Source organism: Podarcis erhardii (genome assembly GCF_964252035.2).
Source record: "Podarcis erhardii genome assembly, chromosome: 7".
Taxonomy (NCBI): domain Eukaryota; kingdom Metazoa; phylum Chordata; class Lepidosauria; order Squamata; family Lacertidae; genus Podarcis; species Podarcis erhardii.
In genome coordinates, this window is record NC_138511.1 from 75,321,350 (window position 1) to 75,429,368 (window position 108,019).

Sequence of the window (108,019 nt, forward strand, 5' to 3'; positions counted from 1 at the left end):
TTCTCAAAAGCAAATTCCATCAGTTAATTACAGATTTTATGAGAAGGTACAACTTTTGGCTGTCCTAAATCTGCTTTTGAACAAGCACTTTTAAGTCCCATCAATTTCAGTGGGAATGTTATCTGTCAGCACATTCCATTCTGTGGAACTAGAAGTGCTTAATATTGGCTTGATCTTGCACAATGTGATTCATATAACCATTCATTTAAATCTCTCATAAAAATCTGCTAAATAATTCGGAAATTTGTCCGATCTCTGCATTTGGACACCTCTGAAGATGAAAACCACCTTTTTCGTGGTGGTTCCTGAGATCAAGGAGCAGGTTTTCATCTATGGATAGAGTTGGATGCCATTTTGAATCAAGATAGTGGACTGAAAGTGCAGGTTTTGGTTTCTTAGAAACCAAACTCCACGTTATCGGCTTTCCAACTGCACACACACAAAAACCTTCCATATTTTGTGTCCAACCACACGCTAAAAAGGTTGCAGGCTCAATCCCCGTATGGGACAGCTGCATATTCTCGCGTTGCAGGGAGTTGGACTAGATGATCCTTGGGGTCCCTTCCAACCCTTATGATTCTAAAAAACACCACACCTTCCTGCACAGACTGAAATTAGGCTTGAAAGAAGCCCTGTTGTAGCCAACCTAATGGGTCGTGGGGGCAAACAGGTCTCAACTATTTCTCTGGTATGCAAGAGTGCCCATGGATCCGAAACAAGCTGGTCGCCTCTGATCTACACAAAAAGATAAAGCACATTCCAATTGAGGCAATGTTTCCAAACCATTAAAACTTTAAAAACTCTTCCCATAAGTTGAGATTCCCCAAAGGTTTTTCTAAAGAATTAGAGCAGGACTAATTGATACATGTGTTTTGCTTCTGCCAGCTGCAGCTTGCTCCCTTGCCACTGCAGCTGTTTCACCAACCAGCTATTTCCTCCCTCTGTTTCTCTTTCTGTCCCACCCCATGGAATTGGCTTGTGATTACTTATTTCTCCTTTTGGCTGCTGCCACCTGAGAGATCATTTCATCCCCCCCCCCCCCCCGTTTCTAATTGTAGACCAAGGAGGTGTGTTTTTTCATTAGCATCCTGGGATTTAGCCTTTTCAGGCACCTGGTGTGTTACAGTCTCACAGAGATGCTTCAGATTACAGAGGAACAGGAAGAGTGCCGCTTAATTAGCCACCCCTTAGAGAGCTGCTAGCAGGCACAAATAATTTCAATTTTTAAAGGTATTTGTTTTTATGGCACTAGGAAGTTAAATTTGTCGAATCGATTTTTGCTGGCGTTAAGTAGACAGGACTTCTGAGTAACACAAAACTCTGCAGGACATTGTTAACTCACCTAATATGGCAGTCCTTGAGTGACAGGACTTCATAGGGAAGCTGCAATGTGAGTCTATTAAATTGCAATACGTCAAAAGGCTCTATTGAGGATCGAATCAAAGCAATGGATTTTTAAATCACACTACATGTGTTAATTGAGAAGAAATACCATGCTAAAACATGTTAGGCTAAGGGTGCTGAACCTTTTTCTCAGACTTGAGGGCCACGCTCCCACCTAAGCAACCTTCCAGGGGCCATAGGCTAGTAATGGGTGGGGTGCCAAGGCAAAAGTGGGCATAAATTCTATCTCCTTATAGAAGCCTGGTTTCTACACACACTCCTTTCTATTCTCCATGGAGGCAGGCAAGAATCATTATAAGCAGCCATATTCCAGTCAGGCAAGGAGGATACGAAGTTGGGGCTGCTGAGGGGTGTGCCTGGGGAGAGTCCCATGAGCCAGATAGAGGGCTCGAGGGCCACACTTGATTTAGGCCAATGCAGGCTAAATAGTGCCTTAACTGACAAAAATCACACGGGCACACAAAATCCCTAGGAGTTAAGGTCAAGTCCTTCTAGCACCAGCCAAAGACATTTTGCTGCCTGAGGCAGCCTGACACAGAGCAGCAACTTGACCAACCACCAGCAAGTCACAGTACCCATAAGAACCCAAGGCCAGTCAAGCTAATTTCATATTGTACCTGAGTCAAAACAAAACAAAATCCCACAAGGACCACTTGCCCCTCCTGGGACCTGGGTGCCAGAGGATGGATTCTCTGTGGGGCCAGCCACTTGGAGCTGTGGGGCCTGGGGAAGGAGGGGCCCATGAAGGCCTCCTTCAGCACCTGAACAGGTGGGGCCACTGTGAAAGAGTTTGACTAGCCCCCAAACCAGGGGACCAGGTTGGCTCAGTCTATCTGTACACTATTTAACTGTACTTAGTTAATATTTAAAGCCTAGAGGAAGGCTAGACCAAGATATTCTACTGATGGAGAGCAGCAAATGGTCTTGCCCAAGTCAAGGTACATATTATCCAAGGCTGGTCTGGATATTTTAGCACCGAAGGCGGAAAATTGCACGTCAGGTAATGTACAATAATAATACAGTGGTACCTCGGGTTAAGTACTTAATTCGTTCTGGAGGTCCGTTCTTAACCTGAAACTGTTCTTAACCTGAAGCACCACTTTAGATAATGGGGCCTCCTGCTGCTGCCACGCTGCTGGAGCACGATTTCTGTTCTCATCCTGAAGCAAAGTTCTTAACCTGAGGTACTATTTCTGGGTTAGCTGAGTCTGTAACCTGAAGCGTATGTAACCTGAGGTACCACTGTAATAGCTTAAATAACAATGGGCTGCTCTTTCATGACAATCGGCTGCCTGAGACTGAGACTAAGTCTACAGTCCCGTGCAAAAGCAGGAGGATAAGTCCCACTGAACAAAGTGGCACTTACTTCTAAGTATACATGCACAGAATGGAGTTGTGTATGAGGTAAGCCAGTGAGAGCCAGCATGGTGTCTTGGAAAAGTTTTGGACTACAATCCCTATCAGCTCCAGCTAGTACGGTGAATGGTCAGGGGTGATGGGAGTTGTAGTCCAAAATGTCTGGAGGGCACCACACTGGGTACCGTGAGTTAAGTCCTCCCTTCATGACACAACTAGCTCTTCGAGGCTTAAGAACAATTAATTGGTTCATCCTGGTTCCTGGTTCTGATACATCAAAGATGACTAATCAGACGTTCTTCCTTATCAAGTTTCTGTTCTTGAGGATAAGATTAAGCCTCGGGGATAAGCACATTTAGAGGGGGAAGACGCTATTCTACATCTCCTTGTCAGGGCTGTCTGCCACCCGCACTGGATCAGAAAATGAGATGGACACTTAAATTCTGCTGATTACTTTATTTTTCAGGTGTTAGCTTTCAGAGCAAAAAGTTTGCACGGAAACGATGGTTGTTACGTAATCAGAAGATTCAATATTTTAGCACTGAGGGAGGGAATAATTCATGCATCACAACAATAGGACCACCAACCCATGCTCATTGTCCTGGGAACAGATCTCATTTGGTTTAGTGTGACTTACTGTTAAGTAAATGTGTACCAGATCAGGATTTCAAGGTGGGGCATGGTGTTGCACAGCACCATCCTCTCCATGTTTACTTAAAGTAAGTACCACCGTGTTCAATGAGTCTTACTCCCAGGATAAAATATGCCTAGGCCTGCAGTCTTAAGGCATGGAGGAAAGGAGGCAGTTGCAGCTAAGTTATTCCCCCTCATGTTGCTCAAGAGGTTTCTACTGGAATATTCCATCCTTACAGGCACCAGACTTAAATGTATTCTCTGCTATAGTAGTACGGATCCACTCAAGAAATTTGCAGATCTTGATGTAGATGCCAGGTTCACCAGGCTCAGCGCAAGGGAAGCCCCCCAAAGAGACCACACCTTGGAGGCCTCCATCACCACAGATAAGAGGTCCCCCAGAATCGCCCTGTTGAGAGAACAAATGATGAGCTATCACAAGAAATGTAGGAAGAGCCATGCCGGATCAGTGCAAAGGCCTGTCTAGCCCATCATCCCATTTCCCACAATGGCAGGGCCAGCCCATCCACGAGGCAAGGTGAAGCAACTACCTCAGGCGGCAGGATCCATGGCGCAGCAGACCTTGATGTAGATCTTTATCCCCCCCCGCCCCTTGTTCCTGATGTAGAGCTTCACCCACCCCTTCTTGCCGCTTTGCCGTGCGTTTGTGGGGAGGGCTCTTTCCCCTGCAGGCCCATTTTCCATCTTGGGCCTGGGGACGGGCCCCAGACTCCACCCCAGCATAAAAGACTCCAAGGAGGCCCGGAACACTGCTGCTGCCGCTTTGCCGGTGAGTCTTGGGGAGGACCGCTCCCCCTGCAGGCCCATTCTCCACCTTGGGCCTGGGGGCGGGCCCCAGACTCCACCTCAGCATATAAGGCCCCAAGGAGGCCTTGGAACATCGCTGCTGCCGCTTTGCCGTGCGTTTGTGGGGAGGGCTCTTTCCCCTGCAGGCCCATTTTCCATCTTGGGCCTGGGGACGGGCCCCAGACTCCACCCCAGCATAAAAGACTCCAAGGAGGCCCGGAACACTGCTGCTGCCGCTTTGCCGGTGAGTCTTGGGGAGGACCGCTCCCCCTGCAGGCCCATTCTCCACCTTGGGCCTGGGGGCGGGCCCCAGACTCCACCTCAGCATATAAGGCCCCAAGGAGGCCTTGGAACATCGCTGCTGCCGCTTTGCCGTGCGTTTGTGGGGAGGGCTCTTTCCCCTGCAGGCCCATTTTCCATCTTGGGCCTGGGGACGGGCCCCAGACTCCACCCCAGCATAAAAGACTCCAAGGAGGCCCGGAACACTGCTGCTGCCGCTTTGCCGGTGAGTCTTGGGGAGGACCGCTCCCCCTGCAGGCCCATTCTCCACCTTGGGCCTGGGGGCGGGCCCCAGACTCCACCTCAGCATATAAGGCCCCAAGGAGGCCTTGGAACATCGCTGCTGCCGCTTTGCCGTGCGTTTGTGGGGAGGGCTCTTTCCCCTGCAGGCCCATTTTCCATCTTGGGCCTGGGGACGGGCCCCAGACTCCACCCCAGCATAAAAGACTCCAAGGAGGCCCGGAACACTGCTGCTGCCGCTTTGCCGGTGAGTCTTGGGGAGGACCGCTCCCCCTGCAGGCCCATTCTCCACCTTGGGCCTGGGGGCGGGCCCCAGACTCCACCTCAGCATATAAGGCCCCAAGGAGGCCTTGGAACATCGCTGCTGCCGCTTTGCCGTGCGTTTGTGGGGAGGGCTCTTTCCCCTGCAGGCCCATTTTCCATCTTGGGCCTGGGGACGGGCCCCAGACTCCACCCCAGCATAAAAGACTCCAAGGAGGCCCGGAACACTGCTGCTGCCGCTTTGCCGGTGAGTCTTGGGGAGGACCGCTCCCCCTGCAAGCCCATTCTCCACCTTGGGCCTGGGGGCGGGCCCCAGACTCCATCTCAGCATTGGAGCCCTTGGAATCATTGCTGCTGCCGCTTTGCCGTGCATCTGTGGGGAGGGCTCTTCCCCCTGCAGGCCCACTTTCCATCAGGCCAGGGGGCGGGGCCCACGCTTACCACTGCCGCAGCTTTGGGGGACACTAGTGCTGCTGCAGTGGTTGTTTGAAGTGTTTTTATATGTTTTAAACGGTTTTTATTTTTTGCTTAGTTGTACCACCATAAGCGGTGGTTTTTATCTATGTATTTTTATTTTGTTTTGGTTTATTTTGGGTCAGGGTTTTTTTGTTTTGGTTTATTTTGGGTCAGGGTTGGGTGGTTGTGGAGTGGGGTGGGGATTGGTTTTGTTTTCATGTAATTGTTTTTATTTGTTTGTTTTTATATTCTGTAAATGGAGGCGAATATTAGGCTTGGGATTCCTACTGTGCAGGGGCGAGGGAGGTATGGCGGTGGGGGCAGATGTCATAGGCGAAGGGGATCGAGATACGGATATGCTCGTACCCCTTCCAATCTGCGCCCCATCCCGAGAGACGAGGGTAGGGTGAGCAAGGATTACTCACCTCCGTCACTGGTGTTGTGCAATGCCAGGTCTATAGGCAACAAAACCGCCACCCTGCGAGATTTCTTCACCTCGCAGGGGGTTGACCTGGCATGTGTGACTGAGACCTGGGTGCGTGAAGGGGATACTGTTCCCTTACGAGAGATGGCGCCCCCGGGTTTCTCCGTCCTTCACCAGTCGCGGACTGTGGGCCGGGGGGGAGGGGTGGCGTTATTAATCCGGGAAGATTGTTCTTTCAGGGCTCTACCTTCGCCATCGATCCCCGGCATTGAATGTGTTGGCCTAGTGTGGGGCTCCGAGGTGAGCTTGGCTGTCTGGCTGGTGTACCGGCCACCTAGCACACCAGCAGCCACCCTGTCAGGCCTGCTGGAGGCGGTGGCTGGCTGGGCCTTGGAGTTCCCTAACCTATTGGTATTGGGGGACTTCAACATCCATGCTGATGCCACTCCCTCCTCACAGGCTCTGGACCTGGTGTCTTCCATGGCGACACTAGGGCTCTCCCAGTTTGTTTCGGGCCCCACACATCAAGCAGGCCACACGCTGGATTTGATCTTTGGCATCGGTATAGATGTGATCCTGTTTCCTTCAATGAAGGTGCCATGGTCTGATCACTATGCTCTGAAAGCCAGGATTGACGTTCCACCCCCACCCTGCTTGGGTGGCGAGCCAATTTGGGCTCGCCCGCAGAGGCTGATGGACCCTGATAGATTCCGTCAAGCCTTGCGGGACCTTTCTCCCCCTGGCGACTCATTGACTGAGCTTGTTGAGGCCTGGAATACCCAGCTCCTGGCAGCCATCGATGAGATCGCACCTAAGCGCCCTCTGCGACCCCGCAGAAACCGGGCTCCCTGGTTTACCGAGGAGCTCCGGAAAATGAAGCGGGACCTCAGACGGCTAGAGCGAGTATGGCGGGGTGCCCGTGACGGAGCTTCAAGAACATCTTATAGGGTTTTTATGAAAACCTATGAGATGGCAGTGAAGGCCGCTAAGAAGTCCTACTTCTCGGCCTCCATTGCATCCGCTAGCTCTCGCCCGGCGCAATTATTTAGTATAATTCGGTCTTTAACGTCCCTTGAAGGACAGCCAAATTTAAATAACAATTCGACACACAGCTGTGAGGCATTCGCGAGCTTTTTTGCGGAGAAGGTCTTGTTGCTCCGCCATGACCTCCCTGCCAATTTGGATACAATAAAGGAACTGGAGGCCCCTCGACTGTCCTCGGGTTCAGTATTAGACCACTTTGACTGGATATCCCCAGCTGATGTGGACAGACTCCTCCGAGCTGGAAAGCCCACCACCTGTCCTCTCGACCCGTGCCCGTCCTGGCTGATTAGAGCGTGTCCAGACGAGGTGCGGGGCCCCCTGGGGGATATCATCAATCTGTCTCTTGGCGCTGGGACATTCCCAGGGGAACTGAAGGAGGCAGTGGTGCGCCCGCTCTTAAAGAAAACATCATTGGATCCTTTAGATCTATCCAATTACCGCCCGGTTTCGAATCTTCCATTCCTGGGTAAGGTGATTGAGAGAGCGGTTGCTGAACAGCTTGGTAGGTTTCTGGATGAAACATCAGCTCTGGATCCATTCCAGTCCGGCTTCCGCGCTGGTCATGGGACCGAGACGGCTCTGGTCGCCCTAACAGATGATCTCCGCAGGCAGCTGGATCGAGGCGGGTCGGGGCTGCTGATTCTTCTAGACCTGTCAGCAGCCTTCGACATGGTCGATCACGAACTCCTAGACCACCGCCTTGCCGACGTGGGGATCCAGGGCACAGTCCTTCAATGGCTGCGCTCGTTTCTCTCTGGTCGGGGACAGAGGGTGGCGCTTGGGGGGGAATTGTCATCCCGCCACTCCTTGGTGTGTGGTGTGCCCCAGGGTGCAATACTCTCCCCGATGCTTTTTAACATCTTTATGCGCCCCCTCGCCCAGCTTGTCCGGAGTTTTGGGCTGGGCTGCCATCAGTATGCTGATGACACCCAACTCTATCTGTTGATGGACGGCCACCCGGACTCGGCCCCAGACACACTGATCAGATGCTTGGAGGCTGTGGCTGGATGGTTTCGTGGGAGCCGGTTGAAGTTAAATCCTTCGAAGACAGAGGTCCTCTGGCTGGGACGGGACGACTTGGGACTGAGGGGGCAACTCCCATCTCTTGCGGGGGTGCAATTAGTGCCAGCACCATCCGTTAAGAGTTTGGGTGTAATCTTCGATACCTCCCTCTCTATGGAGGCGCAGATTGCAGCTATAACAAAGGCGGCATTTTTTCATCTCCGCCAAGCTAAGCAGTTGGCTCCTTACCTCTCTCGCCCTGACCTAGCCACTGTGATCCACGCGACGGTCACCTCCAGACTGGATTATTGTAACTCGCTCTACGTGGGGCTGCCCTTGAGACTGACCCAGAAACTCCAACGGGTGCAGAATGCCGCAGCGAGACTCCTTACGGGGTCTTCGCTTAGAGATCACATTCATCCAGTGCTATACAAGCTGCACTGGCTCCCGGTGGAGTACAGGATCAGGTTTAAGGTGCTGGTTTTAACCTTCAAAGCCCTATACGGCCTAGGGCCCTCGTACCTACGGGACCGCCTCTCCTGGTATGCCCCACAGAGGAACTTACGGTCTTCAAATAAAAACACCTTGAAGGTCCCAAGCCACAGAGAGGTTAGGCTGGCCTCAACCAGAGCCAGGGCTTTTTCGGCTGCGGCTCCAACCTGGTGGAACGCTCTGTCACAAGAGACAAGGGCCCTGCAGGACTTGACATCTTTCCGCAGGGCCTGCAAGACAGAGCTGTTCCACCTGGCCTTTTGTTAGGGCGCAGCCTGACTCCCTCCTTTGGCAATCTTTTCAAGACTTTAGCTTATGGTTGCCATTAATTTTGTTTTTAACTCATTTTTATAATGTTTTATAATGTTGTATTGTTTTAGTGTTGTTAGCCGCCCTGAGCCCGGCTTCGGCTGGGGAGGGCGGGATATAAATAAAATTTATTATTATTATTATTATTATTATTCTTCCCTGGCAGGGAGGGAGGCGCCATTTTGTGGTTCGCCTCAGGTGCCAAAATGTCCTGGGCCAGCCCTGCACAGTGGAAAACCAGATGCTTCTGGGAAGTCCACAGGTGCGGCACAGATAGCCCTCTCCTACTCATGTTCCCGAGCAACTGGTCTTCCGAGCAAAGTTCACTTCCAGGTGGCCTACTTATTGAGCACCCATCTTGATTTCTTTGTTGCGTCAAACAAGGATCACCACACACTTTCCAATGTATTTTCCCTTCACTTTCCTTATTGAAAAATGTCCGATCTTCTGGGGAAGCAGCTGTGTTTTGCAAGAGTGCCAAAACAGCTTTAATTGTACGGCCTGAATTTGTTGGTATGTGATTGAATCTCATGGCAGTCTGGAAGCAACCATAGTACCATTGCTAGCTGTACCCTCCGTAAACCAGCTCCACCCAGTTTGCTCTATTGCCATTCACATTCCCACTTGTTTCTCCTGCTAAGGCTTCCAGACAGCTCCACAGATGTGTGTGACAAAAGGACCTTATGGCCAGGGCTTTTCTTCAGGGGGAACTCACAGGAACTCAGTTCCAGCACCTCTCAGGTGGGCGCCATTGCCATTCTAAGAGAAAGAGGGAGGTGTTCATGAGTTCTTGGACCTCTTTTTCTAGAAAAACGGCACTACCTATGGCCACAGTCAACGTGGCCATGAGTTTCACCCTGGGAATTCCTAAGGGAGACTGGTTCCATGGCATGAGAAGCAACATCTCTATGTAATAATACCATACATGGAGAAGGCAAGCACAGAAATGCACATTGAGGAAACAGATTTTAAGCCTCAGGCTCCCCCATTCCCACCCCATCAGGCCTGATCCTTACTTAGCAATCCTGCCCACAATTGGCATATTCTTACCCGGCATGAATCTTTGCCTCCGTCAAAGTATCCTGCACAAAACATGTTGTCGGTCACTTCCCACCCGTAAGCCGCTTCACACACAGGGTTGTCAAATATTGTAATATTAACACAATAAGGAACGTCGGGATATGTCTCTGAAAACAAAATGGAAGCCAAGATTGTCTAGTTAGATGTTTGTGAGAGATCACATTTGCAGGGGACAAGGATAGTCTCATTTTTACAAATCTGGCTATGTGCAGTGCCACCTCCAGGATTTTGGAGACTTTGGAGCATACAAGCTCAGTGGGCCCACTTAAATTGTGAGGACGAAGAATCCAAACCAAGCATCCTCTTAGGCTGGCATCAACCTTCCCAGGTGCTCTGTGTAAAATGAGGATAGCAGTCTTGTTGAAGAAGCCGTGCCTTTGCCAGTTTTGATGTATTGACAAATGCCTTACCTTGCTGCTCTCTGGAGTCAGCTTCCTAGCTGCAAGGTTGCTACTCTGCCAACAGCACTTACCTTCAGGAGTGGTGGTTGTGCCCCAGCCCATCACAGTGCAATCTGTTCCCACCGGGGAGCACCTGGAGGGCAAGTCGATGGTAGACACACGCTCAGTCATGTCAGCAGAGCTGTTCAGTTTGATCAGCATGATGTCGTCGGTAAAACACGAGCAATTGTCACCGGGGCATTTCTTCAACGTGCTGACTCTTAACTGCTCATAGTTGTCTTTGTTGTGTGCTCCGAGCCTTACCTGGATGTTTCCGCTAGAAGACAAAAAGCAAAGACCACAGGAGTTTCTCAAAGCAAGGCCTGAATGGTTAGGTTGATCTCACTGCTGTTTGGAGTGGATATCTGTCATGGATACTGGCCTGAAGCTGGCGAGATCTTCAAATAAAGGACTGTCCACTGTAAAGCCGGGCACATGGCTGCCCTAGTTCTACCCCCCTCTCATCCGTAGAATTTTGGTTTCATCTAAAGATTTTGTGTGCTTCTAGACTATCACTATCTCCCTCTTGTGCATAGGTGTTGCCAAGCAATGATGCTGTAGTAAAGTTAGTATTATTTAGAAATTATTCTTTGGTCAAGTAAAAGGAGTGAAGCCTTGTGGGAGTTTCATCAGCCACAGGGACCCTGGGAAAGAAGTTGTGTATCTTTAACCCCTAGACTAGTTGGCTCCTCAGCTGAAAGCTTTATTGAACCCAAGGAAGTCTTGATTTAAGAACTAACACCTGAGGTTGAGAGTGTGAACCTCTCCCCCCCTCCCAGTGATGCTATCTGTCCTTGAATTGCTTGGGAATGTGTCTCTGGCTAATTTCCACGAAAGGGAGGAACCCCTTTGATTTGGAGTTTGTGTCAAGAAGTAAAATAATTGACCAGCAAACCGGTCATTGGTGTATTCAAAAATAATTTGAGTCTTATGATTGGTTTGAAAGTTACGACGCCTTGTGCAAATTGTGAATAAAGGATCAGGGAATTATCCTGATCTGCGCTCTCTGCCTTTGCTCTGCAATCCGCAAAGATGCCGGCTCTATTGTTCCATCGTAAATAGCCGTCATTTCGTCTTTTGAAATGGAGATCTTCAAAAGCCTTCAACTTGCAGATTCCTAAAGAATGTCAGCTATCCTATTTTGTGTTAGACCCTGTGAGTATGTATAGTTAGCTATACTATGTAACTTTGTTATTTTTCTTATCTGTAACGCCCAAAAGAGTGCCTGCTATTCTAGCATGTTTCTTATGTTATTTTAAAATAAACCTTTTAAGAATGAAACTGTTTTAGTTGTGTGCCTTTCCGGAGGGAATAGCTAAGTCCTAGCCTTACGCTTGGTTACGCTCTACCGTAGAACTTCTGCCTGCAAGTCTGTGGATGCAGCTTGTGGAGTAGGGGGACAGCCAGGTTAAATGGGTCGCAGCCTGCTCCCTGGGTTGTGATTCGGAGTCCCCTGGACAAGAGGGAGTGGTGGCAGCCCTACCGGGTCTTACTTGTTCTGTTATGTAAAAAGTAATTTCACCTGCCAACCTTGCCCTGGGCGTCCTGGCCTGGCCGGAGAGCAGAGGCAGGAGAAGGGAGGGGCAAGCGGTTGGGGGTGAGCATTACTACAGATGCTGTCTCTACACCTAAAGAGTGGCACTGGGCAGTGGTGACTGATGCCCATTGAGACTGGTAGGGCAGAACTCAGGGAGGCCACCACCAGGTGGAGCCAGAGTCAGAGCCAACTAATTTTTTTTTAATTTTTTTTAAGAAGAGAAGAAGAGGAAGAGTTTAGATTTGATATCCCGCTTTATCACTACCCAAAGGAGTCTCAAAGCGGCTAACATTCTCCTTTCCCTTCCTCCCCCACAACAAACACTCTGTGAGGTGAGTGAGGCTGAGAGACTTCAAAGAAGTGTGACTAGCCCAAGGTCACCCAGCAGCTGCATGTGGAGGAGCGGAGACGTGAACCCGGTTCACCAGATTACGAGACTACCGCTCTTAATCACTACACCACACTGGCTCTCATTTAATCAGATCTGTCTGCACCACTCACACATGTTTCTCTGAATGCGGGGTAAAACAGTAGGACTTAAATATTTTCTAAGTGAATAACAGATAAATAAACGAGTTACGGAATAGATTTATATACTGAATATTCAGAATTGTTCTGTCTGTAGCTAATCATTTGTGCTTACACTTTCTGTGTTGATTTTGTACAGTCAATAAGGAAATAAATAGACAGACAGATAGATCGATAGATCGATAGTAGATAGAGATAGATAGATAGATAGATAGATAGATAGATAGATAGATAGATAGATAGATTATAGATAGATAGATAGATAAATAGAGTAAACAAAGTAAACAAATTCTAGTTCTGCCCAGAGGGAGGCTAGTGTGAGATCTGTGGGAGCTTGCACAGCACTGCAAGATCTTGCAAGAGCCTTCCAGGACCAGCTTGCGGAGCAAGCCTTACCTGTCAGCTAGGCAGAGAAAGCTTCAAAGCTCTTCCCATGCTGGATAACTGCAAGCTGGTTTGGTGCAAAAAGAACTTTTAAGCTCTCTCACTGGCCTGCCTTCAGCCATGTGTGGTTGAAACTGCACAAGCTCAATGCCCGTTAGATGTGACCGTAATGCGCATGGTGAACTGTTATGGTTGTCAGGGACTGGACTGAGGAGGAATGGTGGAGACCACCCCCTTTCCTCCTGCACTTCCCAGAGAAGAGGGACATGGTGTGGATTTAGAACAGTGGTCTGCAGAAGGTCATAGTTCAGAGGCTGCAGCAAGGAGAAGCTGGAAAATACTGGGAGAGCAGGAGGAGGAGGAGGAAGAAGCACCAGGGGAGAGACAGCTGACAGATTCAGTGTCTTTGGAAAGCATGCCAGACCACCCCCTTCCAGGTCCAGCGTGCACTGAAAGTAGAACAGAAAGCTCAGGTGAGCTGGATAGGGATGGCGTATAATAGGAGAGATGGAGGGGGTGGGACTTTACTCGGAGCAACGCCATTATCTAAGAGGCGCCATCATGCGCCTCTCTCTGTGAATATTGAATAAATTACCTTTGGTAAGAACTTCTTTTCCCATTTCTTGCTGCCACCCATGAGGGAGGGGGATCGGATTGTCTGAAGCCTGACAATGGTGCTATGTAAAAGCAAAGCTCTGCCCTTATGAGATCCCTTCAAAACACACACTCTGATCGCTAAAGATCCTAAGAAGCACCTTGAAGCATAGCCAGAGACCTGGCAATGGATTTTTACCATACATTTTCCTCACCAAATGTAGCAGTGAGCAGCCGTGAGCACCCAGTCAGGGGTGATCAACATTCCAGAGCACAGAAGCGTGTCAGAGTCGTAGAGCAGAGCGAGCCAAGAATGATTATTTGTAGGGCACTCCTCACCTCCAATGATCCGGTTACGGTGTGCTGACACTGCAACACAGACCAAGAAAGCTCACTGGGATGGTGACCAACGTTCTTCATTAGAATACCCATCAATCACTATAAATTGTTCTAGCCATAGGCCAGGACAAACCCACAACAACAGTACCAATAAAACTATACAGATACATACATCCACAAGATGAGCCAACATCCATGGTGTAATAGAGAGGTCACCAGAGACATCAACAAACTCAAATCCAGCTTGTTTTCAAATTAAACCTTCGAATCGCAACAATTTATAGAGATTTTATCTAACTCCTGTCTCCTGATTTATTTCTATTTTTGCAGCCAGTGCACAGAGAGCATCATGTCAGAAAGCTATTATTGTCAGTCAAAATAAACGCCAGGGTGTACCTGTTTGCTTGTGTGAACAAAGGTTTTCAGAAAGCAATCTCTTGGGTCTCTGTATAAGGGGCAGGCTAATATAAAATGAGTAATAATAACAATACAACAAAAAACAGCATAAAAATACCTTCCACCTGTGGCTGACCATAAATACAAAGCCTCTCTGTGTATAGGACCTTGTGGCAGTGGGCCTCACCTGGAAAGGCAGCCCAATAAAGACACAAATTTGGAGAACGCTGGCATAGGCAATACAGAGCTAGATGGACGAATGGTCCGGCTCAGGAGAAAGCAGCTTCCTGTGTTGCTATGACGCATCTAGACCACCACCGCCCCTCCGAGATCCACATCACATTGCCACCAGTTCTCTTACCAAAAGATAGCAGGAGGAACAGAAAGATGCGCAGCGATTTGGCGAGTTCCATAGCAGCAGATCTCCGTGGCGAAGTGTCTGTGCCTACCTTAGAAAGTAGAGAACAAGTTCTGTGATTAAGAAAATGTGATGCAAGTTTTTTTTTTGGCTCAGCGCCTCGACTCCCTTGTTTTATTTACACCCCGAGGTCACAGCCCAGGTGTCCAGCGGGTGCCACGTTCTCAGCAGTCTACACCTGGCTCAACTAGGCAGCTTGACAAAGAGAGAGAGAGAGAGAGAGAATAAGCAAAAGCCCTGGACTTAATCTGAACAGAAGCAGAGCCAGTACTTTCCTCCTAGAATGGCAAAACAGGATGTCGTCTCATGGCAACCTCAAAGATGGGGCACTGATTTCACTAAGTTAACAAAGTACATCTTAACTGATTTAATATTGTATTTGCAACCCACCCTGGGACCTTGTGGTGAAATCACCACCAACAAAAGGTCAGTGTTTCCAGTGCACTCCGGTTCAGCCTCCAACGTTGGAGGAACATGGAGCAGGGCCAGAGCAAGGCCTCTGAAGATGACCTCAGCCTGCAGGGAACTTTGTGCGGGCACAGGTGCTCCATACTGTTGCTTCATTCCTTGTCCCCACAGTACAAGGGCACATCAGCATAAACATATTTGTGAAAGAAGCTGGGCCACAGCAGGGAGCATCTGCGTTGGGCAGGGAGGTGGAATCACTGCAATGACTATGATCAACGCAAGGAGGTCCACCCAGAGGGGACTCTGGTAAGCAATAACAAGAATGAGAGTTGTTGAAAGGGTCAGGAATCTGGGTGTAAACATGCCCTTATTATGTCAGACAAGGCTTCTGTCTATAGAACAAAGCAAATATCTTCCACCTTGCTTGCTGTAAACCCACCCTAGGGCTCAGAATAGAGCCGCTGCAGTGCTGGACCACATTGAACTTGCTCTCTCAGACCCTCTGACTGTGCCCTTATGTTGTCCTTGATCCTTATCACACTGCTTTTCCCCACTGCTGTGGCTATGAGAGAGGAAACCCTGTGTACTCCTAAGAAAAGCTACACGGAAGGCTACTCTAGAGACGGGGCCCATATTATTGGTGGTCTTTTATCCCAGAATATTTTAAGCGGTGAACAAGAACAATTCCGAAGCGCTCCACAGCCTTTCTCCTCTGCAACAGTCAGTCAGTAAGTATTTAACACTGTTTCAGGAAACCAGAATGTATCGTCTGAATTTATCAATCTTTGTGTAGCCAGACTCAGGTCTATGATGTTATCGCAGATGAGATAAGAAGTGGTTTCTCGAGCAATCAGTACATACAAGTGAATGAATGAAGTCGAGGCCTAAGTGCATAGGATATATTTCTATCATGTAGGTGTGAAAGAATTGAAAAACTTTACAAAAGCAAGTCTATGGCTAGCGATCAATAGAATGAACAATTTTATGTGGATTCACAACACTGCAGTGTAGACACAGTGTGAAATATCACATAAATATATTCTAAAATGTCTAACTATGTTGGCTGAGTATGTCTTTCAAATGCTAACTGAACCACAGCGATAAAATACAAAGTTATTGTTGCTCAAAACTTTGAAATCCAGAAGGTGAAGATTGCTCACAACAGACATATTTCAGAAAGCATGCCATACGTGTTTCGACCTATAAAGTCTTCTTCAGTGGCATATAGTTGAAGGACATTTCTTTATGTGTGGGGTCAGTGAGTCCAGACACAAATCCCTAATATTTCAAATTTACTAAAATACAGGGTGAGTCTTTTAAAGAGGCCCTGTGGAACATGTGTACTCTGTATCCACGGGGCCTCTTGTAAAGGACTCATCCTGTATATTATGCTGCTAGAGATTCAGTGTCTGTCTGTTTTTAATGGTCTAAAGTTTTCTGCAAGCAGCAATGCCCAGCTTCTGTAGAGAATATTTTTTCCAGGTTATTTACCGTACTTTTTTTACAATTTACTTTTTAAAACACGAATTTCCAGGGCAGTTCACAATAGGTTCACTGTCCCAATGCAGAAAACTCAAGAAGAACTACCAGCACACCCTGGCCTTTGTGTTTGCAATGGAAGAACTCAACAAGGACTCTCATCTCTTTCCCAATGTCTCCTTGGGATTCCAGCTCTATGAGGATAGTCACGACATGAGAAAGAACCATGAGGCCACCGTTAGCATTTTATCGGAGAGGAACTGGACTCCTTCCGTGCTCCCCCTGCCTCCCAGCGCATATGATCTTTATTACTCCTACGGGAGGCCGTCTTATGACAGCCTGGTCAGCAAAAGTCCAAAGGATAAAACCGTCCCCAACTATCACTGTCATGGGCAGAGCAAGCTGGCAGCCGTCATTGGGGCTCTGACATCTGAGTCGACCACTGAGATGAGCAACATGTTGCAGAACTCCAAGGTACCTCAGGTGAGTTTGGCCCTGTGCTCTGTTGCTGTACCTGAACCCTCTCTGACTTCAAAATATTGGAGCAAGCAAATAGGACATGTGTGACCAAATGACATAATGTAAATTAAGCAAATTGTCTGGAGTTTGTTTTGCATAATTAAAGATAATTAAAGGAAGGAAGGAAGGAAGGAAGGAAGGAAGGAAGGAAGGAAGGAAGGAAGACAGACTTGGGCTACATCCACCTGAGGGTCTATAGGATTTAGCAAAAACCTCACTACACTGGCGGAATGCAAGACATGCAGCCAGTGTTAGATTCACTAGTAGAACACCATTGTTACACTGCTGGAGAACCAGGTTTAGATTTTACCCCAGCTAATGTTTGACACTATTCCAGTTTGACCACAAAATGGTTGGAAGGTTCTATTCCTACTCAAAAACAATATAAACCAGCAACAAATACCCTCATTTTCCCCATAGATCAGTTATGGCTCATCTGATCCCATCTTGAGTGACAAGGTCCAGTTCCCTTTTCTGTATCGGACAGTCCCCAGTGACCTGGCTCAGTTCACCGGGATCATCAAGCTGATCCTTCACTTCCGCTGGACGTGGATTGGAGTAGTTTTTACAGGTGACGATAATGGCGAGAAGTTCCTCCAGGTCTTGGAAAGTGAAATGCAGAAAAATGGAGTTTGCACTGAATTTATCTTAAAGATGTACAACAGGAAGAGCCTGGCTATGAAAACCATTAATAAGATGGAAGATGTCCTCACAAAGTCCTCAGCCAATGTGACTTTGTTTTACGGCAGCACCAGTCACTTCTTTCAGTTACAACTTCTCAGCCGAAATCTCCGAACGAGAGGCAAGATCTGGATCATCACAGCCCAGTGGGATTTTACTGTAGGTCCCCGGCCAGACAACCCAGACTCAAATCCATTCCAGGGCGCTTTGTCCTTTGCAGTTCATAAGGCGGAAATCCCACAATTTCAAGACTTCCTTCGATCCGTGAATCCTAAAAAATATCCAAACGATATTTTCATGAAGCATTTCTGGGGTTCTGCCTTTGACTGTTTGATGCCTCCTCCCTACTCAGTCCCAAGGTATGGGAAAAGAAAATGCACTGAAAGGGAACGACTGGACAGCCTTCCTGTTTCAGTTTTTGATATCAACACCGTGTGGCAGAGCTACAGCATTTACAATGCGGTCTATGCAGTAGCCCATGCACTGTTGGAAATGAGATACCATAATACTGGAGGAGGAGGGAGGAGGAGGAGAAAAGGCCTTCTACCCCCATGGCAGGTATTATGACACAAATAATATATCTGAGGCAGGAGAGAGTTTTCAACAATGCCAAAGATGGTGGCCACTCCAAGGAGAGGTCTTTAAATGAGACCAAGAGGGACTTCATTGGCTCCCCAGATCACCTGACTCCACAGGGCTATTAGCTGCAACCCCCCTTTCTGACACTGTCAGTGGGCCCTGCCCACCCATAGATTTGAATAGATATTCATTCATTGCATTAGCAAAGGCACTATACGGTTTAAATATATCCTGGATCAGACCATTGTTCCGCAAGTGCAGTTTGTGTGGCAATTAAATCCTGCCGTCCAGTCAGCGCTTCCCTGCGTAGTTCTGCTTGAGGCTTGAGGCTGACCTGGGCAGGAAAACAGAGTTGCAGCGGTCCTGCCGTCAATGTGAGATAGAGGGATAAATTGCGTCCAGAGACAGTTCGTTGCTATCTCTAAAAGTGTTTATTTACACAGCAATAAATCCATCAGAACTTTCCGGCATCTCTCCGTGCTAAAAGCACAGTTTGAAACACAGCAGGGGGAGATGCCCTCTCTGGCTTTCAAGCCACTAACACAAACATGCACCAGAGTCACATTTTACAATATTCATATTAATTTAAACTTGATGAATCAAGTTGCTAAATGAATGTACCCTTATCATGTTTTATGATTCCCCTGATATTGTTTGTGAGCTGGAACTGTGACCAAAATTAATAAATTAATTCATTCACTAGCTAAATGTGGAACAGTCAGTTTATTTAAGTAAGCTCTTCTATCAGTTGGCAGTCATAATTATTAAATCATACGTTAGTGAAGAGATTTCTCCCTCCCTTGCAATCTCTGCCCTCAGCTCCACACGTTTCTGAAGAAGGTCCGATTCAATAACAGTGCTGGAGAGGAGGTTTATTTTGATGAGAATGGAGACTCCACAGCTACTTATGATATTTTCAATTGGATCGTGCTCCCTAACATCTCCCTGGTTAGTGTGAAAGTTGGAGGAGTGAAGCACCATGGCCAAGACTTCTTCTTTGACGATGCTAAGGTGGTCTGGAAGGAACGATTAGGGCAGGTGAGACTCAAGAAAGACTCTGCTCTGGGTGCTCCACCCAAATGAGGTGTGGTGGGTGGTTTATGGGGATGGATCAAGGCCCCATGTGTGTTATAGATTCAAAGCAGTATCATACTACTTCAGACAGTTATGGTTTCCCTCAAATAATCATGAGAACTGTAGTTTGCTAAGGGTCCTGTGAGTTCTTGGGAGATCCCTATTACCCTCACGCAACTCAGAGTGGTTAATAATAATTATATAATTTATATCCTGCCCATCTGGCTGTGTTTCCACAGCAACACTTGGCAGCTTACAACATATATAAAAACACAACAAACCTTTTAAAAACAAAATATCCTGTACAAGCAACAAACCAACCAAGAAATCAATAGAAACCAATAACAATACTGATAATAATAATAATAACAATAATAAACAGTTTACAGTTATACCCAATTTAAAATAATTGCCAAACACAGCTAAACATTTATCCAACACCAACCCAACAAAAACGAAGCAGAGGAACCAAAATTAGAACCATTTAAAACCTTTTAAAACATTTAGTCAGTTGCCCCAACCCAAGAATTGTTCCAGCGATGTTCCTCCAGCCTCCCAGGAGCCTCTTTTAGTTGTTCAGGGTAACAGCTCCTGCAGCTTGTGCAACACCTGATGGCAGCCAGCTGGTTAGTCAAGGAGGCTCAAGGCACGCCACATGGCACACACAGCTCTGTCCCTGCTAGAAATTGGGACAGATTTGACATCTGATGGGAGGGCATTCCACAGGGCGGGCGCCACTACCGAGAAGGCTCTCTGCCTGGTTCCCTGTAGCTTTGCTTCTCGCAATGAGGGAACCGCCAGAAGGCCCTCGGCGCTGGACCTCAGCATCTGGGCAGAATGATGGGGGTGGAGACGCTCCTTCAGGTATACTGAAGGCTGTTTATGTGGTCTTGGCGGCTGCCCCCAGTCACCAGTCTAGCTGCTGCATTCTGGATTAGTTGCCCCACATAGAGCACATTGCAGTAGTCCAAGTGGGAGATAACTAGAGCATGCACCACTCTGGCGAGACATTCTGCGGGCAGGTAGGGTCTCAGCCTACGTACCAGATGGAGCTGGTAGACAGCTGCCCTGGACACAGAATTGACCTGCGCCTCCATGGACAGCTGTGAGTCCAAAATGACTTCCAGGCTGTGCACCTGGTCCTTCAGGGGCACAGTTACCCCATTCAGGACTAGGGAGTCCTCCACAATTAAATAGTGCAAACTGAGGTTGTGCATTGCCCTGACATTTTCCTTAACGCAGTGCCCAATCTGTTGGGGAAGTGGGCTCATTGTGCAAGTGTGCCAAATCAAGTATGAATCTGCCAATACGTAGTTGAATGCCGTAGTCTGCAAAACAGCCACTTTAAAAAACGCATTCCCTCCTGCGCTTCTTTAGCATCCGCGTTCCATCTGCAGTGAGAGCTGCCTCCCTGGATTTAGAAAAGTGGCTGAAAAGGGAAGGCCCACCTGCTGCTTCAAATGTGTCCGGTGCCTACCTGGCCAGATCTCCAACCAAATTGGTAAGAATGTGGCCAAGGCATTGTTTGACTATACAAGCATATATAGTTTATGTTTGTGTTCTCTGTGTGCTCTGCTTTTTGTTTTGATAGTCACATTTTTCATCTTAGATCCAACTCAGGGTAAAATAATGTATGCATGTTCCTAGCATAAACCACCTGTGCATAGCACTGATGGGCTGGAATCTGGTAAGTCACTTAGAGGTAGCATCAAGGAAGACTATGGAAATGGCATTCCATTCACCAGCCAAATGGGAAATGGTTTTTAAATTATTATCAACAACATTTCAATATATGATACTATTATACTTACTGTTGTCGTGGTCGTTAAACTATGCAGTGGTACCTCGGGTTAAGGACTTAATTTGTTCTGGAAGTCCATTCTTAACCTGAAACTGTTCTTAACCTGAGGTACCACTTTAGCTAATGGGGCCTCCTGCTGCCACCACGCCACCACCACGTGATTTCTGTTCTCATCCTGAAGCATCTGTAACCTGAAGCATCTGTAACCCGAGGTACCACTGTACTGCACTGTCAGTAAAACATAACTTACAAATATTTTTACCTGTATGATTGCAGCAGCAAAAAGTTTGGTTGTCCCAAAGTGGAGAGTTTTAATATGACTATGTCTTAAATATTAGCTTAACAAGCTCTGGGAAATTGTTACTTATACCTAAATTAACATTATTAAGGAGCAAGAAATTCAGGAGTTAAAAACAGTATATTTATAGAAAAATGGTCAGCATTTACACAGTTTTGTCAAAGGGTATTTTGCCTTCCCAAAGCTCTGCACACTTTTGGTTTCTTCTTTGGAGCAATATGATTGCCTTCACCTTGTATGAATTTTCCCTTCCAGCTGTATGTTGTTGGCCAGAGATAGGATGGGGCATGACGATATGTGGACTTGTAATTGCATGGGCGAAGATCATGAGAACATAAGAAGAGTTGTGCTAGATCAGACCGTCCTCACAGTTCACCAAATGCCCTGGGGTGACCACAGAGTGCATAATATTTTTCCCTTGGAAACCAGCCAAAACTCAGATCAAGGCTTTTCTGTTTCACCTAGCTTAGGAAAGGTAGGGTAGATATATCAGTTGAGCTTTATATTTGTATTCCTCTAAAGTTAGGTAAGGGTAAAGGGACCCCTGACCATTAGTCGTGACCGACTCTGGGGTTGTGGCACTCATCTCGCTTTCCTGGCCGAGGGAGCCGGGGTACAGCTTCCGGGTCATGTGGCCAGCATGACTAAGTCACTTCTGGTGAACCAGAGCAGCGCACCGAAATGCCGTTTGCCTTCCTGCTGGAGTGGTACCTATTTATCTACTTGCACTTTGACGTGCTTTCGAACTGCTAGGTTGGCAGGAGCAGGGACCGAGCAACAGGAGCTCACCCCGTCACGGGGAATCGAACCACCGACCTTCTGATCGGCAAGTCCTAGGCTCTGTGGTTTGACCCACAGCACCACCCATGTCCCATAAGTTACAAAGTTACATAAGTTACATAGGTTACAAAGTTACTAAAGTTACAAATGCTATTACCGGCACTGGGCTTCTGGGGGGACCAGGCTGTAGCACAACTCATCTGATCCAAAAGATGGATGCATGGGTCTATGTGGTCAGTAGTGAGATTCAATTTGTGTTTTCCAGATATGGACCGCTGTGAGACATGCAAAGAGGACTACTATCCAAATGAAGCCAGAAACAAGTGTGTTCCCAAAAACCTAAGTTTCCTGTCCTATGACGAGCCCCTGGGGATTGCTTTAGCTTCCTCTGCTCTTTCTTTCTCGCTCTTGGCTATGTTTTTGCTCGGAACCTTTATTAAACACCGAGACTCTCCCATAGTCAAAGCCAACAACCGAGATCTCAGCTACACCCTCCTCTCCTCCCTGATGCTCTGCTTCCTCTGCTCCTTGCTCTTCATTGGCCGGCCAAGGATGGAGACTTGCCTTCTCCGGCAGACAGCCTTTGGCCTCATTTTCTCAGTCTCTCTTGCTACGGTCTTGGCCAAAACCATCACTGTGGTTCTGGCCTTCAATGCCACAAAGCCGGGGAACAGAATGCGGAAATGGCTGAGACCCAGAGCTGCCCATGGCTTTGTGCTGCTCTGTTCTCTCATCCAGGCTGGGATCTGCGTGGTCTGGCTGGGAACCTCTCCCCCATTCCCAGATGTTGATACCCGCTCGGAGCCTGGGTACATTATCCTTGAGTGCAACGAGGGCTCCGTCACTGCCTTCTACTGCATCCTAGCTTACATGGGTCTCTTGGCTTTGGTGAGCTTCACGGTTGCCTTCCTGGCCAGGAAGCTGCCTGACAGCTTCAATGAAGCCAAGTTCATCACCTTCAGTATGCTGGTTTTCTGCAGCGTCTGGGCGTCCTTCATCCCAAGCTACCTGAGCACCAAAGGGAAATATATGGTGGCTGTGGAGATCTTCTCTATTTTGGCCTCCAGTGCTGGGTTACTAGGCTGCATCTTCTTCCCCAAGTGTTATATTATTCTGCTGCGGCCAGATCAGAACAGCCGGGAGCATTTCACTCGGAAATTAAACTCTGGAGTGCAACAGCTTTAAATCTGGAGACTGAGATACTGCATGTTGTGTGGTTGATTGCCAGAATTCGGATATCTGAAGATTGGGCAAGCCAGTCTCTCTTCGTTTTTTATCTCATTAGCCAAGTGTGTTTTCACTTGGCGACATCTTCATTGGCAACTGGCATAGCCTTCTGCTCCAGCCAGATAAGACCGAAAAGAGCACCTTGTCAGCAAATATTTCCACATGTGAGTGAATCTGAAACATTCTGATTTGCTTTGAACTTTCAAGAGGCCGATCCTTCACAGGATCCTCAGTGTGATGAACTTGCTCACAAGTTCAGCTTGAAAGCAGAATAGAGAAAGGTTCAACCCTCACCCCAGGCACAAACTGTGGTGGCTGCCAAAAGCTTCTCCTTTATTAACAGTCGTGTGGGTGATGGATGTGGTTTTGTGTGGTGCCGTTCTGCCCACTACAATCCCACTTCAGTGAGCGCTTCATGTGGAGAGCTGTGAAGCCTGCCCCAATGTTTTATTGCATTATACATAATGGGGTGAAGCACACATTGGGTTATATCCAACTAACGCATCCTATCAATGCCAAGATTTTCACTTGCACAACAGAACTTTCCTACCTCTCCTTCCCCTGCACCAGAGGATTGGGGGAACCCCAGTCCAGATTTAGTTGTGGGGGAGTTGGGGAAAGTTCCATTGTGGAAGTGTAAATCCTTGCCCTAGTGGGACATGTTAGCTGGATACCACTCAACATGTCTGAGCTTCAGACACAAACTCATTATGTAGTCATGACCAAGTCACTATCTTGACCTCTAATGGAGGAAGGGAGGAAGTTGCCTTATAGCCCTGTTTAAGGAAGCTTTTGATGTTTAACAGATTATTGTTTTTTAGTGTTTTGTTGGAAGCCGCCCAGAGTGGCTGGGGGGACCCAGCCAGATGAGCGGGGTATAAATAATAAATTATTATTATTATTATTATTATTATTATTATTATTATTATTATTATACTGAATCAAACCATTGGTCTATCTTTTTCATCATTGTCTACAATAACTGGTAGGGGCTTTCCACAGTTTCAGACAGTTGGGCAGGTTCCCTGAAGATGCAAGCATCCTACCTGAGACCAACCACTAGTATTCCCACTTTGCATTAGGGGTGACCACATTGCTCAGTTACAAAGCACATGCTTTACATGTAAAAGGACCCAGGTTCCATCCTCCGACTCTGCTTTTGTTCAGATTAATGTCTGGCCCCCTTATTTCTTAACACACCTGCATGGCTAAGCCATGTGTGGAATTGTGAGACCAATAAATGCCTGGACACCTGTGCTCTGCTCTATCTTCGGAAGTCAATCAAAGGAGTCCAGGTGCCAAGGCAATTTTTTTTTGGGGGGGGAGAGCCTTGCAGCACTGTTGGGATTAGGCTTCCGTTGGTGACTGACACAGAAAGAGGAGGTGGAAAAATAAATTCACAGAGGGGTAAATGGACGGACCTGGGTAGGAGCAGGGGGATTCCCCCTTTCCAAATTAACTTCAGCCATTTTAGAAGAGGGAGCATGGATGCTGGCTCTCCCTTCACCAATCTTTCTGCAGAGTAGAGTGCTTCAATGGAGGCTGGGGAGAACTTTGATCAGCCGAGATAGGAGGTTGGACAGGAGACAGAAGTGACTCAACATGGGCCTAAACAGGAGAGTGCAGTGTTGCTGCCTAGGGTCAGACTCTGCCTTCATAGATAGGAGCAGATCCAAGTGTCCCAACAAACCATGCACTTTCAATTTTGATATTGAAATCTTGGCGGGAGGGACAGGAAACCTGTTGAGACATCTTTGCCCTTCCATCCAGTTCTTGCCCTCCTCCTGAACTTCTGAACTGAGCCATGAATCTGCTGCTGAGCTTGAACTGTTAGGGCTCACCTACACTTCTGATTGTCCCATGCCTAGAAAACATTGGCCCAAGTGGTTTTTCACTTGTCCCTTACATTCTAGGCAAGAGTCGGAGTCTGGAAAATCTGCTTTCTAGATCTGAACTGAAGCAAACATCAATCTGGAGAAAACTCAGTTAATGTTCGCTCTAATTCCGTGGTAAACAACAGGTTTTCCGGGGGAGAAATACAGATAATATATATGAGTGAATCTGAAACATTCTGATTTGCTTTGAACTTTCAAGAGGCCGATCCTTCACAGGATCCTTAGTATGATAAACTTGCTCACATGTTCAGCTTGGAAGCAGGCAGGTAGTGGCACCCGCCCTGTGTAACGCCCTCCCACCAGATGTCAAAGAGAAAAATAACTACCAAACTTTTAGAAGACGTCTAAAGGCAGCCCTGTTTAGGGAAGCTTTTATGTTTAATAGGTTATTGTATTTTAGTGTTTTGTTGGAAGCCGCCCAGAGTGGCTGCCCCCACCAGATGGGCGGGGTATAAATAATAAATTATTATTATTATTATTATTATTATTATTATTATTATTATTATTATTATTCAACACTCACCCCAGGCACAAACTATGTGTGGTACCTGCCAAAAGCAGCAGGCCTTCCTCCCCTATAAAGGTAAAGGGACCCCTGTGTTATGTACTGAAGTTCTCACCCTGGGCCAGCAGGGGGATACTGTAGATAGTTATGCAAATGAAGGATCGAAAGTGACGTTCAGTGATTGGATGGATACTGTAGATAGTTAATCAAATGAAGGATCGAAAGTGACGTTCAGTGATTGGATAGTTTTAGAAAGTTGTTACAGTAATGTGGTACTGGAGCTCTATATAAGCAGGCTGACTAAGCCCTTCAGTTCAGTTCTGTCCTGGCCTGTGAATAAACAAGAGCCACCAACCTTCCTAAGCTCTGTGGTTTAACCCACAGCGCCACCCGCATCCCATCTTCCTCCCCTACTCCCCTGTTAACTGTAGTTTGTTTGTAGCGTGTTTGTATGATTGAATGTGATATGCCAGTCAGTATAAATCCTTTTCCTGGTGTGACATGTTAGTTGGATACCACCCAACATGTCTGAGCTTCAGACACAAACTTACTATGTAGTCATGACCAAGTCACTATCCTGACCTCTAATGGATGAATGGAGGAAGCTGCCCTATATTGAATTAAAACATTGGTCCATCTAACTCTTTTTTATATTAATATTTTTCTTGAAAGAATTTAAATTATAAAGAAATAAAGTGATACAAAGGGGGGATGATGGGGGAAAATAAAGAAATGTATAAAAAAGGGGGGAAACAATATACAAAAATGCAATGTAATATACTCCCATACATTTTTATATAAATTGATATAGTGTTATTATATCAGGAATTGTCTTCTTTTTGTAACTTAGTCCTCATTCATATTATTTTCTAAACTGTTTAACATGGTTGCATTGAGATATATTTTGTTTATATTACAGCATATTACAATGCAGCAATTACATAAAAACAAAAACAAACAATAAACACTTAGATTAATGTTTCTGAATAGATTAACAAAGTTGTATACTAAATTATTCCAATTGTTACAGATATGAAATTATGTACAGTAACATGTTTTGCTTAAATTGGTGATGATAAGTAAAAGTTATTTTGTATCAAAAACAATTAGAATATATAGGAATTTATAGGACCTGGGGAGGGGAGGGGAAATTAAAATATGCACTTCATGCACACTAGTCTATGCTGTAAACTACGGGTACTGTTCTACCATATGCCTCCTTATTTGTGTAATGAATAAAATCAAACCAGACTGCATAAAAATGGTGTTGCTTCTTAAATTTTGAGTCAGTTTTTCCAATAATGCTGTTTGGCAGATTGCATTATACCATTGGTTCATAGTTAATAATTGTAATGATTTCCATGTCCTGGCAATAGTTGTTCTTGCAGCACTTAATAGGTGTTCCGATCCACATTGCTTCAGGCCCTGGCTCAGCAGTGAGTCTCTCAAGCGCCTAGCTGAAGGCCCAAGGTGAAGAGCAGGCATGGAGAACATGTAGCACTCCAGACATTGTCATGGGCCAGGCTTGCTGGGGCTCATGGGAGTTAAAGTCCAAAAAAAGCTGGAGACCCAAGAGTGGGGAACACTGGTGTAGACAATACCAAGCAAAGTGGACTAATGGTCACAGCTTCCTGTGTTCCTATGATGCATCTAGACCAGGGGTCAGCAAACCTTTTCATCTGGTAGCTGTCCACTGTCCCTTAGACCTTGGTGGGGGCCGGACTATATTTTGAAAAATATAAATATCCTGCAAACCGGTCCCACAGCTGCCTCCAGACCTGGAGGAGGAACACACTCTGCACGTGCTCAGGAGTGCAGCTCAGCACCACCCACTCACCACTGTTGTTGACAAGCAGCAGCCGCTCCATTGGCCCATCCCTGCGGAGCTCCCAGGCGGCGTACAGCATGCACTGCGACCCGTCATACGAGGCCAGGATGTGTCAGGAGCTCGTCCTACACTTGAGTAGGACCCTGGTAGAGACACATGCCCGACTGGCATGTTCTCTCCCTCCTGGTCATTTGTTCGGGAGCTTCAAAAGCTTTCTTCAGCGTGAACATCACAGCAACCAATGCCAACAGACACCGCCACACTTAGGGATCCGCAGAGTGTTCACAGTTTGTCTAACAGACCTCAGCAACTCAGCATTTTGGCTAATCTACTTAATTTACATATAAACACAGACGGAGCACTGCAACATGGCTCACTCTTTCTCTAGCATCAGACAGCAAAGGAAAAAAGAACAAAGGACAATAGTCTCACTTCAAGGAACACAGTAACACAAACATCCTGTCTCCGTCACTTCCCACTCTGTGGAGTCAAAACATACACCGTCCTGTGATAGACAAAAATCCCATGACTGCAATCACGGAGCAGGAATTCTAACATTGCCGGGCAGGCAGTGCGCCGCTCACCCTCCAGCTGAAGCCCCATGATGTGCCCGTCAAAATGCCCATGGCGCAGCCCAGATCCGCCGCCTGCCTGCCAGCCTCTATGGCCATGGCCATGCCAGGTTTACCTCAGCACGTGAGCAGCAAGGCTTCAGATTGGCTGCAGGACGTTCCTGCAGCCAATCTGAAGCCGTACCAGCGTCGTCGCCCACCCAGAGGTGTCCTCAGCTTCGGATTGGCTGCAGGAGCTTCCTGCAGCCAATTCGAAGCCGTGCCAGCGTCATGGAAGTCAGTCCCCGTGTGACGAGGCATCTGTGGCTTCTTTTCAAGGAAACACCACACTGGTTTAGCTCAGTGAGGGGCCTGACCAAGTGGGCAGCAGGGTCCCCGGGCCGGTTTTTTGAGCCTGGTGGGCCGGATTTCGGTCCCCGGGCCATAGTTTGCTAACCCCTGAATTCTAGACCACCTCCTAGTGAAGGCTAATGTAGTCACCAGGAGAGGAGGAACACGGAGCAGGGCCAAAGCAAGGAAGGGAACTTTGTGTGGGCACAGGTGCTCCATACTGTTGCTTCATTCCTTGTCCCCACAGTACAGGGGCACATCAGCATAAACATATTTGTGAAAGGAGCTAGGCCACAGGGAGCAGCAGGGAGCATCTGCGTTGGGCAGGGAGGTGGAATCACTGCAATGACTATGATCACAGCCAGGAGGTCCACCCAGAGGGGACTCTGGTAAGCAATAACAAGAATGAGAGTTGTTGAAAGGGTCAGGAATCTCGGAGTAAACATGCCCTTATTATGCCAGACGAGGGTCCTGTCTATAGAACAAAGCCAAGGTCTTCCACCCTGCTCACTGTAGACCCACTCTGGGGCTCAGAATAGAGCGGCTGCAGTGCTGGACCACATTGAAATGAACTTGATCTCTCAGCTCATCCCCGTGTTCTCTAATGCAGTCGACTTGATGGGCTTGACGGGGTCGATCTTGGAAAGAAGGCGAGTGCCCAGGGAAGGCGACTCTATGCTGTCTCTGATCCTTATCACGCTGCTTTTCCCCACTGCTGTGGCTACGGATGGGGAAACCCTGTGTACTCCTAAGAAAAGCTACACGGAAGGCTACTCTAGAGACGGGGACCATATCATTGGGGGTATATTATCCCAGAATATTTTAGACAATGAAAAAGTAAAATTCCAAAGTGCTCCACAGCCTTTTTCATTTGCAACGGTCGGTCAGTAAGTATTTAACACTGTTTCAGGAAACCGGAATGTATCCTCTGAGTTTTATCAGTCTCTGTGTAGCCAGACTCAGGTCTATGATGTTATTTCAGATCAGATCAGAACTGGCGTATAATCAAGCATTTGCATATATTCAGGAGCAAGTAGGTTTTGTAAGAATATCATTACTTTGCATTCATAGGCTTGCCTGGCCCCTCTGTTACAGATCTTTAGGTGCCAGGCAAAAACATTTCTCTTCTCCCAGAACTTTCGCTAATGAAACAATCTATAGCATTTTAAATTGTGGATGTGGAGGCATTTTTTGTGTGTGTTACTATGGTACGTATGTAATTTTTTGTTTTTATGTTTTGCTTTTATATTGTAAACTGCCGTGTGATTCTCGGATGAAGGATGGTATAGAAATTTAATAAGTAATAATAACAACAACAATAATAGCAATAATCCACCAAAATTCTAACAAAGCAATGCACCAGAGCCAAAATGCAAGGAGCTGGGTCGCCTCCACTCTGCCAGTAGTTTGCAGGAGGGAAATTTAGGTTTGGGCAGTTGGAATAAAGCACTCTGTTGCCAAAGAGCGACAAATCCACTTTTTAATGGATTTTTTTTGTGATTAGGAAAGTTATGGGAGGACGCCCTGAAAGGTGTGGGATGAATGAATGATTAGCAGAAAGATATAAAAGTGAGCAAACCATGATCAGTTCAGAACATGAATGCTCATTCCTGGCTATGTTCCACCTCCCCTGTGAGAGGCATTGTGTCTCTGAAAAAAAGTTGCTTGGGAATGCAGGTGTGCAACAGTGTGCTGTTGTGCTCTTGTCCAGCTTGCAGGCTCCTCTTTCCTTCTTGTTGTTGTTGTTTAGTTGTTTAGCTGTGTCCGATTCTTCATGACCCATGGACCAGAGCACGCCAGGCACTCCTGTCTTCTACTGCCTCCCGCAGTTTGGTCAGACTCATATTTGTAGCTTCGAGAACACTATGCAACCATCTCGTCCTCTGTCGTCCCCTTCTCCTTGTGCCCTCCATCTTTCCCAACATCAGGGTCTTTTCCAGAGAGTCTTCTCTTCTCATGAGGTGGCCAAAGTATTGGAGCCTCAGCTTCACGATCTGTCCTTCCAGCGAGCACTCAGGGCTGATTTCCTTAAGAATGGATAGGTTTGATCTTCTTGCAGTCCATGGGACTCTCAAGAGTCTCCTCCAGCACCATAATTCAAAAGCATCAATTCTTCGGCGATCAGCCTTCTTTATGGTCCAGCTTTCCTTCTTATTGTTGTATAAACTCCTCACATACAAATTGGAATAAATGCTCTGTAAAGACTGGAGATGGTCTGTCATTACCAGGATTGATGTTGCATAAACAGAACTTAGAATACTTCCTTCCAGATTACAGTATTTCCTTTTTACAATTTACTTCTTAAAACACTAATTGGTGTCTTGTGTAGTTGGCCCTCATTGTATATTCTCTCTCTCTCTCTGTTCCAAAAACAGAAATAGTCTGCTGCTGTTTCTCTCACACACCCATGTACATGTGCTTGTCCCTGCCCTCTTCCCTTACCTAGAGGGGTGTTGCCCTCCTTCAAGTACTGGTCAGCATTTCATTTGAAAATGGCAAAGAGATATCAAAAGACCATCCCCATACCATTAGCTCCCATTCACAAAACATCTGCCTGCCAGCCTGTGCTATTAACCAGCAATTTGGCTAACCGATGAATAGCTGCCATATTCCCTTCCTTCCTTCCTTCCTTCCTTCCTTCCTTCCTTCCTTTCTTCCTCCCATACATCTTTGCATACATACTTTTACAAATTGGGGGGGGGGGTGCAGACTCCCCATAATTACATGATTTAGTAAAAGTTAAAAATTAATCAAGTTTTACTGAAACTTTGCCAGATTCAGAACCCTCCTAGATTTAGTTATATGGAACCAAGCCAGCTTGGCAGAGCTGGATGGATGGGCCGTTAGCAGGAGACAAATGGTTTGATTTATGCCTATTTATTTATGCATATTTTAATGCATATTTATGCATTTATACAACCTGTACCAAAAGGGAGGGATTGGAGAGGGTCTCATTCTGCCTTCAGGACAGCACTGGATGCAAAGAACAGCAAAAAGCCATCCCTGGTGTCTCTTAGTTTCAGCCTGTCATTCCCAGCTCACATGGAGCTCTGCTCCTTCTCCTTCTCACTGCTAACCATCTCCAAAGGCCTCCCTCCAGCCTAATCATTCAGTGTTGCAACCCTAAAGCTGCCCTTTGCCTCTGCCCACTAACACCCAGCAAAGATGACACCCCGCTCCCCCTTGCCTGGCTGTCTTGCCCTCTGATGGTTTCCTTGATGGGTCATCACTGGCCCATATCATAAAGACACCACAGGGAACAGAGACCCTGGTAAGTGCTCCTACAACCCCTGGAATCTTGCACCACTGGTGGGGATTGAGGTGGCATGCAAGAACACAATCCAAGTGTGGTACCTTCACAACACCTGTGCTGCTGCTTAGTTTCCTTCAGGGGCTAGAATGTGGATACCCAACATATTGCTGGGCTCCCAGCTACCATCAGACTAAGCTGGCATGTGGAGTCATCAAGGATGGTAGGATTAGTTAGGTCTGCCATACATCCAGATTTTCCTGGAAACGTTCAGGAATTGGTCCTCAAAATGGCGTCCAGGTGGATTTTTTTGAATCGGCAAAATGTCCAGGATGTATGGCAAGGGGGTATTTTTAAATTTTAAAAATCCATTAAAAAGCCCCCAAGAGCCCCAATACTTTCTTTCTTGCTTGCTTTGGTGGGGGGGGGGATGTTCCGAAAAAGGGCTCAACAAGTTAGAGGGGTTGTCCAATATCTAGAAGGCACCGTCTTGGGGCTAACATTCGACAAACCTACAGTTTCCATTATCCCCGATGGGTAGCATAATCATCTCCATGCCCTTCTGAGTACTGTCTGTCTGTCTCGGGCATTTTTAACAGAATGTTTCCAGGGCATTTCACAATAGAGTTACTGAGGTTCACTGTCCCACTGCAGCCAACTCAGCAAGAACTACCAGCACGCCCTGGCCTTTGTGTTTGCAGTGGAAGAGCTCAACAAGGACTCTCATCTCTTTCCCAATGTCTCCTTGGGATTCCAGCTCTATGAAGATGGTCACAACATGAGAAAGAACCATGAGGCTACCATTAGCATTTTATCTGAGAGGAACTGGACTCCTTCCGTGCTCCCCCTGCCTCCCAGCGCATATGATCTTTATTACTCCTACGGGAGGCCGTCTTATAACAGTCTGGTCAGCACAGGTCCAAAGGATAAAACCATCCCCAACTATCATTGCCATGGGCAGAGCAAGCTGGCAGCCGTCATTGGGGCTCTGACATCCGAGTCGACCACTGAGATGAGCAACATGTTGCAGAGCTCCAAGGTACCTCAGGTGAGTTTAGCCCTGTGCTCTGTTGCTGCACCTGACACCCTCTCTGACTTCAAAATACTGGAGCAAGCAAACAGGACATCTGTGACCAAATGACATAATGTAAATTATGTGTTCTTTTTTACATGTCAATGATATGCATGTAAAAACTTGCATTTTCAAGAAATATTTATCTATTTACTTAAACTATTTGCGGCCTACTCTCCTTCAAGAGGCAATCCCAGGGCAGGCTACATTAAACTGATGTCACAGGTTGTAGCTTGCACAGTGAGAAGGAAGGGAGGCAAACCAACCTCTCCTTCTTATTAACTTCATCACAGTCACCAAGTGGATATCTTTATTTTATTTTTTCCCTGCCTGCCTCCACCAAACAGCCCTTGAACATTCTGAACTTTAAACAGGCCCAGTAATGGGAGGAGTGGTGGGGTGATTAGATTAGACCTCATTACTGGTAGGGTTCACACAGTAACAACAACAACAACAACAACAACAACAACAACAACAACAACAACAACAACAATTTATTTGTACCCCGCCCATCTGGCTGGGTTTCCCCACCTCCTCTGGGCGGCTTCCATAGAAACCAAAAATACACTAAAATACCACACATTAAAAACTTCCCTGAACAGGGCTGCCTTAAGATGTCTTCTGAGTGTCAGGTAGTTATTTATTGCTTTGACATCTGATGGGAGGGCGTTCCACAGGGCGGGCGCCACTACCGAGAAGGCCCTCTGCCTGGTTCCCTGTAGCTTACAGTAGAAGTAAGAGAACAAAGAATTTGGTAACCTTCACAGGACAGCTTACTCTATGGCCTTAACCCCTTCACACATTATAGTTAAACATGTTTGTTATAAGAGGCTAATTTACCTCACACTTTCAACCTTTAAATCAATTGGAAGGAAGAGAAGGAGAGCACATTCCTAAGTACATTTGTATTTCATGTTAATTGCCAAATTCCTAGGCTATAAAGCCACCATTGTACAACCCTAAAACTAAACATAATGACAGGAGACAGTCGACTGTAAACCACACCAAGAAAGTTGGAGTTAACTCTTGATTAGCAAAAGAGGATCTGCACAGGAGTGTCACAGCAACTCAACTCCTGCAGATCTTGCTCCCCATGAAGCAGTTGCTGAGAGTGAAGGTACCCGCCTCCCCAAAGCTGCCTATGTCCTCTCTCCTCCAGGGTTTTCACAAAGCAATCTGAGACTGAATCTACATGAAACTAACTTCTCATCTGACCTCTTGATGCCTCTCCTGGTTCTGAGAAATGAGTGGAGAGGGGAGCTCATTGCAGCTGGAGAGGGAGACGCCCAAGCCTCTTCACCAGCCAGACTCATCTCTGCCTCTTGGCCTTTCTCTTCTCCTCCTTCAGTTTCCGCCCCTGATTCTGGATTTCTCTCTACCACAGATTCCCCCTGCTCACTAAGCCCTGCTACCTCTTCTGCTTTCGGCACCTTCTCTTCCCAGTCTTCTCCCTCTTCCACCTATGACCACTCATTGCCCCAGCCTTCATCCCTTGGGGGACCCCAGTTGGTTTCGCTCACCAATCATCTGTGTCCAACGAGTCTGTGGCACACAAAGTGGTTGAAGGTTCTATTCCTTCAAAAAACACACAATATAAACCAGCAAGAAATAACAGCCCTTTTCTCCTTAGATCTGTTATGGCTCATCTGATCCCATCCTGAGTGACAAGGTCCAGTTCCCTTTTCTGTATCGGACAGTCCCCAGTGACACAGCTCAGTTCACCGGGATCATCAAGCTGATTCTTTACTTCCGCGGGACGTGGATTGGAGTAGTTTTTACAGGTGACGATAATGGCGAGAAGTTCCTCCAGGCCATGGAAGGTGAAATGCAGAAAAATGGAGTTTGCACTGAATTCATCTTAAAGATGTACAGCACGAAGAACCTGGCTATTAAAACCATTAATAAGATGGAAGATGCCCTCACAAAGTCCTCGGCCAATGTGACTTTATTTTACGGCAGCACCAGTCACTTCTTTCATTTACAAGTTCTCAGTCGAAATCTCCGAACGAGAGGCAAGATCTGGATCATCACAGCCCAGTGGGATTTTACTGTAGGTCCCCGGCCAGACAAACCAGACTCAAATCCATTCCAGGGCGCCTTGTCCTTTGCAGTTCATAAGGCGGAAATCCCACGATTTCAAGACTTCCTTCGGTCTGTGAACCCTAAAAAATATCCAAATGATATTTTGATGAAGCATTTCTGGGGTTTTGCCTTTGATTGTGTGATGCCTCCTCCCTACTCAATCCCAATTTATGGGAAAAGAAAATGCACTGAAAGGGAACGACTGGACAGCCTGCCTGTTTCAGTTTTTGATATCAACACCGTGTGGCAGAGCTATAGCATTTACAATGCGGTCTATGCAGTAGCCCATGCACTGTTGGAAATGAGATATCATAATACTGGAGGAGGAGGGAGGAGGAGGAGAAAAGGCCTTCTACCCCCATGGCAGGTATTATGACACAAATAATGTATCTGAAACAGAGGAGAGTTTTCAACAATGCCAGGGATGGTTTGATAGCCTCATCATTGCGTATGGTGTCCCCACATGATTTGTCAGGGCCCAGTGGTATCAGAGTCAAACAGGGTGGTCCACACAGGCCTGTGGTTTCAGGTTATAGAGTATACAGACAAGGATCCCAAGGCCAGAGGCATTTGATGTAGTCTAATATGTTTTTCAATTTCCAAAGCAGGCAGGTAAGAGGGAGAAGAGAGAAGACAAGTGGCTGAAAAAGGGTAGACACTCTGAGGAGACGTCTTTAAATGAGACCAAGAAGGACTTCATTGGCGCTCCAAATCACCTGATTCCTCAGGGCTATTGGCTGCAATCCCCCTTTCTGACACTGTCAGTGGGCCCTGTCCCACCCATAGATTTGAATAGATTATAATATTCATTCATTGCATTAGCAAAGGCACCATACGGTTTTAAATATATCCTGGATAATATGTATAGATGAAATCAGAGCATTGTTCCGCAAGTGCAGTTTGAAACACAGCAGGGGGAGATGCCCTCTCTGGCTTTCAAGCCACTAATACAAACATGCACCAGAGTCACATTTTACAATATTCATATTAATTTAAACGTGATGAATCAAGTTGCTAAATGAATGTGCCCTTATTGGGTTTTATGACTCCCCTAAAATTGTTTGTGAGCTGCAACTGGTCTGTGACCAAAATTAATACATTCATTCATTCACTAGCTAAATGTGGGACAGTCAGTTTATTTAAGTAAGCTCTTCTATCAGTTGGCAGTCATAATTATTAAATCATACATTAATGAAGAGAGATTTTTCCCTCCCTTGCAATCTCTGCCCTCAGCTCCACACATTTCTGAAGAAGGTCCGATTCAATAACAGTGCTGGAGAGGAGGTTTATTTCGCTGAGAATGGAGACTCCACAGCTACTTATGATATTTTCAATTGGATCGTGCTCCCTAACAGCTCCCTGGTTAGTGTGAAAGTTGGAGGAGTGAAGCACCATGGCCAAGACTTCTTCTTTGACGATGCTAAGGTGGTCTGGAAGGAACAATTAGGGCAGGTGAGACTCAAGAAAGACTCTGCTTTGGGTGCTCCACCCAAGGGAGGTAAGGTGGGTGGTTTATGGGGCAGCGCCCAATCCGTTGGGAAAGTGGGTTCGTTGTGCAAATGAACAATAAGGGCACAACCTCAATCTGCCAATATGTGATTGAATGCCATCATTTGCAAAACAGCCACTTTAAAAAACGCATTCCCTCCTGCACTTCTTTAGCACCCGCGCTCCATCTGCAGTGAGAGCTGCCTCCCTGGATTTAGAAAAGTGGCTGAAAAGGGAAGGCCGAGCTGCTGCTTCAAATGTGTCCGGTGCCTACCTGGCCAGATCTCCAACCAAATCGGTAAGAATGTGGCCAAGGCATAGAAACATATAGCGTTTCTGTTTGTGTTCTCTGTGTGTTCTGCATTTTCTTTTGAAATTCACATTTTTAATCTTGGATCAAACTCAGGAGAAAATAGTTCCCAGCATAAACCACCTGTGCACACCATTGATGGGCTGGAGTCTAGTAAGTCACTAACCCATTTCTTTATTTCAGCCAAATCAGATTCCAGTGTTTTAAGAATGAGCAGTATCTTTTGTCTTTTAACTGAATGTGTATTTGGTTGAATAAATGTAGACGAGCTGCTTAATTAGCTAAGGCAGCTTTGAACAGAGGGGTTAGGGTATAGGGGTCAGTTGAGCTTTATATTTCTATTCATCTAAAGTTACACATGCTATTTAGCAGCACTGGGCTTCTGGGGGGACCAGGCTATAGCGCAAGTCATCTGATCCAAAAGATGGGTGCATGGGTCTATGTGGTCAATAGTGAGATCCAATTTGTGTTTTCCAGATATGGACCGCTGTGAGACATGCAAAGAGGACTACTATCCAAATGAAGCCAGAAACAAGTGTGTTCCCAAAAACCTAAGTTTCCTGTCCTATGACGAGCCCCTGGGGATTGCTTTAGCTTCCTCTGCTCTTTCTTTCTCGCTCTTGGCTATGTTTTTGCTCGGAACCTTTATTAAACACCGAGACTCTCCCATAGTCAAAGCCAACAACCGAGATCTCAGCTACACCCTCCTCTCCTCCCTGATGCTCTGCTTCCTCTGCTCCTTGCTCTTCATTGGCCGGCCAAGGATGGAGACTTGCCTTCTCCGGCAGACAGCCTTTGGCCTCATTTTCTCAGTCTCTCTTGCTACGGTCTTGGCCAAAACCATCACTGTGGTTCTGGCCTTCAATGCCACAAAGCCGGGGAACAGAATGCGGAAATGGCTGAGACCCAGAGCTGCCCATGGCTTTGTGCTGCTCTGTTCTCTCATCCAGGCTGGGATCTGCGTGATCTGGCTGGGAACCTCTCCCCCATTCCCAGATTTTGATACCCGCTCGGAGCCTGGGTACATTATCCTTGAGTGCAACGAGGGCTCCGTCACTGCCTTCTACTGCATCCTAGCTTACATGGGTCTCTTGGCTTTGGTGAGCTTCACGGTTGCCTTCCTGGCCAGGAAGCTGCCTGACAGCTTCAATGAAGCCAAGTTCATCACCTTCAGTATGCTGGTTTTCTGCAGCGTCTGGGCGTCCTTCATCCCAAGCTACCTGAGCACCAAAGGGAAATATATGGTGGCTGTGGAGATCTTCTCTATTTTGGCCTCCAGTGCTGGGTTACTAGGCTGCATCTTCTTCCCCAAGTGTTATATTATTCTGCTGCGGCCAGATCAGAACAGCCGGGAGCATTTCACTCGGAAATTAAACTCTGGAGTCCAACAGCTTTAAATCTGGAGACTGAAATACTGCATGTTGTGTGGTTGATTGCCAGAATTCGGATATCTGAAGATTGGGCAAGCCAGTCTCTCTTCGTTTTTATCTCATTAGCCAAGTGTGTTTTCACTTGGCGACATCTTCATTGGCAACTGGCATAGCCTTCCGCTCCAGCCAGATAAGACCGAAAAGAGCACCTTGTCAGCAAATATTTCCACATGTGAGTGAATCTGAAACATTCTGATTTGCTTTGAACTTTCAAGAGGCCGATCCTTCACAGGATCCTCAGTGTGATGAACTTGCTCACAAGTTCAGCTTGAAAGCAGAATAGAGAAAGGTTCAACCCTCACCCCAGGCACAAACTGTGGTGGCTGCCAAAAGCTTCTCCTTTATTAACAGTCGTGTGGCTGATGGATGTGGTTTTGTGTGGTGCCGTTCTGCCCACTACAATCCCACTTCAGTGCGTGCTTCATGTGGAGAGCTGTGAAGCCTGCCCCAATGTTTTATTGCATTATACATAATGGGGTGAAGCACACATTGGGTTATATCCAACTAACGCATCCTATCAATGCCAAGATTTTCACTTGCACAACAGAACTTTCCTACCTCTCCTTCCCCTGCACCAGAGGATTGGGGGAACCCCAGTCCAGATTTAGTTGTGGGGGAGTTGGGGAAAGTTCCATTGTGGAAGTGTAAATCCTTGCCCTGGTGGGACATGTTAGCTGGATACCACTCAACATGTCTGAGCTTCAGACACAAACTCATTATGTAGTCATGACCAAGTCACTATCTTGACCTCTAATGGAGGAAGGGAGGAAGTTGCCTTATAGCCCTGTTTAAGGAAGCTTTTGATGTTTAACAGGTTATTGTTTTTTTTATATATATACTTTTTTTATTAAGTTTCATTTTCAGTACAACACAAAACAAAAGCAGTTAAACAAAGAGTACTCCAAGAGGAAAAAGAAAAGAAAAAAAAAAAAGAAAAAAAAACAGCAACAACAACAAACTAATACATACACCAAAATACACCGACTGACTTCCTTCCCTGCTGATTTCAGATTTCTAATTTTAAATAAACCTTCATTTTTAACAGCTGGTATTGGTTATTAGTTTATACATCGGAAGATTTACAACATACCTGCTATGGTTGGTAAGTTTCTATAGATGCCTCCAATATAGATCATAAATTTACTCCAATCATTCTTTGACTTTGTATTTTTCTGGTTCCTAATTCTCTGCGTCATTTTTGCCAGTTCAACAAATTCAAATAATTTAGTTTGCCAGTCCCTCACTGTTGGTATATTTGAACTTTTCCAATTCTGCGCGATTAGCATTCTGGCTGCTGCTGTTGCATATTGGAATAGAGTTTTATCTTCTTTTTTAATTTCTTCTCCAATAATACCTAATAAGAAGGCCTCTGGTTTTTTAGGGAATGTGTATCTAAGAATTTTTTTTAATTCGTTATATATCAAATTCCAAAACTTTTTAACTTCCTCACATCCCCACCACATATGTATAAAATTGCCTTCTTTTAATTTGCACTTCCAGCAGGCCTTATTTCCAGTCTTATACATCTTACTTAGTTTTTCTGGTGTAATATACCACCTATATATCATCTTCGCTAGGTTTTCTCTAATTGCGACGCTTGCTGGATGGCATGCCTACCTGTTGGATGGCATGCCTACCTGTGGTCAAATAAAGAGAGGGCCCATAAAGGGTTCTCAAGTCATATCATTAGGGGCCCATTGCTTGAAGTTTGGGAAAAAAACAAAAAGCTGTTAGAGTGGAGAACACCTTGGTGGCTATCCCCAACCGATATCCTAATTATCAAAAAGATAAATATGGAAGAGGAAAGATTGACATATGAGGATTTATTAATAAGATCTGAAGATAGCTGGAAACTAAGACTGTATGAGGAGCTGAGAGGAAGATTAACTGGTTGGATCCAATACCATCAAATAAATGCAATATGGACAAGAGATAAAAAAAATTGGAATGAATGAAAAGAAATCCAAGTTCCAGATCGAAATAATTGAAAGTAAAACTAAGTTACTATCTAAAATGTACGATATCTTACTAGAATGGGAAACAAAAGACGAAGAAATTAAAGAGGTTATGGTCAAATGGGCGATTGATCTGGGGCATAATATAGAATATGAGAAATGGTCAAAACTGTGGAAGGAGGGACTAAACATTACAGGTTATTGTTTTTTAGTGTTTTGTTGGAAGCCGCCCAGAGTGGCTGGGGGGACCCAGCCAGATGAGCGGGGTATAAATAATAAATTATTATTATTATTATTATTATTATTATTATTATTATTATACTGAATCAAACCATTGGTCTATCTTTTTCATCATTGTCTACAATAACTGGTAGGGGCTTTCCACAGTTTCAGACAGTTGGGCAGGTTCCCTGAAGATGCAAGCATCCTACCTGAGACCAACCACTAGTATTCCCACTTTGCATTAGGGGTGACCACATTGCTCAGTTACAAAGCACATGCTTTACATGTAAAAGGACCCAGGTTCCATCCTCCGACTCTGCTTTTGTTCAGATTAATGTCTGGCCCCCTTATTTCTTAACACACCTGCATGGCTAAGCCATGTGTGGAATTGTGAGACCAATAAATGCCTGGACACCTGTGCTCTGCTCTATCTTCGGAAGTCAATCAAAGGAGTCCAGGTGCCAAGGCAATTTTTTTTGGGGGGGGGGAGAGCCTTGCAGCACTGTTAGGATTAGGCTTGCGTTGGTGACTGACACAGAAAGAGGAGGTGGAAAAATAAATTCACAGAGGGGTAAATGGACGGACCTGGGTAGGAGCAGGGGGATTCCCCCTTTCCAAATTAACTTCAGCCATTTTAGAAGAGGGAGCATGGATGCTGGCTCTCCCTTCACCAATCTTTCTGCAGAGTAGAGTGCTTCAATGGAGGCTGGGGAGAACTTTGATCAGCCGAGATAGGAGGTTGGACAGGAGACAGAAGTGACTCAACATGGGCCTAAACAGGAGAGTGCAGTGTTGCTGCCTAGGGTCAGACTCTGCCTTCATAGATAGGAGCAGATCCAAGTGTCCCAACAAACCATGCACTTTCAATTTTGATATTGAAATCTTGGCGGGAGGGACAGGAAACCTGTTGAGACATCTTTGCCCTTCCATCCAGTTCTTGCCCTCCTCCTGAACTTCTGAACTGAGCCATGAATCTGCTGCTGAGCTTGAACTGTTAGGGCTCACCTACACTTCTGATTGTCCCATGCCTAGAAAACATTGGCCCAAGTGGTTTTTCACTTGTCCCTTACATTCTAGGCAAGAGTCGGAGTCTGGAAAATCTGCTTTCTAGATCTGAACTGAAGCAAACATCAATCTGGAGAAAACTCAGTTGATGTTCGCTCTAATTCCGTGGTAAACAACAGGTTTTCCGGGGGAGAAATACTGGGGCAGGCAGAGGTGTGGATGAGTTCTTACTTGCTTAAATAAATAGCTTTTTCTTACCTAAAAGTAAAATCATTTGTCTGTGTGTTTTGAGGAGCTGGGACATTTGCCACTTATAAAGTATAGATGATCAAACTCCCACACATTGTATCAATGGAACTTTCAAAATTATTGCTTGTCTTCTTACTGCTGCTGCCGCCTTTTAATAAGAATCTTATTTTAGGTGATGATGTGACTTTGATCCAGAGAAAATATGCATCTTCCCTGTCCCTGCCTTCTTCTTTTTGTAACATAGTTTTTATTTCTTTTCATTTTAAAACTGCTTAACATAGTTGCTTTGAGATATATCTTTGTTTATATTAGAGCATATGTCAATGCAACTACTGCATAAAGATAAAACAGCAATAAATGATCAGATAAAAGTTTCTGAATATATTAACAAAGTTGTGTTGAAATGTATTTACCAAAATTATTATAATTGTTACAGATATGATGTATGGGTATGTGTATTGCTTAGATTGGTGACCGTAAGTAAAATATATTTTGCATCAATAACAATTAGAATTTATAGAATCCATAGGAAGTGGGGAAGGAAAATAAAATATGTACTTCATGCTCACCAAGCTGTGCCGTAAACTTTATTGTTCTACCAAATGCCTCATTATTTGTGTAATCAATAAAGTAACACCAGACTGCGTAAAAACTGTCGAGCTTCTTTTGGCATCTTACTACTTTTAAATGTTGTGTTGGTTTTTCCAATAATGCTGTTTGCCAAATTGCATTATTACCATTGGTCCAGTTAATTATTTTAATGATTTCCATGTCCAGGCAATAGCTGTTCTTGCAGCAGTTAATAGATCTTAAGGCAGCCGTGTTCAGGGAAGTTTTTAATATGTAATGCTGTACTGTTTTTAACACTGATTGGGAGCCGCCCAGAGTGGCTGGGGAAACTCAGCCAGATGGGCGGGGTATAAATAATAAATTATTATTATTATTATTATTATTATTATTATTATTATTATGAGTTCTGTGTTTCTAATTTGCAACATACTGTGACTATTGTTATAGGGGGGAAATAGGGGGTTTGGCTTTTACTCCCCAACTCCCCGAGGGACTGAGTCCCCTAAGTCGGTCAGAGATGAATGGATGGAGGCAAGATCCACAGAAAGCAAGGCGATTTTTATTTTTCTCTTGCAACAGAGTTCTCCCCTCCTCCCTTGCAAGGAGGTAGGAGAGACCCAGAACAACTGTGTGCAAGCCCCTATAAAAACTTTTGAAATTGCCCACCCTGTACCCCATGACCCCCTCCCCCTCAAAACATCATACATACATCACAGAAGGAGGCAGTTTCCAGCAAAAATTTGAGTGTGTTGCTTCTCTCCTGTCTGACAGGATACCTGATAATGCTTTACTTGATTGCATTTTCTGGGTAGCCAGGCCATTCCTTTGAGATGGTAAATACTTTAGTTCCTGAATCTCTCACACATATTGATACTACTGGAAGGAATTTTTTGTTTTGACTATGGCAGACCAACACGGCTACCTATCTGTAACTGGAACATATTGATAGTTTGCTCAGCTTAAAAGATACTTGCCAGACTGTATTTGCAGGGAGATGTAAGCCCCTACAGTCCAAAGACAATTGGAAAGCTTTTCCCATTTCTTCTTTGCAGAGAAATATTTGAAGACAATTGGAAGAGTCAAAACGGCTTCAGGATTGCTCTTTTTTACTACCTCAGACACGTGGTTTATATACTAATGTATGTGTTTGCCTTGTACATACAGTATAAAGATCATTTATTCTATATTTGAGACCTTATAATTCTTTTTTTAAAAATTATTTTATTAAAGTTTTGATGATACAGAAAGAAAATAGAAAATACATAAACACACAAAAATAATCTGCTATTTACACAAACAAAAATCCTTCCCACCCCCGTGACCTTAGAATTCTTATAACACTATACAAGTTAAGTAGGGCCAGTCCTGGGGTCATGGGGACTGCCTGCCTTATAATCAAATAAATTTCTGTAAATACATTTCCCTAGAAATTTCTGTTTTTTGGACAGAACAGTGGGAGAGCTGTTCGGTTTTCATCCAGGAACTGTCTTCTTCCTCTATGCTCATCTTTGCAGCCCAATGTGATGCATGTTTACTCAGAAGTAACTCATTAAGTTGAATGCGAGCTACGTGCAGCAGAGGATCGCAGCCCTGCTGTCCCGTGGTAACAATCCAAAGCCAGATTTTTTTCTTTTTGCTGAGCGCTAGAATTTTCAACTGACAAAAATCAAAGCGGCGATATGATTTTCGGGGGGGGGGGGGCGGGGTAAAGAGAACGCAACTGTCCCGAAGCTCGCTCTCATTGCGCAGACTCGAAAAGGGGGCGTGACCACCGGGCCTGTCGGAGAAGAGCGCCCGCCTACCCGCCCGCCGCAAATCTTTCCTCGAACGCCTGCGAGCGCGGAGAAGGCTTGTCCATCACGCCGTTGTGCCCGCCTTTTCCTGCGCCGCTCTACAATCCCCGCTCTCGTTTGTTCCGGCACAGCCGCGGCCGGTCTACGGGTGAAAGTCACTTTGAGGGAAGAGCCTTGAGTGCCGCTGCTGCCGTTGCTGAGGTGCGAAGCGCGGAGGCCGGAGGGAGCCCGGGCCGGGAGGAGGAGGGGAAGCCGGAGCTCGGAGGGCTGGGCCCGGCCTTCTCTCGGAGACGGGCCGCGATTTGGGTGCTGGTTGCCGCTAGGCCGGACTCCTTCCTTCCCTCCAGGGGAACCGGCCGACGGCGCCGCTTGGGGCCCAGAAGGTGAAGGGCGGGCGCGGGGAGGGAGCGGGGAAGCCCTGGGTTCGAATCCCGCCAAGGAGGCTTTTCCAAGGCGCCCTTTTCTCGCCTCTCACCGCCCCCGTTCTGCAATACGGGGGCTTTAATCTTTCTCCGGGGTGGACAGGCTTCAGGCCTGGTGGGACCCGTTGTGCGTTTTTAATAATAATAATAATAGTAATAAATTTATTATTTATACCCCGCCCATCTGGCTGGGTTTGCCCAGACACTCTGGGCGGCTTCCAGCAAAATGTTAAAATACAATACAGTGGTACCTCAGGTTACATATGCTTCAGGTTACATACGCTTCAGGTTAAAGACTCCGCTAACCCATAAATAGTGCCTCGGATTAAGAACTTTGCTTCAGAATGAGAACAGAAATCGTGCTCCGGCGGCACAGCAGCAGCAGGAGGCCCCATAGGCTAAAGTGGTGCTTCAGGTTAAGAACAGTTTCAGGTTAAGTACGGACCTCAGGAACGAATTAAGTACTTAACCTGAGGTAATTTAAGAAGATGTGTGCTTAAAAGAGTAGATTCCAAGCCCAGGAATGCGATAAATTACACACACACAGAAGTCCACTTCCGGGTGACTAGAAACCCCAACCCAACCCCCGCCTCCAGGAGCCTTAAAGTATTTTAGCAATATATATTGGACAGTGGGGAGACTGGGACGCATATGTATATATTTTGTTGTTGTTGCCACTCCTGAAACAATTGGGCCAGGGCTCTTTGCTTGAGGTATTTGAAATCATCCAGGGATGTGCTGCTCTTTACCCACCCTTGATCCTGCAGGTATTAAAGTCGGAAGGGACCTCAGAGCTCCATCTAGTCCAGCCTACTTCCGGGTGTGTGGGGGACGGCCACTACTGCAGCATCCTTGATCGGTAGCAATCTAGCTTCTGCTTAAATCTCCTTCCATTGCAGGATGCTAAACAATCTGCACAAAATGAAGCACTCCCCCCCTAATATTTAGTCTCCAGTTCCTTACACATAATTAGAACTTCAGCTCCTACCTGCTGGAGCAAGAGGAGATAGATTTGCTCCATGTGACAGCTGGTCAGATAGTTGAAGGTGACTGTTGTGCCACCTCTTAACTATCTCTTTGACAGTCTAAATATAACCAGTGCTTATAACTATGTTTCAGAATTGTTGCAATGGAACAATACTAAGGTGGCTAAAAATTACGATTAAAAAAAAAAAAGGTTTTTAAAAGATGATTTGTAAATACTATGTTTCTTTTCATGAAATCTGAACATAAGCATGTTGGACATACAGTTAATCTCTTTTTTAAAAAAAAAATATTTATTAAAGTTTCAAATGTTACAGTTAATCTCCAAACTGAATCAGAGCCCCTTTTCATTGTGCTAAAGGAGGTCTTTCCATATAAATGAAGTTATGAATATAATGAACCCGTTATGAATAGCTACACTCTTTTTTTTTTTATAATAATATTTATTAAATTTTCCAATAAAACATACAAATACAAAACAACTACAATAAAGACAAACACAAACAACAACAAAAAACAACAAGAATAATTTCAAAACCTTATTTCTTAACCTTATTTCCCCGACTTCCTCATACCTCACCATTTTGTATTCTAGTTTCATTATTCCATCAGCAAGTCCCTTCCCTTATTTCACCATATAATTTTACTAGTTCCATTTCTTTTCTTACGCTAATGTCTCTGAAAACCAATATATTTTTTAAATCCTTGTCAAACTAACATTCTTCAATCTTATAATATTTAGCTACACTCTTAAGTGCTTTACAGGTCTTAGGTTTTAACTGCTGTTTAGGAAATACATGAAGAAGTCTCTGTGGGAAACATTATTTAAATCAATGGTTTCAATTGCCCCCTTTCCTTTGCTGTCACCTTGATGTAATTCAAACGTCATTGCTATTTATGTGTGAGATACTTTCTAATGTATTATTATTTGTTGTATAGTACATGTCTTTTTTGGGGGGGGTTTGCAAGAGGCTTTTTGCAGGTGTGTTGAGTTGGCCTCCCTTTAGTCTTAGCAAGGCTGCTGTACATTTTTTTACTAGCAGTGTAAGAATTTTAGCAGGGAGTGCTCCGGCGGGAAGGTAAATGGCGTTTCTGTGCGCTGCTCTGGTTCGCCAGAAGCAGCTTAGTCATGCTGGCCACATGACCCGGAAGCTGTACGCTGGCTCCCTCGGCCAATAAAGCAAGATGAGCGCCGCAACCCCAGAGTCGGCCACAACTGGACCTAATGGTCAGGGGTCCCTTTACCTTTACCTGCTCTTTCTGTCTTCATGCTTGGGCTAAAGCTCCCAGTGCTGAATTTCTGCCTGCTGCACAACTGTTGTAGGTGCAGCTGCATAGCTGAAAGAGTATTGATGGTGGAATGGAAGGGTTCTGAAATGGTGCAGAAGAGGAGGCTTTGGTGGAGGCAGCTTTAATCAAACTTGCTGCAGAACTGACAGGTTGCACCTGCTGGAAGCCTCTCCTTATAGAGTTACTGAAGGTACAGGAGTACTATTCTGGATTGCTTCTCACCATCCTACCAAGAAGTAACTATTGCTACTTTGGTGCATCTGAGATCAGGGAGCAAGACTTTTTAGGTATGCTTGATACACATGTTTCAGGTATGCAGTCATCAGGAGTGGGAGCAGGGCTTTTGATTGCATTAATTTCTTGTGCTGCAGATATAATACTGGGAGCTGTCATCATGCTCAAGGCAGCTCACAACATAAAAATATTTACATAAATATTTATGTAAATTATGAAGAAATTTATGAAGAAATTTTGCCCCTTCAGATGTTGCTGAACCACAACTCCCATCAGCCCCAGCAAGCATCACCATTTGCCAGGGATGTAGTTCAACATCTGGAGGGCCAGAGGTTCCCTTATACCTGCTCTGCATACTATTACTCTCCTTCCAGCATGTCCACAGCAATGTTGGGACTTGAAGCAATATCCTTCTGGCCTCTTATCAGGCAGATATTGGGTGATGGGGTTTTAATGTTGTAGATTTGTTAGTGGGTGGTGTACAGAGATAATACTGTGTTATTGTATTTCTTTGCTGCATGGATTGATAGGTATACATATGTATATGCGTGCTTGGTGGGCTGGGGTTAGAAAGCTTAACAGTCAAGTAAATAAATAGGTACCACTGTGGCGGGAAGGTAAACGGCGTTTCTGTGCACTCTGGTTTCCATCATGGTGTTCAGTTGCACCAGAAGTGGTTTAGTCATGCTGGCCACATGACCTGGAAAGCTGTCTGTGGACAAACGCCGGCTCCCTCAGCCTGAAAGTGAGATGAGCGCCCCAACCCCATAGTCACCTTTGACTGGACTTAACTGTCCAGGAGTCCTTTACCTTTTAAGCAGTGTTCTGTTCCCATGATCTGACTGTGCTGCCATCCAGTTTTTGGAATGCTCCTTGAAGATATAAATACCTTTGGGACACATAATCCCTTAACATGGGATATGGCTTCTGAGCGTTACTGCTGTGAATCTTCTGGGTCTTTTCACATTGCTGATTTTATATATTCTTTCAGACAAGAGAACATGTCTGAAACCATAAAGGAAAAGCTGGAAAATTACCGAACGGCTCCGTTTGACAGCCGGTTCCCTAATCAAAACCAAACCCGGAACTGCTGGCAGAATTATCTTGGTGAGTATAATTTATTTATGTGAATTTTTGCATCCTTGGGTGAGTAATGAGAAACTAGGACTATTCATAATCTGACATCTGAGTTGCCAGAGAAGTATAAAAAATATAGTCCTATTGTACCATGTCTGAACTTCCAGACTGTTGACTTTCACTATTGTAGGCAAGGTCCGTAGTGTACTGTGCAAGTCTTCCTAAAAGTTTCAGGCTGCAGCACTTCTAGATCTGTGCATAAAATGAGGCAGTAAGTGGAAACAATAGGAAAATGCAACAGGTCAGACCATAATATTATCACTATAATATCCTTATTACAAGAATGTGCAAGTGTTTTGTATATATATATTTTTTGTAGTTGATCTGGGTACTTTCTATAGTAGAGGAGGAAAGAAAGATTAAATAACAATAAAATAAGCAGAGATAGGCAAAAATAATGTCTGACGCCACCTTGTGCAGAATACATCAACAGAGTCTTGCAAACAGTTTGGGATTTTAAAAGCTGTCCCCTGGGCTCTGTACTAGAGGAGCTGCAGTGGTCATCTTCATAAGTCTGAAACATTTCTCTCTCCACAGATTTCCACCGCTGTGAGAAAGCCATGAATGCCAAGGGAGGAGACCCTTATGTCTGCCAGTGGTACAAAAGAGTGTACACGTCCCTTTGCCCCGTTTCTTGGGTATGTGAATGGAACTGAGCAGGGCTAAGGAATGTATATGTGAAAGAGAAATAGGTGTCAGGGTAAAGGATGGGCTTGATGGTGGTGTTTGGCACATTTCAGTGCTCTGTTATTTGACTGGAGGGGAGGTTCTGTGGACCATAGGCTATGTTGGGTGAAGCCTCAGATGCAATAGACAGGTGCTTAATGTGTGTCAGAAAACTTCAATCTGCTCAAAATGATAACCACTAAAACCTATTATTTTGCATAAAATTAATAATGGGAGCCTGATGTGTTCCCATATTTTTAGCTGTATGTGGCAAAAGAACAAGGAGGATATGCATTGATATGCGATGGGTAATAAAAGAACATAACTGGAACTTCTACAATTTTTATTGTATTTCCTTGGGACCTTTTCATGGACAAATTGCAAGGTCAAAATTTTCATAAATATGAGGATAAGCTAGATAGCTATGCAGGAAACATAAATATCACCTTGCGAGCATTGCAACATTTTGCAGGCAACTCCCACAAAACCCACCAAAGAAGACTATTATAATCTATAGTTATGAGGATTAGAAATGTGATTTAATTTTCTTCAAAGAAAGCTGCAGAATTCCATGTGTAGGAGGAGATCTGTAGTCTTAAGTCACTTTGCCTCTGTACTAGCCCAGAAGATATGACTAATCAAAGAAGCCTATTGGTCTTTTGCAGGTCACTAGCTGGGATGAACGCATAGAAGAGGGGACTTTTCCTGGCAAGATCTGATTGTCTTGCCCCTGCCAGTTGCTCCCTTTCTCATGACACTGCTGTGCTGCTGAGGTTCCCCCACCGAAATGCGGTGACTGAAGGATAGTCTGAAATAACGCTTTTTCTTGGTCATGCTGACTTGAGCGTCCAACATCATGTGACAGTGCAAATTCTAATAAAAGGCATAAAAACCTGTGACTATGGTTTGTGTTAAGATCGGCAGATTACGTGTGAATTTGTGGTATTGTTGTCAATGACTGGGGTGCTTCTTATAGCATGTAGGATACACGACTAACATAATTTTCCACAGCACCCCTCCTTGCTTTGCCATAAACCACCACCCCTCCACTTCCACTTGATAAGCAGTCTGGAATACTTTTGCACATGGAATTTCCTACTTGCTTGTTAGATTGGAGGCTGATCACAGCCAGCCTTCTCTTGCAGCTGGCCAGTTCCCACTTGGTGCTCATGATAAAGGAATGTTCCGCAGGTTGTTTGGATATGTTGTAATAAGTTACTTGAGCAGATGACAAAAGTCCCTGAGTTCTGTGCTTATGCAAGAGGCTGGAGCCTAGATAACACATTTTACAGAAGGGAGTTATTTTCCTGCTGGGCTTAAGGTTTGACTTCATCACTGCTGCTTTGGCATTGTAGCATAGGAGTCAACTCCTAGGGAGCAACATCACTTTGGGCCCTCAGTAAAATATTTGAGGGGGCCCAAGCCCCCCAAAGTTGATGGTCATTGCCAATTGTGCACTTGTGCCACATCTTGTGATGCAAGAAGAGGCTTACCTGCCCCCCCCCATATTTTATTCAAGTTGGCATTCTTGCACTAAAGTGATATTTTTTTCACACTGTGAGAAGCCCTTCACCTGGACAAAAGGAAAACATTAGGTGGTTGATTGCTAGGAAGCAAGCCCTACTCAGGGTGATTCAGATCGCTGTGTAAATATCTGTAGGGCTGCATTGTAAAGTGACAGACCTATGTACATTTATTATTGAACTCTGTGGATTTTGCTTCTGAATAAACACACAAGGTAAGAATGAAAGCCTTGGCCTTCGGGGCTGATTGCAGCCCTCCACACCTCTCTTATCTGGCCCTTGGGATTCCTCCGGCCATTCCCCCTTTCCCTAGGCTGCATCTTTCACCATCACTGAGCTTCCTCTGTGTGCTTCTGCCTGGCTGTGAGGTGCTCCTGCAATCTGATAATGCCTCTTGCTTCCCTGGATGGAGAGGTGAATGGAAAAATTGCAGGGCGATCCTGTATATAAATCCCACAGATTAATCGAGCAGGTTACCCCTCTTCAGTTTCTTCCAACCAGGGGGCACCCAAACCCCGCCCCTTCTGCTTAGCCCCGCCCAGCGTCCTGCGGGAAAAGGAACGCGACGAGTCCATAGAGTTAGCAATTACTCAGTCACACAGCGGCAGTTCTTAGCAATACTTCCGGTCTTAACCTTATTTCCTCACTCCTAGCAAAAAATTAGGTTGCGGCCGAGTTTTCATCAGAGAGAATGACAAGGAAAGAGCTACACCGTCCTGCAACCATAGAGAGACACAGCCTACGAGAGCGCTCTGATTGTACCGGAAGTTGTATTTTTTCTGCTACCGTCAGCGAAGTGCACCGGAAGTCCCAGGGGCATCGTCATCATCGCTGCGCCGGAAGTAGTCTCGGCGGACGGTGGTCCATCTAGTTGTAGGAGCGGTTGCTACCGACTTGGAAGTGCACTTGAGCCATGGCGGCTCCGGCGATTCCGCCCCCTCCGCCGCCGGGAGGGCCCCCCGGGGTGCCTGGAGGGGTGCCCGGGAAAGGGCCACCGGCGGCGGCCGCAGGAGGCGGCGGCGGCGCGAAGAGTGGAGAGGAGAGACTGAAGGAAATGGAAGCCGAGATGGCCCTGTGAGTGAAGCGGGGAGGCTCCCATTGCGGGGCCCTGTGTTGGGGGGGGCATCGAAGACCAGCCAAAATGATTTAATGGACGGAGGTGATGGGAGCTGGAAGTCTGGGGACACCTGGGAGATTTCAGGGGGGCTCTCCATCCCTCCCTCCCTGTCTTACAGCGACAGTCAATGTTGACAGTGAACACGCTGGAAAGAAAAGCGTTGCAGGTGCTAGGAAACGGGGCTGTGGAACCCAGGGCAGTGTTGGTAATGGGAGCTCCGAGTCTCCCTTGCCAGCTGGGATGCTTCCAGTTCAGAGCCCACCTTAGCCTTGTTCTCAGAGCTTATGCAAACCATTCCCTATTTTTTCCCTTCTGATTTCACTATGGGGCAGAGCTGTTCTGAAGTGAATATTTCTCCAAACAGCCTGCTTTCCAACTCTTGGTGTGGTTTGACAATAGACTTTAAAACATTTGATGTTCTTGTCTGATGATGATGGTGGTGATTATTATTTGGTATTTATAGCATGCCTTAATAGAAGTTAAAGTAGTGTCTATGGCCCCCTTTCCCCTCATTTTCTCTCCTCAACAGACCTGCGAAATTGATTAGGATGAAAGGTGATGCAGATTCCAGAGTGAGCTTTGTTGCTGGCTGGGTGGGATTTGAACTTGGCCCTTCATGGTCCTCAGCAAGGATGTAATAAAAACAATCAAAATATCAAGCCAGTTGTTCAGATTAATAATGGAATGCTGTATGTGGAGCATTTGTATGGCAAAAGAATCATATAAATGTTATGGGTTCTTGTTTACAGGTTTGAGCAGGAGGTGCTGGGAGCTCCAGTATCCTTGCCTCCTGTTGCCCCTGTGGTAGAAGCTGTCCCAGTTGCCTTGGCTGTGCCAGCTGTGTCTGCAGTCCCCCCGGTCCCTGTCATCCGACCCATCATTGCCACCAACACCTACCAACAGGTGAGGAGTCTGCTTGAGACTTACTTTTGCAATGCAGGGTGCTTGCTGGACAGCTTTGAGGGACAGGGCTGTAGCTCAATGGTAGAAAACATACTTTGCATGCAAAAGGTCCTAGGTTGAAATCCTAGCATCTCCACTTGGGAATGGGAAAAAATCTCCTGCCTGAAACCCTAAAGAGCTGCTGCCCATGAGAACTGTATAGATAATGCTGAGCTAAATGGACCAGTGGTCTCACTCTATATAAAACAGCTCCTGGCTTTTGGTAGAAGCCTTGAAATCTGGTGCAGGTGAAGAAGGCTGGGCTTTGGGATTAGAGGTTCAGATTACACATTTGTAGTTTTCAAAATATATTGGTGCTGTCACTTTTCTACTTTGGCTGAAGCAGTAGTTGTTGATTTAGGTTTCTTTTATAAACAAAGTAATAATAATAAAGTAGAAATAAAAATATGCACTCTCCCCCCCCCCCGACCATTCCATTATAACTATCCAACCTCCCAAAATTTCAGCACCTCTTGCGATAGTTTGACCCCTTTCCGTTTTAACAGCACAAATTCTACAAATATCTTCCATATCTCCTCAAAATCATTTCTCCTGCATATTCCCCGTCTTACCTTAATAACACATGTTAATTTGTCATTAATTGCTGTATCCCACACCTCTTTATACCATTCTTCCATTTTATATTCACCTTGCCCCTTGTTTATTTGTAGTATTTATTGTTGTTTTTCCCTTTCAAGTTCTTTTGCGTCAATTAAATCTAGTCTCCAACCTGGTATCAGGCTTCAGGCCCAGAGACTGGAAGGAAGAGTAATTAATTATATTCAATTATTTACTCCAAGATTTCCAAATATTTTACTGTCCTGGGTATTGATCCTTTCTTTGTTACTTCTACTATTTAAATGTAAGAGGTCCAATAATTTCTAATTGTCCATTTTTTTGTCTTCACAAGCCCTTTGCTTTAGATTCTTTTCCAGCCAGTAAGTTTGACGTCTGGCCCAGGGCTTGTGTCTTGCCCAGAAATTAAGTAGTAATGTTTATTATTTCACAACTCCGAATTACATTCCTGCTTGAAAAGTTCTTAAGGGCTTACCTGTATTCTTTGCTTCATAATACTTGTTCTTCAGAGTGAGAAATCCATCCTTTAAAGTATTTTCTCTCTGAGCTCTCAGTTTCTGCTGCTTACTCCATGGCCAGCAGAGCCTGCTCCCCCCGCCCCGATTTAGGTTTTGATCAGTGTTTTGAAACAGTAGAATATTTCTTTTTAGCACATAGGTAATACCGTGTGGTATAATTCTACAACAAACCATTCCTGTAGCACTAACACTGTGTTTTCTCTTCATTGCTAGCTCACCCATTAGGTTGTGACGTGCCAGTCCTCTTTCAATCATGCCACTTTTATGTTCTATCCAGCATCTTCCATGCTGCTGAGTGCAAGGCAGAATTGGTGCACACCATGCAAGTTAGATAGGCATTTGATCTTCAGGATTACAGATAGTGTAGGGTTTTGGTCTGATGCAGCAGAGCTGCCCTTAGGAAGCTGGGGTGAGGAGGATGAATGTGTGAATACTAAACTTTCGTACTTGACTGCTCATCTTACTTCACTGACATCTGTTCTTGCCATTTGTTTCTTTTTTTTTCTTCCAGGTCCAGCAGAGTCTGGAAGCCCGAGCAGCAGCAGCAGCCACTGTGGTGGCCCCCATCGTGGCTCCTCCAGTGCCATTTGTGGGCCCAGGTATATAGCCAGTGCCTTTGTAATTCTATGCTTACCTGAGGGATGCAAAGCCTGTGTCCCTCCAGCTTTCATCAGCCTCAGCCACCATGGTTGGGGCTGGTGGAAGTTGTAATCCAGTGACCTCTGTAGGGTCACAGGTTCCCCACCACAACTGCAGTTATGTCAGATATTAAGTTGTGTCCCACCCAAAATGCTTAAGAGAATAACCAAGCAATTAAAACAGATTAATAAATTGTTAGGGCGCTAAGATCACATCAGCAGAGGAATGAGAAAGCTGTGGCCCTCCAGCTATTGCTGGACTACATTTACCATCATTCCTGGCCTTTGACCGTGTTGATTGGTGCTGATGGGAGTTGAAAGTCCAGCATCTGGAGAGCCACAGGCTCCTCATCTCAACTAAACTGAAAGAGCTAGGAATAAAACATTCAAGAACCTACAGGTCGTAGGCCTCAAAGAAGAAATAAGTTTTCAGCTAGCTTCAGAAGAGCAAGAGGGAAGTGTTCAAACAGAAATTCATACTTTGTTGACCCTGCAATAGAGTTCTTTTAAGTGTTTCCTCCAATCACACCTCATATGGAGACAGGGCATGCAGAAAAGGACTCTCCAGCTGACCTGTGGCCAGGCAGGCTCACATTGGAGAAGACGATCCCTTCAAGTATACTGCTTGTCAGTCATTTAGGTTTTAAAGGCTAATTGCCAGCACTGTGAATTCAGCCTTTTGCAAAGATTGTGAAATGGGCTTTGTATGTCCAAGGGCCATGAAATCCATTCTCTCTTCCCTCCAGCTGTCCCCCCGCAACGCCCCCCCATCCTCCGGCCGACCTTTGTGCCTCATGTTCTGCAGAGATCCGGTAAGCTGTCTTTTTTATTATTTGTTGGTTGTGTTCACCGTTCTGCAAGGAACTGGGAGTGGGAGGTTTGGTGGGATTCTTTGGAGGCAGATATGAAGTCATAGTTCAGTGGGAGTGCACATGATTTGTATGGATGAAGGCTCAGGTTCAGTCCCCGGGTTGAGGATATTGAGTAGCCGGGACAAGCCTCTGCTTTGAAGTTGATGGCAAAGTGCTGGTGGTCAGGATTAGTCTGATTCACTATAGGTCTTCTTATTAAGAGTAGGGATGGGGAATCTTTGTGCTTCCTGAAGTTGTTAGACTGCAGCTCATGTCATCCTTTACCGTTGACCGTGCTGGCTGGGCTGTTGGGAGTTAGAGTCCAACAGCATCTGGAGAGCCAGTTTCCCCATCCTTGATGTAACGTATCTTCTTCCTATTCAGCACAGACGTAGGCTTTCTTCCACCGATCCTCTTCCTGTGACTCTTCCTGATAAGCAGGTTTATCTTAAAAAGAAAAATCCTTTGGGTGTCTAGCCATGTTTCCATTATAGCACAAGGTATGGGTGGCTTTAAAGAGTGTTAGCCTTCTTCCCCATGGATTTCTATCGATGGCTGCTAGGACCGATGGCCGTATTTAACACCCACTATTCGAGACAGTATGCCTATGAATGCCAGTTGCTGGGTATCAGAAATTTGGAGAGAGCTGTCACTCTCAGGTCCCGCTTGTGGGCTTCCCATAGATATCTGGTTGGCCACTAGGAGAACAGAATGTTGGACTAGATGGGCCTCTGGCGTGATGTGCCTATTGTGCCTCACGGCATTTGCACAGAAGTTGGGGAGAAGCCTGAACGCACATCACTCCATACCCTGTTGTCTCTGGGGCTCTCAGGGAATCCAGAGGCTTTTTGGGGTTCAGCTGACTTTGAAGGAAAAACCAATAGTTTCTTCCCCTTTGAGCCACAGCGTATTTTATTTATTTTTTTAATTTCTGTACTGCTTTATATTTTTAATAAAAACCTCCAAGCATATTAAATCAATAAATCAATAAAATAATAGCTGGGCGATGTTCCTCCGGCCTCATGAGGAGCTTCTTCAGTAGGGCTGGTGAATCTGGGCCTCGCCCCCTAGGCCAGGTGGAAAGGGCCTTGCAGGGAGCGTATAAACCAGTCAGTGAATGGAAAGTATGTTTTTCTGAATGCAAAGCTTTTTAATTACATTTCTAAGCTGCCCAGCCAAGGGTATAGAAACTGAAGGTTGGGTGGGCAGAAAACACCAGAAAACACCATGCCTTTATTGGTCAGTGTGCTGAGTGCTGCCTAACATTGATTTCTAATTATTACTCCATTTTCTTTTTTGCAGGTGGCCCTCGTCCTCTGCCAATGCGGCCTCCTCACCACCAGTCTATGGTGGGGCCCCCCATGTCAGGCCCCCAGGGCCCCCCAATGCTTATGGGTCCCCCAATGCAGAGAGCGCCTGGCCCACCCCTAGGGGGCATAGGGCCCATGAGATCTGGTCCCCCGGTGAGTTTCTTTTTCTTTGGCAAGAGGGTGGGGGTGGTATCTGTTTTTCCGGTTTTTGAGGCTGCTCTCTGCTTCTGTGACAAAGTTCACTCAGAGGGGAATAGATTGGGACATGCCAGTGTAGACCAAAGGGGAATACATGGGGCTACTGGGAAAGAAGCAGGCGGGAACTGCTCCTTCTTTAGCCCAATGTTTCTCAAACTTGGGTCCCCAGCTGTTATTGGTCTACAGCTCCCATCATCCCTAGCCAGCAGGACCAGCAATCAGGGATGATGGGCGTTGTAATCCAACAACAGTTGGGGACCCAGGTTTGAGAAACCCTGCTTTTCTAGAAGTCTGATTCAGAACTATTATCAAGCATTAGGATGTGCCCAACGGGGGCAGGTGACTGGGGATGAGAGCTGGAGATCATCCTTTATTATGTTGCCAGACTGGAAATGAACAGCCTGAGTATTTGGCGCTATGTGACTTAGCTGCCTCTGTGCTGTAAAACCCATGATTCGCCTTACTGCTACCAAACCTTCACAAGCACGTACAAGGGGAAAGCTTTTCGGGAGCGGCTGGTGTTCGGTTTTATTTACGTGGGCCCCCCCCCCCCAACTTCAGCCAAAAAAAGGCTCCCAGATCACTAGTATAACAGGGTAGTCCCTATCCTTAAGTGTGAAGTCTAAAGGTGCAAGGTATGAAAGAAAAATGCATTAGGAAGTGGAACAAAATAAACAAACTTTGGCACAAGTTCTCAAGTAACAGAGACTTGCAGGTTCGAAGTGGGATGGGGACTTGATCAGCTTCAAACTTCAGATATTAGCGTTGAACTTGCAAAACTGACACTGATTGCTGCCTGCTTTTTGGCTAGGTTGGGCCAGGGATCCCCGTCGGTCCTCTGGCGCCTCTGGTGCCTGTTCCTCGACCCGTGGTGGTGCCCCCCAAAGTGAACCCCACTGTCATCCAGGCCGCTCCCACAGTGTATTCTGCCCCGCCAGTGAAGAAGCAAGAGGTTAGTAGTGAGCAGCCGAATGAAGGCCACATTATTTTTTATTATTACTGTTTATTGCATTTGTATCCCATCTTTTTCCCCCAAGGAGCTCAAGCACGTGGTTCTCCCCTTATCCATTTTATCCCCGCAACAACCCTGTGTGGTTGGTTGGTCTGAGACTTGGCAGTGCCTGACCAAGGTCACCCAGTGAGCATTATGGCTGAGGGGGGATTTGCTTCCTGGGTCCTAGTCCGATGCTCTAGCCACTACACACACAGTTTAATTTCCCCAAGTGTCCAATGGGTGGATCCTTTCTGACACTGTGCGGGAAGTTGTTGAACTGCGCCGCTTAAGATTACCTTTGCCGGGCAGTTCTGGCAAGGTGGAGGCATCTGAAAAAGGGCCTCCAATGTGTACTACAGCGGTGACATCACAGCCCTTCCTCTTCCTTCTGCAGGAAGAGCATCGGGAGCCCCCGCCCCCTGTGGTGGAGGAGAAGGAGCCGGTTGGGATGGAGGAGCCTGTGATAGGTCCAAGTATGCCAGAGGCGGAGCCCGTTCCAATGGTGGATGTGAGGAGCCTGCAGCCACTACGTGGGCACGAGCAGCCACCCGCGCGGGGGAAGCGATCCCGGGGGCCTGATGCTGGATTTGTACCTGTCGAGGTAAGGAGCAGTGGTGGCTTCCCACTAGAAATGGGCAGAAACTGTTGGGCAAGTGAGGTGAGATACCTCTGCAGCAGACGTTGCTCCCACTTACAGTCACCACACAGAGGCAGCTTAAGGTCCAAAACAGTTTACCCCTGTAGAAGATAAGGCTTTATTAAAGCAGCTCCAGATGTTGATATATACATACAGCTTGTATGTAGACTTTTTATTCTGACAGATATATACATACAAGTGCAATATATTTCTATATTCAAGATATAACACAGACTCCAACTCATGGACAGACTCACGGGCTGACACACTACAGCAAAAAACCCGGCCACCATGAGCTGGCATGCTCATGGTATGGTTACTGGGCTGTTACCATAGCAACAGGCTTGACTGACCTTGTACCTGTTGGCCTATCTCATACATGGGTGATTTATGCTCATGAAGGAAATTAGCTCCTTCCTCCATGTCCAGTTCCTCCAACAGGGTAAATGAGAGTGTGATGGGGAAGAGAGTCTGGTTCAGTCAACCTACCTACTCGGAGGTCACCAGGCTAGAAACAAATTTCCATTTGAAACAAATTCTTGAAGTGGTCTTTTGCCTAATCAGCACATTCTCTCTCTTCCCATCCCCGCGGGGCCAGCCTGTTGTAGAGAGCACACCAGAGGACAAGAAGAAAATGAAGCAGGAAAAGCTCAAGCGCTGCATCCGCACAGCTGCTGGGACATGCTGGGAGGACCCCAGTCTACTTGAATGGGATTCTGGTGAGTGTCCATCGTCGCGTGGGTTGGTGAACAGTCAAAAATACTGGCACAAATCCTCATTGCAAGGGACTGTTCCCTCAAGCTTGGGATTAGTTGACACTAGTGGTTGACAATAAACGCTTTCATATTTAAACTTCTGTTTGAAATAAATGTTAATTCAAGGTTAACAAACTTCATCAAGCCAAACTTGAATTTTGAGACTTGGATAATAAACTATTAAAATTAGACAGGTTTGGGGAAAATAACACACAATTTTACTGCTGTTTGAAGGCCGAGGAGTCACAGAAGACACTGAGGACTAGTACCTTGACTGCTGCAAATCATCCTGCTTTCCTTTTGCCCATATACTTTGCCGTCTTGAGGGCCAGAAACCTGTTATGCCAGGAAAGGGTTCAACAAATTGTAAAAAGGGCCAATTGCCCGGCCTCATGTCTTGTGCTCTTCCTCCCTTCCTCTCTCCCCTCCCCCAGATGATTTCCGGATCTTCTGTGGCGACCTGGGCAATGAAGTGAACGACGACATCCTTGCACGTGCTTTCAGCCGCTACCCCTCCTTCCTGAAGGCCAAGGTCATCCGGGACAAGCGCACCGGCAAGACGAAAGGCTATGGCTTTGTCAGCTTCAAGGACCCAAACGACTATGTCCGTGCCATGCGGGAGATGAATGGTGAGACACTGCCTGAGCTGCGGACCCAGTTCATGGGAGTGGAATCCTAGAATTCCAAGGGTTGGGGTGCCTGATCCCTATTGGCCGGGGGGGGGGGGGGTAGGGAGAGCTAGGAGCTGTATGCTCGCTCCCAGGGGAGCCCCTGCTCTGCTGAAGTGGGGAAAGCATGCACTTCGCATGAAGACAGTCCCAATTTCAGTTCCTGGCATTTCCAGAATCAAGTAGCAGGCAATGAGAAGAACCTTTGCTTGAGACCTTGGAGCACGGCTGCCAGGCAGAGTAGATAGAACTAGACTAGACAAACCCAGTACAGTGGTACCTTGGTTCTCAAACTTAATCCGTTCTGGAAGTCCATTCCAAAACCAAGGCGTGCTTTCCCATAGAAAGTAATGCAAAATGGATTAATCCGTTGCAGACTTTTAAAAATACCCCCTAAAACAGCAATTTAACATGAATTTTACTATCTAACGAGACCATTGATCCATAAAATGAAAGCAATAAACAATGTACTGCAGTCACACAATCAATCAATCAATCAATCAATCAATAGGTGAACTGGGTTCCATGCAGTCACAAAAACAAAACACAAAATAGCAAAAACAGACAGACCTCAAAACGGAAGCGTCGCACTCAAAACGGAACATGTTTGGCTTCCAAAAAAAGGTCACAAACTGGAACACACACTTCCAGGTTTGCAGTGTTTGGGTTCTAAGTTGTTTGAGTACCAAAGCGTTTGAAAACCAAAGTACCACTGTAGTCTGTATCAGGCAGCTTCCTGTATTTAAGGCAGCAATATGTCTACTTGTTTTCTGAATCTTTCCAGCATTCAGTACTATGGGGAATTGGCCAGCTCCTCACCTGCCAGCACTGTTGTGCTGGATCTTGAAGGCCCTCTAGGCATCTTTAAAGCTGCTGCTTATTAGGACTATTACTATTACTATTACTATTACTGTTTATTGCCTAAGGTCCCAGGGCAGGTCATAACAATTTAAAGTGCAACATTAAAAACATTATAATCACAAGTGTAGGGTGAGTCCTAAAACACTGCATCTCGGGTGTCAAAGGACAAGGTAAAAGAAGTGTGTATTCAGCATATGATGGAAACTGTAGGGAAGGTGTCAGGTGCACCTCTCTGGGGAGGGAGTTCCACAGACTAAGAGCTGCCACAAAGAATGCCTTTTCCTGGGCTGCAGCCACTGAGCTTTTGAAAGCGATGGAACTATCAAGAGGGCTCACTACTGATGTTCAACACCTGAAAGGATCTGTAACATGACATACATCTCGATGAGGGAGCAGGCCAAAAACATGTTTACCTTTAATCTGGTGTACATTTCGAGGAATATGACAGACTTCAGGTGCTCCTGCTTGGGGAAGTCTCCAGGGTTGCTCAATTCCCACATTAGTTGTCCTGTTTGATGGCGTAACTGGAGGCCATTGGCACAACATATTATGTTGAAGCCCTGGGGTGTCAGCCAGTGAATTAACCAAGGGTGGCTTGGGAAACAGCTCCACGTTTCTCCAGCAACACAAGGTTAGCTGGCTTGGACAGGGCAGTTTTACTGAACCTTCCTTCCTCTCTCTCTGCCTCCCCGCCCTCCTCTTCCCACCAATCTCCCCACTGTCCTTTCTTGTGTGTCTGCGGCAGGAAAGTACGTCGGCAGCCGGCCCATCAAGCTGCGCAAAAGCATGTGGAAAGATCGCAATATTGACGTGGTGCGCAAGAAACAGAAGGAGAAGAAGAAGTTGGGGCTGAGGTAATGAGGTGCAGGATGCTGTTGTCTGCTGTTCACCCATGAGCCCCTTGAAGCAAGGAATTGTCTGTAGACCTGTTCGATCCTGCTCTCTGCTGGAGAAGACGGCAGGAAGAAGCTGCCGGCAGGAGATTGGAAGTGCTTTGTTACTCCATCAGTCCGAGGCCTCTTCCATGTAGAAGATGCGTGTGTGTTCTCTCTTCGTCATACACAGACAAACCCTTCCCCATTAGCTCTGCCGTCTAACAGCAGCTTTGTGAGTTCATTGCTGAGGAGTCGCAACCTGCAAACTCAGCTGAGGGATAGTTTGTGCGTAACAACAACTTCCGTGGACAAAAGTCTTCTTACCCAATAAAGTTGTGTGTATCTTTTTTTTTTCTTACTACATCCATTCAGCTTGTCTTCTGTGTAGTTATTCCCTCTCTAGTTTCCCTGTGACCAATATGACCTATTGTGGGTCCCCCACTTTTTTTTTTACTTTTTTTAAAGACAGATGCTAGAGTTTGTGCTCCTCCAGGCTGCTGGACTGCATCTTCCCTGACTATTGGCCAGGGCTGGGATGAGTTGGAGGCCACCTGGTTCCCCATCCCTGGGCTAAATGGCCATCTGCCACATTCTTGGCTCTAGACAATTCCTTCTGTTGTGGTGCCCCTTCTCCTGGAAGGAGAGTGCCTGGTTGATAAAGTTTTTCCTGTTCCATAAAGCTCTAACCCCATGTTGGTTCTAGATAAGACATAGCAGCCCCCAAGAGATTGCCTTGAGTCTGTGATACCAGTGGCTGAATCTTGTAGCCAGACTGGGCCTCGTGAGACCCTGAAAAGCCACATGTAGGTTAACGTGATTCCTGTGATGCGGTTGCTCATTGTGGTCCTGGAAAGCGCGTTGTTGTTGGTTTTTTTTAGATTTTATCCAAAAGGCTTGACTTACAAGTGTTTAGAGGTTAATATCCCCCTCTTATTTGATTTAACATTTAGCTTTCCATCCCTATTCTTCTCCAAGCCCCCAAGGTTCCCCCTCTCCCCTCGAAGCAAAGACCTTGTCAAAGTCCTAGGAAAGCAGCCTTCTTCCAGGTAAACCTGTTTGCCTCTACTCTGACTAGCAGCGTCTCTCCTTTTTAAGGAAATTATTTTTGAGCTGTTCTAGGAAATGCTGAGGTTTCTTGGAAGCTTATCAGAGGAAATTGGCGTGGGAGGGGCGTGGAACTATGGTTCAGCGTTGGAGTGCATGCTTTGCATAGGAACCTAATCAAGCCCTGCTGGGTCGCCTAGTCCAGCAATCTGTTCTTGCAGTGAACCACTGGAAACCTGCATGGAAAGCCTGATCTCAATGGGAATCTAGTCTGATTCCTAGTAGCTACTATTCAGAAGATACAGCCCCCAGCAGTGGAGGTAGAACAGAGCTATCTGGTTTAGTAGTTACCAGAAGGCTTGTTGTTGTTGTTTAGTCATGTCCGACTCTTCATGACCCATGGACCAGAGCACGCCAGGCACTCCTGTCTTCCACTGCCTCCCGCAGTTTGGTCAAACTCATGTAGCTTCGAGAACACTATCCAACCATCTCGTCCTCTGTCGTCCCCTTTTCCTTGTGCCCTCAATCTTTCCCAACATCAGGGTCTTTTCCAGGGAGTCTTCTCTTCTCATGAGGTGGCCAAAGTATTGGAGCCTCAGCTTCAGGATCTGTCCTTCCAGTGAGCACTCAGGGCTGATTTCCTTCAGAATGGATAGGTTTGATCTTCTTGCAGTCCATGGGACTCTCAAGAGTCCTCCGGCACCATAATTCAAAAGCATCAATTCTTCGGCGATCAACCTTCTTTGTGGTCCAGCTCTCACTTCTATACATCACTACTGGGAAAGCCATAGCTTTAACTATACGGACCTTTGTTGGCAAGAAGGCTTATCCTCCATTAATTTGTCTGGTTTTCTAAGGCCACCTAAATCACTGGCCGCCACTGCCTCTTAAAGTGGTATGCAGAAGCTCACAATATCAACGTCTGGCATCTCGTTAAAAAGATGGGGTGCAGTGAAACATTCAGCCTAAGGGCCCTGTGAGGCTGCTGCCAGTCAGAGTTGGCATTACTGAGTTAGATGGCCAAATAGCCTGACCTCTTCCTAAGACCAGCCTTCTACTCACTGGTGCTGTGGGTGTGCCAGTTTCCGTAAACCAGGAGAGTGGAACCTGTTATGTCAGCTTCATTTCCTACGGGTTGACCAGTTGGGCTGCGCACCTGTGGTGGGGGCCAGAGACAAAAGCGGGTCACGTTACCTACCTCTTCTCTCACCCACCCCAGACATAAATGGTGCTTCTACCGTTCCTTTCATGCTTCTGGGGAAATTGTGCAAGGGTTTCTTATGAGAGTGTCTTCCTGGCTTCTTAAAGGCTTTGAGCTGGGTACTGAAGAGAAGAGGAATTGCCCCCCCCCCCCAAGCAACAGCAAGAGGAGGGTACCTGTAGAGGCACATGCATTTACCATTTGGAGTTAGGAATAGCTGCTTTTATTTTATTTTCTGGAAGCAGAGGGGAGCAGAACCAGGGAAGCGAAGGAGCCTCTTCTGCCATCCGCCCCCCCTTGTGTTATTGCCTGGCCCATCTGCTTCGTAACCCCTATTGTTCTGGCCGTGCATGTCCTAGACAAGCTGTCTGCATTGTCCTGGGGCCGGACAAACAGGAAAAGCAGCCGTGGATTTGGGCACGAGAGCAGGAAGCAGATGGGAGAAGTGGAGGAAGGTGGGTGCTTTGACCCCTGCAGGGGTGGAGGCTGTTGGGCAGACGGCAGCTGTAGAGGTGGGACAAGGCTCTGCTCTGCTCCCTTGATTAAATAAGAGAAATGGGGGGGGGGGAGAAGAGAGGGAAAGACGCTGAGGGGCCTCTGTTGGGAAAAGGATCTGGAACTCCTGCTGGGAACCCTGGGATTTAGGGGAGTCCATGTCAGGGAGAGAAAGGGGGGGGGGATATAAATAAATATATAATAATAGCAATGCAGGAGTGGGAAAACTACAGGCTTTGGGGGTTTCCATTGCTGTTTCTTAAACCAGACCACCAAAATAGCCTTTGAGGGTTTTGTAGAGTCATGTGCATATACCAGTCCCCCCCCCCAGCTGAGATAGCCCTGGTGCTCGTGATATATACAGTGGTGCCCCGCAAGACGAACGCCTCGCAAGACGGAAAACCCGCTAGACGAAAGGGTTTTCCGTTTTGGAGGCGCTTCGCAAGACGAATTTCCCTATGGGCTTGCTTCGCAAGACGACAGCCCATAGGGAAATCTCCGGGACAGTGGGGAAGCGCAGCTCGTCTTCCCCGCTGTCCTCGGACCTCCTCCGAAGCCTGGCGGCGGGGCGGGGACACCTCCTCCCGCCGCCGGGCTTCGGAAGGATGCCCCGATGCCGGGCGGCGAGGCGGGAACGCCTCCCCCCGCCGCCCGGCATCGGAACGATGTCCCGAAGCCGAGCGGCGGGGCGGGAAAGTCTCCCCCCGCCGCCCGGCATCGGAATGATGTCCCGAAGCCGAGCGGCGGGGCGGGAACGCCTCCCCCCGCCGCCCGGCTTCGGGGCGGGAAAGCCTCCCCCCGCCGCCCGGCTTCGGGGCATCGTCCCGATGCCGGGCGGTGGGGCGAGAAAGCCTCCCCCCGCCGCCTGGCATCGGAACGATGTCCCGAAGCCGGGCGGCGGGGCCGCGAAGCCTGGGCGCGCTGGCAACTCTCCGCAAGGAGCGCTCCCGCTGCTTGCGGAGAGGTCCGCGAAGCCTGTCCTGGACCTCTTCTGAAGGCAGGCGGGGGGCAAAAGTCTTTGTCCCCCCTGCTTGCCTTCCCAGGGGCTTTTAAATCGCCCGGACAGCGGAGAAGTCCTCCGCTGTCCCGGGCGATTTTAAAATGCCGCCCGCCAGAAGAGGTCGGGGAAGGCGGTTTCCATAGGAACGCATTAATTGATTTTCAATGCATTCCTATGGAAAACCGTGCATCGCAAGACGAAAAACTCGCAAGACGAAGAGACTTGCGGAACGAATTAATTTCGTCTTGCGAGGCACCACTGTATTGATATATCACCCAGGCCTACTCAAGACCCATCAAATCCAGAAAGTTTCATCTACAGCACATCTTTTAATACACAGAAGACTAATAATACAAGGCAGGGAGCACTACAGAACAGAAAGTGTATTACGGAGAGAGATGTGTTTGTGGGAATGAGTGGACTCCATCATCTTTGCAATGGGGCAGTACTAAAAGGGAGCTTCAGGATGTTGTTTTTGAAGGTGACAGACACACAAGAGGAAGAGCAGTGGTTCTCCAAAACCCATATATTCGGGATTCTGGTTGCTGCTACTCAAGATGGACTGATGGGATCCATATGGAGGAGGAAGAGGAGTTTGGATTTGATATCCCGCTTTATCACTACCCTAAGGAGTTGGTCTCAAAGCGGCTAACAATCTCCTTTCCCTTCCTCCCCCACAGCAAACACTCTGTGAGCTGAGTGAGGCTGAGAGACTTCAGAGAGATGTGACTAGCCCAAGGTGACCCAGAAGCTGCATGTGGAGGAGCGGGGAAGCGAGCCCGGTTCACCAGATTATGAGTCCATCGCTCTTAACCACTACACCACACTGGCTCTCTGTGTATGGCTTGTTTCCTGCGACTGTAGTCCTCTTAAACCTCTCTAATAAGATGTTCCTCGTCTCCCGAGGCTTTCCTGGTGCTGAACTACCTGATGACAGGCTGGGAAGTTCCAGGAGATGAGGGAGAGTTGAGTACAGGAGACAGAGAATTTTGAATAAGATGCTGCTGTTACTGCTACTCAATTCCATAGCTAGGAAGTACGAGTCATTGCCGGAGAAGATGGTTCAAACTGGTAGCTGTCCTCCTCAGCATTTTGCCTTTCAGCAGCCTTCGTTCTTATCCAACGTGTGCCGTAAAGGTGTACTCTGAGTCATATAGGCACGAAGGTGAAGTCCAGATGTGACCTAAATTATGCAAGTGGGCGACATTTGCATCTTTTTGCCTGTGCTGCAAGCTCTTCTGTCTCTGCCACTGTGGAGCCGGACCCAAGGGGGTTGCAGCTACAACTAAGTGATACTCGAAAGGAGACCCATTGAAATCAACGGTCAGCCGAGTCCATTGATTTCTGCAGGTCGTCTTATAAGAGCATGATTTAGTCGACTGCAATCTCTTGGGTCTGCCTCCACAAGTGGCAGAAATGGGTTAGAGTTTGCAACGCTGGCAAATAAAAGGGAATTCCACCACTTGTATAATTTAGGTCACACCATCCGGACTTCAGTGTCCCTTTAAGTATATATACCAGTCAGACTACACCTTTAAACCACGTGTTGACTTGTAGTAGTGTCTGTTTACAGAGTTTTCAGAGTTTCCTGAAAACTGGCATGAACCACTCTGGGAATTGTAGCTCTGTGAGGGGACGAAGCATCTCCTAGCAACTCTCAGCACACACCCATCCCAGCAGATTGTTGTAGCATCTCCTCTTGTTTATCTGAATTGTCGCCCATGTTATTCCAGAGATAGGCTGAGTTTACCTTGCCTCTTCTCCCTGCTCCTGGGAGGCAGTGGCATGAGCCAGAGGCTGCGGTTAGGATTTGTACCACTGCAGCTCGAGAGCCTCGCTCAGCTCAACGAAGTTAAGTCTAACCATTGTGCTTTGAGGTTTGCAATCACAGAACGGCGAAGACCATTTTGTGGAGGTCACCTACAGTTTTAAGTTCAGCTCCTCTTGATATGCATATACATGTGCTTCTTAACCTCTTGTGTTGCTTAATATTTATTTTAAAACTGCCACACATGCATCTTTTAAAAAATAGGAATATAAATGTTCTCCCTTTTCCTTACCCACCCACCCACCTGGCAAATTAAAACCGTGAACCTTAAGCATTAAAACATTAAAAATAGTTGCAAAAAACGTGGGCTGGCTTAAGGGGGCAAAAGCAGCCCTGGTGATGGCATGAGTGCTAGCCAATAAGCACTTGCTACCTTAATCTCCCCCACCCCACCCCCACTGCCCAAATACACTGGAAATGCCCAAGTCAAGAGCAAAGGCCCTTTTCAACCATCACTGCCATGCTGGAAAATGCTACTTCTATTGTCACACCAGGGTTTGGAAACAGAGAGTGGAATTTGATGTTCCAAGAGAAAATGGCGCTGCTATTGTTGTGGCTGTACTGTATGTCAGTGTCTCTCCTCCCCCAGCAGCTGCTAGTCTTAACATATAGGCTTGACCTCCTCAGTGGCCCATTGGGGCTGATAGGGCAGAAAGCAGGGAGGCCAACAGTAGGGGGAGCCAGAACCACCGACTGGCAGAGCTGACTCATTCTAGTTTTGTCTTCTCTGCTAAGTTCTACAAGGGCGACTATGGCATATTCACACCCTAGATTTAAAGCATACAATTAAACCGCCATGGCTCCCCACCCCCAAAGAATCTTGGGAACTGTAGTTTGCTCGAGGTGCTAAGAGTTGGTAAAGGTAAAGGTAAAGGGACCCCTGACCATTAGGTCCAGTCGTGGCCGACTCTGGGCTTGCGGCGCTCATCTCGCTTTACTGGCCGAGGGAGCCGGCATACAGCTTCTGGGTCATGTGGCCAACATGACTAAGCCACTTCTGGTGAACCAGAGCAGCGCACGGTTCTGCTAGAGTGGTACCTATTTATCTACTTGCACTTTGACGTGCTTTTGAACTGCTAGGTTGGCAGGAGCGGGGACCGAGCAATGGGAGCTCACCGCATCACAGGGATTCAAACCGCCAACCTTCTGATCAGCAAGCCCTAGGCTCTGTGGTTTAGACACCAGCGCCACCTACGTCCCAAAGAGTTGTTAAGGCAACCCCTATTCCCCTCACAGAACTATAGTTCAGAGTTCCCTGGGAAGAGGGGTTGATTGGAAAACCACTCTGGGTACTACTGCCATTAAGGGAGAATGAGACAGCCACCTTAGGTGGCAGAGGTTGTGTGTGTGTGTGTGTTTGTGTATGAGAGAGAGGTGTGGCAGCAAAGGGCTGGAAGACTAGGCTGCAGGTCCCCTGTGGCCTGTGCTGTTCCCCCACCTTAGCCTGCTCTGCTCAGCTGTGTTTGTAATCAGCAAAACGTCTTAGGCCAGCCATGAAAAGATGCCAAGCAAGTAGCAGCAGCTCAATGTCTCTTGCAACCTCAAGTTCCCTCTGCTGCGGTGCATGCAAATTTGAGGCCCTTATTAGGCTCTGTCGTTCACTCGGGAGCCGCAGATGGGGCAGCTGTGGCCCTTTCCCCAAGTTGCTGGACTCCAATTCCCATCACCCCCAGCCTTGGGTCAAGGACGATGGGAGTTGTAGTCCCAATACCAACAGGAGAGCTGCGGGCTCCCCATCTGTGCTGTAGAAGTTCCAGCCAAGTCCAGCACCTCCTAGTGGCGAAGGAGGAGATCAGATGGGCGTTGCACTAAGTGCCAAAGGAGATGAGAGGGGTGCCCCCTGGTGGCAGAACCCTCATCCACACCACCCAGGATAATTCACAGTCTTGGGGCTCGGCTGCTGTCTGAACAATGAGCTCTGCTGGCTGCCGCAGGAGTCCAAGTAGCTTGAAGGGCCCCAGAGGCATCAAGGGGACTAAAAGAAAGAGCTCAAGTGGCTTCCGGGCTGCCTGGGCACGTTGGGGTTTGGGTAGAGGTTGCCCCCGCTGGAATTCCAGTAGGGGGAGGTGGGCCCAAAGAAGCCCGTGGGGGAGGTAGGCATCTGGGCGGCGTGGCCCAGGCCGAAGCCCACCTTCTGCTGGTGGTAGGGCGGGAGGTATGGCAGGTCCGTGTGGTGGTACTTGTAGAGGGCAGGTTCGCCTGGCTGCCCTTGCTGGCTCTGGTTGATGCCCTGGAAATCGAACTTGTAGGCGTAGCGCTTGCCGTGCACTTTGGTCATGATGCTCTTGTCGTAATAGTAGCGCAGAGCCCGGCTCAGCTTGTCGTAGTTCATGTTGGGCTTGCTCTTGCGCTCGCCCCACCGCCGAGCCACTTCGTCGGGGTCCGTCATCTTGAACTCGCCGTTCGTGCCCTCCCAGGTGATGCAGTTGGCGTTGCTGCTGTCCGACAGCAGCTCCAGGAGGAACTGCCACAGCTGGATCTGACCGCTGCCTGCCGGGGGAGAGAAGGGGCCTGGTTAAGGGTTGGGGGCAAAGGTGGGAGCTCTGAACTGTCTGCGAAGCTGGTCAGCAAGTGGGTTGGCTGGGCTAAGAGGGCAGGTCTAACGCAGGTGCTGTGGGCCAGGGAACCTGCGGCCCTCTGGATGTTGCTGGACTACAACTCCCATCATCCATGACCACTGGATGATGGGAGTTGTAGTCCGATGGCATCCAGAGGGCCGGAGGTTCCCCATCTCTATTGGAGACCAATACTGGGCTTTTGAACATGGCGCATCCTTGTTCCTCACTCCCATATTCTCCTCTGCCCAAGCTTTGGTCACAGCAAACAACTTGGCTCGCTAAACGGGTGGGAGCTTTTGGCTCTGCAAGCACCTATTTGCTATCTCCCTGCCCTTTCCCAGCCTTAGAAGGGGATTTAACAGGCGAAGCTTTCTTTTCCCATTATGGCACCTTTGTGCCACAAGCCCAGCTTCACACACCCTCTAACTCCCCAAGAGAAAGAGACGTTTGGACCCACCTGGGTTTGCCAAGCGGCTGCTAGTGGGTCCCAGGACCTGGTATGGATCTGGTGAGAATGAGAAGGGAGTCGTGAGAGGGGCTGGAGTAAGATGCACCTCCCCACCTGCAGCTCTGCCTTGCCGCATTGCCTGGAAAGCCTCACTGCTGTTCTCAGGCGCTTCCCGGCTGAGCTCTGGCTGAGGTGGTACAGCTCTGGGCTGCACTGTACCACTACAGACTGCAGGTTGCAGCTCATGCGGCTGAATGCTCCTCCATAGAAGTAAATAAAAGTCCCTGCAAATAGAAAACTAGCCTGTCAAGTTCAAGGCTAGGCTGTAGGCACGACATGCTAGCAATCCTTGTGCTGGGAGAGAGGATTTCTGCATTCAGCAATGTGAGCCCACACCTGCCGTCTGAAGCAGGTACAGGTAGGCTTGACCACCTCAGTAACAACTAGACCTCCTTCTGGCCCAACTGCTCCAAGAGCCACTATGTTCTACTCCAAGGATGAGGAACCTGGGGTGCCCCTCCCGATGTTGCTGGACTACAACTCCCATCATCCCTGAGCATTTTCTATGCTGGTTGGGTCTGATGGGAGTTGAAGTCTGACCGCATCTGGAGGGCCACAGGTCCCCATCCGTGGCCTACTAGATGCTATTGCATTGGGAGCCAAGTTCAAATCACCACCGTGGTAGTTTGCCAACTTCTCTTCTTAGCAAGTTCTTTAGAGGAGCCGAGTGGCAAGCAGAAATCCAACCAAGCCAACAATTCTTTCCCCATCGCTGTTCTTTCCATGCTGAGAAAAGCTTTGTCAGCTGAATTCTTGCTAGCCACACAGCCGTTAAAGGCACAGGAGCCCTGTCATTAAAAAAAGTTGGCTATCCCTCAGCTCAGCTGTGGTCTTATTTGTGACCTTGGAAGCATCTCTCCTCCTCAACCTTTTTTTCTCAAGCCGCAGAAAAATTGCCACAACCAACCCCACAAGGCTGTTGTGGAGATGAAACGTGAGTGGACAATATATTAGGGGTAAGAAGGAACATATATTTAAATAAAGGCATGCTATTGAGGCTAGGGTGACCTGCTGAAGTCCATGATCTATCTCCTCTGTTTATACAGAAGAGAGATTTTTAGCTAGTGCAGATTTTCCCTTCCCTTCAGAACTCTGACATAACAAGTTGCACCTGTCAAAATTCTCTCTTCAACACCGGGGATATGAGAGTCCTGTTTTGCCCCTTCCACCTGCACAAGCTAAATATATTTGTTTGAAAGCATTATAAGAATATGCTTGCCATCCCCACGTCACAAAACGTGTGGTATCCTTAGAAAGCATAGTTGCCAACTGACCAGAAAAAGAGGAGCCTAATCTGCTCTTCTGCCTTTAACAACCTGATCTACAGAAATCAGCAGGTGATCCTTTTGACAGGAGGAGCCCTTGCTGGTTTGCAGGTGATGCTGTTGTTAAAAGCACAGGAACAGAGGCTGATAAAAAAAAAAGGGTGGCAGTCCCAAGGCAGGAAGTGGTGCAAACTTCTCCTAGGAAAGGTGAGAAACTGTACCTGGAGCAATGCGTGTTGAATCAGGAGTCCTGCCGACACTCTGGATCTGTGGTGGGGAACCTTGAAGATGGAAAAGCAGCAAGTGAAGCATTAAGAGAGAGAAACAAAATGTGTCCATATGCAATTATTTGATTTAACTTGGGCTGAGAACTATTTCCCCTTGACTGAAGTCAAAAGAACAGAAGAACAGCATGGCAGGATCAGGCCAAAGGCCCACCTATTCCTCACAGGGGTCAACCAGATGCCTATGGACAGTCTGCAAGAGGGGCTTGAGCCCCATGGCTCTGTCCTGCTTTCGTTCCCAGCAGCTGGTATTCAAGGGCACACGGATCTCAAAAGGTATCCTACAGCCATCAGGACGAGTATCCATCAATGCACTTAAACCTCTATAAATGTGTCTAATCGCCTTGTAAAAGCAATGTAGGTTGGTGGAAGCTTGCTGTGGAAGCAAGTTCTGTAGTTTAACATTTTCTCTGTGCTCACAGCTGTCCATGGAGGCGCAGGTCAATTCTGTGTCTAGGGCAGCTGTTTACCAGCTCCATCTGGTACGCAGGCAGACACCCTACCTGCCCGCAGACTGTGTCTCAACAGAGTAGTGCATGCTCTAGTTATCTCCCGCTTGGACTACTGCAATGCGTTCTACGTGGGGCTACCTTTCAAGGTGACCCGGAAACTACAACTAATCCAGAATGCGGCAGCTAGACTGGTGACTGGGGGCGGCCGCCAAGACCTACATTGGCTCCCAGTATGTTTCCAAGCACAATTCAAAGTGTTGGTGCTGACCTTTAAAGCCTCAACCCAGTACAGTGGTACCTCGGGTTACATACGCTTCAGGTTACATACAATTCAGGTTACACACTCCGCTAACCCAGAAATAGTGCTTCAGGTTAAGAACTTTGCTTCAGGATGAGAACAGAAATTGTGCTCTGGCAGCACGGCAGCAGCAGGAGGCCCCATTAGCTAAAGTGGTGCTTCAGGTTAAGAACAGTTTCAGGTTAAGAACGGACCTCCGGAACGAATTAAGTACTTAACCTGAGGTACCACTGTATACCTGAAGGAGCGTCTCCACCCCCATTGTTCTACCCAGACACTGAGGTCCAGCTCCAAAGGCCTTCTGGTGGTTCCCTCACTGCGAGAAGTGAAGTTACAGGGAACCAGGCACAGGGTCTTTTTGGTTGCGGCACCCGCCCTGTGGACCGCCCTCCCATCAGATGTCAAGGAAATAAACAACTATCTGACTTTTAGAAGACACCTGAAGGCAACCCTATTTAGGGAAGTTTTAAATGTTTGATCTTTTATCGTGTTTTATAATGTTCTGTTGGGAGCCGCCCAGAGTGGCTGGAGAAACCCAGCCAGGTGGGTGGGGTATAAATAATAAATTCTTATTCTTATAATTATTAAGGGTGCGCTTCTTCTCTCATTCTCCTGAATCTCATATTCTTTAGCTGTGTTGAATGACTCTGTGTTCTGGCTCCATGAGAACAAATAATCATGTGTGCACAAGAAAAAGGATGTCTGGTGGGGTCCTCTGCCTATTGGGCACCTGTAGCTTTTCCCGGAGGGACGCGGGTGGCGCTGTGGGTTAAACCACAGAGCCTAGGACTTGCCGATCAGAAGGTCGGCGGTTCGAATCCCCGCGACGGGGTGAGCTCCCATTGCTCGGTCCCAGCTCCTGCCAACCTAGCAGTTTGAAAGCATGTCAAAGTGCAAGTAGATAAATAGGTACTGCTCTGGCGGGAAGGTAAACAGTGTTTCCATGCGCTGCTCTGGTTCGTCATTCTGGCCACATGACCCGGAAGCTGTACGCCGGCTCCCTCGCCCAATAAAACGAGATGAGTGCCGCAACCCCAGAGTCGGTCACGACTGGACCTAATGGTCAGGGGTCCCTTTACCTTTAGCTTTTCCAAAGAAGTGGTGGAGTTTGCAACCCAGAGTGCCACTGTCCATCCAGACTGAGAATGACTAATTCCTGCCCAAGCAGTTCACAAAGGTTAGGAGAACCGGGAGCAGTCAACCCTGCCCCCCCCCCCCGGTCCAGCTAGCTTAGTATTGCCCACACTGGCTGGCAGCAGCTTACCAGGATTCAGGAGGCAGGAGGGTCTCTCCCAGCCCTAGCTGGAGATGCCAGGGATGGAACCCAAGACCTTCTGCACTAGAAGCAGATGTTCTGGACCACTGAGCTATGACCCTTCCCCATATCAACACAACCAGAGGAGAGAGATTAAAAATGTAGCCTTCCCAGCTTTTATTCTGGGAATGACTAACTAGTACCTTTGGAAGTTGTGCTGATGGAGCCGCTGCCCCAGCTGTTGCGCCGTATTTCTTCATATGCAGACTCTGTACCAAGAGAGAGAAAATGGGCCTGAATTAAACAGAGGTGCTATTTCAGGGAGGAAAGACACAGTTCACAGATGATTCAAAGACCCCCTTCTTGTAAAATGGGAAAAGGCGGTGTATTTTATCCGTGTTTGTCATGCTTGCAATACTGCGTAACAACTAAATATATATGCGCTCTCCTCCCCCTCCATGCAGAGAATGGGAACTGACAAATTAAGGGGCAATCCCTAACACTGTGCCGCTTTCAACAGGAAGCAATTAGTGGCAGAAGCTATAAGGAGGAAGCTTCTAACTAAAGGTGCAGTAGCTTTGAAGAGCCTCAGTGGTGTTTTGCACCCGGAGAGGCTGGAGCTGCAATTCTTTTCTTCTTTTTAAAACACAATAGTTTGGATATGGAAAAAGTTGGGAATGAAAACACTGAGAAACACCAGCCTGCAGCAGGTTGGCATCAATGATTCTCTGTAAAATGTGAGAGAATGGGTAATATCGATAATGACTACTATGGAAGCTGAGGATTGCTTGATTGGGTCTATAGCCAGACCTCCCCTGACTCTGTGGCTCACTCTCAAGCACCACAACGTTACTTTCATGTGAGATCTGTGAGACATGGGTCCTCTCCCAGCCCCACATCCCAATTTTGCCATTACCTTTGTTGGCAACTTACCGGATTTGACTTGGGCCCTCGGGGGTGGTGGGGGCGGGGGCTGCTGAGTAATGACTGGCGCAGGCGGATACGTAAAAGTGGGGCTGCCTGGGTGGAGGAGAGAGAAATGGAAAGAGTTATTAGAGGGCAGGAGAGGCTGCGGTGGTCACTGGCCAGCCACAGATTGCGGTTTCGTTTGCTATTATCACGGGGTAATCATAGTTGAAGTAAGAATAATAGAATACTTTCCAAGCTAGTTCAAGAGCTAAGGCAGGCATAGGCAAACTCGGCCCTCCAGATGTTTTGGGACTACAATTCCCATGATCCCTAACAGGTCCAGGTCAGGGATGATGGGAGTTGTAGTCCCAAAACATTTGGAGGGCCGAGTTTGCCTCTGCCTGAGCTAAGGAATCTGCTTCCCACTAGGCCTCTAAGTCCAGGGTCTCAAATTCCACATTGGATATGTTCTACTTCCATGGTTGCTAGAAGTATACCCTTGAATATCAGTTGCTAGGAATCATAGATGGGGAGCTAGCTATTATGCTCAGCTCCTACTTTTGAGTTTCCCATAGGTTGGCCACAGTGAGAACAGGATGCTGGCTGGGCTAGATGGGCCTTTGACATATTCTGATGTTCTTAGTTCTTCTCCATTCCCTGCCAAGAGGCAAGGTTGGGGAATGAAACTAGGACCTTACACATGCTCTGTCACTGTGCCATGGTCTCAGGGAGCAGGGCTAGAAAAGAAAAACCTAGATGGCTCAAAAACCTGACTTTGCATAAGGCATGTGTCAAGTGTGATAGGATTCTTGCACCACTTCAGACTGGAAGCGGAGGATCTTTCATTTGAATGCGTACCCTTTCTTTGAAACCACCCCACACATAGAAAGTTAGTGTGTCATGGAAGCAGGTTCCCTGAGCAGCTAGTGCTCTACATGCAAGGCGTTTTTGGAGGAAATGCATACTCCTCCTGTGCAGCACCGCAATCCTGCCACAGATCTGTCATGCGATTCTCCTGATAGTGTTGCATGGTTCAGATAGCCAGCTCCCCAGGAGGGAACATAAAGCAATTTTTAGAAGCGGCTATTGTGCAACGCCCCCCTGTTCCACACGCAGCCTCTATCTGAAAACTGAGTTTTGCCACCCTGAGCCTGTCAATGGCCTTACTCTGGCGCAGGTAATTGAGGTGAGACAGCAACACGTCGGCGTTGTATGGTGTAGTGAGCCGCAGGAAACCTTCCTTGCCAAGTTTGCACAGCTCCTTGCCATCCACATGCTGGAAGAGGCCGGTTTCAACATCGATGAGGTCGTACTCCTTCACTGCCCAGTCAAGCCACTGGCGGACGTGTTCGTGGGTCCACACGCCAGGGTCTGTTGGAGAGATACAGGTGTCTAGGTGCAATGTTGGCTTCAGGTTTTGGATGTTCCTTGGGCAGAACACCCTCTGTAGGCCCTTGGGAACTGTACTTCACACCTCACAGAGCTAATTCCCAGCACTCTTCGCAAACTCCAGTTCCCAGGATACTTTAGGGCGATATGATAGTGAGGCTACCTCTGAGTACACACCATACATCAAAGGCACATGCTTTAAAAAGATCCTGGCAACTGTAATTTACCACTCATAGTGCTACAATTCCTGGCACCCTTAACAAATTACAGTTCCCAGCATACTTTGAGGGGGGAGTCATGTGCTTTAAATGCATGGTGCAACCCATATTGGAAGTGGCGATATCGGCGATTTCTGGGGGGAAATACCTCTAAAATCTCATTTCTTTGCGATTTTGCAAAACAGAATCAACAACTTTTCTGTCTGGATTTTCTCTTTCTGAATTATGGCCACCCTACCATAATCGGTTCTGCGGGGTGCTCTTATGTTTGGTGAAATGGTTCACATAAAACATGTCCTGGAATTTTTTAACATTACAGTACACCATTCTTAGGCCTTTCTTGACCTTTTTTGAAGTTTAGAGCTCAGACCGGGAATATGTAAGATGATTGTGTCTCTGAGCATGTGATGTGTGATTTCCTGTCACTTCTAATTGAACAGCCATCCACCACCGCCACCCCCTATTTTTTAGTGTAGTCCTGGTTTTACACAAAAGCTGAGGAGTTCTAGAAGCAGCTGAAAGGATATAGGTTTCTGGTGGGCTTTTCTCATGCTTTACATGTGTTAGAGTTTGTTCTAAATGAAGTGATTTGGTCACCATCTCTTGTGTCAAGAGTACAGCTTACAAATGGGATTTGGTAGTCGCCCACAGCAGGTGAAATAACAGCCTGGGAAACCAGCCATTACTGGAAGAAAAGGCTGTTCCCCAATACAAGAAGCCAGCAGGGGTATTCACACATTACATTCAACAAGTGTACAGTCTGTGCACACAAAAGCTCAGCTGTCGAAACCAACAAGCACACAATATTTCACACACATCCTTGTACATGTGTAGAGAGAGCTTGTAGCTGGGTTCAGCATAGCGTGTGAACCAGAAGTCGGGGAGCAGGGCGGGGGGATGCCAAAAAGCCCCCATATACTGACCTGCTGGGACGATGACCCTCTTCTCCTCGCTGGGGGGGTTAACAGGTGGGCTGCTGCGCTGGTTGTTGTATCCACCTGGATAGGATACCTGGGACGGGTCAACTGCTCCCCCTGATTTGCCCCTCCGTGTCACACTGCAGTCCACTGGCGATTGCCTGCTGGTGGAGAAGAGAGGGAGAGGAGACTTCGTTGGATGACATGCTCACTGAGGTCTGGAAACTTGCCACAACTGAACGGCACTCTCCCAGCATTTCGCAGGTGATGATATAGCAAAAATCTACGTTTGAGACTCTGGTTATCTCCCGCTTGAACTACTGCAATGCGCTCTACGTGGGGCTACCTTTGAAGGTGTCCCGGAAACTACAACTAATACAGAATGCGGCAGCTAGACTGGTGACTGGGAGCAGCCGCTGAGACCACATAACACCGGTCTTGAAAGACCTACAATGGCTCCGAGTACATTTCCGAGCACAATTCAAAGTGTTGGTGCTGACCCTAAACAGCCTCAGTCCAGTATATCTGAAGGAGCGTCTCCACCCCCATCATTCTGCCCAGACACTGAGGTCCAGTGCTGAGGGCCTTCTGGTGGTTCCCTCACTGCGAGAAGTCAAGTTACAGGGAACCAGGCAGAGGGCCTTCTCGGTAGTGGCACCCGCCCTGTGGAATGCCCTCCCACCAGATGTCAAAGAGAACAACAACTATTAGACTTTTAGAAGACATCTGAAGGCAGCCCTGTTTAGGAAAGCTTTTAATGTTTGATGCATTACGATATTTTAATATTTTGTTGGAAGCCGCACAGAGTGGCTGGGGGAGCCCAGCCAGATGGGCGGGGTATAAATAATAAATTATTATTATTATTATTATTATTATTATTATTATTATTATTATTAAGAAAATCTCCACACAGTGGTGAGAAAACAAAGAGTGTTTATTGCTAGCAATAATGGCTCAGTGGGATCACTCTCCAAAAGCTGAGCAAAGCCCCGAAAAGGTGGGGCCTTCTTAATATACATAGCTGTTATCCATTAAAGCATAAACTTCCTTCAATCTAAAGTTACAACACAATACAAATTATACCATGTATGGTCTTTCCTTAATTACATATTCATTAGGCAAGGAACCTCTCTCTCTAAGCAGCCCCTCCTGCACGTGGTCTCTTTGCATTCCTTTCTACCTGAGCGGGGTTAGGACATTTGAGCAGAGCACATCTCCTTGTCAAATGTAGACACTTAGGAATGTTGTTTACAACCTTGGGACTAAAGCTGCTCCTAGCACAAGATAAGGCACAAGCCTCTAGCCTGGCTAGTTAGCTGAGCTTACGGGTCTCTATGTACATCAATGACAGAGGCAGAAACCGTTCTGGACTCTGCGACCATCCTCTGAGGCCCTTCTTCATGTGCTGCCTCCTCCTCCTGAGCGTGGAAGCAAAAGAACAGGCTTTTTCTGTGGTGGGCTGTGGCGTCTTGGGTCAACATCCACACCATCAATTAAAAGCACTATGATACCACTTCAAAAAGCGGCGACTTCACCCCCAGAGAATTCTGGGAGCTGTAGTTTGTCTAGTAGCTGCTGAGAGTTGTTAGGAGTCTCCTATCCCCCTCACAGAGCTACGATTCCCAGCATTCCTTGAGAAGAGGGGTGGTTGTTAAGCCACTCTGGGAATTGTAGCTGTGTCCCTCCCTCGAGTTCACCTTCCTTTTGAGCAGGGCTTGAGCTGAGGTTTAGCCTCCTTTAGAAAGAAGTTGGGAAGCCCTGAACTACGCTAACCTCTTTTACACCAGATGCCCGTTGGCTGATGCAAATTCGCCTAATATAAACTGCTTGGCTGAAGGGGAAGTGAGTTGTTTCCTGTGGGTTTGAGAGCAGCCACAAGCTCCAGGGGAAGATACGTCCTGCAGCCAGTAAAGATGGTCTGAAAGGCTCAGGCGCTGCAGCAGGGTAGGGAATCACCCCGTCCTCACTGCAGCATGGTCCATTAAGAAGAATATTTATATGTATTCATTGCAAGGTGTTCAGAGTGGCATGTACCCTGGCTCCCTGGCCTCCTCATTTAATGCCAACAACCCTGTGAGGTAGGTTCGGCTGAGAGACAGGGCCATGGTTGAGTGGGAATTTGAACCCTGGTCTCCCTGGTCCTGGTTAGATCTGCCTATCGCCGGCCTCACTGCCGCCCACTCTGCCAGTCCCAATGGGCACCAGCCACCAATGGCCTGCCCTGCCTCTGTGCATCAGATCTTTGCAACGGCAGGGCGAACAAGCCCAAGAGCTTCAGAAGGGTTGCCAACTGACCAGGAATAATAATAATAATAATAATAATAATAATAATAAGAAGAAGAAGAAGAAGAAGAAGAAGAAGTCTGATTTGCTCTTTGCGCTTTAAACAGCAGCCTGGTTTGCAAGAAACAGGCAGGCAATATGGAGGTAAAAGGATCGCCTCTCAGTGCCTGCTCTTTATGTCCCTGTAAGCAATCTGTTCTTAGAGGCACAGCAGCAAGTTCTGAGCAAAATAGAAAGAAAAAGCAGCCTCTTCAGATAGAAAGAATGCGGAGATCTGGGTTAGGCGAGCTGTAGAGGCAGGGAATGCTAGGCTGCATACACAAAACACATTTAAAGCGCCTCCAAAGAATCCTGGAAACTCACAGAGCTACAATTCCCAGCACCCTTAACAAACTACAACTCCCAGGATTCTTTTTTGGGGGAGCATGCTTTGACTGGATGGCGTGTATGCAGTCCCTGTCAGCTGCGTATATGTTTTCTTCATCAAATACGTCAGCCAGTTTTCTCTTATCTCCCCCATGTTCCGTTTTCACTTGGTGCGAGGCCCATTTAGACTCTCATTCCCCACCCAGCAAGAAGCTGGTCAAGTAGTTCCCTTTCAATAGCAGTACTAAGCTGGGCGAAACCAATAGCCAAGGTTCCTGGGCCTTGAGCAGCCACATGATTACAAGAAAATTAGCCCTTCAAGCTTCCTCCCATGATGGCTGCTGGGAGAAAGGGAGATTTCTGCTAGCCAGCTCAAAGAAGTGCCACTGACCTGCTGGAGCAGTTGACCTGCTCATTCTCCTGCTTCACCACATGGCCTCTGCTGTTGGCCTGGGCTTGCCACTGGGGCTCCTCCAGACCGATGCCCTCCTTGCCACCGTAGTTGTCCACCGAAGGCAGCTCTGTCTTCAGGAGATGCGGGGTGCCAAAGGATGGGTCAAATATGGACTGGTCCTCGCTTACGACTGACAGCGCCTCCTGCAAGCGTGGGGGGGGGGGGAAGTGTACAAGCAAAGGATCAGGGTTTGGAAATCAGAGAAGAGGAACTTGCAAGCTCCAGCTCCCATCAGTCCCAGTCAGCAGGGCCACTGGTCAAGGAAGATGGCAGCTGTAGCTCTGCAACATCTGAAAGGGCCAAAGGTTCCCCAGTCCATGCAAAATGTCTGCTGGAGCACATGGGAGAACTCTGAGCTCCTTACAAGAATGGGGGAATGATTAATAATAACAATACTTATTATTATTATTCATAGTTCCCCAAACTCATGGCAACGTACAGTACAACAATAAAACAATCAAAGAAGCCAACCTAAACAGAACCATCAGAAAACAAGGATGAGAGAGAGACACACACACATTTGGAACTCTAAAGAAAACAAACCTATTAGGGTAAATTGGCTTTAAAAGCCCGAGTAGATGAAAGAGTTTTTAACAACACGCTTGAAGTCAAAACAATGCAATGACTGGGCCAAGCCTCTCTCATGAGACTGATCTCCGCAGTAATGCTGCCACTTCCAGTAATGTTAGGTTTCCAAAGAATTTGCCATCCCTCCCCTTTTCTGGGAATGAAAGAATGTCGGTGCCAGAGGCAGAAAAATCTAAACCCTATTGGTTAAAAGAAAGGACAATACTGTAATAAGCTAAGAAGGATGAACAAGTTCTGTTAAGTTGTGGGTTGACATAGCAGACGACACAGCGATTTCTCCAAGTAGCTCTTTATTTCGTAAGCTGGAATAGAACTGACTGCAAACAGCTCAGCCGGCCTGCTTTTATAGGCAGCCGGCTGTCAACATTGTAGCAACAACAGCCCAGAGTTCCCACCTAAAATAACTGACGTGGACCTGAGTGAAAACTATCTACAGACCTGAGTGAAAACTATATACAGTATCCCCCTGCTGGCCCAGGGTGAAACTTCACTACGTAACACCCCTCCCCACCGCGATAAGGCGTTAGTTACAATCGTAATGGTTTCCTTATATACAGCACTACGCGTAATGGTTCAATTAGGCACAAAAGCATATCGGTTACATTTCCCATACTTAGACCAACAGTGATACCTGTCCAACAACATAGTCCTTTAAATAAGTTGGGTGCTTGGGAACTCTGCCAGACCGCCGGGGACTGGTAGCCAAGTCCGGAGGGCCACACAGTTCTTGCTGATGCTGTGGTGCGACCCTAGGTGGCGTTGGAACCAACTCCCCTGGATCCGCTGCTGTGGGTGGAGCCTCCGCAAGTGGAGTGGTCTGAGTCTGTGGTAAGTCTGGCAGACCCTCTGAAGCGGCTCGGTTCGGCTCCACGCTGGCAGTTTGCGAGGGAGGTGTAGGTGGGGCCTCGCCATCTGTACGTGTCTCTTCTGGAGCCGCAAGCGCAGTTGGGGGCACCTCGGTAGTGTCCAAGTCCCCAACCCTGCGCCTAAGCTGGTCTATGTGCCGTCGCCACAAGCGTCCGTCTTCAAGTGCCACCTAGTACGAGCGAGGTCCAGTGACTCCCACTACTGTGGCTGGCACCCAAGGAATGTCCCCCACATAGTTCCGGGCAAAGACCTGGTTTCCGGGGACAAATGACCGTGGCGCGTTGGCACCGCCTGGGGGTTCAGCCACGGCAAAGTCCGGGTGTAGCCGGTCGAGCGGTGACCTGAGGCGGCGGCCCATAAGCAGTTCAGCAGGACTCCTCCCTGTGGCCGCATGAGGGGTGATATGTTGCACGAACAAGTATTCGGCGACCCGCTCATGCCAGTCTCCCCGGTCCAGGCGCGCCAGTGCCTCTTTTGCCGAGCGCACCATTCTTTCCGCTTGCCCGTTGCTGGATGGATGAAAGGGTGCCGTTAGGGCATGGTGGATGCCCAGTCCCAAAAGATACCGCTCAAACGTGCCTGACGTGAACTGCGGTCCGTTGTCAGAGACAAGGATATCAGGACACCCATGCGTGGCAAACAGGCCTCGCAGCACCCGGATGACAGCTTCGGTAGTGGTGGAGGGCATCAGGGCGACCTCCAGCCATTTGGAATAGGCGTCCACCACTACCATAAAGGTCCGGCCGTGAAAGGGGCCAGCCAGATCGATGTGCACCCTCGACCAGGGTGTCTTTGGCATCTCCCAGGTGTGTCCCTTAGCTGCCGGTGGTGCAGGCCTCGACTCTTGGCACGCTTGACAGGCGGACACCCAGGCAGTGATGGCATCGTCCATATTAGGGCACCAGACGTAACACCGAGCCAACGCCTTCATTTTGACAATTCCCGGGTGGCCAACGTGCAGAGCCTTCAGGACGCGCTGACGGAGTCCCTGGGGAATCACGACGCGGTCTCCCCACAGCAGACAGCCGCGATGAGCTGAGAGTTCATGTTGTCTGGTTGCGAAGGGCTGGAACTCTGATGCAAAAGGCCCTTGTGGCCACCCCCTCCACACCCAGTTGAGCACCCGGCTGATGGTGCGATCCTGGGCAGACGCGGAGGCCACAGTGGCAGCCGATACAGGCGCTGCCGGAAGATCCTCAATCAGAAGGAGCGATGAAGCTGGAGCCGGGTCTTCCACAAATGCTGGAAGAGGGCAACGGCTGAGGGCGTCGGCATGGCCCATCGATTTCCCCGGGCGATGGATGAGCCGGTAGTGGTAGGCAGCCAGGAAAACAGTCCATCGCAGCATGCGTGGCGAGAGGACCGGTGGAGTTGGACGATCACCGGCGAGGAGGCCCAGGAGTGGCTTGTGGTCAGTGATGAGGTCAAAAGTCCTGCCATAGAGGTATTCATGGAACCTCTTCACTCCAGCCACAAGTGCCAGTGCCTCCTTGTCGAGCTGGCTGTAATTCTGTTCCGTCGGAGATAGCGTCCTGGAAAAGTAGGCGAGCGGTGCTTCTCTTCCGTCTGGAAAACGGTGACTAAGGACAGCACCAATGCCAAAAGGTGAGGCGTCGCAGGCAAGGACCAGCGGCCTGGATTCACTGTACTGTACCAGCACACTGTCTGATGAAAGGAGAGCCTTGACCGCGTTGAAGGCCGCCGTCTCCCGATGACCCCAGGCCCAAGGCGTCTTAGTGCTAAGGAGTTGGTGAAGAGGCTCAGCCACTGTGGCTTTGTGGGGCAGGAACATGTTATAAAAGTTCAGCAGCCCCAGGAACGCCTGCAACTCCGTCTTGTTCTTTGGGGTGGGGGCCTGCTGGATAGCGTGTGTCAGGGTTTTAGGGAGAGAGGAGACAGAGAGCGAGGGCGAGGAGGAAGAGGACGACAACGAGCCGAGGTTGTCCCAAAGTCCGTCTAGCGAATCAGAGGATTCCCAGAAGGGAGCCCCCCTGGTCAGGCCAAGGGGCAATAGAGAGGGAATCAGTCAGAAAGAGGGGAACGAAGAGGGAATCCCCAGTGGGAGTGGCAAAGCGGGACCAGCTCCCCCGTCGGAACGGAGTGGAGGGGGGGGGGAGTTGCCAGTGTGTCAGAAAGAGCAGGACAGGAAGGAGGAAGGGGGAGGAGTTCGGAGCAAGACGTCCTGCCTGAAAGGGAGGAGTGTAGTACCGAGAGCAGCGTAACTGTAGAAAGGAAGGTCAGAGGCAACGTACGCGCGCCAAGTTCAAATATAGAGGCGCGCGGAAATGAGGAGAGCTCTGAGGAGGAGCCTGGTGCCAAAGCACGAAGGAGGGGGGAGCAGGCGGGAGAAGACTCAGCCTCTGGGGAGTCCCGGAAAGAGGGAAGACAGGGGGGCAGGAAGACCCTGCGGAAAAGGAAAGAGAGGAAAAGGTGGAGCAGTACAAGCCTCTTAAATTGGTGCAGGGGAGGGACGGACTCAGAGGGGACTTCTAACATCTAAGGGTAACAGATGCGGAGCCACGGAGTTGGGATGTAATGGCTACAATGATCTTCAATAAATCCTTTTGTACATAACTTGGACTGGACTTTGGTCTCTTGTGAGCTGGGACCTCGGGTGGCTCTGACAGCGTGGATCTTGGATGTGGTCGGGTGAAGGCCGGAGGCATCGATAAGATAGCCCAGGAACTCTACCTGTGGAACGGCGATCTGGCACTTCTCCCTCTTTACCTTGAGCCCGGCCTCTTGGAACCTGGTCAGCACGGCACGGAGGCGCTCGAACAGCTGCTGGTGTGAGTCTGCAGACACCAAGACGTCATCAAAATATGGTACCACGCCCGGAAGCCCTTGCAGGAGATTCTCCATAAGGCTTTGGAAGATGCCAGGAGCCACACTCACCCCGAACTGCAACCGGCGGCAACGGAATGCCCCCCGGTGGGTGACGATCGTCTGGGCTTCAGCAGTGGCATCATCGACTGGCAGTTGTTGATAGGCTTGGGCAAGGTCTAGCTTAGCGAAGACCTTACCCTCACCCAGGGAATGCAGCAGGTGTTGGACAACAGGAACCGGATAAGCGTGCTGCTGAAGTGCCTTGTTGATCGTGCACTTGTAGTCAGCGCAGATTCTCACCGACCCATCTGGCTTGACAGGCGTGACGATGGGGGTTTCCCACTTGGCATGGTCAACCGGCTCCAAAACTCCTTGGGCGATCAGTTTGTCCAGTTGTTCGTCCACCTTAGCCTTGAGAGCAAAGGGAACCCGGCGTGGCTTTAGCTTGATGGGGGCGACTTGTGGATCAAGGCTAAAGGAGAGGGGTGTACCTGTATATTGCCCCAAGGTGCCATCAAAAACCTCAGCAAAATCTTTGACCAGACCCTCAGTCTCTGCGTTAGAGATGCAGTTGATGCCGGTGACTTCCAGGCCGAGGGCATCAAACCAGTCTAGCCCTAGAAGGCTTGGCCGCTGACCTTCGACCACCACCAACCGGAGCAGGCCCGAAAAATCCTTGAAGGCGATCCGGAACCGGCCAACGTCTACCACGGGAATGTCGTTTCCCTGGTAGTCTCTCAGGTGTACGCGGTGAGAGTTGAGTTGCCTTTTGGACACTCTGGGTACCAGTCTTTTGATGGTGCTCCATGACACGATGGACAGGGCAGACCCGGTGTCGATCTCCATGTCACATGGAGCTCCTTCAATGAGCACCGTGACGTTCAGCTTGCGTCGCGTAGACGAGTCGGTTTGGCCAATCGTGGTTCCAGACGGGCAGCGGCAGTTGGTGAGAGCGAAACAACTTTCCTTGGCAGACTGGAGTGAAGACTTGGACTTGCGAGTCGATGAAGGGGGGGTGTCAGACGGAGCCGATCGGCAGACCTTAGCAATGTGGCCCCTTCTGGAACACTTCCTACAGATGGTGTCTCTGAATCGACACTTGGCACGGGAATGGTTGCCTCCGCAGCTGGCACATTCCGGTTGGCCCTTGGACTTCTGTTGGAACTTCCTGCGCTCCCGCTTTGTCTGGTGCACGTCATCGTCTTCACTGGAGGATGCCTCATCACTGCTGGCCTCTTCATGATGCACCGGAACTGGCTCCCTAGCAAGACGCGGGCTGCTGGACTTGCGGATCTCCTGGGCGGAGCGTTCAGCAGCTTCTGAGGCCACAGCCTCCTCAATGGCTTTCTGCAGCGTGAGGTCTGGCTTGGCAAGGAGACGCCGTTGCAGATGGATGTCCCGGACCCCGCAGACGATTCGATCCATCAGGGCATCGTCTAAGTCTCGGAACTCACAGTGCATTGCAGCCTGTCGCAGGGCGGTGGTGTAGTTGTTGATTGACTCCCCCTCTGCCTGGTTCCGGTGGTAGAACGCATGGCGGGCAGCAATCTTGGACGGCTTTGGTGCGTAGTGGTTGCGGAGCTTCTCTTGGATCGTGTCCCATGGTGATGCCTGGACTGCTTCCGGCGCAACCAATGCTCGGGCCGTCTCAAACACCTCAGGCCCACAGAGGCTGAGGAATAGCCCCCGCTTCCGATCCTTTGATACTGCTGTCAGCTCGTTGGCTTGGAGGTAGCAGTCGAACCGAGCGAGGTAGGAGTCCCATGATTCAGAGGCTGGCGCAAACGGCGGTAGAGGCACAAGTGAAGCCATGATTCCAATGCCGGCGTGAAGGGCGATGGATGGAACACAGTGCTCTTAGCCAGAACAGTCAGCCCTGAATTGGTTCTGTCCAGTGATTTCGCTCAGTGATTTCGCTCTGTGATTCAGCTCAGTGATTCAGCTCAGTTCAGAGGCTGGCCGCATCTGGCTGTGCTCTGATGTCCATCGATCCCATCCTCGTCGCCAGTGTTAAGTTGTGGGTTGACATAGCAGACGACACAGCAATTTCTCCAAGTAGCTCTTTATTTCGTAAGCTGGAATAGAACTGACTGCAAACAGCTCAGCCGGCCTGCTTTTATAGGCAGCCGGCTGTCAACATTGTAGCAACAACAGCCCAGAGTTCCCACCTAAAATAACTGACGTGGACCTGAGTGAAAATTATCTACAGACCTGAGTGAAAACTATATACAGTATCCCCCTGCTGGCCCAGGGTGAAACTTCACTACATAACAAGTTCGGTGCTCCCCAAAAGTACTGCAGGATTTGCAGCGGGGAGGACAAGGTTCCTGCCCCAGGAATTTCAGCAGGTATTGAAATCCTTTCTGCATGACTGTTCAAGGCACGGGAGCCCTGTTTTCTTTTGCATTTGGCCACCTCTATTTGCAGCCTGAGTCACTTCACTGGGCTGGTCCCAGAAGGAATGGAAACTGAGTACAGAGAGGGCTGGGATTAGGCAGGACTGAAACCAAAACATCAAACACTTCTGTCTCTCAAGTCCCAGTGGGCAAGCATAGGAAAGGCCTGATCCTGAGTCAGACCAGTGTGGTCCATCTACCTCAGAATTGTCTACACAGACAGCAGCTGGGGGGTTTCAGGCTGGGGTTATGCCCAGCCCTACCTGGGTACACCGGGGATTGAGCCTGGGACCTTTTGCAAAGCAGATGCTCTATGTCCCAGGTTGGTGGGGCTCCCTCCATGTATGCTGTTAGGGGAAATAGCTGTGCAAATATGTGTGCATTGGGAGAAACTTGCACTAATCATCTGCTTGCAATTTTTTCCAAGAAGAGATTTGGAAACTCATATTGAAATGTGGCAAAACGAACCTAAACCAGGGAAGATAAGAAAGTGCAGTTGACAAATTGATTCAACCCTAGTGCAGGGGGCGGGTCGTGTGCACCACAGATCTTGGTCCTCCAGAACTTTGCTGCCCACCGCTCCAGTATCTGCCGCCTTACCCTGCCTAATGATTGGGCCGGCTCTGTACGGTGGGTTCTGGTTTGGAAAAAGCAACAGGTAGGGATGTCAATGGCTGAGCTTTCCCAGGACTGCACAGCGAGGTTTCCACAAATCCCGGCCCTATCTCGACAATGGAATTCCCGGGCGATGACGCACCCCCAGCTCAGGAAACCGAGGGAGGAGGTTGCTCGCAATCAGCGCTGGAGCTCTTAAGTCCAGTCACGAAAGAAAACCAGCTCCCTCGGGGTTCCTGAGTCTAAACAGCCCGTGTGGTTCAATGGACAGAGCAATCATAGAATTGTAGAGTTGGAAGGGACCCCCAAGGCAGTGGTATAGCAAGGTCAGGTGGTACCCAGTGCAGAAAAATTCTTGTCACCATTTTATTTTTAAATTTTTTATTCGCCTGAAAAGATGGTTTGACTTCATTTCAAATTTTGGGGGGGGAGTTAGAGCCAGCGCACACCAAAGCCACAGAGTCTCTCACAGACGTTGAGGGCCGCACAGCATTTTGTCACCCCCCTCAGAGGTGACACAAGGGGAGGACCGCACCCACCTTGCTCTGCCCCTGCCCCAAAGACCATCTCTTCCAACCCCCTGCAATGCAGGAATCTCAACTACAGCTTCCATGACAGATGGCCATCCCACAACATAACGATTATCCGATCCTACATAAATAGACCCTGTCATGTGCAAGAGAACAAGGAGGTAAAATTCCGGCGGGTGTGACTTCAAGCTTCAGGGTGGGGGTAGTGTCTTTCAGTGGCGTAGCGTGGGTTGTCAGCACCCGGGGCAAGGCAAGTAATTTGCGCCCCCTAACCCATGGATTTGCGCCCCCTAACCCTACCCCCCAGATGTTGCGCCCGGTGCGGCCGGCCCCCCCCTGCACCCCCCACGCTACGCCACTGGTGTCTTTGAATGTTCTCCCATGAAAAAAAAAAAGGAAAAGGAAAACCAATAACTCCTGCCTGCTGTTGGGGAAAACAGGAGGTGGGGAGCACATTCAGGAGAAAGGTTTGAGCTCAGCTATCTTCCTGCTATGCTAAACCTTTACTTGCAGGGAGATTTAAAAAAGCCAAAACTAAAAGAATGGGAACATTGAAATACGCCATTCCCCTCCTGCAGAACAGTACAGGCCAGGCCTCATAGGCTCAAAATTTGTCTTGCAGGAGAGTTTGCATGAGGCGCCTGTTTCCCAACACCCAGCGCCAGGGTGCTGCTGCATGTTCCATCATGCACCAAAAGCAGAAGTCTTTGGGGGTGCTGAGCAGACATTTCTGCAGGCACCACTGGTGGGGAGATGGTATCATCCAATGCAGGGGGAAGAGAGCTGTGTGGTTTGCTTCTCTCCTGGCTCCTTCAGCAAACACATGCTTGCTGCCTCAAGCCCACAGAGCAAAGCTGCTGGGGCCTGGCAGATAAAATCACTTATACTAAAGCCGGGGGGGGGGGAGACGCTGCAACAAAATATTGCAGTGTAGAAAGCTCCTCTTCAGCATTCTAGCCAGGTGACCAGGCCTTTCTACAGCCCACTCCATTCTGTTCCCAATAGTCAGGTAGCATTTCATGCCCACTGAACTTGCTCAGTTCTCCATCGGTAGAGCATGAAACTCTTAATCTCAGGGTTGCAGGTTCGAGACCCACATTGGACAAAAGATTCCTACATTGCAGGAGGTTGGACTAGATGACCCTTCCAACTCTGCAGTTCTATGATTATATGGTACAATTTAGTCATTCAAAATGTGAAATAACATTGCATTGAAACTGAGCCTCAAAACCACTGTTTCTAGTTGTTTTTTAATTTGGTTAAAACTTGGGTTAATAAGGAATCCTGGTTCATATTAATCATGGTTAACAAAGCTCCTACTACTAACATGCTGTGCTGGAGCTGAAATGTCCACCTTTATACACAAGGTGTATAACGTTTTTGTTTTGTTTTTAAATTGCTTTTGTTTTTTATCTATGCCATTTTAAATTGTGATTGATATTAATGCTGTATTCTTAGTTTTAGATTTTATGATTTATGTGGAAATTGTTTTCCATTTGGTTGGGTACGTTTCGTTGTGTATTATTTATTATGACTTTTGTTGTGTTGGTCACTGTGTAGATCTTGTCATGTTGTATGCCGCCTTGAGCATTGTTTTAACTAGGGAAAGGCGGCATACAAATAAAACGATGATGATGATGATTCTGTGATCGATCCCCTCATATGATAGAGGAATCGTTGGGCTACTAGGGTGACAAGCCTCATTCTCAGGAAGATGAGAAGCCCACGCCGGACCTCCAGTACCATGCTAAATGGCAGGTAAGGCCATTTCATCATCGCCAGCTTGAAGGCACAATCAAAGTGAATCTGTGAAGGAAACACAGGTTGCCTACCAACTCACAGCATCCTTAACAAACTAGAGTTCCTTGGATTCTTTGGGGGAAGATAGTTTGAAGTGCTGTGATACTGCTCTACGTTCTGTTCCTATGAAATGAAAATTGTAGTACAATCAAACGCAATTCAAGAAATAAAAGAAGCAATAAAGAGACAATTTAAAATTGTACTGCATCTAGCACGGCATATTACAATTGCTGCAGCAGGCAGAAAAATTATTAAACCCATGGGAGCAAACCCCGTCCCCCCCCCTCCAGCAAAGAAACAGACAGCCAAACGAGGAATGACAGTCCTTCACAATGATGATAATAATAATAGTATTAAAAATAATGATATTGTCATATTATTTCTACCCCACCCATCTGCCTGGGTTGCCCCAGCAACTCTGGGCAGCTTTCAACATAATAAAAAACATAGCAAAACATCAAACATTAAAAACTTCCCAGTACAGAGCTGCCTAAGGAATGACCAGTGTCTCTTAGAAAAGAAACACAGAGAATCAGTAGCCTGTTAACTCTAGATGGGTCAGAATATTTCTCTTGGCGTTTCTCTCAGATCTTTCTCCTGTCACGTTTGGGGAAAGGAGGGGAGTCCTTGAGCAGACAATTCAGCAAAACAACTTTAACGTTTTCACACAGAAATTCCCATCGATATGGGCAGAGAATTTCAGACGAGGAGACTATAAGAATACAGTACTTAGATGAGAATGAGGCAGAGGTTTTGAACAGTTTTGGGGAAGTCCAGCAAGAGGTATATAACAGTGGGGAGCAGAAAGCGAAAGATGTTCAGTGAGCATTAACTATGTGGGGTTCCTGTACGTCTGGAATTTCCTGGACACAGCCAGAAGACTGCAGTCGGAAGCGGTGTCCGGGCGGAAACCGCTAAAATGTTTAGGAAAACCTGGACATATGTCAACCCATGTTGGCAGTGTCGTTTTGGGCAATTTCCCTTTAAAATAGCTCAAAAACTATATTATCGTTTGTCTTTTTGCCAACAAAGCTCAACAACTTTGCCAAAAAAAGTTTAACAACTTTCGTGTCCGGATTTTCACTTTTTGAAATCTGGCAATCCTAATATACTAGGACTGTTACTATTATTGTTGTTGTTGTTGTTGTTGTTACACAGTGTCAAAGAATTCAAAATTAGGCTGCTATAAATCTTATCTGGAGTCATATTACACAACTTCTGAAATCATTATACTGGCTGCCTATTTACTTCTGAGTCCAGGGCAAGGTGCTGGCACCTACCTTTCAAGCCCTAAACAGCTTAGCAGAGAAGTACCTAAAGAAAATGCTTCCTCCCGTCTCCACCTGCCTGTGCATTAAAGATTTGTAGATGAGACTCTTAGGTTATACTGAGTCAAACACTGGTCCTGCTTGCGCAGTATTGTCTAACACAGCCTGGCAGCAGTTCTCCGGGGTTCCAGACAAGACACTTTCTCCCAGCCTTAAGTGCAGATGTGGGGATTGAATCTGGGACCTCCTGCATGCCCAAAAGATGTTCTACCATTCACCCTGTCCGGCTCCTCCTCCTCCTCCTCCTGAGTCTCAGTGTTGCCTTTGTGTAACTCAGGAGGGAGGAGATGGGGTCAAAGCTAGAAGTCCTTTGCTCTGCCTGCCGTTGGCTCTGGCTCCAAGTAGTGCTGGGGCTCACTGCCTTCTGCCCCATCAGCTGCAATGGGCACCAGCCACCACAGCACAAGGACAAAAGATCTCTCCTCTTGTTGCCCCCCAGTGACCAGCATTCAGGGGCATGCTGTCCTGCACAAACTGGGAGCATGAACAAAGAGATGGGCACAAGGAGAAGGTGCTGCTGTACCTTTAATTAAGTGACTAGCAGAGAGGATTTCAGCAGGTGTCATGCAAACCATACCTGCTGGAATTTCTTTTCTGTGCAATTAGTAAAATGGAGAGGAACCTGCCCTCTTTGGCCCTGGGTCACCCAATGCAACCCTTTGCAGCACATCCTGCGGCTGTGAAACTGAGTTGTGGTGGGCCAGCTGCAGAGAAGTTTGGCTACTATTACTGACTGATAATAGTCAGGAGCCCCCGGTAAGCTTCTGCAGATCCTTTGGGCCCCCCAGGACACAGACTGAAAGCTAGGGTTCCGGGAAAAGAAACCAGCAGCTCCTCCAAACTAGGGATGATTTGGAAATTGTCCCCATCCCAATTTATTCCTGGGTTTTGGGAGTTCCAAACTGCCTGTTTTGTTGTTCTCAAATGCCTTCAACAATTAGTTGTTCCTTAACAACAACAACAAAAAAGTTCAGTCATCGTACAGAGTACTGTTTGCAAACTACTGGCCACAGCTTTCACTTCCTACAGTTTCCCATTGGCCATCTGCACTACCTCGGCTTCTTGTTTTTTCTATTTTAACCATCTTGGTGTACTTCTGTGCACGATTGCATCAAGATTCTTTCGGTGCTGAGTTTCACGAATGCGTATCTTCACTGACTATCGTGACTACGGATCAAACTGAAAAAGCAGACTGGGCAGGACAGCACATAAAGTTGCATGAAGACACAGGAGTGCCTGTGTGTTGCCGAAACACTCTACAAAAATAACCTCGCTACAGCTGTGCATAGGACGACCCTGTAAAGGTTGCGCTTTCATTCTTGTTTCGTCCTTTGCTTGCAGTATTTGATCCCTGCAGATAGGCACTCTGGTGATCTGGAAGGGGGAACGAATTGGAGGAACTGACACAAACCGAGCATGACCTAGTTTCAGAAAAGAAAGCTCCTCTGCAGTACTTTTAATAGTTGCATAGAAGAGAGAATTTCATCAGATGTGCCTTGCATGAACATTTCAGCTACACCTGCTGACATTCTCTATTCCAGGCAAAGGCAAACTCGACCCTCCAGATGTTTTGGGACTACAATTCCCATCATCCCTGACCACTGGTCCTGTTAGCTAGGGATCGTGAGAGTTGTAGTCCCAAAACATCTGGAGGGCCAGGTTTGCCTATGCCTGCCTCTATTCTATGCAACTATGCCTTCCTTTGCATCCATCCACCCTGTTTCCAGAAAAGTACGATTTGGGATAAGGTATTTGGATGGAAAGGCAGGTACTCCTGCACCTTTAACAGTTATGTAGAAAAGATAAGCCCAGGACATACTATGCCTGCTGAACTCTCCTTTTTTTTTTTACACAAATTAACAGTGCAGGTATCTGTGTCCTCTTATGCATTACCTTAGAATTTAATTTTAGAAACTCTTCTATTTAAACTAGAATGCGGAAAGGGAGAAATGGAGGACAGAACGTACAAGAAAAGCAATACAGGAATGGAGTGCAGAATCTTCCCATGAAATGAAGCAATATATAGACACACCAAACACTTGCCTAATATGTCAAGTGGCCAGTTTTGAGCCAGACCCTGATGCGCCTGTCCCTTAAATAATTCACTCTGCAACAATGAACCACCACCATTCAGTGTTTCATTTCCATGCCTGAACAGCTTCACACGCTCAGTTCTACAAATCACAACTTCTGTTAAAAGTACTGAAGCAGAATGGACTGGTGTTTTTCCAGGTTACTGTCAATCATCCTGGCCTGGTTTGATGAGAAAACCAAGCAAGCTGACCATCAAAGACTTCTGTCCACTAGATAATTACACTGTGTGTCTTTTGACACAAAGAGACTCAAATAAATGGTAAAGGGAACAGAAGTGGATCAGGGCTGTGACATGGGAAAGGGGCTTTAATTTCCCACTCTAATCCCAATGAAAATCTCCCCCACCACCATGGTGGAAAGGTAAAGGGCCCCTGACAGTTACGGTAAGTCCAGTCACAGACGACTCTGGGGTTGCGGCACTCACCTCGCTTTACAGGCCAATGGAGCCAGCGTGTGTCCGCAAAGAGTTTTTCCGGGTCATGTAGTCAGCCTGACTAAGCCGCTTCTGGTGAAGCCAGAGCAGCGCATGGAAAAACCATTTACCTTCCTGCTGAAGCAGTACCTATTTATCTACTTGCACTTTTTTGGCGTACTTTCGAACTGCTAGGTTAGCAAGAGCTGGGACCGTCGCGGGGATTCGAACTGCCAACCTTCTGATTAGCAAGCCCAAGAGGCTCAGTGGTTTAGACCACAGCTCCACCCACGTCCCACCATGGTACTCAGATGCAAAAAAGGGATGTGTGCACTTTTAATAATTGTGTAGAGGATATAATTTTAGCAGCTGTAGCTTGCATGGCAGGCCACACCAGGTGACATTCCCCCTTCTCCTGATACTCCCTCAAGGTGCAAGACCTCTTTGTCACCTGTGCCTCCTTATACTGAATGAGACAGCTGCTTAAGAAATAATTGTTTTACTTGGCCCTACATGTTTGATATGTGTAACTGTTTCTCTTCTGCTGCAATTTGCCTTCTGCTAAAATCCATGTTATTCGTCTCACCGTCCTCTGTAGCAAAAGTATGTAAGTTCTGCAATTAATTACAAAAATTACACTGTCGTTACGTTATTCTACCCTGTTCATTTCAATGCAAAGGAAACACAATGTCAAATGGGAGAAAGTAATCAGCTACATATTGTATGCAGACTGAAGGCAGCCACTGTCTTAACCTGTTTTTAATCACTTTAGTTGTTTTAACTGTTTTTAATTTGTGGGGTTTTTATTGCTGTCGTAGGTGTTGTTAGTTTTCACCTAGGGAAGGGAGTTTTGTCTGGGAGGAGAGGAACCCTTGGGTCTACGGCTGCTGTTGCTAAATGCCAGGTTGACTCTGAGTAAGACCCCCTCACCTATGATCTGATTATGGGTGGGGAGGCCAATCTGATTTGTATCCCTGATCCCTTGGTGGATGATGAACAGGGTGGAGTTGGTCTCACCCAGCTGTGCCCACCTCGATACTCAGGGCCGCATCAGGGCAGACTTGAGGATCAGGAAAGGGGAGTTGCTGTGGTCTATATAATTTTTCTCCAGGTTTTTCCGGGGGGATCTAGAGTGTGTGTTCCTGACACTGGGCAATCAAACAGATTAGGGATTCTCATGGTTTGCAGCCTGCCTCGCTGCCCTGCAGTCTTCTGGCCTGAGATGACCAAGGAATTGGGGCCATCCAATATTGTCTGCACTGGCTGGCAGCAGCTCTCCAGGGTTTGAGACCAAGAACTATCCCATCCCTGCCAGGAGACACTGGGGGCTGAACCAGAGATAATTTGCCTGCAAAGCAGATGCTCTCCCACTGAGCTACGGCCCTTCCTCATATTGTATCTCTTTTTACAATTGCTGAAAGGAGTGCAATTGATTAGTCAGCTGCTTTTTGAAAGATAGTCAGTGTAAGATAAGGATCCTAACTCTGAAGAACTGATGAGCTAAGATTAGACAAAGATTGCTAAAACGCAGCAAAACACACACACACACACACACACACGGAGAGCGCAAAGCAACTAGAATGAAAAATAACATTTAGAGACTGTGGACCAAACTACTGCAGCCAATGGAGGCTGGCCCATTAATGTAAATGGAGCAATACTCCACCAAACTCACTTTACCCTCAGCCAAATCCCGTATGCCTGCTGTCTTTAGCCACAAGCACACCATACATTTAAGGCACCATAATACCACTTTAAATAGCCATAGCTTCCCCCAAAGAACCATGGGAGCTGTAGTTTGTTAAGGGTGATGAGAGTTGTTTAGGAGACTACAATTCCCTTCACAGAGCTACAGTTCCCAGACTGGTTTAACGATCAACCCCCTTTCCCAGGGAACTCTGGGAATTGTAGCTCTGTGAGGGGACTAGAGGTCCCTTAGCGACTCTTCAGCATTCTTAACAAACTACAGTTCCCAGGAGTCTTTGGGGGAAAGCCATGACTTTAAAAGTGTATGATGCTGTTTTAAATAAAGTGTTGCAAAATTGGCACTGCCCCTACTCTCTGCCAAGCGATAGCACAATTCCAGGGCACTCCAGGTGCTCACCCAGGGTTTGTGATCGTTTGGAGAACTGACGACGCGGCATAGCCTATCACAGCTTTAAGAAATGTGATTTATTCACATATGTACACCTCCAGCCTGCATAGAGGGAGTCCAGATCTTACAGCAAGGTCATTTAAAGAAGGACTTGTCCCCCACAGGGGTGCAGCACTGCAGTCAAAGGCATCTCTCTTTGCTTGCTAAGTTGTTTCTCAGTCTTTTTTCTCCTTTCTTCTTTCCAGCACACCTTGTTAAAGACTTTGTTTCCCTGTTGCCCAGTTACCCTGGCAACCTTCTCTCTGCCCAGGTCCAAGACTCCTCTGAGATGGCCCATCAACACATATTGTCATAGTTACAGGTAGGTAGCCGTGCTGGTCTGCCATAGTCGAAACAAAATAAAAAAATTCCTTCCAGTAGCACCTTAGAGACCAACTAAGTTTGTTATTGGTATGAGCTTTCGTGTGCATGCACACTTCTTCAGATAACATATTGTCATGTCAATGCCTCTATTTCAGGTGAGGCCCCGACTTTTGGAAAGAAAGCCCGGTCTCTATTTTTCCATTGACTTGTAATCTCTCCTTCAATAATTCAAACAACAAGTTAATGCAGATGGGGCCACAGTGTTGACTGAGGTAAAGAGCAAATGAGGAGGTGAAGTCTAGGAGCCAAAGCAAATTACCGTATTTTCCGGCGTATAAGACGACTGGGTGTATAAGACGACCCCCCAACTTTTCCAGTTAAAATATAGCGTTTGGGATATACTCGCCGTATAAGGCTACCCCTCTTCCAACGCACACCAAATATATATTTTTTAAAAAACAGTCTCCAGTCCGGCTTGGAAATCCGCTCCACTTCCCAGTGGCCGGGGGGTTCTGGGGCCAATTTTCAAGCGTATTTCTGCTTCATCTAGAGAGCTTGGTGTCCTCTAATTTAATTTGCTGTCCTTTTATCCTTTGGTGGGGAGTTGCTGCAGGAGCTGTTGCTGTAGCTGGCGTATAAGACAACCCCCGACTTTTGAGAAGATTTTCCTGGGTTAAAAAGTAGTCTTATACGCCAGAAAATACAGTAAGTGGTCTTGCATCTGAGGTGGTGTTGCCATCAGCAAGGACTGCCTTTGCCAACCTGGTTTACTGAGCATTCACCCTGATCTGCTTGCACAAAGTTGAACAATGCCCGCTCTCCCTTGAGCAGTTGCTTGAATTTTTTTCCACGGGGAGGTTATTTGTTTACATGGCGCTTCGACATCTTCCCATCCAATGACTGCTGTCCAATACTTTTGGGCGCTTTTCCTTGTCAAAAAAGTATGGCTTTTAAAAAAAGGGTGGGTTGTGTTGCCAGAGCACTCTAACCCTCTGTAAATGAGCTAAAACTTCTGTTTAGCAATTGAATCCCTCTTGCACAGTAGTGACAGTCCAGAGGCGAACTTGGGCTGCAAACTCCCATCAGCCACAGCGGCTAGGAGAGTTGTAGTCCAAAACATCCTGAAGGCCACAGGCTGAGAAAAGTTGCTTTAATTTGTAGGCCACCATTTCTAAAGGGTGCTTCAGTGGGCAGGAGGAGGAAACAATTGCGGCTGGCCCCTCTGTTGTCACAACAGCAGCTCAGCCTCGCAGGGATTTGTACGATTGCCGGGTTCAGGGAAGAAGAAAGAAGGGCGTTGGTTGCTTAGCAACCTTTACATATTTATCCAATATCCTAGATTACGGGGGGTGGGAACCTTATTCGGCCCATATTTCCTTTGGGGGGGCAGCTTTGGGTGGAGTGGGGGGTGCCATGTGGCAGAGGTGGGCAGGGCCAGAGGGAAAAGTGGGCAGAGCAATTAATTTAAATATAATATTTGTATGGTAAAGTAATTTCTACACCCACACCCACCCGCTCAATCTTCCATCCAGGCAAGCAAAAGGCATTGTCAGAGTTCGACAAATTCCAGCCAGGCAAAAACACTCAAGAAGGGTGCAAGGCAGGGCTGGTGAGGGCCTGAGGAGAGTCCCAAGGGCCAAACAAAGAGGTTGGGAGGGCCATCAGATGTCAAGGAAATAAACAACTACTATATCTGACTTTTAGAAGACATCTGAAGGCAGCCCTGTATAGGGTAGTTTTGAATATTTGATGTTTTACTGTGCTTAATGTTTTCAATTTGTTGGAAGCCATCCAGAGTGGCAGCGGCAACCCAGTCAGATGGGCATATAAATTTAATAATAATAATAATAATAATAATAATAATAATAATAATAATAATAATATAGCTCCCAGGCCTGAAGTTCCCCACCCTCTTAGAATAAGCAACTTTCCAATTGTTTTTAATTTTTTATCTGATCCCAAGGGATCAGAGCCTGTCTCCCCTCCCCACCCCCCTTCATGGCAAAAAGCATAATATCAGTGGCAAATTGGTTTTTCTCTTTTTAAAAAATCTGATTTTTACATGGAAAAAACAAGAACCCCAACCTGTCTAAACACCCAAACCCATGAAACCCTGGGCAAATCTTAGTAAAGCTGCAGTTGCCAGAACCGATGGTGATGAACAGCAGCCCAGTTGCAGAACAAATAACCAGATAATATTGGGGGGTGGGGTGGGCTAGATTGGCATTGCCGGGCACTTGCTGAGGACCATGTTCCCAATCCCTGGAATGCCCTGCTGCTCTCAATGCTCACTGTTGCTGCACGTTTAGCTGTTCTCTCCAAGCAAGCCAGCAATGAGAGGGGTGAAGAGGAGCAGCAATCGCCTCTCTGCATGCCTTGTGATTTCCTTTTGGCCGGGGTGTGTGAACTGGGCTCAGAGGGAGAGGCGAGGGGATGGCGGCTGCACTGCAGGAGGTTAGGGGGACATTGAGAGCATCTTGCCCAGGGGTATTCCAAAACCTAGAACCAGCCCTGGAGGAGGTGGAGACTTGTGAGGTATGCATGTGTAGGACTGGCGCCAAGGCCCAGCATGGTGGGGCATCCGCCGAGAGCCCACAACCCCACAGGTGCCCCATGGATAATAGCTCCCTGGACCTGATGTAACTAGGAGGTAGACTCACTTAGGGAGGTGTGCCCAGGCAAGGCATGGCCAAAAACTTGTAGGTGGTGCTGCAAGTGTGTGTGTGTGTGTAAGACTAGGAACACAGAAAGCTCCCTTGTGTTGTGTCAGAACCATTGGTCCATCTCTCTCACTGTTGTTGCACGAAAACCCCAATCTCCGAGCGGTGCGACATTTCAGGGGTCCCGGGACTGAGGCGCAGCGGGGACCGTGGTGCCTTCAGGATATATGGCCTATTTACACATACAGCCTGAGCTGGAAGGGTTCACAGCATGAACACCCCCAAAGAGTCTTGCTTCTCCCACTGCCGCAGCCTTGGATTCAAACAGAAATCAAACATTGCTCTCTGATTCTTTCTACAGCGTGCTGCTCTACTTGTAGTTGACATCACAGCCCCCAAAACTCTATTCCAGACTCTGGCTTTTGTCTGTTGTTGTCTCACACCAAGCCCCTTAATCCGTTGTTCTCCTAATTGCCCATCACCTAGGCAATCGCCTCAACACAGGAAACTAGCCTGGCTTATAAAACTTGCTGGATCCAGGCGTTCAGAAAGCTAGAGAGACTTGATTGGATTTTAACACTTGCTGGATCTAGGGCAATAGTTCCCAAACTCCCCACCCCACCCGAGATCACTTGGAAATTGCCGAGGGTCTTCGTGGGCCAGTTACAGTTTATCTGCCTGCTGCAGCAACTGTAATGTGCTGGAGTAAACGCTGTGTGACTTTTAATTGTCTTTTTTACGGAGACACCACAGACTACCTGAATAAAAGTTTGTGGACTGCCGGACCACAGTTTGGGAACCCCTGATCTAGGCTTTAGAGGGGTTTCTGGCACCCTCAAACTCCTAGCAGTGTTGTCAAAGTGTAGAAACAGCAAGCCTAGATTCTGCGCTGCACAAAAACCAGCGTGTGTCGTTGAAACGTGAGGCGGTCTGGCTGGTGTGGTTGTGATGATGGTGGCGATTGCGGGGCGGGCAGGCAGGCAGGCAGGGGGTGGGGTGTAAGGGTGTGTGTGACAATCATGGTAGCTCGATGTTGCTGGTGGGACAGCTAACACAGGAAGCAAAGGCAGGAAGTCTGAGGCCGCAAAGCCGGAAGCCTCTGCTGTTGCTGATAAGGCCTGCCTGATGGGGACCCGAGGCTCAGAACTGCCCTGCAAGCCAGGGGGGCTTTAAATAGCTCTCCTATCTTCTGTAATAAAGGATGGAGCTGGAGGGCAGGGGGGAGCGGTGGAGGCACAGCTTCCTGTTTGGCTACCGAAATCCCGAATATTGGAGGAGAGGGGGTGCTGTTACTTCTAGGCCTCCCTTCCCCCAGCTATTGTTTTCTCTTATATCGGGTAAATGTACACATGCTGAACCCGCTGGGATCCTTACCACATAAACAGCAACATGCTCCTCTGGCAGTGCCCTGCCCCCCCCCCCAAGTTAACAGGTTGTGGGTTTGTTTTTGCTTTTTAAAGATCTGATCTAGAATGATAAAAGAGAACTGTTGTACCTTCCCACTCCAAATCAAGCATAGCATAGCAGCTTGCTAAAGGTTGCCAACGGACCAGCGTGAACTGGCCGTCTGTGGTATAGTTGAAATAAATTAAAATTGGGAACCCTTGTCTGCCATACATTTAAAGCACATGGCTCCCCCCCCCCCCCCCGCAAAATGTAGTCTGTTTCGGGTGTACCGGTAGTTTGTTAAGGCTGCTGGGAATTGTAGCTCTGTGAGGGGTAAGCTATTGTTCCCAGGATTTTGTCAGAGGAGCAAAGGGCTTTAAATGTGTGGTGCGTACCCAGCAGGGATCCAAGGTTCCTTTGTTTCTTTCTGGGTAGCGAGAAGCAAAAGTGTGTGCATCTCTATCCTTTATCACCTCTGTTATAGGAGACAGTGATCTAGACAGGCTTTGGGGTGTTATATACACCAGATCGCACCCTAGCACTCATTCTTAATTAATATGGGACAACTGCCCTCCAGCCTGGCTGCCTTACTTCCCCCTATACTGGTCCCTGGGACTTTTTTAACAGCTGCATCACGGGCTTCATCCAATAAATGCAGCCTTTCCCTATCCCTCCATGTGAGGAGAAAGCTTCTCCTGTTGGATTTCTGCCTGACATACACCTGTTGAAGGCAGCCTGAGAGATCTAGCATGGCAAAGTGATTAGAGCGTCACACCAAGAGCTGTTCAAATCCCTACCCAGCACACTGAGTGACCTTGGGCCAGTCTTTCTCAAGGCCTAACCTACCTCACAGGGTTCTTGTGAGCTTTAAATGGGGAACCACATACACCAGCTTGAGCTATTTGATGGAAAGTTGAGACATAAATGTCATCATAAAATAAACAAAGAAACCAGCCAAATATTAGTCTCCCAAAATCTGGAAGAAAGCGAAGAGGGAGTAAAGCGAAGACATAGCAGCTTGACTAGTGAACCCATGGTTTAGCAGAAGTTTCGGTTTCTAGGTGATAGCTATACAGGTGTCGCCATTTCTACCTGTAGGACCTCAAGGTGTTGCTGGACTACAACCCCCATCATCCCTGGCCCCGGGGCTGATGGGAGTTGGAGTCCATCAACTGTATGGAGAGCCACAGGTTTCCCACTGCTTTGTTTAACTGAAGTTTGGCATAGGCAAATTAAGCATGCAGAATTTCCCCCGTGGTTTTGTGTAGGTCAAGATGCTTCTAAAAGCACAGGGGCAGAGTCAGTAAAAGGGAAAACAAGTTGTGAGCTTGACCCATGAATCGTGCTCTTTACCAAATATTCTGGCCTACCACTAGGACTCTACCTGAAAATGCTCCCTTGGCACCAGTGCTTATACTTTCCCTGTTTGAAAACATTTCATATTTAATAGATGATCCCTGAGGCCATTCTTTCTCTGTGCCTCTTAACAGCAGCTTGATCCAGAGACCTTAGCAGGTGAACACTTTTATTTCCTGCTTGCTTCAGCCAATCAAGAAACAGGAGCAAGGAATTGGGTCCTCTTTTTTCCCCTCCCTGGTCAGTTAGCGACACCATTTAAAATCCTAAAAAATAAAATTGTACCCTAAGCTTTTTAAAAAACCCCAAAATAGATCCACCCTTTCAATGGCCACAGATTGTTTCCTACGGAACTCTCATCAAACATCGCAAAGATAGTCGCCTTAGAAGAGGAGTGAGATGCCTCTACTCAAGACATGTAAATTAACTTGCATTTCAAACTACAACATTCCCAGAGGGCTCTTGGGACAGATGCAAAGTCAGCGCCATTGGCTCCAGGGTTTTGTAAAGCAAGACATCAGGCTCAGTGGCCTCTTTAACCTGGAAGAGGCAGGGTGGCGGCGTACTAACTGAATATTTGCTGAAACTGTCTCAACAACACAAAGCAGTGAATAATGTCAAAGGGAAACTGCCGGTGCTGACCTTGTCAGAGTCTGGGTCCAAGTTCAAGAGGTGCCCAATCTTACTTCCACCCTGCCAGGTTCCAGCCCTAACAAAAATGGCTCAGTGTTCCTTGTTTTTGAAAACTAGAGCAGTCCGGTACTAATCTACAACCCAGCCCAAACACAGAATGTCCCCCTCACCAATAGAGACAGCAATGCCAAACCAAAAATGACTACAAATCTTTCAAGAGCTTCATTTCTCTCTCTCCTCTTTTAAATACATGCCTTTTGGGTGGTTGGAGAAACACAAGCCATGCACATTCAGTCTCAAACAACCTGAAAGGGTTCAAACCAAATCAAAAGATCCGCCGGTTTTGCCAAGAACACACCCATGGTGGACAAAAGCACATCTTAATGTGACAGGGTTGTGAATGGAAGTGGATGCTTAGAGAAAGAATTTGCAAAGCCCTAAAAGCATCCATGGACCTGCGTGAATATGCGGTTGAAAGGAAAATTTAAAAATTAAAAGATCACGGAGAAAGGTAAAGTCGGGAAAGGCAAACCAGTGTACAAGCTGATAACACCTGAAATGCAAAAGGAAAAATGAACTGACCTTTTATGAAGAGGAGTACCTCCAGTTTTTTTGGGGGGGAGGCTGAAGCACCCCAAAACTTGGACTCCATCCCTGAAATTCTTGGGGTTTGGCAGGCCAGTACAGGCACCCCTGTAGGAATATCCTCTTCCTGCTGTCACCATGATGATATGGCGGAGAGGACTGTCTCCACGCATGACAGTTTTTTGTGGGGGGTCCCCCATTTCACCCCCATCTTCTATCTCTCGGCCGGTCAGGCCGTGCAGTAGAAGGGAACTCTCCCATTCAGAGCTCAAGGCGTCTCTTGTGGTGGTTTGGTTTGGGTTTTTTAAAAGCTCAGAGACATCAACCGCCGCGAAAGGGAAGGAAGAGGAAATTTTTTTGTACCAGAAGGAAAGAGCGGAGGGGGCCCCTGTTTCTGGAGCCGGGTGTGTATGAGAAAGAGAGAGAGAGAGAGAGAGGAACTGAACCAGAGACCAGCTTGGTGCAAGCCTGAGACAGAGAAGGGGGCCAGGGAGACAGCTGCTGACGAAGATGGAGGAACATCTCCAGAACTTACCTTGATGGTGCAATCCATGGCACGCCTGCCTGTACCTGCTGCTTCCCGCCTAGAGTTCCATGGGCGCTTGGCTCAGTTGCATTGGCAGGGGCTGATCTTGCACAGGGGGCCGGATGAACAGGGCTCGGGTGTGTGTGTGTGTGTATGTGTGTGTGTGTGTCTAATTTTGGGAAGTGAAGTCACACAAGCCGCTAGGGCTGGTTTCCTATTGGTGTGACCAAGCTTGCAAGCTCTGAAACTTTTTTTTTTTAATAGCATCAATTGGTTTGAGAGCCTTCTCTCTCTCTCTCTCTCTCTCTCTCTCTGTTCAAATTGCAAAGCGGGACAAGAAGTCGGGAGAACGGAGGCAGAAAGAAATGGGAGATTTCATTGGCGGGGAAACACAGCATGCGAAGAGGAAAAGAAGACCTCTTTCTACAACAGGACTGCCAGATTTTCAGAAAGGCCGTTTCGACGATTATTTGTTTATTGCAAGAAGGACCAAGAGGGAAGCTCCCAACAAAAACCAGGAAGACGGTTTCTTCTCTAAAAGCAGAGATGCACAAACTCATGTTCGAACTTAGTTTCTTGGATTGGAACACAGGAGACTGTTTTATATGGAGTCAGACGATTCAGCCATCCAGCTCAATATTGCCTGCACTGACTGGCAGCAGCTCTCCAAGGTCCCTGCCAGAAATCTCCCTCTGCCCTACGTGGAGGTGCTGGGGACTGAATGTGGGACCGTCTGCATGCAAAGCAGGGGCTCTGGCCCTGAGCCACAGTCCTTCCCAAAGAAGCCTGGTGCACACACCTGGAGCACTAACATCCCACCGCTGTAGAATCAGTAAGAGAACGGGCCAAATTTTGATAGGAACATAGCCTGACTCTGAGTCAGACGCTTGGTCCATCTAGCTCAGTACTGCCTACACTGGCTGGCAGCGGATCTCCAGGGTTTCAGGCAGGGGATATTCCCAACCCTATGTGGAGATGCTGCCGACTGAACCTGGGACCTGCTGGCAGCAGAGAATATGCTGTGCCACTGAGCTACAGCCTTTTCAAAGGTGCTGTATGTATTCGGAAGCAACCTAGTTTCTAGCCAGCCTTAAGGATATGCTATCAGTACAAGCTTAACTAAAGCACATTACAAGCTACTGTATTTTTCACTCTACAAGACGCACCTAGTTTTTGGAGGAGGAAAACAAGAAAAAAAATATTCTGAATCTCAGAAGCCAGAACAGCAAGAGGGATCGCTGCACAGTGAAAGCAGCAATCCCTCTTGCTGTTCTGGCTTCTGTGATAGCTGCACAGACTGCAGTCGCTCCATAAGACGCACACACATTTCTCCTTACTTTTTCGGAGGGAAAAAGTGAGTCTTATAGAGCAAAAAATACGGTACTTCAAAGGCTAGGGCAGGTATAGAGAGCCATCCAGGTGTTGCTGCATTCAAATGACCGTATTCCCCATCCAGCATAGGTAATGGTCAGGGCTGATAGGAGTTGTAGTGCAGCAATAGTTGGAGGGTCACATGATCCCCAGCCCTGACTTAGGGCCTGGGTAGAAAATAAGCAACCACGCCAATTCCTCTGTAGTTCCAGACCTCAGCGTGAGCTAACACATGTCTGCATGCCCTCCACCATTTCTCTGGTGAAAATAAGGACGTCCCATTCCATTATTATAATTTTACTATTTATACCCCACACATCTTACTGGGTTGCCCCAGCCACTCTGGGCAGCTTCCAACATATATAAAAACATAATAAAACATTCAGCATTAAAAAACCCCTTTCCTATACAGGTTTGCCTTCAGACAGCTCAGGGGTCAGGTAACTCCATACCCTCCAACATTTCTCCAATGAAAATAGGGGCATCCTAAGGAAAAGTGGGACATTCCGGAATCAAATCAGAAACCGGGACAGCTTCTCTAAATCGGGGACGTCCCTGGAAAATAGGGACACTTGGAGGGTTTGATATATGTTCACACGTATTTTAAAATGTATATCCCCTCTCACTAGCTTAATTTGACTCTTGATGTGAATCTAGGTCCAGGCCATAGAACATAGGTCTGATATTATTCTCAGCCATGCCATTCTGTTATGGAAAGTGCCTCTCCCCAAGTTAGAACAGAAAGTAGACAAGATGTTTATTGAGTAGCTATCCTGATTTTCTTTCATAAAGCTTACACAGAGGTTTGACGATGCCTAGTCCTGACTGAGCATTTGTTTGCAGGTAAGTTCCATGATGACGGCCATTCATCCTGATTTCTTGCGGGACAGTTATGCATCATCCTGTTAATCAATAGTTTTTCATGACTTTCCTAACTGCAAAAGTCTGTTTTTTGCGCGTTCTCTCTCTCTCTCTCTCTCTCTCTCTCTAGTGGATTTGCCGCTCAGGAGTGCTTTAATCCCTTTTAATTGTGCAAATCTAAATTTCTGGTATGTGAATGCTCTTGGTGGGTGTTGATTGTCAGCAAAGTAACTTTGGATTGCACCTCCCTTGAACCTTGTCCAGCAAAGGCTGGAAGACGACACCAATTTTACTGTGTTTGGGAGAAGGTGGAAAGGAAAAAAACATAGTCTAAATTCCACCACCACCCACCCCAGAAGAGTTGGTTTCAGAATTTAAGATATTAGACTGCAGACTCATCCACACTTCCCTTTGTGCCACACTTTCTAGGCACAGGTTTAGGCTTGAAAGGTCTGTTTCTGAGCAGTTGTTTTTTCTTAGTCCTGGCCTTTTCCCATATTTTACTGCTGAATGGCAGTAAATGTTGCAAATGGCAACCCACGGAAAACTCGGTGGGTAAAACATGTGATTTTCAGGGGTAAAATCAGTGGTAAAACATGTGATTTCCCAAGCAAAGCATTGGGATAAAAAACACTGCTTGGACCGGGACCTGGGAAATCTAGAAATACGGAGCAAAGTTAAGTGTGGATAAGCCCTGCGGCTGGAGAGTTTGAATGTGCAATGTGCCCTTTTCTCTCTCAAAGTACTTGGGTGTCCAAAAGATTCTGAATCGCAGCCACAAGTACATTTGGAATTTGAAAAGCAGTGATATGAAAAGACTCTGAAAGTCCGTTCTAGCTCAATTGTTTGACCCGCATGCATCTCATCGGGGGCAAACTCTCCTTAGAAATCTGTACTCTTCTTTTTCTTCTAACACTTAGGAAAACAGCAGTTTCTGAACAAAGGTGATGTGGTGTGCTGTTTTTAATAAGAACGACAATATTCAGAAATGTTTCAGTGTTAATCTGAATGATCTGACAGGCTAGCTTTATCCTACTGAGACGGTTTTGAAACCGTTAAACTCTGGCAATAGTCGTTAAACTCTGGCGATCGCCATGTCTGCTGTAGGGAAACGTAGCATCAGGCACTCCTATTGCCATGACACCAGTCGATCACGTCAATTTATTATTTGGACGCCACTCTTCTGCTCATAGAGCAGCTTCACAACATTAAAATGGGGGTTGGGGAACCCACTTGGAAGCAAATACTTCACGTTTTAAACATGCAACGGTACCAAATCCACCTCTCCTTTCCGTTTGTGCTGATAACCTTTCTGTAATGCAGACCTGTGACATCATTTCGCTCAAAAGCTCCTGCCGACTTTCCAGTAGTAGCCAATGAAGTGGAACAAAGGAAGGGTAAAACTAAAGTTAATGATATCATGCCAACTGCTGTAGTCCTGGGAGATATGGGGAGATGTGGACCGCTTCCAGACACTTGCTTAATGAGCAATCAGCCTGATCTGTTTGCAGAGAGATTGAACAACACTGGTTATCTAATGTGCACTCAGCCTGATTCCCCCCCACAGAACTACAATTCCCAGCATCCTTAGAAAAACTACAGTTCCCAGGATTCCTTGGGGGAAGTCATGTGTTTAGGGAACCTTTTAATGTTTGATGTATTACAGTATTTTAATATTTTTTTGGAAGTCACCCAGAGTGGCTGGGTAAGCCCAACCAGATGGGCGGGGTATAAATTATTATTATTATTATTATTATTATTATTAAATATATGGTGTGGATCTGCCCATCTCACTTTACCAGTCACTTTCCTTTCACAACCCTCTTTGAAAAATGTTTGGGCACCCCTGCTTTATAGGGAAGCATTTTTTTCTTTCTCTCCCCACCCTGCTGCTAACGAATGCTGGGAACTATACAGTAGTACCTTGGGTTACATATGCTTCAGGTTACATACGCTTCAGGTTACAGACTCCGCTAACCCAGAAATAGTACCTTGGGTTAAGAACTTTGCTTCAGGATGAGAACAGAAATCGTGCTCCGGTGGTGCAGCAGCAGGAGGAGGCCCCATTAGCTAAAGTGGTGCTTCAGGTTAAGAACAGTTTCAGGTTAAGAACGGACCTCCGGAACGAAATAAGTACTTAACCCGAGGTACCACTGTATGGGAAAGTTTAACTGGAAGGCATAGCATCTCTTTCACCGGCTTGTTAATGTGTCTGGGCGCCGTGGCTGTCTCTGCAAAAGGAGCGGCATGGAGCCACACTTTGGTGCACCATAACGCCAGTTAGTGATGCTGGAGGAGAGGTTCCTGTGCCAGAGGCCCTGCTCTCCAAGATTGCCCAGCGGCAGCCTCAGAAAGGAGCAGCCTTACTATTCAGAGTCCTTCACCCGCCCCTCCTCGTCCCCTGAGCTGTGTTGCACCTGGTTTCTGCTTTGTGGGGAGGCGTGGGGCCCTGTGGTTTCCGGTCGATGTTGTGCACTCCTTGCCTCAGTGCTGGGGCCGTTGCATAACCTCACGCTGCAGTTTCAGGCTGAGGCACCCACCCCTCCCCTGAGATTCCCTGACAGGGGAAGGGGCTGAGAGTGGAGGGTTTGCAGGGTCAGGCCCCCCCCTCTCTCTGACTCCCCCTTCCCCATTTTATTGGGGTGCCGAAGTTCCTGCTAGGATCATGGGAAATGAGGTTTGCCAAAAGTTACTGTGGAGAGGTGGAAAGTAGGGCCCTATCTAGCCACTGAGAGGGGTTGGAAGCAGGGGAGGGCATCTCAGGCCTGAGGTTGGTGGGGGAAGAATCTGGCCCCTCTTTGGGGTTTTCTCTAGGCCACACCCTCTCTTCTTAGGTCATGCACCTTGTGGTCCTGCTCCGTGCTCCCTTTGAATGCATGTGCCTGCTATCATGCCCTTGGGCAGATTGAACATGGATAGTTGCAGGTGTAGAAACCTCTGCTTTGTGTGTGGCTGGTATTGCTCTGCACCTACTTTGGCCCC

The 108,019-nt window shown here is 47.5% G+C and overlaps 6 protein-coding genes across 16 annotated transcripts; 4 read left to right on the forward strand and 2 right to left on the reverse strand.

Annotated features, from left to right (window-relative positions):
• Positions 1-3,201: 3,201 nt before the first annotated feature.
• LOC309345927 (gilatoxin-like) lies at positions 3,202-28,965 on the reverse strand. Of its 9 annotated transcripts, none has more exons than XM_081869418.1 (6): positions 28,902-28,965; positions 14,367-14,450; positions 13,486-13,639; positions 10,260-10,504; positions 9,758-9,894; positions 3,202-3,802 (listed from the first exon to the last, which is right to left on the reverse strand). In XM_081869418.1, the coding sequence occupies exons 2-6, from the start codon at positions 14,416-14,418 to the stop codon at positions 3,608-3,610; spliced, it is 783 nt and encodes a 260-aa protein (XP_081725544.1). In that variant the 5' UTR covers positions 14,419-14,450; positions 28,902-28,965; the 3' UTR covers positions 3,202-3,607. The 9 variants fall into 9 exon arrangements, with proteins under 9 accessions (XP_081725544.1, XP_081725539.1, XP_081725538.1 ...); XM_081869413.1 differs by having other exon boundaries at positions 14,367-14,454; positions 28,902-28,960; XM_081869412.1 differs by lacking the exon at positions 28,902-28,965 and adding an exon at positions 19,645-19,659 and having other exon boundaries at positions 14,367-14,454.
• Positions 18,623-23,854, forward strand: LOC309345952 (vomeronasal type-2 receptor 26-like). Its single transcript, XM_081869470.1, has 3 exons — positions 18,623-19,127; positions 20,541-20,664; positions 22,308-23,854. Exon 3 carries the CDS (start codon positions 22,310-22,312, stop codon positions 23,225-23,227), a length of 918 nt encoding a protein of 305 aa, XP_081725596.1. The 5' UTR covers positions 18,623-19,127; positions 20,541-20,664; positions 22,308-22,309; the 3' UTR covers positions 23,228-23,854.
• On the forward strand, positions 28,116-38,092 carry LOC309347208 (vomeronasal type-2 receptor 26-like; the record flags this gene model as incomplete). Its single annotated transcript, XM_081871548.1, has 6 exons — positions 28,116-28,193; positions 28,916-29,049; positions 32,304-32,697; positions 36,037-36,255; positions 36,466-36,589; positions 37,079-38,092. The coding sequence occupies 6 exons, from the start codon at positions 28,116-28,118 to the stop codon at positions 37,996-37,998; spliced, it is 1,869 nt and encodes a 622-aa protein (XP_081727674.1). The 3' UTR covers positions 37,999-38,092.
• A 5,777-nt stretch (positions 38,093-43,869) lies between these two features.
• Positions 43,870-49,451, forward strand: COX6B1 (cytochrome c oxidase subunit 6B1). Its single transcript, XM_081872166.1, has 4 exons — positions 43,870-44,026; positions 47,747-47,862; positions 48,430-48,530; positions 49,224-49,451. The coding sequence occupies exons 2-4, from the start codon at positions 47,757-47,759 to the stop codon at positions 49,275-49,277; spliced, it is 261 nt and encodes an 86-aa protein (XP_081728292.1). The 5' UTR covers positions 43,870-44,026; positions 47,747-47,756; the 3' UTR covers positions 49,278-49,451.
• A 1,463-nt stretch (positions 49,452-50,914) lies between these two features.
• On the forward strand, positions 50,915-61,388 carry RBM42 (RNA binding motif protein 42). The gene is made up of 10 exons (XM_081872165.1): positions 50,915-51,155; positions 51,948-52,101; positions 53,746-53,833; positions 54,619-54,684; positions 56,026-56,186; positions 57,043-57,183; positions 57,620-57,826; positions 58,461-58,581; positions 59,052-59,246; positions 60,892-61,388. The coding sequence occupies exons 1-10, from the start codon at positions 50,995-50,997 to the stop codon at positions 61,002-61,004; spliced, it is 1,407 nt and encodes a 468-aa protein (XP_081728291.1). The 5' UTR covers positions 50,915-50,994; the 3' UTR covers positions 61,005-61,388.
• A 6,560-nt stretch (positions 61,389-67,948) lies between these two features.
• Positions 67,949-102,962, reverse strand: LOC309345826 (retroviral integration site protein Fli-1 homolog). Of its 3 annotated transcripts, none has more exons than XM_081869245.1 (9): positions 102,815-102,962; positions 79,683-79,888; positions 76,649-76,803; positions 75,286-75,489; positions 74,143-74,229; positions 73,413-73,478; positions 71,142-71,201; positions 69,605-69,652; positions 67,949-69,079 (listed from the first exon to the last, which is right to left on the reverse strand). In XM_081869245.1, exons 1-9 carry the CDS (start codon positions 102,830-102,832, stop codon positions 68,565-68,567), a joined length of 1,359 nt encoding a protein of 452 aa, XP_081725371.1. In that variant the 5' UTR covers positions 102,833-102,962; the 3' UTR covers positions 67,949-68,564. The 3 variants fall into 3 exon arrangements, with proteins under 3 accessions (XP_081725371.1, XP_081725370.1, XP_081725372.1); XM_081869244.1 differs by having other exon boundaries at positions 76,649-76,806; positions 102,815-102,960; XM_081869246.1 differs by lacking the exon at positions 69,605-69,652 and having other exon boundaries at positions 76,649-76,806; positions 102,815-102,960.
• Between the last annotated feature and the right edge of the window lie 5,057 nt (positions 102,963-108,019).

Excerpts from the sequence above, each read along its gene's own strand:
- LOC309345927 (XM_081869411.1), bottom strand. The coding sequence starts at position 14,987 with ATGAAGCAACAGTATGGAGCACCTGTGCCCGCACAAAGTTCCCTGCAG. Across the intron at positions 13,640-14,366 it reads GTTCCTCCTGCTATCTTTTG|TGTCAGCACACCGTAACCGG; the intron begins GTAAGAGAACTG and ends TCTGTGTTGCAG. Across the intron at positions 10,505-13,485 it reads GCTGCTCACTGCTACATTTG|CGGAAACATCCAGGTAAGGC; the intron begins GTGAGGAAAATG and ends TTTGTCTTCTAG.
- LOC309345952 (XM_081869470.1), top strand. The coding sequence starts at position 22,310 with ATGGACCGCTGTGAGACATGCAAAGAGGACTACTATCCAAATGAAGCC.
- COX6B1 (XM_081872166.1), top strand. The coding sequence starts at position 47,757 with ATGTCTGAAACCATAAAGGAAAAGCTGGAAAATTACCGAACGGCTCCG. Across the intron at positions 47,863-48,429 it reads CTGCTGGCAGAATTATCTTG|ATTTCCACCGCTGTGAGAAA; the intron begins GTGAGTATAATT and ends CTCTCTCCACAG. Across the intron at positions 48,531-49,223 it reads CCCTTTGCCCCGTTTCTTGG|GTCACTAGCTGGGATGAACG; the intron begins GTATGTGAATGG and ends GGTCTTTTGCAG.
- RBM42 (XM_081872165.1), top strand. The coding sequence starts at position 50,995 with ATGGCGGCTCCGGCGATTCCGCCCCCTCCGCCGCCGGGAGGGCCCCCC. Across the intron at positions 51,156-51,947 it reads ATGGAAGCCGAGATGGCCCT|GTTTGAGCAGGAGGTGCTGG; the intron begins GTGAGTGAAGCG and ends TCTTGTTTACAG. Across the intron at positions 59,247-60,891 it reads TGCCATGCGGGAGATGAATG|GAAAGTACGTCGGCAGCCGG; the intron begins GTGAGACACTGC and ends TGTCTGCGGCAG.
- LOC309345826 (XM_081869244.1), bottom strand. Across the intron at positions 74,230-75,285 it reads CCTCAATTACCTGCGCCAGA|GCAGCCCCACTTTTACGTAT; the intron begins GTAAGGCCATTG and ends TCCTCCACCCAG. Across the intron at positions 73,479-74,142 it reads GAGGGCCCAAGTCAAATCCG|AGTCTGCATATGAAGAAATA; the intron begins GTAAGTTGCCAA and ends CTCTTGGTACAG.